Source organism: Henckelia pumila, chromosome 3, assembly GCF_033568475.1.
Source record: "Henckelia pumila isolate YLH828 chromosome 3, ASM3356847v2, whole genome shotgun sequence".
Lineage (NCBI taxonomy): Eukaryota > Viridiplantae > Streptophyta > Magnoliopsida > Lamiales > Gesneriaceae > Henckelia > Henckelia pumila.
The window spans coordinates 1908790-2052968 of record NC_133122.1 but is presented as its reverse complement, the minus strand read 5'-3'; the positions used below and the strand labels follow the sequence as shown (position 1 = coordinate 2052968).

Genomic DNA, 144179 nt, shown 5'->3' with positions numbered 1-144179 from the left:
TCTCGCAATCATAGTCCTTAAGCAAGTCCATCCAACGTCTCTGCCTCATGTTCAATTCTCGGTGAGACTCTTATGGTCGGTGAAGATCTCAAATTTCTCGCCATACAGATAATGACGCCAGATCTTCAAAGCGAACACAATGGCTGCCAACTCCAAATCATGGACTGGGTAGTTGTCCTCGTGAAGCTTCAGCTGTCTAGAAGCGTATGCGATCACATGCCCATTCTGAGTCAGGACACAACCTAACCCCTGAAGAGAAGCATCCGTGTAAACTACATACCCTCCAGATCCTGACGGTAATGCCAACACCGGCGTAGAAGTCAACCGCCGTCGAAGCTCACGGAAATTCTCCCCACACTCGGAGGACCACTCGAAATCCACACCCTTGCGGGTAAGCTGCGTCAATGGTCGAGCTAACTGAGAGAAGTTCAGAATGAAGCGACGATAATACCCTGCTAGACCCAGAAAACTACGGATCTCGGCAACTGTCGTCGGACGCGACCAATTAAGTACCGCTTCAATCTTGCTTGGATCAACAGAAATCCCCTCCCTGGATATGATATGGCCAAGAAAAACCACTCTATCCATCCAGAACTCACACTTGCTCAGCTTGGCGTACAATTGCTCATCTCGAAGAGTCTGCAGTACCAACCGCAAGTGAGAAACATGCTCTTCCGTATTACGCGAATACACCAAGATGCCGTCAATGAAGACCACGACAAACTTGTCCAAATACTCCCTGAATACACGGTTCATCAGATCCATGAATATAGCCGGCGCATTGGTCAAACCAAATGGCATCACTAGGAACTCGTAATGCCCATAGCGAGTACGGAATGCAGTCTTGGTTACGTCCTGATCACGGACTCTCAACTGATGATACCCAGATCTCAAGTCAATCTTGGAGTAAATAGAAGTACCCTGCAGCTGATCAAACAAGTCATCAATACGAGGCAACGGATACTTGTTCTTCACAGTCACTCGATTCAGCTGCCGATAGTCAATGCACAGCCGCATCGACCCATCCTTCTTCTTCACGAAGAGAACAGGAGCTCCCCAAGGAGATACACTAGGACGAATGTACCCCTTGTCCAAAAGATCCTGTAGCTGATTCTTCAACTCACGCATTTCTGACGGAGCCAGACGATACGGTGCTCTAGAAATAGGCGAAGTACCCGGCATCAACTCTATGCCAAACTCGACTTCCCTAGCAGGAGGAAAACCCGGAATCTCATCAGGAAACACATCTTGAAATTCATCCACAACAGGAATGCTCTCTATCCCAAAACTCTCAGCGGACAAATCAACTGCATAGATAAGGTAGCCTTCCCCGCCAGACTCTAGAGCTCGATAGGCTCTCAAAGCTGATACCAAAGGCATCGGGGGTCGCGCTCCCTCACCATAGAAAAACCAACTCTCACTCCCTTCTGGATGAAAGCGTACTAATCTCTGATAGCAGTCCACTGAAGCTCGATAGGTAGTCAGCACATCTATTCCCAGAATGCAATCAAAGTCGTCCATCGCCAGGACCATGAGATTCGCTAACAGAATGTTCCCTTCGAACTCTAAAGGTCAACCCATCACTAGACGCTTAGCCAAAGCAGATTGGCCCGTCGGAGTAGAAACAGACATCACTACGTCTAGTGCAATGCATGGTAATTTATGCCTCTTAACAAAACGTGCAGAAATGAAGGAATGAGATGCACCAGTGTCAATAAGTACAAGAGCAGGTATACCATAAAGCATAAATGTACCTGCGATGACTTTCTCATTCTCCTCCACAGCCTGATCATGTCTCAGGGCAAACACCTGGCCAGAAGCTCGTGGCCTCAAATGAGAACTCCCAGCAGACTGTCCCTGTGACCTCTGCTGTACGGTAGCCTGAGAACCAGATCCTGAACCAGAACCAGAACCGCCTCCCCCAGACAGTGGACAATCCCTCCGGATATGACCAGTCTCTCCACAACGGAAACAAGCTCCAGAAGCTCTGCGGCACTTGTCAGATGGATGGTTCTTCCCACAGTGATCACACTTGTCCTTCTTACCGAAACGGACAACACCTCCCGAACCAGAGGAAGAAGTAGATCCAGACTTCTTGAAAGTTTGGGCACGGGGACCCAAAGAACTAGCAGGTCTCGACTGAGAGAAAGACCTGTTCCACCGAATGCTGTTCTCCGCCTGGTGACAACGGCTCACCAAACCCTCGTAGGACATGTCGTCACCAACCGCCACACGGTCATGGATCTCAGGGTTAAGGCCCTGAAGGAACAGATTATACTTCATCTCTGAGCTATCAGCAATCTCGGGGCAATAGGATAGCAGATCAAAGAACCTCTGCTGATACTCATCGATAGACATAGTTCCCTGTCGCAGACTCAGTAGCTCGCCTGCCTTCGACTGTCGGAGTGCAGGAGGAAAATACCGCTTTTGGAAAGCTGTGCGAAACTCGGCCCAGGTGGCCACTCCTCTCGCCGCAACAAAAGGTGCAGAAGTAAACCTCCACCACCTGCGCGCACGCCCATCCAGAAGATAGCATTAATCCTTTAATTACTCAATTTGGGCACGGGCTACTACACATTCAAATCTAAAAAAATTATTAATCTAGAGAATTCAATCCAATAAAATCAAAAATTCATGAAAGTGTCTGCAACAGGTTCCATCCGACCTCTAGACTCTAAAATTTTAGTTCAAAATAAAATTCTGATAAAAATAAATCATGTTTAGAAAAATAAACATATTCAAAAATAAATAAAATATAGAAAACAAATCCAAAGCGATGTCGTGTCCAGTCGATCGATCTCCGTATTTGTTCTTCACCTTAAAGCACAGATTTTTCTCCAGAATTTCTCACGATCATCTCTTCACTCCCTTCTCTGATATGTCTGATATGCGGCAGCTTATTACCCCCCTTTTACTAAAAAAAAAATCCCTTTTATATGGCCTAAAGATCATCCAAAATAATCCCAAGAAAATCCCCGAAAATTTTCGTAAAAAAACTCGGACACTTCAATTCTGAACATGCGACGGCACGGGCGCTCAGTAGGCTGCGCGAGCGCGCCTTTCTCTCGTTGAAGCATTCTTAAAAAATCCCCGGAACGCGCGGGCGCACAAAGGATCCTCGCGGGCGCGCCGTTCTCTCGAAGTTTTATTCAATTTCTTCACACACTTCGCGGGCGCCACTCTAACAGGTGCGGGCACGCCTTGACCTCGAATTTGGGCCATTCCTTCTCTTTTTCAACTTCTGATTTTTCCTTTAAACTCCAACCTTTTGGCCTTAATTCCACTTAAATTCATCAAAGTCCATTATTTCCTACAATCAGAAAAACAACAACAATTCACGCAAAATCTCCCAATAAATCACAAAAGTCAAGTAAAATCATATACAAATTAAGTGCACAAAATTCACTTATCAAATTTTCCCAAAACTGAACTTTTGTTCGTCCCGAACAAAACTTACACAAAACACAAAAACTCATAACACATATGCAGCAACAAGAACCATCAAGAATTACTATGAATTAATGGCCTCAGGTTTGATTTCCAAAAACAATTCAAATCCAAACCTATCCAACCTAATAACACTTTAAAAATTGTTTAACAAGAAAAATATATCCACCTCATAAACTTATAAACTACGCAACTTGTTGGAGAACGCGGCGATCAGATCAATTAGGATTGATACCCGGTGCAGCGGAAGTTTAAAAAATATTGTATGGAACGATTCCATAATGGGTATCAACCTTACGATTAAATTGTGTGTGTAAAAATTAAATAACAATTATAAAATTTTTACCTTTAATCTCGAATCGAGATTTTGGACACCAACAGATTTCTCTGCTCTTGTTGTATATCCCTGGAACTGATGGAAGAACTGTTCTTCAATCAGATCCACGAACGGATATTTAATCCCTCTGATAGATTGCACTAGAAAATCTATCAGAAGTTTCTACGAAGAGATTAACGAATTTGATCCGTTAAACCAGACTGTAATTCAAAATCACAGGCTGGATTTTTCTCAAGCAGAGGGAGAGGGGGCGGCGGCCACAGTAAATAAAATTAGGGTTTTCGAAAATTATTTTATGACCTGTTGTGTGTAATTTCTGTACTGCAATAACTTATTTATAATGTAGGCCGCTAACAGCTTAGGGCCCATTAGTCATAAGTTCAAGCCCGACAAGCAAAGCCCGCATGTTCATAAATTAATATAAAATTCATCGTGACTCCGATTGATAAACCGATTTCACCAATGTGCACAGAAACCATTTCTGCACCTATTAAAGTCAAGATAAATTTTTCTGAATCCGAATTCAGTGATTTCCAAAAATGGCCATCCCTATGTCATTTTAGGAAATCTTACTCCTCTACTCTTAAATAAGAAGTCCAACTTCTTCGTTCATTAAATTTAACTCTTTAAATTTAACTATCTCAACGGGGATTAAAAATCCATTACACTGTGTGACCCTCAATGGTTCAGGGATACAGCTAGCCGTGGGCTCACAACTCCTTGTGACTCGGAACAACAATTTCCGACTTGCCCATCGAATCATGGTATGAGCGCCTAGCAACATCGCCCCATGATTCCCTAGGTATCACTGATAGTGCCTCCAAGAACCAATAGATTTTGGTTAGCGTACAGTACGGTCTCTTCATCCATATATCCCGATCGAATCAACAACCATTGGTATATCGAGAGTCGCTCGAGATTCGATAACTATGCAATGCATCTTGAAGATCAAATAGTGACATCGCATGTGCTACTAAGAAACCATTTCTTAAATCACATCATGTACTCTGGCCAGAGATTCGTCACACTAATATCTCCTCAGATCGCATAGGATATCCACACTCGCAAGTATGTGGTGAATCCTTGATAACAAAGAATCGACTCCTATATGTGTTGTAACTGTACCCAATCTCGACACCTGATGACCCCAATAGAGTCGGTAAACGAGTCAAAGCCCAGTACTAGCATATAGAGTCTCAATGATGTTTCAAGTAGTAAGGACTAATGGTGCACAACCAAAACCGCGGACTTTATCCACTCGATAAGTGATAACCACTTGGAAAGTCCGGATAGGGTAGTTCGATCATTCATCATATGAATATCCATTTGCATGCTTTGAACATCTCTATGTTCCTTACCAATGAAATGTGGTACTCCGCATCGCAAATGCTAGTCTCAAACTCGAGCGATCCTTATCCTTATTATCGGACGGCTCAATCGACTAGGAACAGTTTAGAATATACAGTGACTATAAGACGTGTTTCATGATAGACATCCCCATGTTCTACCACATGTTACATACACTATAGTATATTCAAGGTCTTTATCAAAACAACAATAGTATATCACAATATAACAATATGAAGAAAGATAAAGTCATTGCCATTAATAAAAGTGTAAATAATATTAAACAAAAGATTGTTTATACAAAGAGTCATCAAAGCCCTTAGCCACAAGTTGGCTCACCGGGCACCCACTCTTTCAATCTCCCACTTGCCCTATAGCCAACTAGTCATACTACGTAGACCCATTGCTTCGCGATGTTTGTCAAATAATGGTCCTGGCAAGGGCTTAGTAAGTGGATCATCGATATTGTCTGCAGAGGCCACTCTTTCGACAGTGATGTCTCCTCTTTCCACAATCTCCCGGATGATGTGGTATTTCCTCAGTACGTGTTTGGATCTTTGATGAGACCTTGGTTCCTTTGCCTGAGCAACGGCACCCGTGTTGTCACAGTACACCGGGACTGGACCAACAACTTCAGGAATGACTCCCAACTCTTGGACAAAATTCCTCATCCAAACGGCCTCTTTAGCAGCAGCTGATGCTGCAATGTATTCAGCCTCAGTGGTGGAATCCGCTGTGGTGTCCTGCTTGGAACTCTTCCAAGAGACAGCACCGCCATTGAGCATGAACACAAATCCAGAGGTTGACTTCGAGTCATCCACGTCACTTTGGAAGCTAGAGTCGGTATATCCTTCCAATTTTAGTTCTCTTCCTCCATATACCATGAACATATTCTTAGTCCTTCGTAAGTACTTAAGAATGTCCTTCACGGCTTTCCAATGCATTTGACCGGGATTAGCTTGATATCTGCTCGTGACACTCAGAGCAAATGCTACATCCGGTCTGGTAGATATCATCCCATACATGATACTACCTATGGCTGACGCATATGGTACATGTGTCATTTTCTCTATCTCTTCATCCGTCTTGGGACACATAGACTTGGATAGAGAAACTCCATGACACATGGGTAGATGTCCACTCTTGGACCCATCCATTGAAAACCGTTTCAATATGGTGTCGATGTAGGTTGACTGAGTGAGTCCTATCATTCTCTTAGATCTATCTCTATAGATCTGTATCCCTAGAATATAGGATGCCTCACCCAAATCCTTCATCAAGAATCTACCTGATAACCATATCTTTGTTGACTGCAACATCCCTACATCATTCCCAATGAGTAGGATGTCATCAACATAAAGTACTAAGAATGTCACAGCATCCTTAACTACTTTCTTGTACACGCATGGTTCCTCCGGATTCTTGATGAAACCAAAATCTTTTATTGTTTCATCAAATTTCTGGTTCCAACTTTTTGATGCTTGTTTTAGACCATAAATTGATCTCTGAAGCTTGCATACCTTATGCTCGCTTCCCATGGATGTGTACCCCTCAAGCTGCTTCATATAGATTTCTTCCTTAATGTCTCCATTAAGAAAAGCAGTCTTCACATCCATTTGCCATATCTCATATTCATACCATGCAGCTATGGCAATAAGGATTCTTATGGACTTGAACATTGCAACTGGTGAAAAAGTTTCATCATAGTCAACTCCTTGTCTTTGAGTATAACCTTTTGCCACCAATCGTGCCTTGTAGGTCAATACCTTACCATCAGGCCCAAGCTTTCTCTTGTAGATCCATTTACACCCTATTGGAACAATTCCATCGGGAGGATCTACTAAAGACCAAACTTGGTTTGTATGCATCGAATCTATTTCCGACTGCATAGCTTCAAGCCATAAATTTGAATCCGCATCAGAAATTGCTTCCTTGAAGTTTCTTAGATCACATCCAACATCGGGTTCATCTTGATCCCCTTCAAGAAGAAGACCATATCGAATAGGAGGTCTAGAAGTCCTCTCGGATCTTCTAGGTATAGGCGTGTCCAGCAATGGTTCCTGAGGTGTAGGATTGTTATTTTGTATTTCGGGTTCTTCTCGAATTTCTTCGAGTTCCATCATCTCGCCTTTCTTATCCAATAAGAACTCCTTCTCCAAGAAGGTGGCATTCCTTGAAACAAACACCTTTGTTTCAGCAGGATAATAGAAATAATATCCGATTGAATTCTTCGGATACCCTATAAAATAACATAAGCTGGATCGACTATCCAACTTATCTCCCACTGTCCGCTTCACGTAAGCAGGACATCCCCAAATCCTCAAGTACGAATACTTAGGAGCTTTGCCATTCCATAACTCGTATGGTGTTTTGTCCACTGCTTTAGTGTGGACGTTGTTCAACAACAATACCGCCGTTTCAAGCGCATAGCCCCAAAACGAAGGTGGAAGCTCAGTGAAGCTCATCATGGATCGAACCATGTCCAACAAAGTTCGATTACGACGCTCCGATACACCATTAAGCTGTGGTGTCATAGGAGGAGTCCACTGAGAGAGAATCCCATTCTCTTTCAGATAGTCCAAAAACTCGGTACTCAAGTATTCTCCACCTCGATCCGATCGAAGTGCTTTAATACTTTTACCTAGCTTGTTTTCTACTTCAGCCTTGAATTCTTTGAACTTTTCAAATGCTTCAGACTTATATTTCATTAAATATAAATACCCATACCTTGAATAATCATCAGTAAAGGTAATGAAGTAGGTGTGGCCATATTGAGTCCCAACTCTAAATGGACCACAAACATCTGTATGGATCAAATCCAACAGATTTTGACTACGCTCAGGTTTCCCCTTAAAAGGAGATTTAGTCATTTTTCCTTTTAGGCAGGATTCACAAGTAGGTAGAGAGTTAATATCAGACATATCAAACATGCTCTCTCCCACTAGTTTGTTCATCCTCCTTGAGGAAATATGACCTAGCCTAGCGTGCCAAAGGTTTGCCGGGTTTTGGCTATCGATTTCCTTTTGTTTGTTGTTGCCGGTTTATCAACATAATTTATTGGAACGTCTTTTAGTTTTAAGTTGTATAGATCGTTTTCAAGTTGTCCATTTCCAATTAAACATTCATTCTTGTAAATATTGCAAATCCCATTCACAAAATTGCAAGAATAACCATCTCTATCAAGCATAGAAACAGAAATAATGTTTTTAATCAAATCCGGAACAAATAAAACATCTCTTAAAATTAACTTAAAACCGTTCTGTAAAATTAAATAAACATCTCCCACGGCTTTAGCTTCAACTCTGGAACCATTTCCGAGCCTCAGCTGGGTCTCACCCATTCTAAGCCTGCGACTTCTTGTCATCACCTGCAAATCATTGCAAATGTGAGATCCACATCCGGTATCCAATACCCAAGAAGTAGTATTAAGTGAAACATTTATTTCAATATAGAACATACCCTTCGCAGTTCGCAACTGCTCTAGATATTCCTTGCAGTTACGCTTCCAATGACCGGGCTTCTTGTAGTAATGGCAAACATCCTTGGATTTTTCCATGTTTGAAGCCTTTGTCTTGTACTTCTTCTCGGGTTCGATTTTCTTGGGTGGGGCAGAACGTTTCTTACCCTTTGTACTTGGCCCCTTCTTAGCAGAAAAAGAGGAGCCCACCAAGAAAGCCGGTTTATCCTTCTTTAATGTGGATTCATATGTCACAAGCATATTGACCATCTCTTCAAGGGAGGCCTCTATCTTGTTCATATTGAAATTTACCACAAATCCGTCAAACGAAGAAGGAAGAGACAGAAGTAGTAAGTCCACGTTGAGTTCATGCTCCAACACAAAATCAAGGGTTACCAACTTCTGTATGAGCCAAATCACTCGTACCCCATGATCACGGACCGAAGTCCCTTCACGTATGCGACACGTCATTATCTCCTTTACAGTAGCGAACCTTTCAGCCCTCGATTGAGCCCCAAAAAGTTCCTTGAGTTGAACGTGAATGTCAGCAGCATTCACGGTGTCCTCAAATCGCATCTGGAGTTCATCAGACATCGAGGCTTGCATATAGCATTTGGTCTTGATATCATGGTCCCACCATGTATCAAGTTTGGCTAACTCCTCCGGACTTACGTCAGCTGGTGCTTCCTTCGGAGGAGATTTTTCTAACACGTAGAGCATCTTCTCCGAAGTCAAGACAATCTTCAACTTACGGAACCATTCCGTATAATTTGCGCCAGTCAACTTATTTTGTTCGAGGATCGAGAAAAGTGGATTACGCGAATTCATATTATGAAATACTGAAAAGAAACAGACAAATATCAGTGATTGTTTAAGCAATTTACTAAGACATAAAATAGGCGAAATTTATTTTATGAATCTCACTCCCACTATTTTAACGATTTCACTACCCTCTAGTGAAAACGGGAAACTGTTTTCCTTAGTGAGAACATGGAGTCCAATTGACAAACTTATGGTCCCGAATAATATCAGCCAACCATAATTTTCAAAAGGTAGAGCCCAATTGCTTCCAAAGCAACCTCCACGTTTTTACCTCATGTCAAATAAGGGCCCAATAATATGACGCCGTTTATTGTGACATGTCAAGATGACCCATCAATATTAAGTTGTGATGGACGGTCGCCATGTGGATCCCCCAATAATATGAGCCGATCCCATGGGAGTTCCACCCAACTTACAACATGTGTCGATCCAATGTACAACTTTCCGACGAACGGGCCCCCCCAATAATATGAGCCGGACCGTATCCGCGGGTAGCATCTCATACATTGATCGTTGATGGAAGGTAGGAACATTTAAACAAATTTAAATTTCCTTTATTTATCTTGATATCAATTTTAAATCATATTTAAAATGAGGGATTTTAATTATAAAAATTTGTCTCATCATTTTTAAAAATTTTTGTATGCTTGCCGGATTCACACAATTATGTCTAAAACATGCATACAACTATAATATCACATATTATATAGGATGATCGATTCCATTTCTAATCGACCCGTGGTTGCCAATCACGAGTCTTAGTCCAATCCTAGGTAATATGCAGTATGCAATGCAATCCTATTACATTTGCTTCCAATTTACATTTCTTCTGTCTTTATTGTTTGCTGGGCCCACCTCCATCTTCAAATCTTGATCTCCCACTAAATCTAATGTATTTACAATAAATAACAATGACAAGTAGGGGATACATTTTTAAGGAGTGGGAACGGGCCATAAACCAAGCCCACTTTTATTACATATGACATTCATATTGGGCCATAAACCAGGCCCATTAATAAACCAACAACAATAAAACAAATGTAAATTCCTAACATACACCTACAAAATTGGTCATGGCAATTGATCATCCTTATCCAATAACATTTAATTCAAAATTAATTTATTGGATAACATGCAATGGCAATTTAAATTTAAAAGGATAAAATCATATTTCATACATAAAATCTTATTTTACATACAAAATCATATTTTATCTTTTTATCAAATAAAATCATATTTTATCTATAAAATCCAATTTTATACATAAAATCATATTTTACTCAATATATCCATAAGATCATATCTTATCATCAATTGTACCAAAATAATTAATTTCAAAATTCAATTTAACGGATAAAATATTTAAATTTTCCAAAAATTCAAATTTATCCAAAAATCAATTTTAAAATTTTCGGACTCAAACAATTCGATCCGACGCCTCGTGGACCAATCAAAAACAATTTTCGATCGGACCAAAAATAGAATTTTAACATATTAAAATTTAATTTAAAAATTAAAAAATAATTTTTCCCGCGGGCTGCCCGGGACATTCCCGGGCTGCCCGCGCCCTAATGGGGTCGGGCCGGGCAGCGCCGTGCGCTGCCCTGGGCAGTGATCACATCGCTGCCCATGGGCAGCGCCGTGCGCTGACCGGGGCAGCGACGATCGCTGCCCATGGGCAGCGCCGTGCGCTGACCGGGGCAGCGACGATCGCTGCCCCTGCCCCGGGCAGCGATCCAATCGCTGCCCGGGTTTTTGTCCGAAAAAATATTTTTATTTTTAAAATATTTATTTTGTTTCAAAAACCGAGGCCTAAAAATTTTTGTACAATCGATTAATTTAATCGCTTGATCTGAGCAACCTGGCTCTGATACCACTGTTGGAGAACGCGGCGATCAGATCAATTAGGATTGATATCCGGTGCAGCGGAAGTTTAAAAAATATTGTATGGAACGATTCCATAATGGGTATCAACCTTACGATTAAATTGTGTGTGTAAAAATTAAATAACAATTATAAAATTTTTACCTTTAATATCGAATCGAGATTTTGGACACCAATAGATTTCTCTGCTCTTGTTGTATATCCCTGGAACTGATGGACGAACTGTTCTTCAATCAGGTCCACGAACGGATATTTAATCCCTCTGATAGATTGCACTAGAAAATCTATCAGAAGTTTCTACGAAGAGATTAACGAATTTGATCCGTTAACCCATACTGTAATTCAAAATCACAGGCTGGATTTTTCTCAAGCAGAGGAGAGGGGGCGGCGGCCACAGTAAATAAAATTAGGGTTTTCGAAAATTATTTTATGACCTGTTGTGTGTAATTTCTGTACTGCAATAACTTATTTATAATGTAGGCCGCTAACAGCTTAGGGCCCATTAGTCATAAGTTCAAGCCCGAAAAGCAAAGCCCGCATGTTCAGAAATTAATATAAAATTCATCGTGACTCCGATTGATAAACCGATTTCATCAATGTGCACAGAAACCATTTCTGCACCTATTAAAGTCAAGATAAATTTTTTTGAATCCGAATTCAGTGATTTCCAAAAATGGCCATCCCTATGTCATTTTAGGAAATCTTACTCCTCTACTCTTAAATAAGAAGTCCAACTTATTCGTTCATTAAATTTAACTCTTTAAATTTAACTATCTCAACGGGGATTAAAAATCCATTACACTGTGTGACCCTCAATGGTTCAGGGATACAGGTAGCTGTGGGCTCACAACTCCTTGTGACTCGGAACAACAATTTCCGACTTGCCCATCGAATCATGGTATGAGCGCCTAGCAACATCGCCCCATGATTCCCTAGGTATCACTGATAGTGCCTACAAGAACCAATAGATTTTGGTTAGCATACAGTACGGTCCCTTCATCCATATATCCCGATCGAATCAACAACCATTGGTATATCGAGAGTCGCTCGAGATTCAATAACTATGCAATGCATCTTGAAGATCAAATAGTGACATCGCATGTGCTACTAAGAGACCATTTCTTAAATCACATCATGTACTCTGGCCAGAGATTCGTCACACTAATATCTCCTCAGATCGCATAGGATATCCACACTCGCAAGTATGTGGTGAATCCTTGACAACAAAGCATCGACTCCTATATGTGTTGTAACTGTACCCAATCCCGACACCTGATGACCCCAATAGAGTCGGTAAACGAGTCAAAGCACAGTACTAGCATATAGAGTCTCAATGATGTTTCAAGTAGTAAGGACTAATGGTGCACAACCAAAACCGCGGACTTTATCCACTCGATAAGTGATAACCACTTGGAAAGTCCGGATAGGGTAGTTCGATCATTCATCATATGAATATCCATTTGCATGCTTCGAACATCTCTATGTTCCTTACCAATGAAACGTGGTACTCCGCATCGCAAATGCTAGTCTCAAACTCGAGCGATCCTTATCCTTATTATCGGACGGCTCAATCGACTAGAAACAGTTTAGAATATACAGTGACTATAAGACGTGTTTCATGATAGACATCCCCATGTTCTACCACATCTTACATACACTATAGTATATTCAAGGTCTTTATCAAAACAACAATAGTATATCACAATATAACAATATGAAGAAAGATAAAGTCATTATCATTAATAAAAGTGTAAATAATATTAAACAAAAGATTGTTTATACAAAGAGTCATCAAAGCCCTTAGCCACAAGTTGGCTCACCGGGCACCCACTCTTTCACAACTCACGTTTCAAAATACTCTTCTTTGAACTCAATTCAAACATTTACAGATCATGAGGACTTTTCAAGGTAGCACAGGATCAAAGTTAAGGAGATTTCATAAAAACAAAACACTCGCAATCAGGTTAATTCAAACAAAAATAGTGTGTGCGTGTTTTGATAAAAAAATTCATACTCATTAAAATCATCAATCGGCAATCCATAAGCTAATTTCTCGCAACCCCTCTCTACTAGTATATTGGGCAACTGTGACTCGGTCAACATGACTTAATCAACTTATAATGTAAGGCCTGGTTCATGGCTTCAAACAAAGGATTAAAAATTCAAAAGAGGGAGTAAATTATGTTCAATCTCTAATTTCCACACTTTTTCATTCACATTTCACACCTCTTTTTCGCCCCATTGATTTTTCATCTTTTCTTTTTCTCTTTATTTTTTCAATCCCCTTTTCAAATTTTTTTTTCACTACTACCTTTTTCTTTTCAATTCCTCCACCACACCATTCCATATTCACAAATATAAACTAGGAGCATATAAAATTCTAACATTCAAATTACTCCCTTAAAGGTAGAAAATAGTGTTTAAGCTAATCATAGGTAGTAAATTTAGGACCTTGAAACGATGCCGAATGGGGGTTTATCACACGTTTTCATGCATGTCATTCGATTTTCAATAATCTCAAACAAGTTACTAAGGCTATCATGTATCAATGGGTAGCATGAAAGGCACAAACGATTTATAGAAATTTTTTTTAAATCATTCTTAATCACAGTTATGCCCGTATTTCACCTCGAAGGGTGTCCAAACTAGTTCTACACAAGTCTCAATCCACAATTAAATCATACGAATTTTTCTATAATTGCAGAATAAATAATCATCAACAATAAACGATGATTTTCAAAAAAATTCATATTTTGTACCTCATGTACTCATATAATTCTGTAAAGGCTCAAATGGGCAACTAAGGATAAATTTCAACAAAAATTAGGCCCAAAAATTCCAAACAATGCCTCAATCATCTCTAAGTCCGTATGTTTCAAAATTCAGATTCAAGTATAAATCACAGAGTATATAAGAGTTAAATAGTCCAATTGGTTCCATAAGTTCAAAAAATTTTCATCATTGGCCATCTGTCCATTTCATTCTTGATTTATTGAAACATTCACTTATCAACCCAATTCACAACGCAACAACAATATCATTTCAAATAAAATCATCCAACCGCTTGACACAACACAGAAACTCCTAAAAATACAAAACAACTAATCGAAAAACACACAAAACAAGCAAAAAACAGCAAAAAGTTCAGCACCAAATTTCTTTGAAATTTAACGTGGGTGGATACTGTGGGTACGGAGGGAAGGAATGAGCAGAACTAGCAGCATGGGGAAACTGGTGGCTCAAAGCGTCGGTAAAGCCCATAATATAATCCATAAATACACCAAACGTCAGTTGAAAATTCCAAAACTCCTGGCGGTGCTGTCGAAACTCCTCCTCCAAAACAGCAACACGATCAGGCGCTGCAGTAGAAGCCGCAGGCCGGGGTGCAGGGCCTCTCCTTACCGCCGCTCTCTCATTAAATGTTCGCCGTTCAGCCTGCTCTCGCTGCTCAAAAGTAGACACCATACGGAATGGTGCATGGCAGACAATGGCGGTGGTGGGTTTATGTAATTCCTCATTCGGGCTCCATTCCACCCTCGCCTCTTCACATAGATCAGTGATGAGAGCCGGCAATGCAAACCCGCCACTAGTATGACCCTCCACAATGCTTTGAATTGTCTCTTGGCAAATGAGCCCCAAGTCAATCGATTTTCCCTCCAGGATACAATACACTAAAATGGCTCGTTCTTTGGTAACCTCATGCTCGTGATCTGTCGGTTTGAGTCGAGCACAGAAAAAGTTGTACCAGAGATTATCGTCTGCAATCAACTCAGTCTTCTTCAATTTAGAGGGCAAGTGATCACGGCCCAACCGCCACTCAGCTTCTGGAATACAAACCACTTCATTAGTTTTGTACTCCACATATTCGTCACGCAACACCGGCGGAAGGTTATACATGGTATTGATGGTATGAGCGTCAAACGGGACCAACTTCCCACGAACTAGAACTTTGAATTGCATATGTTTAACCTTCAAATTCGAATAGAATTTGCGGACCAAAGGTACAACTGCATCCTATGGTGGCATAGCAAATTTCTGCCACTGACGAGCGACAACAGACCGGCCAATAGTACTCATGAATGGACCTTGCTCAAATCCCATTGACATGTCAAAACCACGCTCTGGTAAAATATTCTTCCTTAACCAGCGTTGGTACTGCACCTCAGCAGTGGCATTCCAAAAACACTGGTTTTCTGGAACAGGAAGAGAGGTAGATGAAGAAGAAACATATTTCAACTTTTTCTTAGGCGCCACTCCAAATTCAATCGCCACTCCTCAAGTAATTTAATCAAACAACACGATAACCCCCTCCAGTGGCACTAGACTGCAATCTCATATAATCACCACCCAATTCGAAATTTGAAATCTCAACAATGAAAAACTTACTCAAGATCGTGAGAAGAATATGACCAGCGCAACACTCCACTGTTTGAACCAACCAAAAATTTGAGTCACCCTGTGGAATTCGAGAAACGCCCCAAATTTTGAAGATAGGTTAAGGAAGATGTATAATATATGTACGTGAAGAGGATACAGGATGGTCAAATTTTTGGGATAGAAGGATTATAAATATCAGATAAAGAAGAGTCGGTGTGATAGTGAAGGAGTAGGAATGTAAAGAATTATGGTAGAAAAGACTTGGGCAAAGTGAGGAAGGAACGTGGATGAATAGAAGATATTTGATATAAAGACGAGCGGGGTGGGCGCTCCTTAGGTTGGGGCGTGCGCGCGTAGAGTTGGAAATATGTTGTTGGAGAGCTTAAAGAGCCGCGCGCGCGGACGTATGGGATGGGGCGGGCGCGCGTAAATTTCGCATAAACAGGGCTAAAAATCAGGGCGGGCGCGTTGTATGTCTTGGTGGGCGCGTTGACTCTGCGCAATTTCATAAATTTCTTGGGACTTCAGGGCGCGGGAGCACAGTAAGCTCGTATTTTTCTGCTAAATTAGCATCAGGGAGCGCGCGAGCGCGCTGTAGGTTTAAACAAGGGATCGAAATTCCTGAAAAAATTCATCAAAAATTATGGAACATTAATTTCAAGACACTAAAATATAATTATTAAACTGAAAAAAAAAATACTAAAAATTAAACAAAAATAAAGACAAACTAAAAAGTATGGGTTGCCTGATAAGTGCATTTTGTGTACATGATTTTATGTCTATTTTGCTTGAATTCGTATGGTATTATATTTTTTATGTGTTTTTATGTCATTTATTGATTATATGTGCATTTCACTCTTCGGGTTAATTTTGTAGGAAAATGGATTTATGAAGAATGAATTACGGAGCAGCCATGATTAAAAAATCATATTTATTTTTTAAATAGAATCAAATATGATCTCTTCCGTTCAAAATTAATATTACAATGTTTTAAAGCTGCTGTTCAAATTTCAGGTTGATCCGAAGGCTAGATTTCAAGATATGAATTTTTAAAAATCGTTGCACGCAACATAAAATTGAGCTCGCTCAAGAGAGCGAGACGGGCCAAAATTCCTTCGGAGCTGAAAGTTTCTCGCTCAAGCGAGACTTGTGCTCGCTCAAGAGAGCGGAGCATACAGAATTTATATTTTTGAAAACTTTTGCTCAGAAAAGATACTATCTTTTGAAGATCCGTGGGCATATAACTACGAATCTATTCATCAGATTAAGGGATTCTGAACAAAGACAACACAAGGGAGGCGACTTCAAAGCTTGGGAGAAGATTTCTACACTTTTTCTTCTTTTGTTCTTCTTTATTTTTATTTATTGAATTATAATTTCAATTATTGAGTAGTTTGTTTTCAACCAAGACGGCGTGATTGGGCAGAACAAATTCATGTAGAAAACTTGGATGTTTGTTTGGGATTTTTTCAGAGTTGATTTTATTTTATTGATTGTCAGATTTATTTTTGTGTTGTGAATAGTCTGATCAACTTTTTGCTTTCATTTTAATCGATTCCAAGTTGACAGAGGAGGTATTGATTTCGATCACTTTGATAATCAACATATTATAAAACCGACTAGAAATAAAATTCGGTTTCAGTGTGCGGTTTGGGTGTAAACCGAATTTTAACAAATATTTAATGCATTCAAATTTGATTTGAATTAATAAATATTAATCCGTCAATATTTGAGTAGGTTTGATTGTTCTAGAAGTAGACCTTTGAACAAGTTAGGAGAATTCCCGTAATCTAAGATTAAATTTGAGTCCTGAATCGGCTACATGTTACATGATTTGTTCGGTACCTACGTGTGTCTTGGTTGTCTCGTTTTAATTAAATTTTCCTTTCAACTATTTTAATTCTTATTTCTTAAGCACTTTTCATTTAAATTCATATTTTATTTAAATCAAATCTCTCTTTATGATTTTGTTTAGATTAAGTAAAATAATTAATTTTTGAGAATTGACAATAGTCCCTGTGGGATCGATACTTGGACTCTTTGTCCACTTTACTATTACTTGACCTAGTGCACTCGCTAGTTGATACCGAATTAAGCAGTCAAGTTTTTGGCGCCGTTGCCGGGGACTTCTTAGTTAATATTAGGATAGATTATTTGCTTGAGACTAGATATTTTATTATTGTTAGTTATTTATTATTAATTTTGCTATTTCTTACATGTGAGGTACTTGGATATGGATCATCGACAGGTGTTCACAAGGTTTGACCAACAATATTCGGAGCCTTTCTATGATGCTTGGGGGAGATTCAATGATTTGGCGAACAGATTTCGATATGATAGGAGTCATTTTTCCTTGTTTTATTGTTTGTTTTATTGGTGTTTTGAATTCGTTCTTTTTCGTCTTGTTAGTGTTTATCATTTTTTGTTTGCATTTAGTGTAATTTTGTGTGTTTAGTTTACTCCTATTGATTTGTGGTTAATTTGGCAGGAAAACGGAAAAAAATATTTTCGGGCTTCACAGGGGGTGCGCTCGGTCTGCAAAAAAGAGCAGACCGAGCGCTAGCATAATTGGAAGAGGCAAAGAGTTGAAGAAAATGGAGCGCTCGGTCGGTATAATTCAGCAGACCGAGCGCTCGCTGAAAAAATTGGGCAGAAACTTAGTAGATTTTACAGCACTCGGTCGGTCAGAAAGAGCAGACCGAGCGCCCGTGCGTAATTTTTGGAAAACTTTATTTCGTGAGTTTTATATGGAAAGGACTCTGAGGGTAATATATATAGAAGATTTTCAGATATTTTGAGGGTAGGAAAACATAGCAAATCAGCCGAGGCGGCTCGGAAGATCGATTATTCTTCTTCTCGTTGGGAGTACTTCTTCTTCAATTTTTCTGAAATTTTATGTAGAAAACTTTATTAGTTTGAATTTTATTATGAGTTGTAGTAGCTAAACTCTATTTTTTGGAATTTAGGGGATCCTAACCCCGAAACATGTTTTTGTGATTGAATCGTTGGACGAATTGATTGAGTTTTTATACGAGTAATTGATTTTATCCTGGTTTATTATTCTATGTTGAGGAGTAGCTAACTTTAATATAGATTCGTAGATTGTGAATTGCTGTTGAGAGATAGATTAATGATTAGGACGAGTGATAATAAATAATCAGTAATGATAAATAATCAAAGAGATTTGATTGTTTCATTAACTTGAATTAGATTGGCATAAAATCCAGAGAAAGTGCCGATATTTCAGGAGTTCTTGTCAAATTTATGAGTGTAAAAGTAATTTCAATCGTCCAAATTCAATAAAGGGGAAGGTGAACCGAGATTTCAACAAAATTTCCTCATATTATATTTTTCTGCGCTAATCATTGTTGTGGTTTATTTTATTTTCATTCAAGTATTTTTAAATTGAATTCTTCACTTTATAATTTTAAAATAATCAATGATCAAATTTTCGTTACTTTGGGTAGAGAAATTAAATAATTAAATTATTGTGACGTAGTCCATGAGGACAATACTCATACTTAGTACACTTTTATATAACTTGAGTCGTGCACTTGAGATAATTAATATTGAGCATCAAAGAGAGATAATTATATTGAATTTAAGTGTTAGTATTTGCTCGATCAAGTTTTTGGCGCCATTGCCGGGAACTATTGATTACTTTGATTTTTCTTATTTAATTTTCTCTACGTCAATTTTAATCACTATTTTCATCTGTGAACTGCGGGATTTTCTTGCAGTGCATGCAACATTCACCCGAAGCAGAACTCTTGCCTTTTGATCCAGAAATTGAAAGAACTTTTCACATAAGAAGAAGGCAACAAATAGAAGCAATGGCAGAACAAGAACGACTACATGGAGATGGAGAAGGAGAGAATAATGCACCACCTATCTAAAGATCCATGATGGATAGTGCGTTGCCATCCATCGAAAATGCCAGACCAAGCATCATCAGGCCAACCATAGCAGCAAATCAGTTTGAAATAAAGTCGGCAATCATTCAAATGGGGCAAAACACAGTCCAGTTTGGTGGGATGACAATCAATGACCCATATGCTCACCTGACAAATTTTCTAGAAATCTGTGACACTTTTAAGATGCAGGGAGTTTTTTATGACGCTATTCGTTTGCGTTTATTCTCTTTTACTTTAAGAGATAAAGCTAAAGCATGGCTGTTGTGAAAAATACTCGCAAGCGTACAAGTGTCAAGTTTTAATATAGTGATAAAATCAAGTATCGTTCCCACAGAGAGTAAAATGAAAATATTCAGTGCTTGTAATTAAAATAGTCTAAACTTTATCTAGAAAATCAATATCTCATAATTTTGCAGAATAAAATTATCATTGAGTTTTAATAGCACACACACAACTTTCAAATAAATATCAATTAGAGAAAAATGGTCTAGAGGTATAGATTTCACCTGGTTTCAACAACAGTCAATCCTAATTAATTAATATTCATGAATTTCAATGAATTAATAACACTTAAGTGTATTATTCCTTCTCCCGAGTGCCGAATAAAATATATCAACGATAATTCAATTCCAATATCCCTATTAATAATCTACTTGCAGTGATCAATTCAAAACAATGTTCTTTTTAAAAGCTCTGTTAAAATTATACACTCTCCCGAGTTATATAAAAAATTAACAGTGTATTTTCTATTGGTCCTATTCAAAATCTCCTCTCCCGAGTGCAAGATTTCAAATAAATATTACAAATCAATTATTGATCAGATAATTGAAAATACAATCAATTCTAGAAAAGACAATTAATCTAGAAGAATTTAAATTCAATAAAATCAAAAATTCATGAAAGTGTCTACACGAGGTTCCATCAACCTCTAGACTTAAAAAGTTTAGTTCATAATCAAAATATTGCAAAAACAATTCATGTTCATGAAACTAAACATCAAATTAAAGTTTAATTACAAAAGATAAAGAAAACAAATCCAAAGATGCGATGTCGTGTCCGGATAACGTGATCTTCTTCCTTGCTCCAGATTTTCTCTTCAAGTTTGCGCAGATTTTTCCTTCAAATTTCTCTCTTGGTCGTGCATGTGATTCTCCTCTGAAGTGCGGCGGCTTCCCCCTATATTATATGTGCTTCAAATCCAATAAATAGAAGCCCAAGAAGATCAACAAGTTTCCTTCCCAAAAAACTAAAAAAATAGACTTTCGCGATGGCGCACCCGCGCCTGAAGAGATGGGCGCCCGCGCATGACTCTCTGTCTCCCGAATGCTCAAATTTGCCCTGACGCGCGCCCGCGCATGACTCTCGGGTTTGAAATTCTGCATCGGGCGACAAATTTCAAAAAATTATATCTCACAATCTAACCGTCGGATTGAGCTGCAATTTTGACAGCAGCTTCAAAACATCCTAAACTTTAATATGAACAGTGGAGATTGGATTTTTATGCTACAATAATTCCCACTAATTTTCTGAATTGATACTCCATAATGCATCCTTCCGCTTCTTCTTGCTACTTTCGCGCCAATTCTTGCAACTCACAAAAACAACAACTAACATTCATAATATCCACTCGATACATCACAAAAGTCAAGACAAATCATATATAAATCAAGTTCATAAATTACACTTATCAAATTCCCCCAAACTTAGACTTTGCTAGTCTCGAGCAAAACAATAATGAGTAATATAGTCGGCCTCCGAATTTTGACATTCCAAGATTAAATACACATGTAAGCTAATTTTCTCAAGAGTTCTTGTGTGTGTGTGATTTGTCAATCTTGTCTATCCTCCTCGCTTTCGATACACTAATGCAACAAGTTTGTTTCACAGAATCATCAATTCCGCTCTCTAGTTTCAAAACACTCTCCACCAAGTTCAACTTCTACTCGCTAAGTTCAAGACATATCATTTTTTTTCGATAAAATCACCGGATTTTGCATCCGGTTTTATTTTATTTAGCCCCAGTAATTACCCGCATACTTAGCTATAACTAAAGATAGGATTCGAATTTCAATCTCCTCGTCTATAGCCCGGATGGAACATCAACCCCATTATTTTTTTCCGCAAACTTAGCATGGAACAATGAATATAATTTCAAACACTTTTCAAGCCCGGATGGAGTTGTTAATTTTTTTCAAAAATTAATTCTTTCACTTTTGCAACCCCATTTATTCCGCATACTTAGCCAAGGACAAGGGAATTAGGATTTCAATTACTTATCAATGATTCGGATGGAGTTATTATTAATCTTTTCATATTTTAATGTCTAACTCATTTCTAAGCTCGTAGAATTATACCTCAGTTTCAAGCATAAATCACCAAAGTTAAGAATCAAATCATCCAATTCACTTACAAAATCACAAAGCTTCTCTAATCACTTAAGTCTAGACAATCAAGGCATAGTGCATATGAGTGAGAACTCAAGATTAAATATAACTAACATTAACATTTTTAACACCAAAAATTATTTTCATCATAGGCAAACACAAGTACACATCATTTATTCAACTCAAACTAACTCATGAAAATTTTTCAAAATTTTCATAATTTTTTAAACACCCCCCCAAACTTAAATTGTGCATTGTCATCAATATACAAAAAATTAAAATAAAATCAAGAACACATACCTTGGGAACCAAGCGTCAGTACTCGAAATCATCTTAATCACTCAAAGATCTTCATGCAGGGGTGGCATCTAAACTTTCACCGCTTCAACTTTTTCACCTACACAACTCAAAATTATTATTGATGTCTAGTTTCTACATGAAAAAAAACAAAAATAACTAAAATTAAACAAATAAAAATAAAGCAAATAAATAAAAATAACTTGGGTTGCCTCCCAAGAAGCACTTATTTTATAGTCCATAGCCCGACTCGATGCCGCTTTCTGCATGGTTCCCTCGATTTGTGGGAGGTTTTTCCATTATCCTTCACCCTCCAAACAAACTCAACAACCCTCTTGAACTTAGGTCGCCTTTTCTTTTTCTTCATCTTCACCAACTTTGGATTAATATCTCTTGGCAATTTTACAACACTAACAACTTCGCAGCAACATTCCATTTTCTTTGATTGTTCAACCATGAACACCTTCTCCGTGGATGGTTTTTCAGCCTCCTTGAACACATTAAAAGTAACTTTCTCACCTTCTACACCCATCGTCAACGCACCTTTCTTAACATCAATCATAACTTCAGCAGTAGCCAAGAACGGTCTCCCCAAAATTAAAGACATATTTCCATCTTCCTCCATATCCAACACAACAAAATCCACCGGAAAAATAAACCTATCTACTTTTACCAGAACATCCTCAATGATTCCACGCGGATATTTGATAGATTTATCGGCGAGCTGCAATGCGATTTTCGTGGGCTTCACCTCCCCAAGTCCTAAACTTCTGAAAACAGACAAAGACATTAAATTAATGCTAGCTCCTAAATCAAAAAGTGCTGTATTAAAATTAGAAGAACCAATAATACAAGGAATCGTAAAACTCCCTGGATCGTTTAATTTATGTGGTAGCTTCTTTTGTAAGATAGCACTGCACTCTTCAGTCATATTCATGGTCTCAAACTCCTCCAACTTCCGCTTCTTAGAAATCACCTCCCTCAAGAATTTAGCATAATTCGGCATTTGCAGCAAAGCATTGGCGAATGGAATATTTATTTGAAGTTTCTTGAAGATGTCAAGAAACTTGGCAAACTGTTCATTCAACACCTTCTTCTTGAATCTCTGCGGGTATGGAAGTGGCGGCTTGTACATCGGTTTCAGCTCAGGTTCACACTGTTGCTCCTCGACTTTTTCCTCAATTTTCTTCTCTTCAATAGCATGTTCTTGGACTCCAACTGGTTTCCCACTACTCAATTCTATGGCCTTACAGTGTTCTATGGGATTCACCTCAGTATTGCTTGGGAATCTACCGTGATTATTATCTTTCAGTGCGTTTGTTGAAAGAGTGGGTGCCCGGTGAGCCAACTTGTGGCTAAGGGCTTTGATGACTCTTTGTATAAACAATTTTTTGTTTAATATAATTTACACTTTTATTAATGGCAATGACTTTATCTTTCTTCGTATTGTTATATTATGATATACTATTGTTGTTTTGATAAAGACCTTGAATATACTATAGTGTATGTAAGATGTGGTAGAAAATGGAGATGTCTATCATGAAACACATCTTATAGTCACTGTGTATTCTAAACTGTTCCTAGTCGATTGAGCCGTCCGATAATAAGGATAAGGATCGCTCGAGTTTGAGACTATCATTTGCGATGCAGAGTACCACGTTTCATTGGTAAGGAACATAGAGATGTTCAAAGCATGCAAATGGATATTCATATGATGAATGATCGAACTACCCTATCCGGACTTTCCAAGTGGTAATCACTTATCGAGTGGATAAAGTCCGCGGTTTTGGTTGTACACCATTAGTCCTTACTACTTGAAACATCATTGAGACTCTATATGCTAGTACCGTGCTTTGACTCGTTTACCGACTCTATTGGGGTCATCAGGTGTCGGGATTGGGTATATTTACAACAAATATAGGAGTCGATGCTTTGTTGTCAAGGATTCACCACATACTTGCGAGTGTGGATATCCTATGCGATCTGAGGAGATATTAGTGTGACGAATCTCTGGCCAGAGTACATGATGTGTTTTAAGAAATGGTTTCTTAGTAACACATGCGATGTCACTATTTGATCTTCAAGATGTATTGCATAGTTATCGAATCTCGAACGACTCTCGATATACCAATGGTTGTTGATTCGATCGGGATATATGGATGAAGAGACCGTACTGTACGCTAACCAAAATCTATTGGTTCTTGCAGGCACTATCAGTGATACCTAGGGAATCATGGGGCGATGTTGCTAGGCGCTCTTACCATGATTCGATGGGCAAGTCGGAAATTGTTGTTCCGAGTCACAAGGAGTTGTGAGCCCACGGCTAGCTGTATCCCTGAACCATTGAGGGTCACACAGAGTAATGGATTTTTAATCCCCGTTGAGATAGCTAAATTTAAAGAGTTAAATTTAATGAACAAAGAAGTTGGTCTTCTTAATTATGAGTAGAGGAGTAAGATTTCCTAAAATGACATAGGGATGGGCATTATTGGAAACCACTGAATTCGGATTCAGAAAAATTTATCTTGACTTTAAAAGGAGCAGAAATGGTTTCTGTGCACATTGGTGAAATCGGTTTATCAATCGGAGTCATGATGAATTTTATATTAATTTCTGAACATGCGGGCTTTGCTTGTCGGGCTTGAACTTATGACTAATGGGCCCTAAGCTGTTAGCGGCCTACATTATAAATAAGTTATTGCAGTACATAAATTATACACAACAGGTCACAAATTTTCGAAAAACCCTAGTATTTTTCTCTGAAGTGGCCGCCCCCTTTTCCCCTCTGCTCGGTAAAATCCAATCTGTGAATTTTGAATTATAGTCTGGTTTAACGGATCAAATTCGTTACTTCTCTTCGTAGAAACTTCTGATAGATTTTCTAGTGCAATCTATCAGAGGGATTAATTATCCGTTCGTGGACCTGATTGAAGAACAGTTCGTCCATCAGTTCCAGGGATATACAACAAGAGCAGAGCAATCTGTTGGTGTCCAAAATCTTGATTCGAGATTGGAGGTAAAAATTTATAATTGTTATTTAATTTTTACACACACAATTTAATCGTAAAAGTTTTGATACCCATTATGGAATCGTTCCCTATAAAATTTTAAACTTCCGCTGCACCGGGTATCAATTCTGATTGATCTGATTGCCGCGTTCTCCAACAGTGGTATCAAAGCCAGGTTGCTCAGATCAAGCGATTAAATTAATCGATTGTACAAAAAAAAAATTTTAAGCCTCGGTTTTTTAAACAAAATAAATATTTTAAAAATAAAAAATTTGTTTTTCGGGCAAAACCCGGGCAGCGATTGGATCGCTGCCCGGGGGGGCAGCGATGGTTGCTGCCCCAGGCAGCGCACGGCGCTGCCCAGCGCAGGGCAGAGCGCTCGGCGCTGCCCATGGGCAGCGCACGGCGCTGCCCGGCCCGAGCCCTATGGGGCGCGGGCAGCCCGGGAATGTCCCGGGCGGCCCGCGGAAAACATTAATTTTTTAATTTTAAATTAAATTTTAATATGTTAAAATTCTATTTTTGGTCCGATCGAAAATTGTTTTTGATTGGTCCACGAGGCGTCGGATCGAATTGTTCGAGTCCGAAAATTTTAAAATTGATTTTTGGATAAATTTGAATTTATGGAAAATTTAAATATTTTATCCGTTAAATTGAATTTTGAAATTAATTATTTTTGGTACAATTGATGATAAGATATGATCTTATGGATATATTGAGTAAAATATGATTTTATGTATAAAATTGGATTTTATAGATAAAATATGAGTTTATTTGATAAAAAGATAAAATATGATTTTGTATATAAAATAAGATTTTATATATGAAATATGATTTTATCCTTTTAAATTTAAATTGCCATTGCATGTTATCCAATAAATTAATTTTGAATTAAATGTTATTGGATAAGGATGATCGATTGCCATGACCAATTTTGTAGGTGTATGTTAGGAATTTACATTTGTTTTTATTGTTGTTGGATTTATTAATGGGCCTGGTTTATGGCCCAATATGAATTGTCATATGTAATAAAAGTGGGCTTGGTTTATGGCCCGTTCCCACTCCTTAAAAATGTATCCCCTACTTGTCATTGTTATTTATTGTAAATACATTAGATTTAGTGGGAGATGAAGATTTGAAGACGGAGGTGGGCCCAGCAGACAATAAAGACAGAAGAAATGTAAATTGGAAGCTCAATGTAATAGGATTGCATTGCATACTGCATATTACCTAGGATTGGACTAAGACTCGTGATTGGCAAGCACGGGTCGATTAGAAATAGAATCGATCATCCTATATAATATGTGATATTATTGTTGTATGCATGTTTTAGACAAAATTGTGTGAATCCGGCAAGCATACAAAATTTTAAAAATGATGAGACTAATTTTCAAAATTAAAATCCCTCATTTTAAATATGATTTAAAATTGATATCAAGATAAATAAAGGAAATTTAAATTTGTTTAAATGTTCCTACCTTCCATCAACGATCAATGTATGAGATGCTACCCGCGGATACGGTCCGGCTCATATTTATTGGGGGGGCCCATTCGTCGGAAAGCTGTACATTGGATCGACACATGTTGTAAGTTGGGTGGAACTCCCATGGGATCGGCTCATATTATTGGGGGATCCACATGGCGACCGTCCATCATAACTTAATATTGATGGGTCATCTTGACATGTCACAATAAACGGCGTCATATTATTGGGCCCTTATTGGACATGAGGTAAAAACGTGGAGGTTGCTTTGGAAGCAATTGGGCTCTACCTTTTGAAAATCATGGTTGGCTGATATTATTCGGGACCATAATTTGTCAATTGGACTCCATGTTCTCACTAAGGAAAACAATTTCCCGTTTTCACTAGAGGGTAGTGAAATCGTTAAAATAGTGGGAGTGAGATTCATAAAATAAATTTCGCCTATTTTATGTCTTAGTAAATTACTTAAACAATCACTGATATTTGTCTGTTTCTTTTCAGTATTTCATAAAGATGAATTCGCGTAATCAACTTTTCTCGATCCTCGAACAAAATAAATTGACTGGCGCAAACTATACGGAATGGTTCCGTAAGTTGAAGATTGTCTTGACTTCGGAGAAGATGTTCTACGTGTTAGAAAAATCTCCTCCAAAGGAAGCACCAGCTGACATAAGTCCGAAAGAGTTAGCCAAACTTGATACATGGTGGGACCATGATATCAAGGCCAAATGCTATATACAAGCCTCGATGTCTAATGAACTCCAGAGGCGATTTGAGGACACCGTGAATGCTGCTGACATTCACGTACAACTCAAGGAACTTTTTGGGGCTCAATCGAGGGCTGAAAGGTTCGCTACTGTAAAGGAGCTAATGACATGTCGCATGCGTGAAGGGACTTCGGTCCGTCATCATGGGGTACGAGTGATTTGGCTCATACAGAAGTTGGTAACCCTTGATTTGGTGTTGGAGCATGAACTCAACGTGGACTTACTACTTCTATCTCTTCCTTCTTCGTTTGACGGATTTGTGGTGAATTTCAATATGAACAAGATAGAGGCCTCCCTTGAAGAGATGGTCAATATGCTTGTGACATATGAATCCACTTTAAAGAAGGATAAACCGGCTTTCTTGGTGGGCTCCTCTTCTTCTGCTAAGAAGGGTCTAAGTACAAAGGGTAAGAAACGTTCTGCCCCACCCAAGAAAATCGAACCCGAGAAGAAGTACAAGACATTGGAAGCGTAACTGCAAGGAATATCTAGAGCAGTTGCGAACTGCGAAGGGTATGTTCTATATTGAAATAAATGTTTCACTTAATACTACTTCTTGGGTATTGGATACCGGATGTGGATCTCACATTTGCAATGATTTGCAGGTGATGACAAGAAGTCGCGGGCTTAGAATGGGTGAGACCCAACTGAGGCTCGAAAATGGTTCCAGAGTTGAAGCTAAAGCTGTGGGAGATATTTATTTGATTTTGCAGAACGATTTAAGTTACTTTTGAGAGATGTTTTATTTGTTCCGGATTTGATTAAAAACATTATTTCTGTTTCTATGATTGATAGAGATGGTTATTCTTGCAATTTTGTGAATGAGATTTGCAATATTTACAAGAATGAATGTTTGATTGGAAATGGACAACTTGAAAATGATCTATATAACTTAAAACTAAAAGACGTTCCAATAAATTATGTTGATAAACTGGCAACAACAAACAAAAGGAAAATCGATAGCCAAAACCCAGCAAACCTTTTGGCATGCTAGGCTAGGTCATATTTCCTCAAGGAGGATGAACAAGCTAGTGGGAGAGGGCATGTTTTATATGTCTGATATTAACTCTCTACCTACTTGTGAATCCTGCCTGAAAGGAAAAATGACTAAATCTCCTTTTAAGGGGAAACCTGAGCGTAGTCAAAATCTGTTGGATTTGATCCATACAGATGTTTGTGGTCCATTTAGAGTTGGTACTCAATATGGCCACACCTACTTCATTACCTTTACTGATGATTATTCGAGGTATGGGTATTTATATTTAATGAAATATAAGTCTGAAGCATTTGAAAAGTTCAAAGAATTCAAGGCTGAAGTAGAAAACAAGCTAGGTAAAAGTATTAAAGCACTTCGATCGGATCGAGGTGGAGAATACTTAAGTACCGAGTTTTTGGACTTTCTAAAAGAGAATGGGATTCTCTCTCAGTGGACTCCTCCTATGACACCTCAGCTGAATGGTGTATCGGAGCGTCGTAATCGAACTTTGTTGGACATGGTTCGATCCATGATGAGCTTCACCGAGCTTCCACCTTCGTTTTGGGGCTATGCGCTTGAAACGGCGGTATTGTTGTTGAACAACGTCCACACTAAAGCAGTGGACAAAACACCATACGAGTTATGGAATGGCAAAGCTCCTAAGTATTCGTACTTGAGGATTTGGGGATGTCCTGCTTACGTGAAGCAGACAGTGGGAGATAAGTTGGATGGTCGATCCACCTTATGTTATTTTGTAGGGTATCCGAAGAATTCAATCGGATATTATTTATATTATCCTGCTGAAACAAAGGTGTTTGTCTCAAGGAATGCCACCTTCTTGGAGAAGGAGTTCTTATTGGATAAGAAAGGCGAGATGATGGAACTCGAAGAAATTTGAGATGAACCCGAAATACAAAATAACGATCCTACACCTCAGGAACCATTGATAGACACGCCTGTACCTAGAAGATCCGAGAGGACTTCTAGACCTCCTATTCGATATGGTCTTCTTCTTGAAGGGGATCAAGATGAACCCGATGTTGGATGTGATCCAAGAAACTTCAAGGAAGCAATTTCTGATGCGGATTCAAATTTATGGCTTGAAGCTATGCAGTCGGAAATAGATTCGATGCATACAAACCAAGTTTGGTCTTTAGTAGATCCTCCCGATGGAATTGTTCCAATAGGGTGTAAATGGATCTACAAGAGAAAGCTTGGGCCTGATGGTAAGGTATTGACCTACAAGGCGCGATTGGAGGCGAAAGGTTATACTCAAAGACAAGGAGTTGACTATGATGAAACCTTTTCACCAGTTGCAATGTTCAAGTCCATAAGAATCCTTATTGCCATAGTTGCTTGGTATGAATATGAGATATGGAAAATGGATGTGAAGACTGCTTTTCTTAATGGAGACATTAAGGAAGTAATCTATATGAAGCAGCCTGAGGGGTGCACATCCATGGGAAGCGAGCATAAGGTATGCAAGCTTCAGAGATCAATTTATGGTCTAAAACAAGCATCGAGAAGTTGGAACCAGAAATTTGATGAAACAATAAAGGATTTTGGTTTCATCAAGAACCCGGAGGAACCATGCGTGTACAAGAAAGTATTTAAGGATGCTGTGACATTCTTAGTACTTTATGTTGATGACATCCTACTCATTGGGAATGACGTAGGGATGTTGCAGTCAACAAAGATATGGTTATCAGGTAGATTCTCGATGAAGGATTTGGGTGAGGCATCCTATATTCTTGGGATACAGATCTATAGAGATAGATCTAAGAGAATGATAGGACTCACTCAATCAACCTACATCGACACCATATTGAAACGGTTTTCAATGGATGGGTCCAAGAGAGGACATCTACCCATGTGTCATGGAGTTTCTCTATCCAAGTCTATGTGTCCCAAGACGGATGAAGAGATAGAGAAAATGACACATGTACCATATGCGTCAGCCATAGGTAGTATCATATATGGGATGATATCTACGAGACCGGATGTAGCATTTGCTCTGAGTGTCACGAGAAGATATCAAGCTAATCCTGGTCAAATGCATTGAAAGCCGTGAAGGACATTCTTAAGTACTTACGAAGGACTAAGAATATGTTCATGGTATATGGAGGAAGAGAACTAAAATTGGAAGGCTATACCGACTCTAGCTTCCAAAGTGACGTGGATGACTCGAAGTCTACCTCTGGATTTGTGTTCATGCTCAATGGCGGTGCTGTCTCTTGGAAGAGTTCCAAGCAGGACACCACAGCGGATTCCATCACTGAGGCAGAATACATTGCAGCATCAGCTGCTGCTAAAGAGGCCGTTTGGATGAGGAATTTTGTCCAAGAGTTGGGCGTCATTCCTGAAGTTGTTGGTCCAGTCCCGGTGTACTGTGACAACACGGGTGCCGTTGCTCAGGCAAAGGAACCAAGGTCTCATCAAAGATCCAAACACGTACTGAGGAAATACCACATCATCCGGGAGATTGTGGAAAGAGGAGACATCACTGTCGAAAGAGTGGCCTTACTAAGCCCTTGCCAGGACCATTATTTGACAAACATCGCGAAGCAATGGGTCTACGTAGTATGACTAGTTGGCTTTAGGGCAAGTGGGAGATTGAAAGAGTGGGTGCCCAGTGAGCCAACTTGTGGCTAAGGGCTTTGATGACTCTTTGTATAAACAATCTTTTGTTTAATATAATTTACACTTTTATTAATGGCAATGACTTTATCTTTCTTCATATTGTTATATTGTGATATACTATTATTGTTTTGATAAAGACCTTGAATATACTATAGTGTATGTAAGATGTGGTAGAACATGAAGATGTCTATCATGAAACACATCTTATAGTCACGGTGTATTCTAAACTGTTCCTAGTCGATTGAGCCGTCCGATAATAAGGATAAGGATCGCTCGAGTTTGAGACTAGCATTTGCGATGCAGAGTACCACGTTTCATTGGTAAGGAACATAGAGATGTTCGAAGCATGCAAATGGATATTCATATGATGAATGATCGAACTACCCTATCCGGACTTTCCAAGTGGTTATCACTTATCGAGTGGATAAAGTCCGCGGTTTTGGTTGTACACCATTAGTCCTTACTACTTGAAACATCATTGAGACTCTATATGCTAGTACTGTGCTTTGACTCGTTTACCGACTCTATTGGGGTCATCAGGTGTCGGGATTGGGTACAGTTACAACACATATAGGAGTCGATGCTTTGTTGTCAAGGATTCACCACATACTTGCGAGTGTGGATATCCTATGCAATCTGAGGAGATATTAGTGTGACGAATCTCTGGCCAGAGTACATGATGTGTTTTAAGAAATGGTTTCTTAGTAACACATGCGATGTCACTATTTGATCTTCAAGATGTATTGCATAGTTATCGAATCTCGAACGACTCTCGATTTACCAATGGTTGTTGATTCGATCGGGATATATGGATGAAGGGACCGTACTGTACGCTAACCAAAATCTATTGGTTCTTGCAGGCACTATCAGTGATACCTAGGGAATCATGGGGCGATGTTGCTAGGCGCTCTTACCATGATTCGATGGGCAAGTCGAAAATTGTTGTTCCGAGTCACAAGGAGTTGTGAGCCCACGGCTAGCTGTATCCCTGAACCATTGAGGGTCACACAGAGTAATGGATTTTTAATCCCCGTTGAGATAGTTAAATTTAAAGAGTTAAATTTAATGAACAAAGACGTTGGACTTCTTAATTATGAGTAGAGGAGTAAGATTTCCTAAAATGACATAGGGATGGGCATTTTTGGAAACCACTGAATTCGGATTCAGAAAAATTTATCTTGACTTTAAAAGGAGAAGAAATGGTTTCTGTGCACATTGGTGAAATCGGTTTATTAATCGGAGTCGTGATGAATTTTATATTAATTTCTGAACATGCGGGCTTTTCTTGTCGGGCTTGAACTTATGACTAATGGGCCCTAAGCTGTTAGCGGCCTACATTATAAATAAGTTATTGCAGTACAGAAATTATTCACAACAGGTCACAAATTTTCGAAAAACCCTAGTATTTTTCTCTGAAGTGGCCGCCCCCTTTTCCCCTCTTCTCGGTAAAATCCAGTCTGTGAATTTTGAATTACAGTCTGGTTTAACGGATCAAATTCATTAATTCTCTTCGTAGAAACTTCTGATAGATTTTCTAGTGCAATCTATCAGAGGGATTAATTATCCGTTCGTGGACCTGATTGAAGAACAGTTCGTCCATCAGTTCCAGGGATATACAACAAGAGCAGAGCAATCTGTTGGTGTCCAAAATCTCGATTCGAGATTGGAGGTAAAAATTTATAATTGTTATTTAATTTTTACACACACAATTTAATCGCAAAAGTTTTGATACCCATTATGGAATCGTTCCATATAAAATTTTAAACTTCCGCTGCACCGGGTATCAATTCTGATTGATCTGATCGCCGCGTTCTCCAACATTTGCCAACTGCCCAATTGTAGTTTCCATAGACTTCATCATGGCACCCTTATTTACCACATGTGTCTCCAAGCTATTTAGACGAGTCTCAGTCCTTGCTATCCTCTTACTAGATTCCTGCACAAAGGTACTAACCACATCTTCCAAAGAAGGCTTACCCTTATCCTTGTTTGTATTGAACCCCGGAGGAGGATTTAACACATTTTTGTTGTTATTATAAGAAACATTTTCATTATTACGCAAGCTATGATGGTAAGTATTAGGGACATGGTTACCTCGATAGCCTCCATAACCTCTCTGATTGATGTACAGGGCTTGTTCATGATAGTTAGATTCATCCACCGCACCCGGAACACCTGCTGGTTCTGCAACACTCACTCTATTCAAAGCAGCTACCTGTGTAGTCAGTGCAGATAATTGAGCAGTGATAGATGTGAGAGGATCCACTGCATACACTCCAACTGGCTTCTTGACTCCCGTACGCTCAGATGGCTATTGAAAACTATTGATTGTCATCTGCTCCAACATATCATAGGCATGTACATGGTCCTTTGCAAAACTGGTGCCTCCAGCCGCAAAATCCACATTCATCCTTGTAGGCAGATTTAATCCGTTGTAAAACCACTCGATCTGCTCCCAATCTGCAAAATTGTAGTTAGGACAACGTCTTAACAATTCTTTATACCTTTCCCACGCCTCGTAGAGCTGTTCAGAATCCATCTGCCTGAATGTGCTGATCTCAATCTTTAGTTGGGTGGATTTGGCAGGTGGAAAATATTTCGCAAGAAAATTTTCTGCCATCCCCTCCCAAGTAGTAATTCTCCCTAGCGACAGTGACTGCAATCAACTCCTTGTTTGATCCCTGAAGTAATCTCTGATTGGAACCAGGGGAGCTTGATTTACTTCTTCTTCAGCCATGTTCCTTATTTTTTCTCTTCTCGCTCTTCTCAAAGCACGTGCAGTTCGCTCGATCTCCGAATCAAACAGTAAAGAATTCTCACTTTGAGATCGTCGCATGAACTGCAATAAAAAAAGGAAATCAATTAGTAACTTAAAATAAAAATAAATAAAACTCTAAATTAAAATCTAGAATAATTGGTAACAAGACTAAAAAAATAATCAAAATTTACTCCCCGGCAACGGCGCCAAAAACTTTTCGTGAAAAATACTCGCAAGCGTACGAGTGTCAAGTTTTAATATAGTGATAAAATCAAGTATCGTTCCCAGAGAGAGTAAAATAAAAATATTCACTGCTTGTAATTATAATAGTCTAAAATTTATCTAGAAAATCAATATCTCATAATTTTGCAGAATAAAATTATCAGCGAGTTTTAATAGCACGCACACAAATTTCAGATAAATATCAATCAGAGAAAAATGGTCTAGAGGTATAGATTTCACCTTGTTTCAACAACAGTCAATCCTTATTAATTAATCTTCATGAATTTCAATGAATTAATAGCCAAGAACACTTAAGTGTATTATTCCTTCTCTCGAGTGCCGAATAAAATATATCAACGACAATTCAATTCCAATATCCCTATTAAGAATCTACTTGTAGTGATCAATTCAAAACAATGTTCTTTTTAAAAGCTCTGTTAAAATTATACACTCTCCCGAGTTATATAAAAAATTAACAGTGCATTTTCTATTGGTCATATTCAAAATCTCCTCTCCCGAGTGCCAAATTTCAAATAAATATTACAAATCAATTATTGATCAGATAATTGAAAGTACAATCAATTCTAGAAAAAAAAATTAATCTAGAAGAATTTCAATTCAATAAAATAAAAAATTCATGAAAGTGTCTACACCAGGTTCCATCAACCTCTAGTCTTAAAAAGTTTGGTTCATAATCAAAATATTGCAAAAACAATTCATGTTCATGAAACTAAACAACAAATCAAAGTTTAATGGCAAAAGATAAAGAAAACAAATCCAAAGATGCGATGTCGTGTCCGGATAATGCGATCTTCTTCCTTGCTCCAGATTTTCTCTTCAAGTTTGCGCAGATTTTTCCTTCAAATTTCTCTCTCGATCGTGCATGTGATTCTCCTCTGATGTGCGGCGGCTTCCCCATCTATTATGTGCAAAAGAATCCCTTTTATATGTGCTTCAAATCCAATAAATAAAAGCCCAAGAAGATCCACAAGTTTCCTTCCCAAAAAACTAAAAAAATAGACTTTCGCGATGGCGCGCCCGCGCATGAAGAGATGGGCGCCCACGCATGACTCTGTCTCCCGGATGCTCAAATTTGCCCTGACGCGCGCCCGCGCGTGAATTAAGCTCGCCCACGCATGGCTCTCGGGTGTGAATGTACTGACCCGTACCGTGATCACATACTAATCAGAAGCTTAAGCATGCATTTAAATTAATTAAAAAAAATCAGATAAATAATAGTGGAAATCTTAAACAACAATAAAATATTGTTTACAACCATATCGAATAAACTAGTGTATTAACCCAAAATACAATTGAAACAAAAGCCTAAACAATAATCCTGCTGGTCCTCCATCGCCTAAGCTCTCCTGGAACCACCCGCCTCATCCAGTTGCAGACCTTCCCCATGGAATAGGGTGTCCAGATACAACAAAGTACGGGACATGATAATGATAAGCTCAGTACGAGAGTATGAGTATACGGTGTTATGTGTGCATGTATGCAAGTGAACTGGGTACCAAGACACGAGGTCAAGAATATCTGATCAAGAACAAACTTGAGTCCTGGTATGTGCCACGCAGAGCCGTCGCTACATGAGGTGACCAACATACTCAGAAGCCCTGATGGTGACCTAACACAAGTACACGTGTCCAACCAAATATCAGTGACCTAACACGAGATCTGTGTCCAAATGATTTTGCGACCTAACACGTGTCTCTGTGTCCAACCATCTACTGACAGGATATCATAATACTTGATATCTCAATTAGGATAAAGACTCAATATGCTCATGTATGCAACATACAGTCATGACATGCTATATATAAAGACATATAAAACATGCTATCACATAATCCATGCAAACACATAATACATGCATACTCAATCTGGATATCTCGAATAATACTTCCGTACCTTACTAAGGCAGATCCTAGAAGCTTCCCCTATAGGTCCAAGCCTATCTTGCATCACTACAACATAAATAACCCATGCATTACCTAGCATTCCAAACATCACCTACTAGGCTCTAAAAGTCTTAATTAAACTAAAGCCTACTCCCTATTTACTATAGGGAACCAAAGTCATACCTTCGTCCGTCGTCAGCTCGCTGATGACGCATGCCCCAGAGCCTGGGCATAGCTTAGCTACGACCCCTAGACGCCTCGCCAGAGCTCCGGCGCCTGGCTGCTACTGCGGACACTGTCCACTATAAAAAATATACTATTTCCTACTCCAACCCTTAAAGAAAGAGAACCGAAGCCATTAAATAGAGCGATTACTGGGATAGGAGAGGAAAAATTGCACTTCAAAATGAGGAATTTGGACCCCTATTTATAGGCGGAGTTCGGACGGTCCGAACTGGGTTCGGATGGTCCGAACTGCCACTTGTCCGAGCCATTTTGACACCTGGGCTCTGCTGAGTTCAGACGGTCCGAACTGGTCCGTCCGGACGACCCGAAGTTGTTCGGATGGCCCAAAGTGGTTCGGAGGGCCCGAACTGGTCCGTGTGCTCCGAACTGTTTTGGTCCTTCCGAAGTCATTTTTGGACCCCCGGGACCTACCCTACCATTTTCGGACTTTTCAGATCTGATTTTCAACTTATTTTCACCAAATAAGGACTCCTTAAACATGTTTTGACACTTTTAAAATTATATGTCATTTTCTAACATGTTTAAAATCACTTAATCTTGTAAAATGGAACCGGGCTACTACATTCTCCCTCACTTAAGATAATTTCGTCCTCGAAATACATCTTAAGTACTGATATGGACTTGAATAAGAACAACAAGTTCTTTATTCTCTCATATAATTTTACAAGACCTCACTGAATCCAAATAATCATTAGTAACATCATGGTCTCCAGACTAGGGTAACTTTCCAATAACCTTTTTGAAGTACAAAGTACTTCCAAAGAAATAATGGGAAAACACACCACCGCTTCCAATCCGGATTACAGTCCACGTCTCTTATTATCAATCATCACTGTGTCCTGATGAAAATTGTCATCACTTTACAAATCAAAATCATCATGATGATCATGTCCCCGATCACTATCTGAACTCTGATAAGGCCAAATGACACTGATCGAAACTCCTGGTTCTCCCCCAGTACCACATGCGAAAACTAAAATTTGTATCTCTGATAAAGTCAGACGATAGAGTTCAAATATCTTGGCACTAATCCAGTACCAATATCAAATTCATAAGAATATTTCTTTTGGTAATTATACCCCTTGCTATAACTGTGCAAAATATCAAGACTCAAGTAGCCTCCTCCAATAGCCTATCTGGAATAAACTTCCCAGAAAACACCAGCGTAGGTCGCGCTTCCTATCCCGTATTGAACAACCCAGCACAGTACTCAGCACCTGCTATAATCTATCATTGAATCTATGATGAAAATCCATCATCAACAACCAATGACCCTAACACCGAGTCTCTAAGGAAACAATTCAAATCTGGCACTATATCAAACCACTTACTTTTTGAATCATAGGAAAAAGCCTAGAACTGATCATCTGAAAACTAGCACAACTTATGTGACGCCCCGTTTTTATCTTAAATGAGTTTATTTGAGTTAATCGGAGATTGCAGAGTTCACGAGCCGACTTTATTTTGATCAGGGTCCTTTTTGCAAATTTTGGAAATTTCAGGGACTAAAACGCAAATAATGGATTTGTTATATTATCTACTCAACTTTTGAATTTTATCATTCATCCTTCTCCTTCCTTAACCGGCTCCTCCTCCATTGAAACGCCCCATCTCCTCTTCAAGCTTTTGGATTTCAGTCCGAGCTCGATCCAGTCGTTAGAAATTATTTCTAAAGGCAGTTTAGCGATCACTGCAGCGAGAGCTCCGTTATACCGTAAGTTTTTCAATGATCAGATACATTCTAGTTTTTGGATGTTGTTAGAATCGTTCTAGATTCGAGTATGTTATTCTCTACAGAGTTCTGATCGTTTATTATCTGTCAGTTTTGAAATAGAGCGACGTTCGGATTTGTTATGATTTTTGGAAGCCATTTTCGAAAATCATGGTTCTGAGATTTGTTGGGTTTGTCTTGTTGTTGTTGTATTAGCATTGAATTGAGTTGTTATCAGTATTGAACTGTTGTCTGCGTTGCCGGTTTGTTCAGTTATAGCCGTTATGCCGTCGGTTTGAGTTTTTGGAGATTTTGAACTGTTTTTGAGTTTGAACTTGGCTTGTAAGTTGATCGTGGTTATTGATCAATCATCTCTTGTATCTGAACAGATTCGTTTGGAGTTGTCAAGCCCAGAGTTAGCAGCTGTTTGATCGTTTCAGAGAATTGGACGAAGAACGGTATAAAGAGTTTTCCTTGAACCGTTGCCTTGTTGTTGTTAGATTGTGTAGTTGTTTATACAATCTCTTTTGTAGCTTATCCAGAGTTGGAGCTACTGCATTGAAAGGTAAAAGCAGTCATCGTAGCGGGATAGCATACTCGGGACTGTGGTTCTCGAGTTTTCCCTTTTGAAATCTCATACTTGCATCTACACTTGTTCAAGCATGAGGAACTTGTGTATTGTTTGATTGTATTGGTTTTTGTTAAAAGGATTATGTTTTATGTTTCTGTTATGCATTCATCTTGAGCCAATCTTGTTTCAGCGGGTAGAACCGCCCTTTTTGTTTAGACGTTTGGGAACTATGATTGAGTGGCCCAGGTCGTAGTCATTTCGTCTGGTGCTAGCATACTCATTATAGTTGCTCAAAGTCTAGAGGAGTGAGATACGTGGCACCACCTCGATTGGGAGAGTCGGTGAGTTGTTACGTGATCTTATCCTCGGGATCCCAAAGGCACAGCAGCAATCCCTCGTTATCAGATTTGATATCCCTGTTTAAAGACATGCATTTCATTACGATTTTATTGATTTCGTTATTGTATTGAAAGTATGTTTGTTACTTGTATTACTTGTTATGTTGCTTTTACCTATCTCGTATCGTAAGGATAAGGGAGCAGAGTTTGCAAATCTGAGGCAAGGGAATCTGAACATTGAAGAGTACGTGGCTAAGTTCGATAGTCTGTTGCGTTTTGCACCGCTAATTGCCGGAGATGAAGAAGCTAAGGCAGATCAGTTCATCAACGGGTTGAACCCCGATTTCTTCACGTTGGTTAACACCAGCAGGCCTAGCAACTTTGCGGATGCCATGAATTATGCAAAGGGAGCAGAAGTAAGCTTGTGGAGGCAAAGAGGTAATCAGGGGGCACCTCAGCAGCAGAGGCAGTATTAGAACCAACCATCTCAGTACCAGAATCAGCCACCTCAACATCAGAACCAGCAGCAGAGGTATGAAGGTGGAAACAGTGGGGGAAACAGAAAGGATCAGTACAAGGAAAGAGGTAAACAGTTCAAGAGACAGGGGAACAGTTCGTCCAGTTCCAGTGGTTCGAAGCAATTCGGTTCAGGACCGAGTTCTGGGTCATCATCCTTGTACTGCAGCAAGTGTGGAGGAAGACACTCACCGGATCAGTGTGTGGGAGTCTTCGGCAATTGTAACACATGTCAGCAACCGGGACACTTCTCTAAAGTGTGCCCTCAACGTAATAGAGATAGAGCTCAGAGTGGGAGTTCCTCTAGACCTGCAGCTCAGCCGAAGAGGCAGTCGTCTGCAGTGCACTCTTTCCAACCCCAGCAACAGCAGAACAGACAGGGAGGTAGCTCTAGTGCAAATCAGCCTCCGAGACAGCAAGCACGAGTCTTTGCATTGACAGAGGATCAGGCTCAGGCAGCACCTGACGATGTCATAGCAGGTAACTGTTTGATTTTCGGTCATTCTGCTCATGTCTTGATAGATACAGGTGCTTCCCATTCCTTTATCTCTGAGAAATATGTGTTATTGCATGCTTTGCCAACTGAATTGTTGCCTACAGTAGTAGCTGTTACTTCAGCTTTGGGTGGAGGAATTGTTTCTGTCCGACTAGTCAGGAACTGTGAACTTTGTTTCGAGGGGAACTTGTTAGAATTCTACTGTATTGGGCTTGGGTTGTCAGATTTTGATTGTATTGTCGGTATAGATGCTTTGACCAAGTACAGGGCAACAGTTGATTGTTTTCTGAAAGTTGTCAGGTTCAGACCTGAAATGGCAAACGAGTGGAAATTCTTTGGTAAGGGTTCTCGATCTAGAATTCCTTTGATTTCAGTGTTATCTATGACTCGTTTGTTACAGAGAGGTGCAGAAGGATTTTTTGTTTATGCGGTTGATGTACTGAAATCTAGCCCAGCTTTGGTTGACTTACCAGTGGTTAGAGATTTTGCTGATGTGTTTCCGGAAGATGTTCCTGGATTGCCACCCATTCGAGAGGTTGAATTCAGCATTGACTTAGTGTCAGGTACTCAACCTATTTCAAAAGCTCCTTATCGTATGGCACTTGTTGAATTGAGAGAGTTGAAGGAGCAGCTTGAGGATTTGATTGCCAAGGGATACATCAGACCTAGTGTATCGCCTTGGGGTGCTCCTGTTCTATTCGTTGTTGGAGAACGCGGCGATCAGATCAATCAGAATTGATACCCGGTGTAGCGGAAGTTTAAAAATTTTATATGGAACGATTCCATAATGGGTATCAAAACTTTACGATTAAATTGTGTGTGTAAAATTAAATAACAATTATAAATTTTTACCTCCAATCTCGAATCGAGATTATGGACACCAACAGATTGCTCTGCTCTTGTTGTATATCCCTGGAACTGATGGACGAACTGTTCTTCAATTAGGTCCACGAACGGATATTTAATCCCTCTGATAGATTGCACTAGAAAATCTATCAGAAGTTTCTACGAAGAGAATTAACGAATTTGATCTGTTAAACCAGACTGTAATTCAAAATTCATAGGCTGGATTTTCCTGAGCAGAGGGGAGGGGGGCGGCCACTGTTAGAGAAAATACTTAGGGTTTTCGAAAATTTGTGACCTGTTGTGTCTAATTTCTGTACTGCAATAACTTATTTATAATGTAGGCCGCTAACAGCTTAGGGCCCATTAGTCATAAGTTCAAGCCCGATAAGCAAAGCCCGCATGTTCAGAAATTAATATAAAATTCATCATGACTCCGATTGATAAACCGATTTCACCAATGTGCACAGAAACCATTTTTGCACCTTTTAAAGTCAAGATAAATTTTTCTGAATCCGAATTCAGTGATTTCCAAAAATGCCCATCCCTATGTCATTTTAGGAAATCTTACTCCTCTACTCTTAAATAAGAAGTCCAACTTCTTTGTTCATTAAATTTAACTCTTTAAATTTAACTATCTCAACGGGGATTAAAAATCCATTACTCTGTGTGACCCTCAATGGTTCAGGGATACAGCTAGCCGTGGGCTCACAACTCCTTGTGACTCGGAACAATAATTTCCGACTTGCCCATCGAATCATGGTAAGAGCGCCTAGCAACATCGCCCCATGATTCCCTAGGTATCACTGATAGTGCCTGCAAGAACCAATAGATTTTGGTTAGCGTACAGTACGGTCCCTTCATCCATATATCCCGATCGAATCAACAACCATTGGTAAATCGAGAGTCGTTCGAGATTCGATAACTATGCAATACATCTTGAAGATCAAATAGTGACATCGCATGTGTTACTAAGAAACCATTTTTTAAAAACACATCATGTACTCTGGCCAGAGATTCGTCACACTAATATCTCCTCAGATCGCATAGGATATCCACACTCGCAAGTATGTGGTGAATCCTTGACAACAAAGCATCGACTCCTATATGTGTTGTAACTGTACCCAATCCCGACACCTGATGACCCCAATAGAGTCGGTAAACGAGTCAAAGCATAGTACTAGCATATAGAGTCTCAATGATGTTTCAAGTAGTAAGGACTAATGGAGTACAACCAAAACCGCGGACTTTATCCACTCGATAAGTGATAACCACTTGGAAAGTCCGGATAGGGTAGTTCGATCATTCATCGTATGAATATCCATTTGCATGCTTCGAACATCTCTATGTTCCTTACCAATGAAACGTGGTACTCTGCATCGCAAATGCTAGTCTCAAACTCGAGCGATCCTTATCCTTATTATCGGACGGCTCAATCGACTAGGAACAGTTTAGAATACACAGTGACTATAAGATGTGTTTCATGATAGACATCTCCATGTTCTACCACATCTTACATACATTATAGTATATTCAAGGTCTTTATCAAAACAACAATAGTATATCACAATATAACAATATGAAGAAAGATAAAGTCATTGCCATTAATAAAAGTGTAAATTATATTAAACAAAAGATTGTTTATTCAAAGAGTCATCAAAGCCCTTAGCCACAAGTTGGCTCACCGGGCACCTACTCTTTCAATCTCCCACTTGCCCTAAAGCCAACTAGTCATACTACGTAGACCCATTGCTTCGCGATTTTTGTCAAATAATGGTCCTGGCAAGGGCTTAGTAAGTGGATCAGCGATATTGTCTGCAGAGGCCACTCTTTCGACAGTGATGTCTCCTCTTTCCACAATCTCTCGGATGATGTGGTATTTCCTCAGTACGTGTTTGGATCTTTGATGAGACCTTGGTTCCTTTGCCTGAGCAACGGCACCCGTGTTGTCACAGTACACCGGGACTGGACCAACAACTTCAGGAATGACGCCCAACTCTTGGACGAAATTCCTCATCCAAATGGCCTCTTTAGCAGCAGCTGATGCTGCAATGTATTCTGCCTCAGTGGTGGAATCCGCTGTGGTGTCCTGCTTGGAACTCTTCCAAGAGACAGCACCGCCATTGAGCATGAACACAAATCCAGAGGTTGACTTCGAGTCATCCACGTCACTTTGGAAGCTAGAGTCGGTATAGCCTTCCAATTTTAGTTCTCTTCCTCCATATACCATGAACATATTCTTAGTCCTTCGTAAGTACTTAAGAATGTCCTTCACGGCTTTCCAATGCATTTGACCGGGATTAGCTTGATATCTGCTCGTGACACTCAGAGAAAATGCTACATCCGGTCTGGTAGATATCATCCCATACATGATACTACCTATGGCTGACGCATATGGTACATGTGTCATTTTCTCTATCTCTTCATCCGTCTTGGGACACATAGACTTGGATAGAGAAACTCCATGACACATGGGTAGATGTCCTCTCTTGGACCCATCCATTGAAAACCGTTTCAATATGGTGTCGATGTAGGTTGATTGAGTGAGTGCTATCATTCTTTTAGATCTATCTCTATAGATCTGTATCCCTAGAATATAGGATGCCTCACCCAAATCCTTCATCGAGAATCTACCTGATAACCATATCTTTGTTGACTGCAATATCCCTACGTCATTCCCAATTAGTAGGATGTCATCAACATAAAGTACTAAGAATGTCACAGCATCCTTAACTACTTTCTTGTACACGCATGGTTCCTCCGGGTTCTTGATGAAACCAAAATCCTTTATTGTTTCATCTGTTGGAAAACTGGCGGTCAGATCAATCACGATTGATACCCGGTGCAGCGGAAGTTTAAAATTTTTATCATGAAACAATTCCATGGTGTGGGTATCAACCATTCAACGATTAAATTATTGTGTGTGTAAAATTCAAATAACAATTAATTAAATTTTACCTTCAATCTCGAAGCGAGATTATTGGACACCACACAGATTTCTCTGCGCTTCTTGTATCTCCCAGGAACTGATGAACTCCTTCAATCAGGTCCACGAACAGAGTTTTAAATCCCTCTGATAGATTGCACTAGAAAATCTATCAGAAGTTTTCTGCGAAGAGATTAAACGAATCTGATTCGTTGTTCCTGACTGCAATTAAAAATCACAGACCGGAATTTCTCGGGCAGAGCAGGAAGGGGACGGCCGAAAATTCTTTGAGAGAGAAGGGTTTCGATTTTTGCTCTGTCTCAAAAATTATGACCTGTTGTGTCTAATTTCTGTACTGAAATAACTTATTTATAATGCAGGCCACTAACACCTTAGGGCCCATTAATCATAAGCTGGGGCCCGACAAGCAAAGCCCGCTCGTTCAGAAATTAATATAAAATTCATCGTGACTCCGATTGATGAACTGATTTCACCAATGTGCACAGAAACCATTTCTGCACATTTTAAAGTCAAAATAAATTTTCCTGAATCCGAATTCAGTGGTTTCCAAAAATGTCCATCCCTATGTCATTTTAGGAAATCCTACTCCCTTACTCTTATTTAAGAAGTCCAACTCCTTAGTTCATTAAATTTAACTCTTTAAATTTAACTATCTCAACGGGGATTAAAACTCCATTACACTGTGTGACCCTCAATGGTTCAGGGATACAGCTAGCCGTGGGCTCACAACTCCTTGTGACTCGGAACAACACTTTCCGACTTGCCCAACGAATCATGGTAAAGCGCCTAGCAACATCGCCCCATGATTCCCTAGGTATCACTGATAGTGCCTACAAGAACCAGTAGATTTTGGTTAGCGTACAGTACGGTCCCTTCATCCATATATCCCGATCGAATCAACAACCATTGGTATATCGAGAGTCGCTCAAGATTCGATGACTATGCAATGCATCTTGAAGATCAAATTAGTGACATCGCATGTGCTACTAAGAAACCATTTCTTAAATCACATCAAGTACTCTGGCCAGAGATTTGTCACACTAATATCTCCTCAGATCGCATAGGATATCCACACTCGCAAGTATGTGGTGAATCCTTGACAACAATGCATTGACTCCTATATGTGTCGTAACTGTACCCAATCTCGACACCTGATGACCCCCTCAGAGTCGGTAAACGAGTCAAAGCACAGTACTAGCATATAGAGTCTCCATGATGTTTCAAGTCGTAAGGACTAATGGTGTACAACCAAAACCGCGGACTTTATCCACTCGATAAGTGATAACCACTTGGAAAGTCCGGATAGGGTAGTTCGACTATTCATCCTATGAATATCCATTTGCATGCTTCGAACATCTCCATGTTCCCTACCAATGAAACGTGGTACTCCGCATCGCAAATGCTAGTCTCAAACTCGAGTGATCCTTATCCTTATTATCGGACGGCTCAATCGACTAGGAACGGTTTTAGAACATACAGTGACTATAAGATGTATTTCATGATAGACATCTCCATGTTCTACCACATCTTACATACACTATAGTATATTCAAGGTCTTTATCAAAACAACAATAGTATATCACAATATAACAATATGAAGTAATATAAAGTCATTGCCATAAAAGTGTAAATAATATTAAACAAAAGATTGTTTATACAAAGAGTCAACAAAGCCCATAGCCACACAGTTGGCTCACTGGGCACCCACTCTTACATCATCAAATTTCTGGTTCCAACTTCTTGATGCTTGTTTTAGACCATAAATTGATCTTTGAAGCTTGCATACCTTATGCTCGCTTTCCATGGATGTGTACCCCTCAGGCTGCTTCATATAGATTTCTTCCTTAATGTCTCCATTAAGAAAAGCAGTCTTCATATCCATTTGCCATATCTCATAGTCATACCAAGCAGCTATGGCAATAAGGATTCTTATGGACTTGAACATTGCAACTGGTGAAAAGGTTTCATCATAGTCAACTCCTTGTCTTTGAGTATAACCTTTCGCCACCAATCGCGCCTTGTAGGTCAATACCTTACCATCAGGCCCAAACTTTCTATTGTAGATCCATTTACACCCTATTGGAACAATTCCATCGTGAGGATCTACTAAAGACCAAACTTGGTTTGTATGCATCAAATCTATTTTCGACTGCATAGCTTCAAATCATAAATTTGAATCCGCATCAGAAATTTCTTCCTTGAAGTTTCTTGGATCACATCCAACATCGGGTTCATCTTGATCCCCTTCAAGAAGAAGACCATGTCGAATAGGAGGTCTAGAAGTCCTCTCGGATCTTCTAGGTACAGGCGTGTCTATCAATGGTTCCTGAGGTGTAGGATCGTTATTTTGTATTTCGGGTTCTTCTCGAATTTCTTCGAGTTCCATCATCTCGCCTTTCTTATCCAATAAGAACTACTTCTCCAAGAAGGTGGCATTCCTTGAAACAAACACCTTTGTTTCAGCAGGATAATAGAAATAATATCCGATTGAATTCTTCGGATACCCTACAAAATAACATAAGGTGGATCGACTATCCAACTTATCTCCCACTGTCTGCTTCACGTAAGCAGGACATCCCCAAATCCTCAAGTACGAATACTTAGGAGCTTTGCCATTCCATAACTCGTATGGTGTTTTGTCCACTGCTTTAGTGTGGACATTGTTCAACAACAATACCGCCGTTTCAAGTGCATAGCCCCAAAACTAAGGTGGAAGCTCAGTGAAGCTCATCATGGATCGAACCATGTCCAACAAAGTTCGATTACGACGCTTCGATACACCATTCAGCTGTGGTGTCATAGGAGGAGTCCACTGAGAGAGAATCCCATTCTCTTTCAGATAGTCCAAAAACTCGATACTTAAGTATTCTCCACCTCGATCCGATCGAAGTGCTTTAATACTTTTACCTAGCTTGTTTTCTACTTCAGCCTTGAATTCTTTGAACTTTTCAAATGCTTCAGACTTATATTTCATTAAATATAAATACCCATACCTAGAATAATCATCAGTAAAGGTAATGAAGTAGGTGTGGCCATATTGAGTACCAACTCTAAATGGACCACAAACATCTGTATGGATCAAATCCAACAGATTTTGACTACGCTCAGGTTTCCCCTTAAAAGGAGATTTAGTCATTTTTCCTTTTAGGCAGGATTCACAAGTAGGTAGAGAGTTAATATCAGACATATCAAACATGCCCTCTCCCACTAGCTTGTTCATCCTCCTTGAGGAAATATGACCTAGCCTAGCGTGCCAAAGGTTTGCCGGGTTTTGGCTATCAATTTTCCTTTTGTTTGTTGTTGCCGGTTTATCAACATAATTTATTGGAACGTCTTTTAGTTTTAAGTTATATAGATCATTTTCAAGTTGTCCATTTCCAATCAAACATTCATTCTTGTAAATATTTCAAATCCCATTCACAAAATTGCAAGAATAACCATCTCTATCAAGCATAGAAACAGAAATAATGTTTTTAATCAAATCCGGAACAAATAAAACATCTCTCAAAAGTAACTTAAAACCATTCTGCAAAATTAAATAAATATCTCCCACAACTTTAGCTTCAACTCTGGAACCATTTCCGAGCCTCAGCTGGGCCTCACCCATTCTAAGCCTGCGACTTCTTGTCATCACCTGCAAATCATTGCAAATGTGAGATCCACATCCGGTATCCAATACCCAAGAAGTAGTATTAAGTGAAACATTTATTTCAATATAGAACATACCCTTCGCAGTTCGCAACTGCTCTAGATATTCCTTGCAGTTACGCTTCCAATGACCGGGCTTCTTGCAGTAATGGCAAACATCCTTGGATTTTTCCATGTTTGAAGCCTTTGTCTTGTACTTCTTCTCGGGTTCGATTTTCTTGGGTGGGGCAGAACGTTTCTTACCCTTTGTACTTGGCCCCTTCTTAGCAGAAGAAGAGGAGCCCACCAAGAAAGCCGGTTTATCCTTCTTTAAAGTGGATTCATATGTCACAAGCATATTGACCATCTCTTCAAGGGAGGCCTCTATCTTGTTCATATTGAAATTCACCACAAATCCGTCAAACGAAGAAGGAAGAGATAGAAGTAGTAAGTCCACGTTGAGTTCATGCTCCAACACCAAATCAAGGGTTACCAACTTCTGTATGAGCCAAATCACTCGTACCCCATGATCACGGACCGAATTCCCTTCACGCATGCGACACGTCATTAGCTCTTTTATAGTAGCGAACCTTTCAGCCCTCGATTGAGCCCCAAAAAGTTCCTTGAGTTGTACGTGAATGTCAGCAGCATTCACGGTGTCCTCAAATCGCCTCTGGAGTTCATCAGACATCGAGGCTTGCATATAGAATTTGGCCTTGATATCATGGTCCCACCATGTATCAAGTTTGGCTAACTCTTCCGGACTTATGTCAGCTGGTGCTTCCTTCGGAGGAGATTTTTCTAACACGTAGAGCATCTTCTCCGAAGTCAAGACAATCTTCAACTTACGGAACCATTCCGTATAGTTTGCGCAAGTCAATTTATTTTGTTCGAGGATCGAGAAAAGTGGATTACGCGAATTCATCTTTATGAAATACTGAAAAGAAACAGACAAATATCAGTGATTGTTTAAGTAATTTACTAAGACATAAAATAGGCGAAATTTATTTTATGAATCTCACTCCCACTATTTTAACGATTTCACTACCCTCTAGTGAAAACGGAAAACTGTTTTCCTTAGTGAGAACATGGAGTCCAATTGACAAACTATGGTCTCGAATAATATCAGCCAACCATAATTTTCAAAAGGTAGAGCCCAATTGCTTCCAAAGCAACCTCCACGTTTTTACCTCATGTCCAATAAGGGCCCAATAATATGACGCCGTTTATTGTGACATGTCAAGATGACCCATCAATATTAAGTTGTGATGGACGGTCGCCATGTGGATCCCCCAATAATATGAGCCGATCCCATGGGAGTTCCACCCAACTTACAACATGTGTCGATCCAATGTACAACTTTCCGACGAACGGGCCCCCCCAATAATATGAGCCGGATCGTATCCACGGGTAGCATCTCATACATTGATTGTTGATGGAAGGTAGGAACATTTAAACAAATTTAAATTTATTTTATTTATCTTGATATCAATTTTAAATCATATTTAAAATGAGGGATTTTAATTTTGAAAATTTGTCTCATCATTTTTTTTTTAAATTTTGTATGCTTGCCGGATTCACACAATTTTGTCTAAAACATGCATACAACAATAATATCACATATTATATAGGATGATCGATTCCATTTCTAATCGACCCGTGGTTGCCAATCACGAGTCTTAGTCCAATCCTAGGTAATATGCAGTATGCAATGCAATCCTATTACATTGAGCTTCCAATTTACATTTCTTCTGTCTTTATTGTCTGCTGGGCCCACCTCCGTCTTCAAATCTTCATCTCCCACTAAATCTAATGTATTTACAATAAATAACAATGACAAGTAGGGGATACATTTTTAAGGGGTGGGAACGGGCCATAAACCAAGCCCACTTTTATTACATATGACAATTCATATTGGGCCATAAACCAGACCCATTAATAAATCCAACAACAATAAAAACAAATGTAAATTCCTAACATATACGTACAAAATTGGTCATGGCAATCGATCATCCTTATCCAATAACATTTAATTCAAAATTAATTTATTGGATAACATGCAATGACAATTTAAATTTAAAAGGATAAAATCATATTTCATATATAAAATCTTATTTTACATACAAAATCATATTTTATCTTTTTTATCAAATAAAATCATATTTTATCTATAAAATCCAATTTTATACATAAAATCATATTTTACTCAATATATCCATAAGATCATATCTTATATCAATTGTACCAAAAATAATTAATTTCAAAATTCAATTTAACGGATAAAATATTTAAATTTTCCAAAAATTCAAATTTATCCAAAAATCAATTTTAAAATTTTCGGACTCGAACAATTCGATCCGACGCCTTGTCGACCAATCAAAAACAATTTTCGATCGGACCAAAAATAGAATTTTAACATATTAAAATTTAATTTTAAAATTAAAAAAAAAATTAATTTTTCCGCGGGCCGCCCGGGACACTCCCGGGTTGCCTGCGCCGCAAAGGGCTCGGGCCGGGCAGCCCGGCTGCCCTTAGGGCAGCGACGATCGCTGCCCATGGGCAGCGCCGTGTGCTGCCCGTGGCAGCGACCATCGCTGCCCCCCCCCCCCCCGGGCAGCGATCCAATCGCTGCCCGGGTTTTGCCCGAAAAAAAAAAAAATTTTTTATTTTAAAATATTTATTTTGTTTCAAAAACCGAGGCTTAAAAATTTTTGTACAATCGATTAATTTAATCGCTTGATCTGAGCAACCTGGCTCTGATACCACTGTTGGAGAACGCGGCGATCAGATCAATCAGAATTGATACCCGGTGCAGCGGAAGTTTAAAAATTTTATATGGAACGATTCCATAATGGGTATCAAAACATTACGATTAAATTGTGTGTGTAAAATTAAATAACAATTATAAATTTTTACCTCCAATCTCGAATCTAGATTATGGACACCAACAGATTGCTCTGCTCTTGTTGTATATCCCTGGAACTGTTGGACGAACTGTTCTTCAATCAGGTCCACGAACGGATATTTAATCCCTCTGATAGATTGCTCTAGAAAATATATCAGAAGTTTCTACGAAGAGAATTAACGAATTTGATCCGTTAAACCAGACTGTAATTCAAAATTCACAGGCTGGATTTTTCTGAGCAGAGGGGAGTTGGGCGGCCACTGTTAGAGAAAATACTTAGGGTTTTCGAAAATTTGTGACCTGTTGTGTCTAATTTCTGTACTGCAATAACTTATTTATAATGTAGGCTGCTAACAGCTTAGGGCCCATTAGTCATAAGTTCAAGCCCGATAAGCAAAGCCCGCATGTACAGAAATTAATATAAAATTCATCATGACTCCGATTGATAAACCGATTTCACCAATGTGCACAGAAACCATTTCTGCACCTTTTAAAGTCAAGATAAATTTTTCTGAATCCGAATTCAGTGATTTCCAAAAATGCCCATCCCTATGTCATTTTAGGAAATCTTACTTCTCTACTCTTAAATAAGAAGTCCAACTTCTTTGTTCATTAAATTTAACTCTTTAAATTTAACTATCTCAACGGGGATTAAAAATACATTACTCTGTGTGACCCTCAATGGTTCAGGGATACATCTAGCCGTGGGCTTACAACTCCTTGTGACTCGGAACAACAATTTCCGACTTGCCCATCGAATCATGGTAAGAGCGCCTAGCAACATCGCCCCATGATTCCCTAGGTATCACTGATAGTGCCTGCAAGAACCAATAGATTTTGGTTAGCGTACAGTACGGTCCCTTCATCCATATATCCCAATCGAATCAACAACCATTGGTAAATCGAGAGTCATTCGAGATTCGATAACTATGCAATACATCTTGAAGATCAAATAGTGACATCACATGTGTTACTAAGAAACCATTTCTTAAAAACACATCATGTACTCTGGCCAGAGATTCGTCACACTAATATCTCCTCAGATCGCATAGGATATCCACACTCGCAAGTATGTGGTGAATCCTTGATAACAAAGCATCGACTCCTATATGTGTTGTAACTGTACCCAATCCCGACACCTGATGACCCCAATAGAGTCGGTAAACGAGTCAAAGCATAGTACTAGCATATAGAGTCTCAATGATGTTTCAAGTAGTAAGGACTAATGGTGTACAACCAAAACCGCAGACTTTATCCACTCGATAAGTGATAACCACTTGGAAAGTCCGGATAGGGTAGTTCGATCATTCATCGTATGAATATCCATTTGCATGCTTCGAACATCTCTATGTTCCTTACCAATGAAACGTGGTACTCTGCATCGCAAATGCTAGTCTCAAACTCGAGCGATCCTTATCCTTATTATCGGACGGCTCAATCGACTAGGAACAGTTTAGAATACACAGTGACTATAAGATGTGTTTCATGATAGACATCTCCATGTTCTACCACATCTTACATACACTATAGTATATTCAAGGTCTTTATCAAAACAACAATAGTATATCACAATATAACAATATGAAGAAAGATAAAGTCATTGCCATTAATAAAAGTGTAAATTATATTAAACAAAAGATTGTTTATTCAAAGAGTCATCAAAGCCCTTAGCCACAAGTTGGCTCACCGGGCACCTACTCTTTCAATCTCCCACTTCCCCTAAAGCCAACTAGTCATACTACGTAGACCCATTGCTTCGCGATGTTTGTCAAATAATGGTCCTGGTAAGGGCTTAGTAAGTGGATCAGCGATATTGTCTGCAGAGGCCACTCTTTCGACAGTGATGTCTCCTCTTTCCACAATCTCCCGGATAATGTGGTATTTCCTCAGTACGTGTTTGGATCTTTGATGAGACCTTGGTTCCTTTGCCTGAGCAACGGCACCCGTGTTGTCACAGTACACCGGGACTGGACCAACAACTTTAGGAATGACGCCCAACTCTTGGACGAAATTCCTCATCCAAACGGCCTCTTTAGCAGCAGCTGATGCTGCAATGTATTCTGCCTCAGTGGTGGAATCCGCTGTGGTGTCCTGCTTGGAACTCTTCTGTTTCAGTTGTATGCCAAGCTATCGAAATGCGAATTCTGGTTAGATCGAGTTGTCTTTCTTGGTCATATTATTTCTGAAGATGGGATTTCTGTCAATCCCAGCAAAATCGAAGCGGTTATGAATTAACCTAGACCGACATCAGTACCTGAGATCCAAAGCTTCATGGGTTTAGCTGGTTATTACCGTTGTTTCATCGAGGGTTTCTCGTCTATTGCCAAGCCTATTACCCAGCTGACTCAGAAAAATGCGCCTTTTGTCTGGACTACAGATTGTGAGGCTAGCTTTGTTGATCTGAAGAGGAGACTGACCAGTTCTCCAATTCTTTCTATTCCGAAGGGTACTGGAGGTTTCACAGTGTATTGTGATGCTTCTAACCGAGGTTTGGGTTGTGTTCTTATGCAGCATAAGCATGTGATAGCGTATGCATCGAGGCAGCTGAAACCGCACGAGACTCGTTATCCTGTTCATGATCTTGAACTTGCAGCGATTGTATTTGCTTTGAAGATCTGGCGTCACTATCTTTATGGTGAGTCTTTCGAGATCTTTTCTGATCATAATAGTCTTAAGTACTTGTTTTCACAGGCAGAGCTGAATATGAGACAGAGAAGATGGTTAGATCTGTTAAAGGATTTCGACTGTGAGATCAAGTATTATCCAGGGAAGTCGAATGCAGTTGCAGATGCCTTGAGCCGAAAGCTTTGTTCTTTATCTCTTTCAACTATCGGTGTTTCTCAGTTGGTCGATGATTGTTGCACTTCTGGTTTAGAGTTTGAAACAGATAGGGAGACTATCAGAGTGTTTGCTATTCAAGCTGAGCCGAAGTTGTTTGTTGCAATCAGAGAAGCAAAGAAGTCTGAGCCGAGCATTCAGGTTTCAGTAGAGAAAGTCAGAACTGGGCATCAGTCAGAATTCCAGGTTAGAGATGACGTTTTATTTGTGAATAACCGTATTGTTGTGCCTGATATTTCGGAGTTGAGACAACGTATTCTCCTAGAGGCTCATTGCAGTCGGTTTAGCATTCATCCTGGAGGTCGTAAGATGTACAATGATCTAAAGAGTCAGTTCTGGTGGAAGAGAATGAAGAGCGACATCGCGAGGTTTGTGTCACGGTGTTTGAACTATCAGCAAGTGAAAGCAGAGCGGAAGCAACCAGGTGGTCTATTGCACAGCTTATCTATTCCTGATTGGAAATGGGATCACATTTCTATGGATTTCGTCACGAAGCTACCACGATCCGTTCGAGGATGCGATTCCATTTGGGTAGTAATCGACCGATTGACGAAGTCAGCTTGCTTTATTCCTTACAGGATGACGTATCGTCATGATCAGATGGCTGAGCTTTATGTTAGAAATGTTGTGAGATTGCGTGGGGTGCCGAAGTCGATCGTTTCAGACAGAGACCCGAGATTCACTTCGCACTTCTGGCATAGTTTGGAAGAGGCGCTTGGTACTCGATTGCATCTGAGTACAGCTTATCATCCTCAGACAGATGGACAGTCAGAGCGGACTATCCAGATGTTGGAGGATATGCTGCGAGCGGTAGTGCTAGACTTTGGCACTAGTTGGCAGGATTCTTTGCCTCTTGTCGAGTTTTCTTACAACAACAGCTTCCAAGCGAGTATCGGTATGGCGCCTTTTGAGGCATTTTATTGTAAGAAATGCCGATCTCCGTTGTTTTGGGATGATTTATCTGAGTCACCAGATTTGGGGCCGGATATGCTTCGAGTTATGGCAGAACAGGTTAAGGTCATTCAGACCAGAATGAAGACAGCTCAAGATAGACAAGCAAAGTATGCGAATGTCAGACGTCGACCTCTGAGTTTTCAGCAGGGAGACCGTGTATTCCTTAAGATTTCTCCGTTTAGAGGCACCGTCAGATTCGGTAAGAGAGGAAAGTTATCTCCGAGATTCATCGGCCCGTACGAGATTCTCGAGAAGATAGGCGATCTTGCCTACAGACTTGCACTTCCTCCGTCTTTATCTGGTATTCACGACGTTTTTCACGTCTCTATGCTGCGAAAGTATCATCCAGATCCTTCTCATATCCTTCAGCCTGACGAAGCCGAGTTAGACGAGACTCTGAGCTATTTTGAGCGACCGATTCAGATCCTTGATCGGAAAGAAAAGCAACTCAGGACCAAGTTGATTCCGTTAGTGAAGGTGCAGTGGAGCCGTCACGGTGTTGAGGAAGCGACTTGGGAGACAGAGTCTGACATGAGAAATCATTTTCCAGAGCTATTCGGATGACGTGAGTTCTTCTTACTGTCTTTAGTTCTTTATTCTATCTTTGAGTTGTGGTTCTCGTTGATTTCGAGGACGAAATCTCTTCTTAGTGGGGGAGAATTGTGACGCCCCTTTTTTATCTTAAATGAGTTTATTTGAGTTAATCGGAGATTGCAGAGTTCACGAGCCGACTTGATTTTGATCAGGGTCCATTTTGCAAATTTTGGAAAATTCAGGGACTAAAACGCAAATAATGGATTTGTTATATTATCTACTCAACTTTTGACTTTTCTCATTCATCCTTCTCCTTCCTTAGCCGGCTCCTCCTCCATTGAAACGCCCCATCTCCTTTTCAAGCTTTTGGATTTCAGTCCGAGCTCGATCCGGCCGTTAGAAATTATTTCTGAAGGCAGTTTAGCGATCACTGCAGCGAGAGCTCCGTTATACCATAAGTTTTTCAACGATCAGATACATTCTAGTTTTTGGATGTTGTTAGAATCGTTCTAGATTCGAGTATGTTGTTCTCTAAAGAGTTCTGATCATTTATTATCTGTCAGTTTTGAAATAGAGCGACGTTCGGATTTGTTATGATTTTTGGAAGCCATTTTCGAAAATCATGGTTTTGAGATTTGTTGGGTTTGTCTTGTTGTTGTTGTATTAGCATTGAATTGAGTTGTTATCAGTATTGAACTGTTGTCTGCGTTGCCGGTTTGTTCAGTTATAGCCGTTATGCCGTCGGTTTGAGTTTTTGGAGATTTTGAACCGTTTTTGAGTTTGAACTTGGCTTGTAAGTTGATCGTGGTTATTGATCAATCATCTCTTGTATCTGAACAGATTCGTTTGGAGTTGTCAAGCCCAGAGTTAGCAGCTGTTTGATCGTTTCAGAGAATTGGACGAAGAACGGTATAAAGAGTTTTCCTTGAACCGTTGCCTTGTTGTTGTTAGATTGCGTAGTTGTTTATACAATCTCTTTTGTAGCTTATCCAGATTTGGAGCTACTGCATTGAAAGGTAAAAGCAGTCATCGTAGCGGGATAGCATACTCGGGACTGTGGTTCTCGAGTTTTCCCTTTTAAAATCTCATACTTGCATCTACACTTGTTCTAGCATGAGGAACTTGTGTATTGTTTGATTGTATTGGTTTTTGTTAAAAGGATTATGTTTTATGTTTCTGTTATGCATTCATCTTGAGCCAATCTTGTTTCAGCGGGCAGAACCGCCCTTTTCGTTTAGACGTTTGGGAACTATGATTGAGTGGCCCAGGTCGTAGTCGTTTCGTCCTGTGCTAGCATACTCACTATAGTTGCTCAAAGTCTAGAGGAGTGAGATACGTGGCACCAACTCGATTGGGAGAGTCGGTGAGTTGTTACGTGATCTTATCCTCGGGATCCCAAAGGCACAGCAGCAATCCCTCGTTATCAGATTTGATATCCCTGTTTAAAGACATGCATTTCATTACGATGTTATTGATTTCGTTATTGTATTGAAAGTATGTTTGTTACTTGTATTACTTGTTATGTTGCTTTTACTGGGAATGTCGTTCTCACCGGTTATCCAGCTGTTGCTTTATTTTGTATGTGTACTTGGCAACAGGTGGGGCAGGAACAAGTCAGAAGAGGCATGGTTAGCTTCGAGGGCAAGTAGTAGAAGTGAGACTCGGTTTAGAAGTCGAATTAGCATGTTTATCTAGTTTAAGATTGAAGCATGTTAGAACTCGAACTTGATATGTTTTGTTATTCGAATTAGTTTGTATTCGGATTGTAATCTAAAATCGAAGTATGTTGTTGTTGTATCGATTTAGACTTCTGGTTGTTTTTAGGCCTTCTGAAAGCATGACTTGTTATGGCATGTTTCCTTACACCCTGTTATTGCATATGTATTTGAAGGCATGTCGGACCAAGCGCGGAATCCTTTCTTTATTTTCTGCATCCTGAGCATTTTCTGCCCAGGCCTTCCGCGCGCGGGCGAGGCGTTCCTCGCGCGCGCGCGAAGCCTCTGTTGGGCCTCTGAATTGTTTGCCCGCGCGCGCACGAGCTTGGTACCTCGCGCGGGCGCGAGCCTTTGGTTGGTCTCGGTTGTTGAAGCCCGCGCACGCGCGAGCTTGGATCCTCGCGCGGGCGCGCGGCGTTTAAAAAAAAAAAACAAAAAAAAAACTTTGAATTGTTTTACTCTTGAATTCTTGTTCGCTTAATTGTTGTTTAATCCGAGATTAGTGGTTTAGAATCGAGGTCTTACAACTTAACCCCTGGTTATGCAAATATCTATCATACTAAAATGCCTACGATCATCATGGCGATGGTGATGACGACCCGACGATGCTCTAGATTGTCCTGATCACCCCAGCGTCCACCCATGCTACTATGGCTACTCTCGTCACCATGACCCGCCATCTACACGATGATTAAAGGTTAAACCCAATTCCAACAATCTAGATCCCAAGATTACTATGCATGCTCTGATACCATAAATGTAGTGACCCGCACCGTGATCACCTACTAATCAGAAGCTTAAGAATGCATTTAACTTAATTAAAAAAAATCAGAGAAATAATAGCGGAAATCTTAAACAAAAATAAAATATTGTTTACAATCATATCGAATAAACCAGTGTATTAACCCAAAATACAACTGAAACAAAAGCCTAGACAATAATCATGCTGGTCCTCCATCGCCTAAGCTCTCCTGGAACCACCTGCCTCATCCAGTCGCAGACCTGCCCCATGGAATAGGGTGTCCATACAACAAAGTACGGGACGTGATAATGATAAGCACAGTACGAGAGTATGAGTATACGGTGTTATGTGTTCATGTATGCAAGTGAACTGGGTACCAAGACACGAGGTCAAGAATATCTGATCAAGAACAAACTTGGGTCTTGGTATGTGCCACGCTGAGCCATCTCTACAGGAGGTGACCAACATAATCAGAAGCCCTGATTGTTACCTAACACAAGTACACGTGTCCAACCAAATATCAATGACCTAACACGAGATCTGTGTCCAACTGATTTGGCGACCTAACACGTGTCTCTGTGTCCAACCATCTACTGACAGGATATCTTAATACTGGATATATCAATTAGGATAAAAGCTCAATATGCTCATGTATGCAACATACAGTCATCACATGCTATATATAAAGGCATATAAAACATGTTATCACATAATCCATGCAAACACATAATACATGCATACTCAATCTGGATATCTCGAATAATACTTCCGTACCTTACTAAGGCAGATCCTAGAAGCTTCCCCTACAGGTCCAAGCCTATCTTGCATCACTACAACATAAATAACCCATGCATTACCTAGCATGTCAAACATCACCTACTAGGCTCTAAAAGTCTTAATTAAATTATATTCTACTCCCTATTTACTATAGGGAACCAAAGTCATACCTTCGTCCGTCGTCAGCCCGCTGATGACGCATGCCCCAGAGCCTGGGCATAACATAGCTACGACCCCTGGATGCCTCACCAGAGCTCCGCCGCCTGGCTGCTACTGCGGACACTGTCCGCTATAAAAAATATACCATTTCCTACTCCAACCCTTAAAAAAGAGTCCCGAAGCCCTTAAATAGAGCGATTACCAGGATAGGAGAGGAAAAATTGCACTTCAAAATGAGGAATTCGGACCCCTATTTATAGGCGGAGTTCGGACGGTCCGAACTGCCACTTGTCCGAGTCATTTTGACACCTGGGCTCTGCTGAGCTGGGACGGTCAGAACTCGGGTTCGGACGGCCCGAACATGTCCGTGTGCTCCAAACTGTTTTGGTCCTTCCGAAGTCATTTTTGGACCCCTCGGACCTACCCTACCATTTTCGGACATTCCAAATCTGATTTTCCACTTATTTTCACCAAATAAGGACTCCTTAAAAATGTTTTGAGACTTTTAAAATTATATGTCATTTTTTAACATGTTTAAAATCACTTAATCTTGTAATATGGAACCGAGCTACTACAGTGAAATTCTACATCGGACGACAATTTTCAAAAAATCATATCTCACAATCTAACCGTCGGATTGAGCTGAAATTTTGATAGCAACTTCAAAACATCCTAAATTTTAATATGAACAGTGGATATTGGATTTTTATGCATCAATAATGCCCAATAATGTTCTGAAATTGATACTCCATAATGCATCCTTCCGCTTCTTCTTTCTACTTTCGCGCCAATTCTTGCAACTCACAAAAACAACAACTAAAATGCATAATATCCACTCGATAAATCACAAAATTCAAGACAAATCATATATAAATCAAGTTCATAAATTGCACTTATCAATGGCTAACAAATCTACATGCAGGTTCCATCACTAATTGGGATGATCTCGCAAAGTCCTGACCAAATATTTTCCACCATCCAAATCAATGAAACTCAGAGCTGACATCACAACATTTGCTCAAGGCGAACAGGAAACACTGTATGAAGCATGGGAGCGTTACAAAGATCTACTGAGGATATGCCCACATCACCAACTACCAGACGGTCTCGTGGTACAAAATTTTTATTATGGTCTTCCTCACTCAAATCGCACCATGTTAGATGCAGTTGCATGTTGTAATTTGTTACGAAAATCACCGGAAGATGGATATGAGCTAATTGAGGAGATGGCATCCAGTAGCTATCACCCTCAATTCGACAGGAATGCAGCCAGGAGACCCGCAGGAATGCATCAAATCGATGCATTTACCTCAGTAGCAGCTCAACTTGAAGTCATGAATAAGAGAATTGAAGAATTATGTTTGGCAAATTCTGCAATGCGTATTCAAGAAGTATGGTGTGAGAAGTGTGGTGTTGAAAACTTCACGAAACATTGTCAAACTGGAAATCCATCATATCAACCAGAGGGAGTCATGGTAAACCATGTGGGAAATTAGAACCGCCCTTGGAATGATCCATTCTCAAACAAATATAATCTAGGGTGGAAACAACATCCGAACTTTTCGTAGGGAGAACAGAATAATAGGCCATATGGGAATCAGAACTACGGAAGACAGCCTCAAGAAGAGAATTAAAGCATGGAACAGATGATGCAGAAGTTCATATCATCCACTGAGACCCGAATGCAGAATTAGGATGCATCGATTAAGAACTTGGAAAATCAAATAGGGCAGTTAGCTAAAGCATTTTCTAGCAGAGAGTTGGGTACTTTGCCAAGTGACACGGAAAAAAATCCAAAAGAGCAGGTCAAAGCAGTTGAATTGAGAAGTGGGAAGAAAATTGAGGGTGAGAAACGAGGCGAGAAAGAATCAGAACCAGCTACACCAAGGAAAACTTAAGGTAAGTCTTCTGATTCTACACAACCACCCACATCACAGTCAAATATTGTTATTCCCCCACCTTTTCGTGCAGCTCTCAAGAAGGCCAAACTAGATTATCAATTTGCAAAATTCCTAGAAGTATTCAAGAAATTGAATATAAACATCCCCTTCGTTTATGCATTGATGCAAATGCCCAGTTACGCGAAATTCTTGAAGGAAATTCTTTCCAACAAGAGAAAATTGAAGGAGCATGCCATATCATGTCTTCAAAAAACTGAGCTTGGGAGAGCCGAAATCCACCAGGATGTCATTGCAATTGGCGGACAGGTCTATAAAATAACCAAGAGGGATAATAGAAGATGTGCTGGTGAAAGTCGACAAATTCATTTTTCCGGTGGATTTTGTGGTGCTTGATATGGAGGAAGATTTGGACATGCCACTTATTCTGGGAAGACCTTTCCTGGCGACAAGGAAAACACTAATCGATGTCCAAAAGGGAGAGATACATTTGAGAGTGGGAGAGGAGAAAATCTTCTTTGATGTGTTTAATGAACTTAAATTTTCACAAAATAATGAAGAGTGTTTTTAGATTGATGTTGTGGACTCACTTTTATATGATTGTGTGCAGGATACATTTCAGGAACCATTAGAAGCTGCACTCTTATCTACTCCTCGTGATGACTTAATCAATGTAGAGTTAGAAGAGATGACGGCTTACTTAAATTAAAACCAGTCATGGCGAAAAGGTGGCAAACTCATACTCAAAGATCTTGGTGGCCGAAAGGATTTAGTCCTCAAGAAACCAAGCCTTGAAGAACCACCAACTGTGTAATTGAAACCATTACCTACCCATATCAAATATGTATTTTTAGGTGAGAAAAGAAATTTACCTGTCATAATTTCTTCTTCTTTGACAGGTGATATGGAGACCAGACTGCTGGATGTTCTCAAAAGTCATAAGAGTGTGTTTTCTTGGAAGGTCGTAGATATCAAAGGCATTAATCTATCTATCTACATGAAAAATATATTAATGGAAGAGAACATCAAACCCCATGGTCCAACCACAGAGAAGATTGAATCCCAAGATGCAAGAAGTAGTAAAGGCTGAAACGATAAAAATTCTGGATGCAAGTATCATTTGTTCCATTTCTGATAGTGCATGGGTGAGTCCGGTTCAATGTGTACCGAAAAAGGGGGGATAATTGTCATTAAGAATGAACCGAATGAGTTGATACCTACTAGGACATTTACATGGTGGCGTGTGTGTATAGAATATAGAAAATGGAATGACGCAACCCGTAAAGACCATTTTCCCCTCCCCTTCATTGACCAAATGCTAGAAATGCTTGCTGGGTATGAATTTTATTGCTTTTTAGATGGATATTCAGGATACAATCAAATTGCGATTGCACCTGAAGATCAGGATAAAACAACTTTCACTTGCCCATATGGTATGTTTGCCTATAGATGCATGCCTTTTGGTCTTTGTAATGCTCCTGCGACTTTTCAGAGATGCATGACTGGTATATTTCATGATATGGTTGAAAAATTTCTAGAGATATTTATGGATGATTTTTCCATTTTTGGTTAGTCTTTTGATGCATGTTTGAATAATCTTAATACGGTTTTGATAAGATGTAAGGAAACGAACTTGGTACTCAACTGGGAGAAGTGTCACTTCATGGTGACCGAAGGTATTGTATTAGGGCACCGAATATCTGAGCAGGAAATCAAAGTGGACAGGGCCAAGGTGCACAAAATGCATTCCTGATTGTGCACAGAATGATACTGAGGACATAGATGATTGGTTCCTGATGAAATGTTGTTTGCCATAGAACACTCGTTGTGGTATGCTAATTTTGAAAATTACATGGTCACGGGCATACTCCCACATAAATTGTCTTTTCCTCAAAAGAAAAAGTTTATGTCAGATGTAAAGCATTATTTTTGGGAAGAACCTTTCTTGTTTAAAATCTGTGCTGACTCTATGATTCGGAGATGTGTGGAGGAATGAGAAATGAAAAGCATCCTCAGTCATTGTCATGACCGTGAGGTAGGTGGCCGTGCTGGGCCTATCAAGACGGCAGCTAAGGTACTTGAATGTGGGTTTTATTGGCCCAATATTTTTAAAGATGCACGTTATTATGTCATTGAGTGTGATAAATGTCAGCGGACAGGTAATATATCAAACCGTCATGAAATGCCTTTGAATAATATTATTGAGTGTGAGATATTTGATGTGTGGGGAATCGACTTTATGGGACCATTTCCAAACTATTTTACAAAAAAATACATTTTGCTCGCCATCGATTATGTTTCTAAATGGGTAGAAGCAGAAGATTTTGCAACTAATGATGCACAGGTGGTCCTAAAATTTTTGAAGAAAAATATTTTTAACCGCTTTGATACACCCCGTGCAATTATTAGTGATGGTGACACCCACTTTTGCAACAAACTCTTTGAAAAACTTTTGAAGAAATATGGTGTCAAGAACAAAGTTTCTACAACTTATCATCCCCAAACGAGTGGCCAAGTAGAAGTGTCCAATCGAGAAATTAAGCAAATTTTAGAACAAAGTGTGAGTACTAATAGAAAGGATTGGGCACTTTGACTTGATGATGCATTATGGGCCTATAGGACTACTTTCAAAACACCTATAGGCACCTCCCCTTATAGACAATTGTTTGGAAAGGCATGTCATTTGCCAGTTGAGTTAGAGCATAGAGCATATTGGGCTATCAAAGCATTAAATTTTGAATTTGCAGCTACAGGTGAGAAGATATTGCTTGAGCTAATCCAATTGGAGGAATTTCGAGATCAAGCATACGATATGGCGGTGTTGTACGAAGAAAGGACCAAGAGAATACGTGACCGACACATTCGTCATAGAGAATTTAAGGAACGGAAGCAGTTCTTCTGTTTAACTCGAGGTTGCGGTGCTTTCCTGGAAATTTGAAGTCTAGGTGGTCCGGTCCTTACAAAATAACTAAGTTGTATCCATCGGGGGCTATCGAAATAAAGGAGGCAAGAAACGTGTCTTTCACGGTCAATGCTCAGAGGCTGAAACAATATTTGGGGGGTGATGTCGACTCAACGCCAGTCATGACCACACTGACTGACCAAGACTAGTTTGGGGAGAGAACAGTTGAGCTCTAGGCTCTAAATTGAGAACTACTCTCTTCACTCTATTTTGTTTTAATTTAAATTATTTTGCTTTAAACTCTTTAATTTCCCGTTCTTTTGAGTTTTTAGAAATTTTTATTTTTGTTTGCTTTTAGTTTTAATTTTGAAAAAAAAAACACCCGAACTCACTGTTTTGCTCAATAGGGGATGCGCTCGGTCTGCAAAATTAAGTAGACCGAGCGCCCACACAATCCCAAACATACTGTTTTTCTTACAGGGGGTGTGCTTGTTCTGCTAAATTGTGCAGACCGAGCGCCCAACAATACCCCGGCTCTCTGTTTTCCTAAATCTGGTATGCGCTCGGTCTGCTGAATTGTGCAGACCGAGCGCCTTGCGCAGATACAACAATTAAAAAACCCGATCCCCTTTCCCCTTTAATTCTTACTCGTTCTCTCTTTCACTCTAAACCCTGCGCCGCCTCCTCTCCCTCCTGTTTCTCATTTTTTTTCTTCTCCACATCGCAGGTATCTTTATTCTAATTCCCCAATTCCGCTAAATATGGGTCCTAAGAGAGCCAAGATTTCCACCTCTCGTGCCTCTTATTCATCTTACAACATAATTGATGGAAAGTTCATATCCATGGAAGCCAAATCACGACATGAAGCTACAATGATGAATCGGACTCCGATTTGAGAGCAAGGCATCGATCTACCCGAGAATATCACTCTCGCCCACGGCATCCCGGAGCGTGGATGGGCTGAGTTTTTCCGAACACCACAGGCGGTCGTTGTCCCGTTAGTAAAGGAATTCTATGCTAATGGCACGGAACGAATAGATAACAAAGCCTTTGTGCGGGGTAAGTTGGTCTCTTTCGACCCTGAAGTTATTAATGATTTATTGAAAACCCAGGAGGTAGACGATAGCCTATTCCAAGAGTTTAAAGCTAATCCGGATTTTAATCTCGTCTCTGCTGCACTGTGTTATGATGGGAATGTTTGGAATGATTCAGTTAAATTTGTATCGTTTAAATAAACGTTTTTGACAATGGAATCGGCATTGTGGTATGCATTCCTAACACACATTATAAGGCCCTGAAATTAATTATTTTGGATTATCGGAATTTATTATTTTATTTATGGAGATTTTGTGAACCGGGCTTGAATCGAATTAATTGATAGTTCAGGGACCGAAATGCAAAAGTTGGATTTTATTTTTTTATAAGCCACTTGGTTGACCTCTCAACCACTAATTCTCCTTCCTCCCATTCTTCACGCCTAAACCGAGAGAGAGAGAGAAGCCATGGGAGACTTCTTTTCAAGCTTTTCAATTCTTTGATTCGCACGATCCGACCGTTAGAATTTTAATCCGAGTTGAGATTCTCAATCACTACGACGAAAGCTTCGTTTTGACGTAAGTTTTGCTTCGATCCTCGAACTTTGCTTTTTGTCGGGTTTTCAGAATTTGATGATTTTCGAATATGTTGTTCTTGAGGTAGCATAGATCGTGTATTCGAAGTCGGATCGGAAAAAGAACGAAGTTTGGATTTTATATGAATTTTTAGGCTTAAATTCGAAAATGGGGTTCGAGATTTTGTTGGATTTTTGGTTGTTTTGTTGATTGAGAGGTTGATATGAGTTGATTGGAGTTGGTTGTTGTTGTTGGATATTTTTTGTTGGACTGTTTATAGCCGTTATGCCGTCAAAATTGAGTTTGGATTATCGGTTGTTTTGTTTCGGTTTGATTTTCGGGTTTGATTGAATTGGTAGATTGATGTCGAATCCATATATTCTTCATTTTCAGAATTGGATTGGAGTTTCGGGTTTGGATCGAACTTTGGAGTTGATTCGAGTTGAGAATTGAAGACGATATATTGATTGAATTTCCTTGTTTTGAATTGTCGTGATTCGATTGATTATTTATTTGAGTTCGTTGTTATTTTCAGATTTGAATCCTCGACGGACTCGAAAGGTAAAAGACGACATTGATTCGAATGGGGTTGAATACTCGAGTTTTGATTGATTCTCGAGCCCTGAAAACCACATACTATATGTTTAATTGCTTGTGCGAACATGTTTGAGTATTTTGTTACATTTGCATTCATATTGAGCCGATTATTTGATTCGTTTTGAAATTAGACGATTTAGGGAGCAATTTTGAAGTGGTCTTAGATTTCGAGATTTTCTAAGTACCAGAATATTTCTTATAGTTGCTCTAAAGTCTAGGGGTTAAGTTGAATGACATCCACCCCGAATGGGTGTGTCGGTGAGTTGTTGTGAAGACTTGGCCCCGGTATCCCAACCGAGTACCGATTGATATTTCGATTATCTGAGTTGATAATCCCGAACTTTTGAAGTCATGCATACATTCGAATTCCTTTTGAATTATTGATGATTGTTCATTTCGTTATGAAATGTTTAATTGAATTGTATGCCCGTCTCTTTTACTTAGAAATTATATTTCTAACCGGTTTATCCGGCTGTTGTCTTTGTTTGTATGTGTACTGGGCAACATAAGGATCAGGAGCAGGACCGAGTCATCTTGGTTAGCTCGGGGTGAGTTTGGTAGAAGTGAGACGCCGTGTGTTGTAGGGTTGCTTTTGGACTTGTATTTTATTTTGTTTAGTCGAACGAATCCTACCGTCGAACTTGTATTGTTGAACATCGTTTTGTTGGTGTTTCGAACTCCTTTTGTTGGGTTTAGACTTTGGTTGGAACCTTGGTTGTTTGGATTATTGAATTGAGCTTTTGGAGTTCTTCTTTCTTGTGTTCAGGTTTTGCAACCCGAGGGCTACGCGTGGGCGCGCCTCGTTTTGTGCAGCATTAGGCTTTCTGCCGTAGGCTATGCGCGGGCGCGGGAGGAATGTCGCGCGGGCGCGCGTATTTAGGCTTTTTGCCGTGGGCTATGCGCGGGCGCGCGATTTCCTTTTTTTAAAAAAATTTATTTTATTCCGCTGTTCTTTTTGTTCGATTGTGATTAATTATTCAAGATTAGGAGATTAGAAATGGGGTCTCACATTAAGTGGTATCAGAGCGATAAGATTCTTGGGGTTCGAACTAGAGTGAGCGGGGTAGATTGAGTTCGCATGAATTGAATTCTCGCATGTGATTGATTTATTTAAATGATTATTTTAAATACGTGCGAGCATGCTTTATTGATTCTTGAATTAATTGAATTACATGAGTTGTGATTTAATTTATAAAGCATGGATTACGTGATATATGAATGTTTTGTGCTATTATCTGTTCTCGTATACCGTTGAGATTCATGAGTACTCAGAGCAGAGTTTGGACACCGAGGTTATGAGATTGAGATATGGTGTCCTAACCCCTTTGATATCAGATGGCACCTCGACGAACTTTGAGAAGGAATCCACCACCTTTGACTACTCCTTCTACCGAGAATCCGCAGCCTGTAGTGAATCAGCAGAATGATCAGGGTAGTACTAGAGTGGATCAGTTTGATTCTACTGCGACCCCTATGGAGACTCTCCTGAAAATATTTCAATCGTTCCGGCCGCCTATCTTGATTGGTACAGAGAACTCTGTTGACTTTGAAAGTTGGCTAGATGACATTGATCAACTCTTTGATTCCCTCGACTACACCAATGACCGCAGAATCAGGCTAGTCATTCACCAACTTCAGGGTGTTGCAAAGAATTGGTGGAACACCACCAAGAGGGCAAATGAGAATCGAGGCACCATTGTCACTTGGAATTTGTTCAAGACTGAGTTCTACAAGCGGTTCTTTCGTGTCTCGTATCGTAAGGAAAAGGGTGCCAAGTTTGCGAATTTGAAGCAAGGGAACTTGAGTATCGAGGATTATGTGAGCAAGTTTGACAGTCTTTTGAAGTTCGCTCCTCACGTCGCAGATAACGAGAAAGCCAAAGCCGATCATTTCATCAACGGATTGAATCCCGAGATCTTCACCTTGGTTAATACCGGGAGACCCAACAACTTCGCATATGCCATGGATCAGGCAAAGGGAGCCGAAGCTGGATTTTTGATGCAACGAGGAAATCAGATAGATCCTCAGCAACAGCAAAGGTCTTTTCAGAATCAGCCTGTTCAGTTTCAGCCTCAGCAGTCTCAGTTTCAGTACCAACCTTCTCAGCAGTCGAATCAATCTCAGAGGGTTGATGGAGGCAATAGTGGCAGAAACAGGCGAGATCAGTATCGATCGAGAGAAAAGCAATTTAAGAAGTCTGGGAACAGTTTATCGAGTTCCAGTGGCTTTAGACAGTTCAGTTCCAGACAGAGTACCGGGTTCTCAGGACCATCGTGCAATAAGTGTGGAGGCCTTCACCCAAATGATCAGTGTCGAGGCGTGTTTGGTAGTTGCAATATCTGCCAGCAACCGGGTCACTTTGCTAGAGTCTGTCCTCAGCGAGGATCCGATAGAGCTCAGAGCGGCAATTCTTATCGGCAACCAGCTCAGCCCGAGAGATCAGCTTCTGCCGTTCATTCTTTTCAGCCCCAACATCAGTCTCGTCAGGGAGGTAACCAGAATCAGAACCAACCTCCTCGACAGCAGGCGAGGGTATTTTATTTGACAGAGGATCAGGCCAATACAGGTCCGAATGATGTGATAGCAGGTAACTGTTCGATTGTTGGTTATCCTGCGTATGTTTTGATTGATACGGGTGCTTCTCACTATTTCATTTCTGAAAGATTTTTCGTGATGCATGAATTATTTGCTGAGCCATTATCTAATGTTGTTTCTATTACTTCACCTTTGGGTGGAGAAATTGTTTCGGTGAGAATGGTCCGAAATTGTGTGTTAGAATCCGAGGGGAATTCGATTGAAATTGACTGCATCGTACTTGGACTATCTGATTTTGATTGCATCGTTGGAATTGATGCTCTGACCAAGTACAAGGCTACAGTAGATTGCTTTCAGAAAGTGGTCCGATTCAGACCTGAGATGGCAGAAGAGTGGAAGTTTTTTGGTAAGGGTTCTTGATCCAGAATTCCTTTGATTTAGTGTTATCCATGTCTCGTTTGCTACAGAAAGGAGCAGAGGGATTTTTGATTTATGCAGTGGATGTTCAGAAGTCTAGTACTGAGTTGACAGTGTTACCGGTGGTTAGTGAGTTTCCTGATGTATTTCCAGACGAGATTTTTGGTTTGTCGCCGATCCGAGAGGTTGAATTTAGTATTGAACTGGCACCAGGGACTCAGCCTATTTCGAAAGTGCCCTATCGAATGGCTCCGTTGGAACTGAAAGAGTTGAAGGAGAATTTAGATGATCTGATTGCCAAGGGATACATCCGACCTAGCGTATCACCTTGGGGTGCTCCAGTACTTTTCGTGAGGAATAAAGACGGTTCTATGAGTCTATGCATCGACTATCGCCAGTTGAATCAAGCGACGGTCAAGAACAAGTATCCTCTTCCTAGGATTGACGATCTTTTTTATCAATTGCAAGGTTCTTCAGTATATTCGAAGATAGATTTGAGGTCAGGGTATCATCAGCTGAGAGTTCGCGATGGAGATGTGTCGAAGATAGCTTTCAGAACAAGATATGGGCATTTCGAGTTCCTAGTCATGCCGTTCGGTTTGACCAATGCTCCAGCAGTTTTTATGGATCTGATGAATCGTGTCTTCCAACGATATTTGGATGAGTTCGTCATTATCTTCATTGACGATATTCTGATTTATTCGAAGAACCGTTCTGACCATGCCGAGCATTTGAGGATTGTGTTGCAGACTTTGTGAGCCGAACAGTTGTATGCTAAGCTATAGAAGTGCAGTTCTGGTTGGACCGGGTGGTTTTCTTAGTCCACATTGTATCAGGAGATGGAATATCTGTGGACCCCAGTAAGATCGAGGCAGTCATGAGTTGGCCGAGACCGACATAAGTGCCAGAAATCCGAAGTTTTATGGGTTTGGCGGGGTATTATCGCCGATTTATCAAGAAATTCTCTTCCATTGCAAAGCCGATTACCCAGTTGACCCAGAAGAATGCACCGTTTGTTTGGTCCGAGGAGTGAGAGGCCAGTTTCATTGATCTGAAGAAGAGGTTGACCAGCGCTCCGATCTTGTCTATTCCTTCAGGTTCGGGAGGTTTTTCCGTTTACTGTGATGCTTCTCAACGTGGTCATGGATGCATTATTATGCAGAGGAAGCATGTCATAGCTTATGCTTCGAGGCAGCTGAAGCCGCACGAGACTCGTTATCCGATTCATGATCTCGAGTTTGCTGCAATTGTTTTTGCGTTGAAGACTTGGCGCCATTACCTTTATGGCGAGTAGTTTGAGATATTTTCTGACCACAAGAGCCTGAAGTACTTGTTTTCTCAGTCCAAACTGAACATGAGACAGAGGATATGGATGTATTTGCTTAAGGACTTCGACTGTGAGATCAAGTATTATCCCGGAAAGTCGAACGCAGTTGCAGACGCTCTTAGTCGGAAGCTTTGTTCCTTTTCTCTTGCTACAATTGGTGTCTCGCAGTTGATTGAGGATTTTTGTACTTCTGGTTTGGAGTTTGAGACTGATAGGAGATCCATCAGAGTTTTTGCAATTCAGGCTGAGCCAGAGTTGTTTCAGTTGATTAGAGAGGCTCAGAGATCTGATCCGAACAGTCAGAGTTCGATAGAGAGGGTCAGATTGGGTCATCAGTCAGAGTTTTAGGTCAGGGATGATGTGTTATTCGTGAATAGCCGCATTGTTGTTCCCGATGTTTCTGAGTTGAGACAGTGTATTCTTCGAGAGGCGCATTGCAGTCAGTTCAGTGTTCATCCCAGAGGCCGAAAAATGTATAATGACTTGAAGACTCAGTTCTGGTGGAAGCAGTTGAAGGGAGATGTCACGAGGTTTGTGTCCCGTTGTCTGAATTGTCAATAGGTGAAAGCCGAGAGGAAGAAACCGGGTGGTTTATTGCACAGTTTTCTAGTTCTGGAATGGAAGTGGGATCATATCTCGATGGATTTCGTCACCAAGCTACCGCATTCAGTTAGAGGTTGTGATGCGATTTGGGTTGTGATTGACCGGTTGACGAAGTTTGCTTGTTTTATTCCGTATAGAATGACATACCGTCACGATAAGATGGCCGAGTTGTATGTCCGAGAGGTTGTGAGATTTCAAGGCATGCCGAAATCGATAGTATCAGACAGAGATCCGAGATTCACTTCTCACTTTTGGCACAGTCTACAGGAGGCATTGGGTACTCGTCTACACTTGAGCACAACGTATCACCCTCAAACCGGCGGTCAGTCTGAGCGTACGATCCTGACTTTATAGGATATGCTTCAAGCAGTGGTGCTTGATTTTGGCTCAGGATGGCAGGATTCCTTGCCTTTAGTGGAGTTTTCGTACAATAATAGCTTCCAAGCGAGTATTGGAATGGCCCCTTTCGAAGCTTTGTACGGGAAGAAGTGCAGATCTCCATTGTTTTGGGATGAGATTTCAGAGTCACCTCAGTTGGGTCCATTCGCGATATGGCAGAGCAAGTGAAGTTGATTCGAATCAGGATGAAGACAGCCCAAGATCGACAGGCCAAGTATGCGAATGTCAGATGCAGACCTCTCTGTTTTGATCAGGGAGACTGTGTGTTTTTGAAGATTTCTCCGTTTCGAGGGACTGTCGGATTCGGGAAAAGAGGAAAGTTATCACCAAGATTCATTGGTTCTTATGAAATTCTGGAAAAGATAGACGATCTTGCCTATAGGATTGCTCTTCCTCCGTCTCTTTCAGGCATCCATTATGTGTTTCACGTCTCGATGTTGCGGAAATATCATCCGGATCCATCCCACGTTCTTCAGCCCGACGAGGCCGAGCTTGATGATACTCTGAGTTACTTCGAGCGACCGATTCAGATTCTTGACAGAAAAGAGAAGCAACTCAGAAGCAAGTTGATTCCGTTAGTGAAGTTTCAGTAAGGTCGCCATGGAGTCGAAGAAGCAACTTGGGAGACCGAATCCGATATGAGGCAGCAATTTCCAGAGTTGTTCGACTGAGGTGAGTTCGTTTTCAGTTGTTTCAGTTGTGATCTGTCAGATTTCGAGGACGAAATCGAATCTTAGAGGGGGAGAATTGTAAGGCCCTGGAATTAATTATTTTGGATTAGCGGAATTTATTATTTTATTTAAGGAGATTTTGTGAACCGAGCTTGAAACGAATTAATTGGGAGTTCAGGGACCGAAATGCAAAAGTTGGATTTTATTTTTTTTTATAAGCCACTTGGTTGACCAAGTCTCAACCACTACTTCTCCTTCCTCCCATTCTTCACGCCTAAACCGAGAGAGAGAGAGAAGCCATGTGAGACTTCTTTTTAAGCTTTTGAATTCTTTGATTCGCATGATCCGACCGTTAGAATTTTAATCCGAGTTGAGATTCTCGATCACTACGACGAAGGCTTCGTTTTGACGTAAGTTTTGCTTCGATCCTCGAACTTTGATTTTTGTCGGGTTTTCAGAATTTGATGATTTTTAAATATGTTGTTCTTGAGCTAGCATAGATCGTGTATTCGAAGTCGGATCGGAAAAAGAACGAAGTTTGGATTTTATATGAATTTTTAGGCTTAAATTCGAAAATGGTTTGAAATTTTTTTGGATTTTTGGTTGTTTTGCTGATTGAGAGGTTGATATGAGTTGATTGGAGTTGGTTGTTGTTGTTGGATATTTTTTGTTGGACCGTTTATAGCCGTTATGCCGTCGAAATCGAGTTTGGATTATCGGTTGTTTTGTTTCTGTAGTGACCCTTACCCGGATCACCTACTAAACAGAACTTAGGCATGCAATTAACTTAATAAAACAGATATCAGAATAAAACTGCGGAAACCATAAACATTATACAATCCCAAGTAAAGGAATCTGTAATTTATCCAATAATATACAACCAAATCGAATAGCTGTATAAACCCAAACAACAGTAATAAAACCTAAGCGAAGCTCCAGCTGGCCAACCATTGACTAGCCCCTCCTGGATCCACCCTCCTCGGCCAATCGCAAACCTGCCCCATGGAATAGTGAACTCCCTATAGACTCGAGGTCAAGGATCAGATAACAAAGACAGACCGGGCCCTGGTATGTAGCACGATGTGCCGTTGCTTTAGGAGGTGGCTCCCATACCAAGATAACCGTGGATACGCCGGACCCAAATCGATGGAAGTCCATCCACTAACAGGATAGGGTACAACCCTACTAACATGTTGGAAAACTGGCGAGTTCCCAGACCAATTACGATTGATACCCGGTGCAGCGGAAGTTTAAAAATTTTTCATGGAACGTTTCCATGGTATGGGTATCAACCGTTCATCGATTGAATTACGTGTGTGTAAAATTTAAATAACAATTAAATAAATTTTACCTCAAATCTCGCAACGAGATTAATGGACACCAACAGAACAATTCTGCTCTTGTTGTCTCTCCCTGGAACCGATGAACGCCTTCAATCAGGTCCACGAACAGAGGTTTAATCCCTCTGATAGATTGCACTAGAAAATCTATCAGAAGTTTTCTGCGAAGAGAATACACGAATTTGATTCGTTATTCCTTACTGCGATTCAAAATCACAGACCGGAATTTCTCTGTGACAGAGCAAGGGGGCGGCCGAAATATTCTTTAGAGAGACTAGGGTTTTCGATTTTTGCTCTCAAAAATTATGACCTGTTGTGTGTAATTTCTGTACTGAAATAACTTATTTATAATGCAGGCCACTAACACCTTAGGGCCCATTAGTCATAAGCTGGGGCCCGACAAGCAAAGCCCGCTCGTTCAGAAATTAATATAAAATTCATCGTGACTCCGATTGATGAAACGATTTCACCAATGTGCACAGAAACCATTTCTGCACGTTTTAAAGTCAAAATAAATTTTCCTGAATCCGAATTCAGTGGTTTCCAAAAATGTCCATCCCTATGTCATTTTAGGAAATCCTACTCCCTTACTCTTATTTAAGAAGTCCAACTCCTTAGTTCATTAAATTTAACTCTTTAAATTTAACTATCTCAACGGGGATTAAAACTCCATTACACTGTGTGACCCTCAATGGTTCAGGGATACAGCTAGCCGTGGGCTCACAACTCCTTGTGACTCGGAACAACACTTTCCGACTTGCCCAACGAATCATGGTAAAGCGCCTAGCAACATCGCCCCATGATTCCCTAGGTATCACTGATAGTGCCTACAAGAACCAGTAGATTTTGGTTAACGTACAGTACGGTCCCTTCATCCATATATCCCGATCGAATCAACAACCATTGGTATATCGAGAGTCGCTCAAGATTCGATAACTATGCAATACATCTTGAAGATCAAATTAGTGACATCGCATGTGATACTAAGAAACCATTTCTTAAATCACATCAAGTACTCTGGCCAGAGATTTGTCACACTAATATCTCCTCAGATCGCATAGGATATCCACACTCGCAAGTATGTGGTGAATCATTGACAACAATGCATTGACTCCTATATGTGTCGTAACTGTACCCAATCTCGACACCTGATGACCCCCTCAGAGTCGGTAAACGAGTCAAAGCACAGTACTAGCATATAGAGTCTTCATGATGTTTCAAGTCGTAAGGACTAATGGTGTACAACCAAAACCGCGGACTTTATCCACTCGATAAGTGATAACCACTTGGAAAGTCCGGATAGGGTAGTTCGACTATTCATCCTATGAATATCCATTTGCATGCTTCGAACATCTCCATGTTCCCTACCAATGAAACGTGGTACTCCGCATCGCAAATGCTAGTCTCAAACTCGAGCGATCCTTATCCTTATTATCGGACGGCTCAATCGACTAGGAACGGTTTTAGAATATACAGTGACTATAAGATGTATTTCATGATAGACATCTCCATGTTCTACCACATCTTACATACACTATAGTATATTCAAGGTCTTTATCAAAACAACAATAGTATATCACAATATAACAATATGAAGTAATATAAAGTCATTGCCATAAAAGTGTAAATAATATTAAACAAAAGATTGTTTATACAAAGAGTCAACAAAGCCCATAGCCACACAGTTGGCTCACTGGGCACCCACTCTTACATAACAGACATCTCGAAAGAGATACAGCAAGATGCAAATGAATGCAGCATAATATCATGGCATATAAATCATGCAGTCACATAATACATGCATACTCAGTCAGGATATCTCGAATAGTACTTTCGTACCTCAACACAGCGCAAGCTCTACCAACTCTAGGTCCACGCCTATAGTCTGCTCTACACTGCCAAATGATACTACTATCATCAAAGTGCTCTAAAAGCCTTAACTAAGCTATTGCATACTCCTAAATATTTATAGGAAGCAAAAGCTATACCTTCGTCCGTCGTTAGCCCTTTGATGTCGATGCCTCCAGAACTAGGGCACAACTCCGCTACAACTACCGAACGCCTCGCCGACCTCCGGACCAAGCCTAAGAAGACTAGAACAGCTCCAAAAGGACTGGAAAGGAAAGGAGAACTTGGAATTGGAAAATGAAAGTGAAGCCTCGGCCTTCTATTTATAGACAACGATCGGAACCTCCGATCCTTGATCGGAACGTCCGAACCTCGATCGGAATGTCCGATCCTGCCATCGGAGCTTCCGAAGATCCTGATCTACCACGTGTCAAAATATCACTAGTTGACTCCGGATAGGGGTGATCGGAGCTTCCGATCCTGATCGGAGCTTCCGATCCAACCACACGTCATGCCTGACGTAATAACATCGGTGCCTCCGATCGCTCATCGGAGCTTCCGATCCTGTTCGGAGCTTCCGATCCGTCCGATACTCAATTCAATTAATTAGCATTAATCCTTTAATTACTCAATTAGGGCACGGGCTACTACATTCTCCCCCACTTAAGATATTTCGTCCTCGAAAACAGATCTTAAGTACCGAATGCAATTACAGAAATCAGAAAAATTCTTTATTCAAATCAAACGTTACAAAGTTTGAAACTGAATACAACTCAAAGAATGTAATCAAAACAACTCAGGATGGTCTTTACGCATCCTGTCCTCAAGCTCCCAAGTAGCTTCCTCAGTGCCTCGGCGCTGCCACTGAACTAAAACCAAAGGAATGACTTTGTTCCGTAAAACCTTATCCTTATAATCCAGGATACGAAGAGGTTTCTCAACATAAGTCAAATCCTTGTCTACCTGAACCTCAGACCGCTGCAGAATATGAGATTCATCCGCCACATATCGTCGCAATAGAGATACGTGGAACACGTCGTGAATACTGGACAGATGCGGTGGCAAAGCAAGTCGATAAGCCAAATCACCAATGCTCTCCAAGATCTCAAACGGACCGATAAATCTGGGAGACAACTTGCCCTTAAGGCCAAATCTGAGAATCTTGCGGAAAGGTGACACTCTCAGAAACACTTTCTCCCCGACCTCGAACTGCAAGGGCCTACGCTTGATATTAGCATAGCTGGCCTGACGATCCTGTGCAATCTTAATCCGTTTCTTGATCTGATCAACAATGTCTATCGCCTGCTGAATAAACTCTTGTCCCTCAGCCTGTCTCTCCCCCACTTCTTCCCAGAAGAGTGGAGTACGACAACGTCGACCATACAACGCCTCAAAAGGTGTCATCCCAATACTAGTGTGATAGCTGTTGTTGTAAGCGAACTCGATCAACGGCAAATGATCCTGCCAGGCTGAACCAAAATCCATGACGCACGCTCTAAGCATATCCTCTAACGTACGGATAGTGCGTTCTAACTGGCCATCGGTCTCCGGATGATAGGCTGTAGTCAAACTGAGAGTAGTACCGATCGCACGCTGAACACTCCCCCAGAATCTAGAAGTAAACCTGGGGTCCCGATCGCTGACAATTCTCACAGGCACTCCATGAAGTCGGACGATCTCCTGAATGTACATCCGTGCCATGCGATCCACAGAGTACTCTCGGCTATAGGCAATGAAATGCGCTGACTTGGTGAGTCGGTCCACCACAACCCAGATAGCATCACAATTCCTCGGGGATACCGGCAAATGGGTCACAAAGTCCATTGTGATAAACTCCCACTTCCATTCAGGAATAGGCAGACTGTGAAGCAATCCTCCAGGTCGTCGGTGCTCTGCCTTGACCTGTTGACACACCAAACATCTCGAAACAAACTGATAAACACTGTGTTTCATTCCCTTCCACCAGAAACGAGTACGGAGATCCTTGTACATCTTGTTGCTCCCAGGATGAATACTCAACTTAGTGCGATGTGCCTGAGACAAAATCTCCTCTCGCAACTCTTCATCCTGCGGAATCACAAGCCTACCAGACAAACACAGAAAGCCATCTGACTGATAATGAAATCCAGACGAGCTACCCTCGTTAGCTAGACGAGCTAAACGTTGGGTCTTCGAATCAGACATCTGAGCATCTCGGATCCGCGAATACAAGGCTGGCTCAGATAATATCGCAAACATCTGGATACTCTGCATACCTTTCTTATGCTTGAAGGTATAACCTGAAGTACAACAGTCACTGATCGCACTAGATATCGAACAAGTCTGAAGTGCAGATAATCGCACCTTGCGACTCAAAGCATCATTGGTGAGATTAGCAGCTCCCGGATGGTACTTAATCTCGCAATCATAGTCCTTAAGCAAGTCCATCCAACGTCTCTGCCTCATGTTCAACTCTGCCTGAGTGAACAAATACTTGAGACCCTTATGGTCGGTGAAGATCTCAAATTTTTCGCCATACAGATAATGACGCCAGATCTTCAAAGCGAAAACAATAGCTGCCAATTCCAAATCATGGACTGGGTAGTTGTCCTCGTGAAGCTTCAGCTGTCTAGAAGCGTATGCGATCACATGCCCATTCTGAGTCAGGACACAACCTAACCCCTGAAGAGAAGCATCCATGTAAACTACATACCCTCCAGATCCTGACGGTAATGCCAATACCGGTGCAGAAGTCAACCGCCGTCGAAGCTCACGGAAATTCTCCTCGCACTCGGAGGACCACTCGAAATCCACACCCTTGCGGGTAAGATGCGTCAACGGTCGAGCTAATTGAGAGAAGTTCAGAATGAAGCGACGATAATACCCTGCTAGACCCAGGAAACTACGGATCTCAGCAACTGTCGTCGGACGCGACCAATTAAGTACCGCTTCAATCTTGCTTGGATCAACAGAAATTCCTTCCCTGGATATGATATGGCCAAGAAAGACCACTCTATCCATCCAGAACTCACACTTGCTCAGCTTGGCGTACAATTGCTCATCTCGAAGAGTCTGCAGTACCAACCGCAAGTAAGAAACATGCTCTTCCGTATTACGCGAATACACCAAGATATCGTCAATAAAGACCACGACAAACTTGTCCAAATACTCCCTGAAAACACGGTTCATCAAATCCATGAATATAGCCGGCGCATTAGTCAAACCAAATGGCATCACTAGGAACTCGTAATGCCCATAGCGAGTACGGAATGCAGTCTTGGCTACGTCCTGATCACAGACTCTCAACTGATGATACCCAGATCTCAAGTCAATCTTGGAGTAAACTGACGTGCCCTGCAGCTGATCGAACAAGTCATCAATACGAGGCAACGGATACTTGTTCTTCACAGTCACTCGATTCAGCTGCCGATAGTCAATTCACAGCCGCATCGACCCATCCTTCTTCTTCACGAAGAGAACAGGAGCTCCCCAAGGAGATACACTAGGACAAATGTACCCCTTTTCCAAAAGATCATGTAGCTGATTCTTTAACTCACGCATCTCTGACGGAGCCAGACGATACGGTGCTCTAGAAATAGGCGAAGTACCCGGCATCAAATCTATGCCAAACTCGACTTCCCTAGCAGGAGGAAAACCCGGAATTTCATCAGGAAATACATCTGGAAATTCATCCACAACAGGAATGCTCTCTATCCCAATACTCTCTGCGGACAAATCAACTGCAAAGATAAGGTAGCCTTTCCCGCCAGACTCTAGAGCTCGACAGGCTCTCAAAGCTGATACCAAAGGCATCGGGGGTCGCGCTCCCTCACCATAGAAAAACCAGCTCTCACTCCCTTCCGGATGAAAGCGTACTAATCTCTGATAGCAGTCCACTGAAGCTCGGTAGGTAGTCAACACATCTATTCCCAGAATGCAATCAAAGTCGTCCATCGCCAGGACCATGAGATTCGCTAACAGAATGTTCCCTTCGAACTCTAAAGGGCAACCCATCACTATACCATAAAGCAGAAATGTACCTGCGATGACTTTCTCATTCTCCTCCACAGCCTGATCATGTCTCAGGGCAAATACCTAGCCAGAAGCTTGTGGCCTTAAATGAGAACTCCCAGCAGACTGTCCCTGCGACCTCTGCTGAACGGTGGCCTGAGAACCCGATCCTGAACCAGAACCAGAACCGCCTCCCCCAGACAATGGACAATCTCTCCGGATATGACCAGTCTCTCCACAACGGAAACAAGCTCCAGAAGCTCTACGGCACTTGTCGGATGGATGGTTCTTCCCACAGTGATCACACTTGTCCTTCTTACCGAAACGGACAACACCCCCAGAACCAGAGGAAGAAGAAGTAGATCCAGACTTCTTAAAAGATTGGGCACGGGGACCCAAAGAACTAGCAGGTCTCGACTGAGAGAAAGACCTGTTCCGCCGAATACTGTCCTCCGCCTAGTGACAACGGCTCACCAAACCTTCGTAGGACATGTCGTCGCCAACCGCCACACGGTCATGGATCTCAGGGTTAAGTCCCTGAAGGAACAGATTATACTTCATCTCTGAGCTATCAGCAATCTCGGGGCAATAGGATAGCAGATCAAAGAACCTCTGCTGATTCTCATCGATAGACATGGCTCCCTGTCGCAGACTCAGTAGCTCGCCTGCCTTCGACTGACGGAGTGCAGGAGGAAAATACCGCTTTTGGAAAGCTGTGCGGAACTCGGCCCAGGTGGCCACTCCTCTCGCCGCAACAAGAGGTGCAGAAGTAAACCTCCACCACCTACGCGCACGCCCATCCAAAAGATAGCCAAGGGTCTCCACCTTCTGCTCATCGGTGCACTGGAAAGTCTGAAAAGTTGTCTCCATGCGGTCTAACCAGTTCTCCGCATCCTCCGAAGACTCACCTCCAACTAAGGGCTTAGGACCCATAGCTAAGAATCGACGCACAGTGAAACGCTCGTCGTCATGGTGACGATGACGCCGTTCTCGACGAGGCTCCCGGTCGGCATCACCCCAACGCCCACCAACACTGCCATGAGAACTCTGGTCGTCACGATTCGACATCTACAAAAATACCTCAAGATGAGACTAAATCCCAAGAAATCTTTTGCATGCTCTGATACCATAAATGTAGTGACCCTTACCCGGATCACCTACTAAACAGAACTTAGGCATGCAATTAACTTAATAAAACAGATATCAGAATAAAACTGCGGAAACCATAAACATTATACAATCCCAATTAAAGGAATCTGTAATTTATCCAATAATATACAACCAAATCGAATAGCTGTATAAACTCAAACAATAGTAATAAAACCTAAACTCAAACAATAGTAATAGCTGGCCAACCACTGACTAGCCCCTCCTGGATCCACCCTCCTCGGCCAATCGCAAACCTGCCCCATGGAATAGGGTGTCCAGAAAAAATGAAGTACGAGACGTGAGCATAAAACGCTCAGTGCGAGAGTATGAGTATACATGCATGCAAAGTGAACTCCCTATAGACTCGAGGTCAAGGATCAGATAACAAAGACAGACCGGGCCCTAGTATGTAGCACGCTGTGCCGTCGCTTCAGGAGGTGGCTCCCATACCAAGATAACCGTGGATACGCCGGACCCAAATCGATGGAAGTCCATCCACTAACAGGATAGGGTACAACCCTACTAACAGACATCTCGAAAGAGATACAGCAAGATGCAAATGAATGCAGCATAATATCATGGCATATAAATCATGCAGTCACATAATACATGCATACTCAGTCAGGATATCTCGAACAGTACTTTCGTACCTCAATACAGCGCAAGCTCTACCAACTCTAGGTCCACGCCTATAGTCTGCTCTACACTGCCAAATGATACTACTATCATCAAAGTACTCTAAAAGCCTTAACTAAGCTATTGCATACTCCTAAATATTTATAGGAAGCAAAAGCTATACCTTCGTCCATCGTTAGCCCTTTGATGTCGATGCCTCCAGAACTAGGGCACAACTCCGCTACGACTACCGAACGCCACGCCGACCTCCGGACCAAGCCTAAGAAGACTAGAACAGCTCCAAAAGGACTAGAAAGGAAAGGAGAACTCGAAATTGGCAAATGAAAGTGAAGCCTCGGCCTTCTATTTATAGACAACGATCGGAACCTCCGATCCTTGATCGGAATGTCCGAACCTCGATCGGAACGTCCGATCCTGCCATCGGAGCTTCCGAAGATCCTGATCTGCCACGTGTCAAAATATCACTAGTTGACTCCGGATAGGGGTGATCGGAGCTTCCGATCCTGATCGGAGCTTCCGATCCAACCACACGTCATGCCTGACGTAATAACATCGGTGCCTCCGATCGCTCATCGGAGCTTCCGATCCTGTTCGGAGCTTCCGATCGTGCCTTTGGAGCTTCCGATCCATCCGATACTCAATTCTATTAATTAGAATTAATCCTTTAATTACTCAATTAGGGCACGAGCTACTACAGTTTCGGTTTGATTCCCGGGTTTGATTGAATTGGTAGATTGATGTCGAATCCATATATTATTCATTTTCAGAATTGGATTGGAGTTTCGGGTTTGGATCGAACTTTGGAGTTGATTCGAGTTGAGAATTGAAGACGGTATATTGATTGAATTTCCTTGTTTTGAATTGTCGTGATTCGATTGATTATTTATTTGAGTTCGTTGTTATTTTCAGATTTGAATCCTCTACGGACTCGAAAGGTAAAAGACAACATTGATTCGAATGGGGTTGAATACTAGAGTTTTGATTGATTCTCGAGCCTCGAAAACCACATACTATATGTTTAAATGCTTGTGCAAACTTGTTTGAGTATTTTGTTACATTTGCATTCATATTGAGACGATTATTCGATTCTTTTTGAAATTAGACGATTTAGGGAGCTATTTTGAAGTGGTCTTAGATTTCGAGATTTTCTAAGTACCAGAATACTTCTTATAGTTGCTCTAAAGTCTAGGGGTTAAGTTGAATGACATCCACCCCGAATGAGTGTGTCGGTGAGTTGTTGTGAAGACTTGGCCCCGGGATCCCAACCGAGTACCGATTGATATTTTGATTATCTGAGTTGATAATCCCGAACTTTTGAAGTCATGCATACATTCGAATTCCTTTTAAGTTATTGATGATTGTTCATTTCTTTATGAAATGTTTAATTGAATTGTATGCCCGTCTCTTTTACTTAGAAATTATATTTCTACCGGTTTATCCGGCTGTTGTCATTGTTTGTATGTGTACTGGGCAACAGGAGGATCAGGAGCAGGAGGGAGTCGTCTTGGTTAGCTCGGGGTGAGTTTGGTAGAAGTGAGACGCCGTGTGTTGTAGGGTTGCTTTTGGACATGTATTTTATTTTGTTTAGGCGAACTAATCCTACCGTCGAACTTGTATTGTTGAACATCGTTTTGTTGGTGTTTCGAACTCCTTTTGTTTGGTTTAGACTTTGGTTGGAACCTTGGTTGTTTGGGTTATTGAATTGAGCTTTTGGAGTTCTTTTTTCTTGTGTTCAGGTTTTGCAACCCGAGGGCTATGCGCAGGCGCTCCTCGTTTTGTGCAGCATTAGGCTTTCTACCGTAGGCTATGCGCGGGCGCGCGTATTTAGGATTTTTATCGTGGGCTATGCGCGGGCGCGCGAGTTCCTTTAAAAAAAAATTGATTGTTTTCCGCGGTTCTTTTTGTTCTATTGTGATTAATTATTCAAGATTTGGAGATTAGAAACGGGGTCTTACACACAGGATGATGTCGGTGTCCCACACACACGTCGTGTGATGAGCCGAGCTTTTATGTTGTATGCCTTGCACAAAAAATGGCCAATCAATGTAGGCAAACTCATCAACAGAGAGTTATAAAATTCCATCCGCTCACCGAACATTGGAATTTTCTTCCCGTCTATGGTTACCGCACTCTATGTGCGAGCTGGAGTTAAAATCCGAGATGATGAAGAATTGCAGCATCCAATGCACGATGTGGACAAGTCACTTGTGAGGACAAAGTGAAATTTCAGATTGCAAGAGTTCACGACGCAAGGGCAGTCAAGTTTCGGGGCCGGTAGCTCTTCGAGCCGTGTACCAAAACCAATGCCAAATCTTTGCCCTGCTACCGAGACGACCAATGAACTGTATGCTTGGGCTCAATACCAGAATGAGTACGAGAAAGTCGATATTTCCCACTAGGAGTCACATACTGCTATTCTCCAAGCATTAATCTCCAATACGGGGATGGATCCTGCAGCATTTCCTACTTTACCGCCATATCCACCTCCATTCCATTTCCATTACTCTGCTCTCCGAGAAAATTTTCCTGATGATTCAGATGCTGAAGCCGAGGGCTACGATGAGGAGCAATAATCAGGGGAGTTTTTGTTTTCTTTTTATTATGTTTTGTGTGTGTTTTTCATTTTTGGTTTGTTTGTGTTGTTTCGTTTGTCTAGCAGTGGGGACATTGCTAGATGTTAGTTTGGGGAGGGTGTCCGTTGTGTGTTCATGCATGTTTGTCTGCATTCTGTCTGTGTTTTTGTTTGAGTGAGACGATGAATGGGGGCTGATGATGATATGAAGTTTTGAACTTTGGGTAAAAATTTTTAATTTTTTATGATGCTCTTGACTTGACATAAGAAACTGTAGGTTGAACCGTGAATAGATTTAGCACTTGTGTTAAACTAGTGGATTGTAACGAAAGATTTGATGAATTTTCTGTTTATTTGACCGTTGCACAACAAGAGGTGGTTTGTGGATCTTAATTGTGTTCTATGAACTTTGACGAGCTCCTAGCATGACACTTATGATACTGGGCGCACCTAGAAAACAATTTTTTTTTTACAACTCCATCCGGGCTTGGACGATGATAAAAATCCTAATCATTGTTCCATAGCTAAGTATGCGGGAAAATTGGGGTTGATGCTCCATCCGGGCTATAGACGAGGGGATAAAAAAAACAATTTTATCCTAGCCAGTTATAACTAATTCAGCGGGTAATTATTGGGGCTAAGGCAATACCAGGTGTAAAATCTGGAGGTGTGTAATCCTTTATCTCAAAGGAGGTGGTTGTGTCTAGAGTCGTTATAAGGAATGGATACTTGAGAGTGACACTTGCACTGATTTGTTAGAGGGTCGCTAAGCAGATTTGAATTGGATTATGTCTGAGTTGTATGAAACTGGAATGACATTTCACACAAACACGTTCACGTTAAACTGAAGGTATATTATGAAAAGTTAAGAGCGGTGTTAATTTTGTGTTGTGTTGTTAAGGGATTTCTCGGAGGCCATGATTCTCACGAATCGTCTTACTTTCTTTAATGTTTGCATTCTTTTTGTGACACATATTTTGCTTGAGGGCAAGCAAAAGGTTAGTTTGGAGAGGTTGATAGGAGTCATTTTTCCTTGTTTTATTGTTTGTTTTATTGGTGTTTTGCATTTGTTCTTTGTCCTCTTGTTAGTGTTTATCAATTTTTGTTTGCATTTAGTGTAATGTTGTGTGTTTTGTTTACTCCTATTGATTTGTGGTTAATTTGGCAGGAAAACGGAAAAAAAAAATATTTTCGGGCTTCACAGGGGGGTGCGCTCGGTCTGCAGAAAAGAGCAGACCGAGCGCTGGCATAATTGGAAGAGGCAGAGAGTTGAAGAAAATGGAGCGCTCGGTGGGTAGAATTCAGCAGACCGAGCGCTCGCTGAAAAAATTGGGCAGAAACTTAGTATATTTTTCAGCGCTCTTTTGGTCAGAAAGAGCAGACCGAGCGCCCGTCCGTGATTTTTGGAAAACTTTATTTCGTGAGTTTTATATGTGTAGGACTCTGAGGGTAATATATATAGAATATTTTCAGATATTTTGAGGGTTGGAAAACATAGCAAATCAGCGGAGGCGGCTCTGAAGATCGATTATTCTTCTTCTCGTTGGGAGTTCTTCTTTTTCAATTTTTTTGAAATTTTATGTTGAAAACATTATTAGTTTGAATTTTATTATGAGTTGTAGTAGCTAAACTCTATTTTGTTGAAATTTAGGGGATCCTAACCCCAAAACATGTTTTTGTGATTGAATCGTTGGACGAATTGATTGAGTTTTTATACGATTAATTGATTTTATCATGGTTTATTATTCTATGTTGAGGAGTAACTAACTTTAATATAGATTCGTAGATTGTGAATTGTTGTTGAGAGATAGATTCATGATTAGGACGAGTGATAAAATTCATTGACTTAAAATATAGAGATATGATATTTAGTACATGTTGATAACCATAGACCACCAGGTTGAAAGTTGTAGAAATTCAATGAACGCAAAACAATCAGTAATGATAAATAATCAAAGAGATTTGATTGTTTCATTAACTTGAATTAGATTGGCATAAACTCGAGAGAGAGTGCAGATATTTCAGGAGTTCTTGTCAAATTTATGAGTGTAAAAGTAATTTCAATCGTCCAAATTCAATTATGGTGAAGGTGAACCGAGATTCCAACAAAATTTCCTCATATTATATTTTTCTACGCTAATCATTGATGTGGTTTATTTTATTTTCATTCAAGTATTTTTAAATTGAATTCTTCACTTTATAATTTTATAATTATCAATGAACAAATTTTCATTACTTTGGGTAGAGAAATTAAACAATTGAATTATTGTGATGTAGTCTCTGAGGACAATACTCGTACTCAGTACAGTTTTCTATAACTTGAGTCGTGCACTTGCGATAATATTGAGCATAAAAGAGAGATAATTATATTGAATTTAAGTGTTAGTATTTTCTCGATCACGATGCCATGATTTTTCAAACTACACTCTATTTCAAATGTTTTATGGTGGTTTGGATGAGCTAACAAGACATTAGGTAGATTATGGAGCTTGGGCCATTGGCAGCCACTTGTTCAGCAGAGATTACGACGTGCGATACACTTGTTAAATAATATGGCAGATTTCAACTACCATTGGCATTGTGAACCTTCACTGCAGGGTTGGAGTCACCAATATCCTCCACAATTCAACTCCACAAATCAAGAAGAGTGTATAGGGCATTTTGAGGATCATGTGGCTCAGTTGGAGAATATGGTGCGGCGGCAAACAGAGACAAATCAGTTCTTAGAAAGCCGCATCAAGTCTTTGATTCTTTTGAATGAACAGATTGTGCTTCTTAGAGAACCAATTTTTGAGATCTTCAAAGAAAATAAAGTAATTGAGCCAGAGCAAGAAGAACTATTTTTTGAAGAATATTTATGTGACGAGGAGTCAAAAGTGATAGTGGAGGAGGAAGAAACATACAAGGCAAAAGATTTGACCTCGTCAATGGTTTTTACATGTAAACATTTGAAGATACGTTCTTGCCATTGACGCCATCTCCACAATATTTCATCCTCTATGAGCTTCAACCTAGATTCGGAGTCTCCTTCTAAAAGAAAAAATTCACGCCGAGTATTGCTGAAACGAAAAGTTTAAACTGCATATATCACGCCAATCTTGAGGGCGAAGGAAATAAAAACTCATACGTAGAGTCGTATGATTCTTACTATGGGCGAAAACCTCTCTTTGATGGTTGCTTCTGCATAGTCAGGCTGTAGACTATAAAATTAGCGCTGACTGGGAGGCAACCCTATTTTCTTTCCTTTTCTCTTTAGTTTAATTTTTGGTTTTTGTTTATTTCTATTTGATTTTTGCTTCTTTTCCATGCCAGTTTGCCGTGAATGCCGATTCACCCAGTCTGTTATTGTCACCTCAAAAGATATCATTGCTAGAGTGTGAAGAGGAAGAGAATGATGGAGATGACATCGAATTAACCAGGGGAGTTTTAGTTTTCATTTTCATTGTGTTTTTGTTGTTTGTCTTGCATTTGTTCTTTGTTTGTGCATACTGTTTGTGTTTCTAGAGCATTGAGGGCAATGCTTTGGATAAGTATGGGGGGTAGATTAGGTTTATTTGTTTTGTTGTTTTGCATTCATTTGGTTTAGTTCATTTCATATAGTTCGTACTCATGCATATAATTATGTTTTGTGTTTGTGTTGTGTGAATAAGTATAATGATGAATGTTGGTCGCTGATGATAGAGTTGAGAAATTTTTTTTTAAAAAATGTTGCTTTTGATTGAACGTGAGAAGCTGTTGGTTGAATCGTGAATCATTTTAAGCACACATGTTATACTGGTGTAGTGTAGCGAAGTAATTGATAAAGTTCGTGTTTGCTTGACCATTGCATGACAAGGTGTTTGTTGATCATGATAGTGTCTTTGGATTCCTGATGATTTTATGACATTGCATATATGATCTTGGGCACACCTAGAAAAATTTTGACAAATTGTTTTGAATAATAATAAGTTAAACTCCATCGGGGTTACGAGCAAGGGATTAAAATCCTAATCCTCTTTTCTTGACTAAGTATGCGGATTCCATGGGGTTAAAATTTTGAAATTTTTAAAAAATAACAATTCCATCCGGGCTTGGAAAATGATTGAAATTCTAATCATTCTTCCATAGCTAAGTTTGTGGGCTTAATGGGATTGTAGTTCCATCCGAGCTATAGACGAGGGGATTGAAATTCTAATCCTATCATAGTTATAGCTAAGTCTGCGGGTAATTATTGGGGTTTAAGAAAACCGGGTGCAAAATCTGGTGGTGCATAATTTATCTCAAGAGAGTCCATGTTTTTTTTTGGGATTGTTGGGATGAAATAGTGTTGGAGTGTGACACTTGCACTGATTTGTCATAGGTCGCTAAGCATTCTTAGGAGAGAGTTTTTTTAAGTTGCGCGAAAATTGAATGACATGACACACACACACACACATTTACGTTAAACTGACAGTGTATTGTGAACAATCAGAAGTTTTTGGGTTTTAGTTGTTGAAGTTGAAACTTATCGGAGGCTATTTTGTTCATGATTCATTTTTACTTATGTCGTTGTTTGCATTTTGTTTTTGCATGTCTTGCTCGAGGGCGAGTAAGATTTAAGTATGGGGGTGTTTATAAGTGCATTTTGTGTGCATTATTTTATGTTTATTTTGCATGCATTCATATGGTCTCATATTGTTTTATGTGTGTTTTTATGCGCTTTATTGAATATATGCGCATTTCACTCTCCGGGTTAATTTTGTAGGAAAATGGATTTATGAAGAATGAATTACGGAGCAGCCATGATTAAAAAATCATATTTTATTTTAGATAGATCCAAATCTAATCTTCACCCTTCAAAATACATTTTAATATGTTTTAAAGTTGTTGTCTAAATTTCAGGTCGATCTGACGGCTATAACTCAAGATATGAATTTTTCAAAATCGTTGCGCGCAACAAAAAATTGAGCTCGCTCGAACGAGCGAGACGGGACAAAATTCCTTCGAACCTGAAAGTTTCTCGCTCGAGCGAGACTTGTGCTTGCTCGAGCGAGCGGAGCGTACATAATTTATATTTTTGGAAAATCTTGCTCGAAAAGGATACTATCTTTTGAAGATCATTGGACATATAAATACGAATCTATTCATCAGATTCAGGGTTCCGAACACAGACAACACAAGGAAGGCGACTTCCAAGCTTGGGAGAAGATTTATACACTTTTTCTTCTTCTGTTCTTATTTATTTTTATTTATTGAATTATAATTTCAATTATTTAGTAGTTTGTTTTCAACCAAGACGGCGTGATTGGGCCGAAAAAATTCAAGTAGAAAACATAGATGTTTGTTTGAGATTTTTTCAGAGTTTATTTTATTTTATTGATTGTCAGATTTATATTTTTCTTGTGAATAGTCTGATCAATTTTTTGCTTGCATGTTAATCGATTCCAAGTTGACAGAGGAGGTATTGATTTCGATCACTTTGATAATCAACATATTGTAAAAACGACTAGAAATAGAATTTGGTTTCAGTGTGCGATTTGGGTGTAAACTGAATTTTCACAAATATTTAATGCATTCAAATTTGATTAGAATTACGAAAGATTAATCCGTCAATATTTGAGTAGGTTTGATTGTTCTATAAATAGACCTTTGAACAAGTTAGGAGAATTCCCGTAATCTAAGTTAAATCTGAGTCCTGAATCGGCTACATGTTACATGATTTGTTCGGTACCTACGTGTGTCTTGGTTGTCTCGTTTTAATTAAATTTTCCTTTCAACTATTTTAATTCTTATTTCTTAAGCAGTTTTTATTTAAATTCATATTTTATTTAAATCAAATCGCTTTTTATGATTTTGTCTAGATTAAGTAAAATAATTAATTCTTGAGAATTGGCAACAGTCCCTGTGGGATCGATACTTGGACTCTTTGTCCACTTTACTATTACGTGACCTAGTGCACTTGCTAGTTGATACCGAATTAAGCGGTCATTTCCTCCCAAAAAGCGCTTGCTTTATAGTCGTCAGCACGACTTGCACCAATCTTTAGTTGGGGTCCTGAAGCAATGTGCTAGACGCATGTTGTATTTTTTTGCCAAAGTAATTCTTGACTCTTTTCCCATTCACCTTAAAAGTTCGTCCATCTTTACATCTTAGTTCAATGGCACCATGCGGATAAATGGATCAAACCATCGCGATTTCAACTTTCGTGGAAATAATTTACTACGAGAGTTAAATCGCACAATGTGTTTGTCATGCCACTTTTTTGTTTGCTCCTTGTATATCTTGGCATTCTCATAAGCTTCTATTCGGAATTTGTCCAATTCATTCAACTGTAATTTCCGCAACTCCCCGAATACTTCGAGATCCATGTTCAACTTCTTAACAGCCCAAAACGTCTTGTGCTCCAACTCCAACGGCAAATGACATGCCTTGCCAAACACTAACCTATAGGGAAACATCCCAATAGGTGTTTTGAATGCAGTGCGGTAGGCCCAAATAGTGTCATCTAGCTTGATTTCCCAATCCTTCCGATTTGTCTTAACCGTTTTCTCCAAGATTTGCTTGATTTCTTGGTTAGATATCTCAGCCTAGCCATTGGTTTGAGGATGGTATGCACACGCCACCTTATGCCTGACAGCATACTTAGTGAGCAAGATATTAAAAATTTTATCGCAAAATTGCGTACCTTCGTCACTGATTATTGCTCGTGGAGTTCCGAAACTCGTAAAAATATTCTTTTGCAACCATTGAGGGTCACACAATTACTAGATTTGAGAATCCCGTTGAGATAGTTAAATTCAATGGTTGAATTTAACGACCATCGTTTAATTGGATTAAACGTTTATTATTTTCAATAGTTGAAAAATCGAGAGAAACATATAAAATAAATCGAAGTGTTCTATTTATTTTATAAATATTAAAATCATTGAACTTGAATTGTTCAAGCCCAAGATAATATTATTAGACTTGAATTGTTCAAGCCCAAGTGAGTGTTAATGAACTTGAATTGTTCAAGTTCATTATGCATTGGATCTTGTATGACAAGGAGTCCATTTGTTGATTATATATATATATATAATAATGGTTTTCAAAGTGTTGTCCAACATGGCACATGCAATACCTTATTATATATAATGAATGACTAATAAACCAACTCACTTGCATTCCATATTATTGATGGACTGATTTTCATGTGCTTCCCACGTTGGTAGAGGTGTAGGACACTTCTTTATATGTATAATAATCAACACAATCAATAACACTCCAATAGAGAGCATCTCTTGAAAGAAGAACAAGTGCAGAAATTGTTTCTTAGTTCTTGTGCTTCTTACTCCATTCTCTTCGAAAATTTCTTTGGTTTTTCTAGTGCAAAACCATAGAGGAACCTATCATCTAGTAGTGGACTTGATTTGAAGTATGTCCAAGGTGAATCAAGCCAAGAACGAAGCACAACACCTCAACATAGCTGCTGGAAAATCTGCTGCAGAAAATTCAGATTGTGTAGCTGTCTTTCTTGAGGTTTAGGAGACACTTCAAGAGCTTATTCTTTTGTGAATAAGTTGTTGTCCATCACAAGTGATTGTCACTTGTAGGTATAAGTTTAATCCCTCTTCATTTAAGCTTTTAAGTTACACAAACCATACACATGTTCAAGTAAGCTCAAATCTGAAAAACCAGAAAACGTTTCTGAATTTTTGTTTATTCCGCTGCCTTTGCTTGATCTTGAGCATACAAGGGCTTGTTGGGAGTGTCCTAACATGCATATCCTTCAGTGGTATCAGAGCTATAAGGATCCCTTGGTGTATGGTTTGTGGAATCAAGCTAAACATCACTCACTTGCACAAGCATACATTCTGAAATTCTGCTGTCAAAATGAAACTACTGTCATGTTGTTGCCTTTTGATTTCGGTTTTATGGTGTTGGACACCTAAGGACCACTTTGATGACTTTATATACAACCTAACATGCTGTTAAGAAGTTAAGAAGCAAGCTTAGGTCAAGGAGGAGTCAAGAAAACAACCAAAACTTTCATACAAAAATCTGTTTTTGTTGTGCAGAAAAATCTGTGCACTTCCTTGCACTTGATTTCGGTTTTAAGGTTATGAGGGTGTGTTGGATTGACTATCCACATGTTAAAACATCATTTAACATATCTATAGAACACTTAAGTGTTCAACCAACAGATCCATTTGGATTGAAAGTCAATGAAACAAAATAAAATGCCATAGAAGCACATGAATGTCATTTGCTAGATATTTTTGTTGTTTTGGAAGGTATGAGGTTGTGAACTTCATCATTTATAAACAACTTCAATATATGGTATATCTACTGTCAAAGAGTGATGTTTACACTCTAATGGGTTGGTTGATAGATGTGCAAAAGAAAATAATGTAATACAACAAGCCAAAACACAACAACAAGCAAATTTTAGTTGCTGAATTTTTTTCAAACTTTTTAAAAATTGTTGTTGCCTTGTTTATGCTTGGTTGATATAGTATTGTTATTTTGATGGTGTATTTGGTAGATAATTATTGTTGAATGGTTCAACAAGTCATTGAAGCAATGGATAAAACGATACGATCGTATGACATCCGGTTTGGGCTAAAATGTTTTTGCCCGTGGAACTTGACATCAAATGTTTGAAAAATATGATTTTTCAAAATTAATCACATATAAATCAATTTGAAATTAATTAAATTGTTTAATTAATTTTTGATTTGTTATGTGATGGTTAATCAAATTAGATTTGATTAAAAATAATAGTTTGTGCAAATTTTTGTGAAATGGTTTCACATGAGTGATATTATACTTGATTCAAATAATTAAATTTGATTTTATTATTCGGTAATAATATATGATATTATTATTCCGTGGATGATCGAGAGACATGACCAATGTACTAGGTGAATGCTAGGATTTATTTTTCATTCGGTTTTGTAATAATGAATTATCATTACATAATGAGCTTGTTCTATGGCTCAATCCCCACCCCTTGTGTTTTATCCCTTTATGTGCCATGGATTTTTAATGTAAGACATTAGAAATAGTGGGAGCTCGAAGGAGATGGAAATGATGATCAAGATTGAAGACCGAAGATATGTAAAATAAAATAAACAATTTAATAGGATTGCATTGCATACTTGCATTACCTAGGGTATGACCTAGATCCTTGTCTCGGTAAAACAAGGATCGACATAGCTCTCGGTGATCGATCATCCAAAATATTTAAGATATATATAGTAAATTAGTATGTATGTTATACGATAACAAATTTGTATGAATCCGGAAAACATACTTCAAACATGGCACGATTTTGAAATGTTCAAAAGATGAGATAAATTTCAAAATTAAAATCCCTTATTTTGAATACGATTCAAAATTAATATCAAGACCGTTAAAGGGAAAATTAAATTGTTTAATAATTCCTGCCTTCCATCAATAGTGGTTGCATGATGAACGCTACCCATGGTCAGGTCTGGCTCATATTATTGGGGAGATCTGGACATCGAAAAGCTGTGACCTCCACTGACATACGTGATGTGAGTTAATTGGAACTCCCATGACTTCGGCTCATATTATTGGGGATCTTATGGGACCGTCCATTGTAGCTCGAAATTTATGGGTTGGTTTGACATGAAATTTATATGAGGCGTCATATTATTGGGCTCATATATAATCATGAGGCAAATAACATGAAGGTTACATTGGATGTAATTGGAAACTACCTTTGGGAATTGAGCTCGGCTGATATTATTCAGAGATCAAAATTAGCCAATTGGACTTCATGTTCTCATTGAGGAAATACAATTTCTCTTTTTCATTAAAGGGTGGTGAAAATGTCAAAACAGTGGGAGGGTAATTCATAAAATAAAAGACCATATTTTATGTCTTATTAAATTGATTAAATAATCAGTAACATTTTATCTGTCTTCTTTTTCAGTTAAAAATTTCGAATATGGCTAATCGCAATCCATTATCTGCTATCCTCGAGACAAACAAACTTACTGGACCAAACTACTCAGATTGGCTAAGAAACCTAAAAATCGTGCTTGCGTCGGAGAAGTTAACATATGTACTAACAAAAGCACCTCCAAAAGAGGCGGCTAAAGACATCAGCCCTGATGAGCTAAAGAAGCTTGAGGTGTGGTGGGACCATGATCTTAAAGCTAAGTGCTATATGTTGGCTTCAATATCAAATGAATTACAAAGGCGATTTGAGAGTGCTGTGAATACTGTTGACATTCACCTACACCTACAAGATTTGTATGGTGAACAAACAAGAGCTGAAAGGTTCACAACCGTAAAATCACTCATGACTGCACGTATGCGAGAAGGAACTTCGGTTCGTGAGCATGGTGTCCACATGATTGGGTACATTGAGCGATTGGTAAGCCAAGACATGGTTCTTCCCCATGAGATTTTGGTTGACGTCCTGCTATTGTCTTTACCAAATTCATTTGATGGGTTTGTGGTAAACTTTAACATGAATAAGATTGAGGCCACCCTTGAAGAGGTTGTCAACATGCTTACTTCATTTGAAGCAACCATGAAAAAGGAGAAACCGGTTCTCCTAGTTGGCTCTTCGTCTCGTGCGAAGAAATGGACTAAAGGAAAGGGCAAGAAGTGTTCTGCTCGAGTCCGAAAAAACAAACCCAACAAGAAGCGTATGTTGAACTCTCCCAAAACCGACAAGAAAGACGATGTCTGTTTTCACTGCAAACAACCTGGGCATTGGATGCGCAATTGCAAAGATTATATCGCTCAGAAACGTTGTGAAAAGGGTATGTTCTACATAGAAATAAATGTCTCGATTAATACTTCTTCTTGTGTATTGGATACCGGCTGTGGTTCTCATCTATGCAATGATTTGCAGGTGATGACAAGAAGCAAGCGACTCAGGGAAATTGAGACTTTATTGAGGATGGGCAATGGAGCAAGAGTTGCTGCAAAAGATAAAGGGGATGTTTATTTAGTGTTGAATAATAACTTTAAGTTGTATCTTAAAGATGTTTTGTATGTTCCTGATCTTGTGAAAAACATTATATCCATTCCTATGTTAGATAGAGATGGATTTGTTTGTACGTTTGCAAAAGGGTTTTGCAATATTTACAAAAATGAATGTTTGATTGCAAATGGGGAATTAGAAAATGATCTTTACAACTTGAAAATCAAAGAGATCCCAATAAATAATATGCAATTACATGAATCAACAACATCAAAACGAAAGGTTGATAGTCTCAACCCAGCACACTTATGGCATGCTAGACTAGGTCATATTTCCCCAACAAGGATGTCAAAGCTAGTGGGAGTTGGCATGTATGACATGTCCAATATAAACTCCTTACAAATTTTTAAATCATGTCTGAAAGTTAAAATGACTAAGTTACCATTTAATGGTAAAGTCGAACGTGCACATGACCTATTGGATTTGATCCATACGGATGTGTGTGGTCCACTTAGTATTGGTACTAAGTATGGACATACTTACTTCATTACCTTTACCGATGATTATTCAAGGTACGGGTATGTGTTCTTGATGAAACACAAATCTGAATCTTTTGAAAGGTTCAAAGAATTTAGAAATGAAGTTGAAAAGAAACTTGGTAAAAATATTAAAACTCTTTGATCTGATCGAGGTGGAGAATATTTAAGTACCGAGTTTCAAGACTATCTAAAAGAGAATGGAATTCTCTCTCAGTTAACTCCTCATGGCACACCACAATTAAATGGTGTTGCAGAACGTTGAAATAGGACATTGATGGATATGATCCGATCAATGATGAGTTTCACTAAATTGCCTTCTTCGTTTTGGGGCTATGCGTTTGAAACAGCTATGATGTTATTGAACAATGTACATACTAAAGCAGTGAATAAGACACCATATGAAATATGGAAAGAAAAGATTCCTAAATATTCATACCTAAAGGTATGGGGGTGTCCTGCTTATGTAAAGCAGGAAGTGGGGAATAAATTGGATAGTCGATCCATTTTATGCTACTTCATAGGGTATCCAAAGAATTCTATTGGATATTATTTCTATTATCCTAAAGAAACAAAGGTGTTTGTTTCTAGGAATGCCACCTTCCTCGAGAAGGAATTTCTATTGGATAGAAAAGGCAATATAGTAGAGCTTGAAGAGGTTCAAGCACAACCCACTGAAGATCTTACACCTCAGCAGCCAATAACTGAGATACACGTACCTAGAAGATCCGAAAGAACTTCAAGACCACCTATAAGATATGGTCTTCTTCTTGAAGGTGATCAGGTTGAACCTGAATTTGGATGTGATCCAAGAACTTTTAAAGAAGCTATTTTTGATGTCGATGCATCCCAATGGCTTGAAGCTATGCAATCAGAGTTTGACTCAGTTCATTCCAACCAAGTTTGGACTTTAGTAGATCCTCCTGATGGAATCGTTCCTATAGGTTGCAAATGGATTTACAAAAGGAAACTTGGGGTGTATGGGAAGGTATTGATCTTCAAAGCTCGATTGGTGGCAAAAGTTTATACTCAAAGGCCAGGAATTGACTATGAGGAAACTTTTTCACCAGTAGCTATGTTCAAGTCCATTAGGATGCTGCTAGCCATAGCAGCATGGTATGACTATGAAATATGGCAAATGGATGTAAATACAGCTTTTCTTAATGGCAACATTAAAGAAGAGATTTATGTGTCTCAACCAGAGGGGTTTACATCCATGGGAAGTGAGCATAAGATATGCAAACTTCAGAGATCTATTTATGGTCTCAAACAGGCATCAAGAAGTTGGAACTTCAGATTTGATGACACTATCAAAGATTTTTGTTTTGTTAAAAATTCTGTAGAACAATGTGTGTATAAAAAGGTTCATAGGGATGCAGTAACATTGCTAATACTTTATGTTGATGACATTCTACTCATTGGGAATGATGTAGGAATGCTGCAATCAACTAAAGTTTGGTTGTCCAGTAAATTCTTGATGAAAGATATGGGTAAAGTATCCTATATATTAGGCATAAAGATCTATAGAGATAGATAAAAAAAGATGTTGGGTTTGACCCAAGCTACCTATATAGATACCATACTGAGGAGGTTCTCTATGGAAGATTTCAAGAGAGGACATCTACCAATGTGTCATGGAGTTTCTTTATTTAAATCAATGTGCCCTAAAAATGATGAGGAGATAGAGATGATGACACACATACCGTACGCATCAGCCATTGGTAGTGTCATGTATGGTAAGATTTCAACAAGGCCTGATATTGCATTTGCTCTGAGTGTCACGAGTAGATATCAGGCAAACCCCGGTCCAATGATGTCTGTGAAAATTGCTCGCAAGCGTACGAGTGTCAAGTTTTAATATAGTGAATAATTCAGATATCGATCCCACAGGGAATAAAATGAAAATCTTAATGCTTGTATATAATTAAAATAGTCCAAACTTTATCTAGAAAATTAAACTTTGAGAATTTTGCAATAAAAATAAATAATCAGTTGATTTTAAATAGCACACACACAACTATCAGAAATAATCACTCAGAGAAAATAGTCTAGAGGTATAGATTTCACCTGGTTTCAACAACAGTCAATCCTAATTAATTAATCTTCATGAATTTCAGTCAATTAATAGCCAAGAACACTTATGTTTATTATTTCCCTCTCCCGAACAACAAATAATGTTTATCAACTACAATTCAATTCCAATATCCCTATCAAGAATTTATCGCAGTGATCTATCGCAAAACAACGTTCTCTTTAAAAGCTCTATTAAAGTTATCAGCTCTCCCGAGTCAGATAAACAATTAACAGTGTATTTTTCAATGGTCCTATTCAAAATATCCTCTCCCGAGTGCCAAATTTCAAATAAATATAACAAATCAATTATTGATCAGATAATTGAAAAGAAAATCAATTCTAGAAAAAACAATTAATCTAGAAGAAACTCAATTCAATAAAATCAAGAATTCATGAAAGTGTCTACACCAGGTTCCATCCAGACCTCTAGACTATAAAAATTTAGTTCATAATCAAATTCTGAATAAAACAATAATCCATAAATTAAAACATATTCAGAATAAAATAAAAGTAAGAAATCAAATCCGTCGTCGACGCCGTGTCCGGACTATCAAACTCCCTCTTTGTTCTCACGATAAAGCTCCAGAAATCTCTTAACAGAAATCACACGATCAATACTGTTCTCTGATTTCTAATGTGTTGTGGCGGCTCTCCCTTCTGATTGACCTTTTATTCCTTTTTATATCGCTTCACAAAAGCCCATGAAAAAGCCCAAGAAAATACCAAGTTTCCTTCCCGGTAAAATATTTCCATCTTCAGATATTGCGACGCGCGGCCGCTCCACGACTCACGCGCGCGCGCATAGGCTCCTGGATTCCACTTTCTCTCCCAAGGAACGTTGTGCGTTTGCTCTAGAAATCTCCTCTTTAGCGCTAAACTAAGCGCTAACAAGATGCCCAATATAAAAGCCCATTTTGCTTTTATCGATTCTTGTCTGTTCCTTTCTTCTTTCTTTTATTATTCTTTTCTTTTCTATTCTTTTCTCTTCTTTCTTTTATTTCTTTTAATCCTTCTTTTCTCCTTAAATTTCTTATTTTTCTCCTCAAAATTCCATACTTCACAAAATCTCAATAATTCCCTACAATAAAAAAAACAACACAATACCCACATAAATCTGCTCGAAACAAATATTTAACAATTAAAATCATATATAAATTAAGTGTATAAAATACACTTATCAAATACTCTCAAACTTAGACTTTTGCTAGTCCCGAGCAAAACAATTCAAATCAAATTCTAAAAACTCATTCTATCAAACCAACAAGAATAGCCAAGAAATAATATGGAGCAATGACCTCAATAATGATTTCAAAGAATTTTCAAATCCAATCTCATCCACCTTACTAACACTTGAAAGTTTCAATCATAACAAAATAACCTCATAAACTCACAATCTCCGCAACTCACGTTCAAAATACTTTTCTCCAAGTTCAATTCACACATTCATAGATCATGAAGTCTTTTCAAGGTAGAATAGGATCAATTAAAGGATATTGAATCAAAAACACTCACAATTAGGTAAATGCAAAGAATAATAGCGTGTAAGTGTTTAGACCAAAATTCATAATCATTAAAAGTATCAATTAACAGTCCATAGGCTAAATTCTCGCAACTCTTCTCTACTAGTATATTGGGCAACTGAGACTCGGTCAATAGGACTTAATCAACTTATAATGTAAGGTCTGGCTCATGGCTACAAACAAATGATAAGAATTCAAATAAGGAGTAATTTATATTCATGCTTAATTCTAATTTCAACTCCTTTTCATTCACAATTTCACACTTTTTCTCTTCACTTCATTTAATTTTTTCAACTTTTTCTCACAACTTCTTTCACAATCACATTTTTTTTCTACTACCTCTTTTCATCTTTTCAATTCACCACCACACCATTCCCTTTTTTACAAATCAATTTAGGAGCATATAACAATTTAGCATTAAAATTACTCCCTTAAAGGTAGGAATTAGTGTATAGGCTATTTAGGTAGTCAATGTAGGACCTTGAAACAATTACGAATGGGGGCTTAATCATACGTTTACACGCATGCCATTCTATTTTCAAATAAAGCTCAAACAAGGTACTAGGGATAACATAAATAATTAGGTGGCTTGAAAGGCTCAAACGCATTCAGAAAAATCTCCTAAATCATTCCTAATCTCAGTTTTGCCCGTATTTCGCCTCGAAGAGTGTCCGAACTAGTTCTAGACAAGTCTAAATCCACAATTAATTCATAAAAATCTCAATCAGTGCAGAAGAGATAATCATCAGCAGTTAACGATGATTTTCAACAAATTTCAGAATTTTCTTGTACCTCAATGTACTAATAAACGTGTAGGCTCAAATAGGCAACTAAGGATAATATTTTTCCAATAAAATTCAGGCCCAAAAATTTCAAACAATGCCTCAATCATATCTATGTCTGTATGTCTCAAAAATCAGATTCAAGCATTAATCACAGAGTATATAGGAAATTGTTCATCTAATTGGTTCCATTTTTTCAAAAATATTTTGTCAGATAGGTGGACAATCATGGATTTCAGTTATAACACAAAACAAAAATAAAATTTTCATCGGCCATGCATCCATTTCTTTCTCGACTTCTTTTCAACTCAACTCAACTCAACTCAACTCAAAAAAATAAAATTTATCTATTAAGCACAACAACACTCAACTAATTCTTCCCCCCAAACTTAATATAATCATTGTTCCTAATGATTAAAAACAATAAAAGCACAAGGGACACGGGACGCGTACCTTCGACACCAAGCATCAGTACTCGGCGTTATCAAAATCATCTCCATATCACATGAACATCCAAATGATCTTGCAAAAATTTGACATTGCATGATATAGAGCAGCTAACGAGCATGATGTTGGGTGGTTAAGTAACTTGCACGCTCTGAGATCTTGCTCGCATGGATGGTGAAGCTGCTTAGTTCATGGAACCTGCGCTGTTGATATGCTTGCTTGCTCTTGGAGGAGATCAGGAGGCTGCACTTTTTTGCATGGTTTGCTGCACAGATGGAAGCTGTGCATGGCGATGTAGCAGCTAGTGAAGCGCATGAGGGAGCAGATATGAAAATGGTTTGCATAAGTTGTGCAGCAGCTGGTAGGATCTTATGGCATAATGAATCGCAGATGATGTAGCAGCTGATAACATGCCTGAAAGAGGGAAAAGATGCGCGATTGCGCTTAGTCTAGCGCAGAAGAGGATGTCTTGTTTGCACGTTAGCTCTTTGGGCAGCGCTGTTGGTGGGTTGAGGGGCGCGATAGCGCTTGGTCTAGCGTTGTTGGTGGGTTGAGGGGCGCAAGGTGAAGGGCTGATGGATAGGGCGTTAGCGCAAGGTGATGCGCTGATGGAGTTGATTGTTGGCGCTTGAAAGTGATGCGCGATAGCGCATGTGTCTGCGCCAATGGTGAGCGCGATAGCGCATATGTTGCGCACTTAAGTATGTGTAGAGGTGAGGCGGCCGCTGCGGAGTCAAAGCGAGCGCGCACAACGTTCTGATTTCAACTCCCAATCTTGAGCGGGCGCTTAAAAGCTTGCGCGTGCGCGCATGAAACTCTGACAAGAGTTCTCAATTCCTGAAATAAATTGAAAATTTAAAATATCAAGCCTCCAAAATTATTAATAAAAATAAAAAAAAAATTTAACGAAAAGACAAAAATAAAATTGAAGGAGAAAATAAATAAAATAAAATAAAAAAAAACTAAAACAAAAATTTTGGGTTGCCTCAAAAAAAGCGTTTGGTTTAGAGTCGTCAGCCCGACTTTCACCGGTGTTAATTTTTTCCTTTCTCTTTAACGCGCCAAATAAGTTCCACGAACCGCCTTTTAAATTTCTTTCTCTTCTTCGTGGCCTTCGTTAAATTTGGCGCTCGCTCCTTCGATAAATCAACCTCTAAATCGGCTCTTTGACAACACTCCAACTTCATAACTGGTTCAATTGAGCACAAATCTTCGATGGGTGGATTAGGTTCTTTCGTAAATAAGTTGAAGATTACCCGTTCACACTCCACACCCATTGACAACTCCCCTTTCATCACTTCAATTTTTGCATCTGCTGTGGCCAAGAATGGTCTCCCAAAAATGAGTGGAGCACCATGATCTGCTTCTATATCCAATACCACAAAATCCGCTGGGAAGATGAATTTATCCACCTTGACTAGAACATCTTCAACAATTCCTAGTGGATATTTAATGCTCCGATCCGCCAATTGCAATGAAATCTTAGTCGATTTCATGTCTCCCAACTCCAAGGCCTTGTAAATAGATAATGACATTAAATTAATATTGGACCCTAAATCACAAAGTGCATTATTAAAATGAGAACCACCAATAGAACAAGGAATAGTAAACTCCCTGGATCCTTAAGTTTCTGTGGCATCTTCTTTTGTAGCACCGCACTGCACTCTTCTGTCAGATTGACCACCTCGTTCTCTAGCAGCTTCTTCTTCTTGGACATCATCTCCTTGATGAACTTTGCATAATTTGGCATTTGCTCCAAAGATTCAGCAAAGGGGATGTTGATGTGAATTTTCTTGAAAATCTCCAAGAATTTGGAGAACTGCTCATCCAATGCTTTCTTCTTGAACCTCTGCGGGTAGGGAAGTGGAGGCTTATACATCGGTTTTGGCTCCGGTTTTGGCTCCTTCTCCTCAACTTTTTCCTCAAATTTCTTCTCTTCAACAGCAGGTTCTTGAATTCCAACTTCTTTTCCACTTCTCAACTCTATGGAATTGCAATGCTCCTTGGGATTTACCTCAGTATTGCTAGGAAACTGGCCGCGGTTGTTGTCCTTCAGTGCGTTCGCCAACTGCCCTATGCTAGTTTCCATGGATTGCAGCACTGCAACCATGTTGGCCATGTGCGTCTCCAAGCTGTCGAGGCGAGACTCAGTTCTCGCCATCCTCTTACCTGATTCCTGCACAAAAGTACTAACAACGTCCTCCAAAGACAACTTACCATCACCCTTATTAGGATTGTTAGCATATGAAAAATTTTCATTATTCCGCAAATTAGGGTGAAAAGTGTTGGGAACATGATTACCTCTGTAAGCTCCATAACCTCGGTATCCATTAGGATTAATATAACTCACCTCCTCTTGTGTATGTGATCCTTCAACTCGAGTTGAATCTGCAACATTAATTTTATTCAAAGAAGCTACATGTGTAGTCAGTGCAGATAATTGAGCGGTGATGGATGTGAGAGGATCCACAGCATACACTCCAGCCGGCTTCTTTACTCCTATACGCTCAGATGGCCATTGGAAACTATTGACCGTCATCTGCTCTGACATATCATAGGCCTGCACATGGTCCTTAGCAAAAATGGTGCCTCCAACAGCAGAATCGACATTCATCCTTGTAGGCACATTCAGTCCGTTGTAAAACCACTCGATCTGTTCCCAATCTGCAAAATTTTGGTTAGGTCAACGTCTAAGTAATTCTTTATACCTTTCCCACGCCTCGTAGAGCTGTTCAGAGTCCATCTGCCTAAAAGTACTGATCTCAATCTTCAGTTGGGTGGTTTTGGCTGGTGGAAAATATTTCGCAAGAAATTTTTCTGCCATCCCCTCCCATGTAGTGATGCTTCCAAGCGGCAGTGACTGCAACCAACTTCTGGCTTGATCCCTGAGAGAAAACGGAAACAAGCGTAAGCGAATAATATCCTCAGGCACACCATTTATTTTTACCGTATCAGTTATATCCAAGAAGGTGCGTAGGTGTAGGTGAGGATCAGCAGTGGCACTCCCATTAAATTGGTTCTGTTGAACCATGTTGATCAAGGAAGGCTTTAGCTCAAAATTGTTTGCATTGATAGTTCCACGAGCGATTCCAAAATAGTGAGCCTGGATCGTCGGCCGAAAGTGATCTCTAATTGGCACCAAGGGAGCTTGATTCACATTCTCTTCAGCCATGTTATTAATTTCTTCTCTTCTCTCTCTTCTCAAAGCACATGCAGTGCGCTCGATCTCCGGATCAAAAAGTAGAGAATTAGAACTTTGAGATCGTCGCATAGACTGCAATAAAAAATAAGAAGAAATTAATTAGTAACTTAGAAATAAAATAAAAACTCTAAATTAAAATCTAGACTAATTGGTAACAAGACTAAAAAATAATCAAAATTACTCCCCGGCAACGGCGCCAAAAACTTGTCTGTGAAAATTGCTCGCAAGCGTACGAGTGTCAAGTTTTAATATAGTGAATAATTCAGATATCGATCACACAGGGAGTAAAATGAAAATCTTAGTGCCTGTAATTAAAATTGTAGTGGCCCGTAACCAAAATCAGTAATTAAGGAATTAATCATAATAACTTGGGTAGAGTTCGGAAGCTCCGAAGGTGAGTTCGAAAGCTCCGATCAGGATCGGAAGCTCCGATCGATATTACGTCAGGCATGACGTGTGGCAAGATCGGAAGCTCCGATCAGGACCGGAAGCTCCGATCACCCCTATCCGGAGTCAACAAGTGATATTTTGACACGTGGCAGATCAGGATCTTCGGAAGCTCCGATGGCAGGATCGGACGTTCCGATCGAGGTTCGGACGTTCCGATCAAGGATCGGAAGTTCCGATCGTTGTCTATAAATAGAAGGCCGAGGCTTCACTTTCATTTGCCAATTCCGAGTTCTCCTTTCCATTCAAGTCCTTTTGGAGCTGTTCTAGTCTTCTTGGGCTTGGTCCGGAGGTCGGCAAGGCATTCGGTAGTCATAGCGGAGTTGTGCCCAAGTTCTGGAGGCATCGACATCAAAGGGCTAACGACGGACGAAGTTATAGCTTTTTCTTCCTATAAATATTTAGGAGTATGCAATAGCTTAGTTAAGGCTTTTAGAGCACTTTAATGATAAGAAGTATCATTTGGCAGTGTAGAGAAGACTATAGGCATGGACCTAGAGTTGGTAGAGCTTGCACTGTTTTGAGGTACGAAAGTACTGTTCGAGATATCCTGACTGAGTATGCATGTATTATGTGACTGCATGATTTATATGCCATGATATTATGCTGCATTCATTTGCATCTTGCTGTATCTCTTTCGAGATGTCTGTTAGTAGGGTTGTACCCTATCCTATTAGTGGATTGACTTCCATCGATTTGGGTCCGGCGTATCCACGATTATCTCGGTATGGGAGCCACCTCCTGAAGCGACGGCACAGCGTGCTACATACCAGGGCCCGTTCTGTCTCTGTTATCTGATCCTTGACCTCGAGTCTATAGGAAGTTCACTTTGCATGCATGTATACTCATACTCTCGCACTGAGCGTTTTATGCTCACGTCTCGTACTCTGTATTTTTCTGGACACCCTATTCCATGGGGCAGGTTTGCGATTGGACGAGGAGGGTGGATCCAGGAGGGGCTAGTCAGTGGTTGGCCAGCTGGAGCTTCGTCTAGGTTTTATTACTGTTGTTTGGGTTTATACAGCTATTCGATTTGGTTGTATATTATTGGATAAATTACAGATTCCTTTACTAGGGATTGTATTTTTGTTTATGGTTTCCACAGTTTTATTCTGATATCTGTTTTATTAAGTTAATTGCATGCCTAAGTTCTGTTTAGTAGGTGATCTGGGTAAGGGTCACTACATTTATGGTATCAGAGCATGCAAAAGAATTCTTGGGATTTAGTCTCATCTTGAGGTATTTTTGTAGATGTCAAATCTTGACGACCGGAGTTCTCATGGCAGTGTTGGTGGGCGTTGGGGTGATGCCGATCGGGAGCCTCGTCGAGAACGGCGTCATAGTCATCATGACGACGAGCTTTTCACTGTGCGTCGATTCTTAGCTATGGGTCCTAAGCCCTTAGTTGGAGGAGAGTCTCCGGAGGATGCGGAGAACTGGTTAGACCGCATGGAGACGACTTTTCAGACTTTCCAATGCACCGAGGAGCAGAAGGTGGAGACCCTTGGCTATCGTTTGGATGGGCGTGCGCGCAGGTGGTGGAGGTTTACTTCTGCACCTTTTGTTGCGGCGAGAGGAGTGGCCACCTGGGCCGAGTTTCGCACAGCTTTCCAAAAGCGGTATTTTCCTCCTGCACTCCGTTAGACAAAGGCAGGCGAGCTACTGAGTCTGCGACAGGGAGCCATGTCTATCGATGAGTATCAGCAGAGGTTCTTTGATCTGCTATCCTATTGCCCCAAGATTGCTGATAGCTCAGAGATGAAGTGTAATCTATTCCTTCAGGGCCTTAACCCTGAGATCCATGACCGTGTGGCGGTTGGCGACGACATGTCCTACGAGGGTTTGGTGAGCCGTTGTCACCAGGCAGAGGACAGCATTCGGCGGAACAGGTCTTTCCCTCAGTCGACCGTACAGCAGAGGTCGCAGGGACAGTCTGCTGGGAGTTCTCATTTGAGGTCACGAGCTTCTGGCCAGGTGTTTGCCCTGAGACATGATCAGGCTGTGGAGGAGAATGAGAAAGTCATCGCAGGTACATTTCTGCTTTATGGTATACCTGCTCTTGTACTTATTGACACTGGTGCATCTCATTCCTTCATTTCTGCACGTTTTGTTAAGAAGCATAAGTTACCATGCATTGCACTAGACATAGTGATGTCTGTTTCTACTCCGACAGGCCAATCTGCTTTGGCTAAGCGTCTAGTGATGGGTTGCCCTTTAGAGTTCGAAGGAAACATTCTGTTAGCGAATCTCATGGTCCTGGCGATGGACGACTTTGATTGCATTCTGGGAATAGATATGTTGACTACCTATCAAGCTTCAGTGGACTGCTATCAAAGATTAGTACGCTTTCATCCAGAGGGGAGTGAGAGTTGGTTTTTCTATGGTGAGGGAGCGCGACCCCCGATGCCTTTGGTATCAGCTTTGAGAGCCTGTCGAGCTCTAGAGTCTGGCGGGGAAGGCTACCTTATCTATGCAGTTTATTTGTCCGCTGAGAGTATTGGGATAGAGAGCATTCCTGTTGTGGATGAATTTCCAGATGTGTTTCCTGATGAGATTCTGGGTTTTCCTCCTGCTAGGGAAGTCGAGTTTGGCATAGAGTTGATGCCGGGTACTTCACCTATTTATAGAGCACCATATCGTCTGGCTCCGTCAGAGATGCATGAGTTGAAGAATAAGCTACAGGATCTTTTGGACAAGGGGTACATTCGTCCTAGTGTATCTCCTTTGGGAGCTCTTGTTCTCTTCGTGAAGAAGAAGGATGGGTCGATGCGGCTGTGCATTGACTATCGGCAACTGAACCGAGTCACTGTGAAGAACAAGTATCCGTTGCCTCGTATTGATGACTTGTTTGACCAGCTGCAGGGCACATCAGTTTACTCCAAGATTGACTTGAGATCTGGGTATCATCAGTTGAGAGTCCGTGATCAGGACGTAGCCAAGACTGCATTCCGTACTCGCTATGGGCATTATGAGTTCCTAGTGATGCCATTTGGTTTGACTAATGCGCCGGCTATATTCATGGATTTGATGAACCGTGTCTTCAGGGAGTACTTGGACAAGTTTGTCGTGGTCTTCATTGACGACATCTTGGTGTATTCACGTAATACGAAAGAGCATGTTTCTCACTTGCGGTTGGTACTGCAGACTCTTCGAGATGAGCAGTTGTACGCTAAGCTGAGTAAGTGTGAGTTCTGGATGGATAGAGTGGTCTTTCTTGACCATATCATATCCAGGGAGGGGATTTCTGTTGATCCAAGCAAGATTGAAGCGGTACTTAATTGGTCGCGTCCGACGACAGTTGCTGAGATCCGTAGTTTTCTGGGTCTAGCACGGTATTATCATCGCTTCATTCTGAACTTCTCTCAGTTAGCCCGACCGTTGACGCAGCTTACCCGCAAGGGTGTGGATTTTAAGTGGTCTTCTGAGTGTGAGGAGAATTTCTGTGAGCTTCGACGGCGGTTGACTTCTGCGCCGGCGTTGGCATTACCGTCAGGATCTGGAGGGTATGTGGTTTACACGGATGCTTCTCTTCAGGGGTTAGGTTGTGTCCTGAATCAGAATGGGCATGTGATCGCATATGCTTCTAGACAGCTGAAGCTTCACGAGGACAACTACCCAGTCCATGATTTGGAGTTAGCAGCCATTGTGTTCGCTTTGAAGATCTGGCGTCATTATCTGTATGGCGAGAAATTTGAGATCTTCACCGACCATAAGAGTCTCAAGTATTTGTTCACTTAGGCGGAGTTGAACATGAGGCAGAGACGTTGGATGGACTTGCTTAAGGACTATGATTGCGAGATTAAGTACCATCCGGGAGCTGCTAATCTCACCGCTGATGCTTTGAGTCGCAAGGTGCGACTATCAGCACTTCAGACTTGTTCGATGTCTAGTGCGATCAGTGACTGTTGTACTTCAGGTTATACCTTCAAGCATAAGAAAGGTATGCAGAGTATCCAGATGTTTGCGATATTATCTGGGCCAGCCTTGTATTCGCGGATCCGAGATGCTCAGATGTCTGATTCAAAGACCCAGCGTTCAGCTCGTCTAGCTAACGAGGGTAGCTCGTCTGGATTTCATTTTCAGTCAGATGGCTTTCTGTGTTTGTCTGGTAGGCTTGTGATTCCGCAAGATGAAGAGTTGCGAGAGGAGATTTTGTCTCAGGCACATCACACTAAGTTGAGTATTCATCCTGGGAGCAACAAGATGTACAAGGATCTACGTACTCGTTTCTGGTGGAAGGGAATGAAACGCAATGTTTATCAGTTTGTTTCGAGATGTTTGGTGTGTCAACAGGTCAAGGCAGAGCACCGACGACCTGGAGGATTGCTTCACAGTCTGCCTATTCCTGAATGGAAATGGGAGTTTATCACAATGGACTTTGTGACCCATTTGCCGGTATCCCCGAGGAACTGTGATGCTATCTTGGTTTTGGTAGACCGACTTGTTGGAAAACTGGCGTTCAGATCAATCATGATTGATACCCGGTGCAGCGGAAGTTTAAAAATTTTATTATGGAACAATTCCATAGTGTGGGTATCAACCGTTTAACGATTAAATTATAAGTGTGTGTAAAATTAAATAACAATTATTAAATTTTACCTTCAATCTCGAAGCGATATTATTGGACTCCAACAGATTTCTCTGCTCTTGTTGTCTCTCCCATGAACTGATGAACTCCTTCAATCAGGTCCACGAATGGAGGTTTAATCCCTCTGATAGATTGCACTAGAAAATCTATCAGAAGTTTTCTGCGAAGAGAATAAACGAATTTGATTCGCTATTCCAGACTGCAATTCAAAATCACAGACCGGAATTTCTCAGACAGAGAGAGGGAGGGTGTTCGGCCAAAATATTTGAGAGAGAGGCTAGGGTTTCGAAATTTTTCTCTCAAAATTATGACCTGTTTTGTATAATTTCTGTACTACAATAACTTATTTATAATGCAGGCCACTAACACATTAGGGCCCATTAGTCATAAGTTGAGGCCCGACAAGCAAAGCCCGCATGTTCAGAAATTAATATAAAATTCATCGTGACTCCGATTGATAAACCGATTTTACCAATGTGCACAGAAACCATTTCTGCACATTTTAAAGTCAAGATAAATTTTCCTGAATCCGAATTCAGTGGTTTCCAAAAATGTATATCCCTATGTCATTTTAGGAAATCCTACTCCCTTACTCTTATTTAAGAAGTCCAACTTCTTTATTCATTAAATTTAACTATTTAAATTTAACTATCTCAACGGGGATTAAAACTCCATTACACTGTGTGACCCTCAATGGTTCAGGGATACAGCTAGTCGTGGGCTCACAACTCCTTGTGACTCGGAACAACGATTTCCGACTTGCCCAACGAATCATGGTAAAGCGCCTAGCAACATCGCCCCATGATTCCCTAGGTATCACTGATAGTGCCTACAAGAACCAGTAGATTTTGGTTAGCGTACAGTACGGTCCCTTCATCCATATATCCCGATCGAATCAACAACCATTGGTATATCGAGAGTCGCTCAAGATTCGATAACTATGCAATACATCTTGAAGATCAAATTAGTGACATCGCATGTGCTACTAAGAAACCATTTCTTAAATCACATCAAGTACTCTGGCCAGAGATTCGTCACACTAATATCTCCTCAGATCGCATAGGATATCCACACTCGCAAGTATGTGGTGAATCCTTGACAACAATGCATCGACTCCTATATGTGTTGTAACTGTACCCAATCCCGACACCTGATGACCCCCATAGAGTCGGTAAACGAGTCAAAGCACAGTACTAGCATATAGAGTCTCCATGATGTTTCAAGTAGTAAGGACTAATGGTGTACAACCAAAACCGTGGACTTTATCCACTCGATAAGTGATAACCACTTGGAAGTCCGGATAGGGTAGTTCGATTATTCATCCTATGAATATCCATTTGCATGCTTCGAACATCTCCATGTTCCCTACCAATGAAACGTGGTACTCCGCATCGCAAAGCTAGTCTCAAACTCGAGCGATCCTTATCCTTATTATCGGACGGCTCAATCGACTAGGAACAGTTTAGAATATACAGTGACTATAAGATGTATTTCATGATAGACATCCCCATGTTCTACCACATCTTACATACACTATAGTATATTCAAGGTCTTTATCAAAACAACAATAGTATATCACAATATAACAATATGAAGAAAGATAAAGTCATTGCCATTAATAAAAGTGTAAATTACATTAAACAAAAGATCGTTTGTACAAAGAGTCATCAAAGCCCATAGCCACAAGTTGGCTCACTGGGCACCCACTCTTTCAATCTCCAACTTGCCCTATAGCCAACTAGTCATACTACGTAGACCCATTGCTTCGCGATGTTTGTCAAACAATGGTCCTGGAAAGGGCTTAGTAAGCGGATCAGCGATATTGTCTGCAGAGGCCACTCGTTCGACAGTGATGTCTCCTCTTTCCACAATCTCCCGGATGATGTGGTATTTCCTCAGTACGTGTTTGGATCTTTGATGAGACCTTGGTTCCTTTGCTTGAGCAACGGCACCCGTGTTGTCATAGTACACCGGGACTGGACCAACAAATTCAGGAATGACGCCCAACTCTTGGACGAACTTCCTCATCCAAACGGCCTCTTTAGCAGCAGCTGATGCTGCAATGTATTCAGCCTCAGTGGTGGAATCCGCTGTGGTGTCCTGCTTGGAACTCTTCCAAGAGACAGCACCGCCATTGAGCATGAACACAAATCCAGAGGTTGACTTCGAGTCATCCACGTCACTTTGGAAGCTAGAGTCGGTATAGCCTTCCAATTTCAGATCTCGTCCTCCATATACCATGAACATATTCTTAGTCCTTCGTAAGTACTTAAGAATGTCCTTCACGGCTTTCCAATGCATTTGACCAGGATTAGCCTGATATCTGCTCGTGACACTCAGAGCAAATGCTACATCCGGTCTGGTAGATATCATCCCATACATGATACTACCTATAGCTGACGCATATGGTACATGTGTCATATTCTCTATCTCTGCATCAGTCTTGGGACACATAGACTTGGATAAAGAAACTCCATGACACATGGGTAGATGTCCTCTCTTGGACCCATCCATTGAAAACCGTTTCAATATGGTGTCGATGTAGGTTGATTGAGTGAGTCCTATCATTCTCTTAGATCTATCTCTATAGATCTGTATCCCAAGAATGTAGGATGCCTCACCCAAATCCTTCATCGAGAATCTACCTGATAACCATATCTTTGTTGACTGCAACATCCCTACATCATTCCCAATGAGTAGGATGTCATCAACATAAAGTACTAAGAATGTCACAGCATCCTTAACTACTTTCTTGTACACGCACGGTTCCTCCGGGTTCTTGATGAAACCAAAATCTTTTATTGTTTCATCAAATTTCTGGTTCCAACTTCTTGATGCTTGTTTTAGACCATAAATTGATCTCTGAAGCTTGCATACCTTATGCTCGCTTCCCATGGATGTGAACCCCTCTGGCTGCTTCATATAGATTTCTTCCTTAATGTCTCCATTAAGAAAAGCAGTCTTCACATCCATTTGCCATATCTCATAGTCATACCATGCAGCTATGGCAATAAGGATTCTTATGGACTTGAACATTGCAACTGGTGAAAAGGTTTCATCATAGTCAACTCCTTGTCTTTGAGTGTAACCTTTCGCCACCAATTGCGCCTTGTAGGTCAATACCTTACCATCAGGCCCAAGCTTTCTCTTGTAGATCCATTTACACCCTATTGGAACAATTCCATCAGGAGGATCTACTAAAGACCAAACTTGGTTTGTATGCATTGAATCCAATTCAGACTGCATAGCTTCAAGCCATAAATTTGAATCCGCATCAGAAATTGCTTCCTTGAATTTTCTTGGATCACATCCAATGTCGGGTTCATCTTGATCCCCTTCAAGAAGAAGACCATATCGAACAGGAGGTCTAGAAGTCCTCTCGGATCTTCTAGGTTCAGGCGTGTCCAGTAATGGTTCCTGAGGCGTAGGATCGTTATTTTGTATTTCGGGTTCTTCTCGAACTTCTTCGAGTTCCATCATCTCGCCTTTCTTATCCAATAAGAACTCCTTCTCCAAGAAGGTGGCATTCCTAGAAACAAACACCTTTGTTTCAGCAGGATAATAGAAATAATATCCGATTGAATTCTTCGGATACCCTACAAAATAACATAAGCTGGATCGACTATCCAACTTATCTCCCACTGTCTGCTTCACGTAAGCAGGACATCCCCAAATCCTTAAGTACGAATACTTAGGAGCTTTGCCATTCCATAACTCGTATGGTGTTTTGTCCACTGCTTTAGTGTGGACGTTGTTCAACAACAATACCGCCGTTTCAAGCGCATAGCCCCAAAACGAAGGTGGAAGCTCAGTGAAGCTCATCATGGATCGAACCATGTCCAACAAAGTTCGATTACGACGCTCCGATACACCATTAAGCTGTGGTGTCATAGGAGGAGTCCACTGAGAGAGAATCCCATTCTCTTTTAGATAGTCCAAAAAAACGGTACTTAAGTATTCTCCACCTCGATCCGATCGAAGTGCTTTAATACTTTTACCTAGCTTATTTTCTACTTCAGCCTTGAATTCTTTGAACTTTTCAAATGCTTCATACTTATATTTCATTAAATATAAATACCCATACCTTGAATAATCATCAGTAAAGGTAATGAAGTAGGTGTGGCCATGTTGAGTCCCAACTCTAAATGGACCACAAACATCTGTATGGATCAAATCCAACAGATTTTGACTACGCTCAGGTTTCCCCTTAAAAGGAGATTTAGTCATTTTCCCTTTTAGGCAGGATTCACAAGTAGGTAGAGAGTTAATATCAGACATATCAAACATGCCCTCTCCCACTAGCTTGTTCATCCTCCTTGAGGAAATATGACCTAGTCTAGCGTGCCAAAGGTTTGCCGGGTTTTGACTATCGATTTTCCTTTTGTTTGTTGTCGCCGGTTTATCAGCATAATTTATTGGAACGTCTTTTAGTTTTAAGTTGTATAGATCGTTTTCAAGTTGTCCATTTCCAATCAAACATTCATTCTTGTAAATATTGCAAATCCCATTCACAAAATTGCAAGAATAACTATCTCTATCAAGCATAGAAACAGAAATAATGTTTTTAATCAAATCTGGAACAAATAAAACATCTCTCAAAAAAACTTAAAATTGTTCTGCAAAAATGTCTCCTATAGCTTTGGATTTATCTCTGGAACCATTCCCGAGCCTTGACTGGGTCTCACCCATCCTTAGCCTATTACTTCTTGTCATCATTTGCAACTCATTGCAAATATGAGATCTACATCTGGTATCCAATACCCAAGAAGTAGTATTAAGAAAAACATTTTAATGTAAAACATACCCTTTGCAGTTCGCAACTGCTTGAGGTATTCCTTGCAGTTACGTTTCCAATGACCGGGTTTCTTGCAGTGATGGCAAACTTGTTTAGACTTGTCCAATTTTGCATGTAACATTTGGCCTTGAGATCATGGTCCAACCATTTCTCTAGTTCGGCCAACCTTTCGGCAGTTACATCAGCCGGGGCTGTTTTCGGAGAAGCCTTTTCTAACACTTTAGAAAATCTTTTCCGAACTTAGGACAATCTTAACTTATGGAATCATTCTGTATTGTTTGCGCCAATAAGTTTGTTTTGTTGGAGAATAGAAACATGTGGATTACTGAGATGAAACAGAAAATTATCGATGATTGTTTAAGCAATTTACTAAGACATAAAATAGGAGAATTTAATTTTATGAATCTCACTCCCACTATTTTAACGATTTCACTACCCTCTAGTGAAAACGGGAAACTTTTTCCTTAGTGAGAACATGGAGTCCAATTGACAAACTTATGGTCCCGAATAATATCAGCCAACCATAATTCTCAAAAGGTAGAGCCCAATTGCTTCCAAAGCAACCCCCATGTATTTACCTCATGTCCAATAAGGGCCCAATAATATGACGCCATTTATAGTGACATGTCAAGATGACCCATCAATATTAAGTTGTGATGGACGGTCGCCATGTGGATCCCCCAATAATATGAGCCGATCCCATGGGAGTTCCACCCAACTTACAACATGTGTCGATCCAATGTACAGCTTTCCGACGGACGGGCCCCCCCAATAATATGAGCCGGACCGTATCCGCGGGTAGCATCACATACATTGACCGTTGATGGAAGGTAGGAACATTTAAACAAATTTAAATTTCCTTTATTTATCTTGATATCAATTTTAAATCATATTTAAAATGAGGGATTTTTAATTATGAAAATTTGTCTCATCATTTTTCAATTTATTGTATGCTTGCCGGATTCATACAATTATGTCTAAAACATGCATACAATCATAATATCATATATTATATATAGGATGATCGATTCCATTTCTAATTGACTCGTGGTTGCCAATCACGAGTCTTTGTCCAATCCTAGGTAATATGCAGTATGCAATGCAATCCTATTACATTAGCTTCCAATTTACATTTCTTCGTCTTTATTGTCTGCTGGGCCCACCATCTTCAAATCTTGATCTCCCACTAAATCTAATGTATTTACAATAAATAGCAATGACAAGTAGGGGATACATTTTAGGGGTGGGAATGGGCCATAAACCAAGCCCACTTTTATTACATATGACATTCATATTGGGCCATAAACCAGGCCCATTAATAAAACCAACAACAATAAAACAAATGTAAATTCCTAACATACACCTACAAAATTGGTCATGACAATCGATCATCCTTATCCAATAACATTTAATTCAAAATTAATTTATTGGATATCTTGCATATGGCAATTTAAATTTAAACAGGATAAAATCATATTTTATATATAAAATCATATTTTACATATAAAATCATATTTTACCTTTTATTAAATAAAATCATATTTTATCTACAGAATCTAATTTTATAGATAAAATCATATTTTACTTAATATATACATAAGATCAAATCTTATCATCAATTGTACCAAAAATAATTGATTTCAAAATTCAATTTAAGGATAAAATATTAAAATTTTCCAAAAATTCAAATTTATCCAAAAATCAATTTTAAAATTTTCGGACTCGAACAATTCGATCCGATGCCTCGTGAACCAATCAAAAACAATTTTTGACCGGACCAAAAATAAAATTTTAACACATTAAAATTAATTTAAATAAAAAAAATAATTTTTCCCGCAGGCCGCCCAGGACACTCCCGGGCCGGCCCGCACTCGTGGGCGCGGGCCGGGGCAGCCCGGCTGCCCCTTTAGGGCAGCGACAATCGCTGCCCTGGCGGCGCCTGGCGCCGCCCCTGGGCGGCGCCGAGCGTAGCCCCTGGGCGGCGCCGTGCGCCGCCCTGGGCAGCGCCGAGCGCCGCCCCTGGGCGGCGCCGTGCGCCGCCCGGGGCAGCGACCGTCGCTGCCCCACCGGGCAGCGATCCAATCGCTGCCCGGGTTTTGCCCTGAAAAAAAATTTTTTATTTAAAATATTTATTTTGTTTTAAAAAACCAAGACTCAAAAATTTTGTACAATCGATTAATTTAATCGTTTGATCTGAGCAACCTGGATTTGATACCACTGTTGGAAAACTGGCGTTCAGATCAATCACGATTGATACCCGGTGCAGCGGAAGTTTAAAAATTTTATTATAGAACAATTCCATAGTGTGGGTATCAACCGTTTAACGATTAAATTATAAGTGTGTGTAAAATTAAATAACAATTATTAAATTTTACCTTCAATCTCGAAGCGAGATTATTGGACTCCAACAGATTTCTCTGCTCTTGTTGTCTCTCCCAGGAACTGATGAACTCCTTCAATCAGGTCCACGAATGGAGGTTTAATCCCTCTGATAGATTGCACTAGAAAATCTATCAGAAGTTTTCTGCGAAGAGAATAAACGAATTTGATTCGCTATTCCAGACTGCAATTCAAAATCACAGACCGGAATTTCTCAGACAGAGAGAGGGAGGGTGTTCGGCCGAAATATTTGAGAGAGAGGCTAGGGTTTCGAAATTTTTCTCTCAAAATTATGACCTGTTGTGTATAATTTCTGTACTGCAATAACTTATTTATAATGCAGGCCACTAACACCTTAGGGCCCATTAGTCATAAGTTGAGGCCCGACAAGCAAAGCCTGCATGTTCAAAAATTAATATAAAATTCATCGTGACTCCGATTGATAAACCGATTTTACCAATGTGCACAGAAACCATTTCTGCACATTTTAAAGTCAAGATAAATTTTCCTGAATCCGAATTCAGTGGTTTCCAAAAATGTACATCCCTATGTCATTTTAGGAAATCCTACTCCCTTACTCTTATTTAAGAAGTCCAACTTCTTTATTCATTAAATTTAACTCTTTAAATTTAACTATCTCAACGGGGATTAAAACTCCATTACACTGTGTGACCCTCAATGGTTCAGGGATACAGCTAGCCGTGGGCTCACAACTCCTTGTGACTCGGAACAACGATTTCCGACTTGCCCAACGAATCATGGTAAAGCGCCTAGCAACATCGCCCCATGATTCCCTAGGTATCACTGATAGTGCCTACAAGAACCAGTAGATTTTGGTTAGCGTACAGTACGGTCCCTTCATCCATATATCCCGATCGAATCAACAACCATTGGTATATCGAGAGTCGCTCAAGATTCGATAACTATGCAATACATCTTGAAGATCAAATTAGTGACATCGCATGTGCTACTAAGAAACCATTTCTTAAATCACATCAAGTACTCTGGCCAGAGATTTGTCACACTAATATCTCCTCAGATCGCATAGGATATCCACACTCGCAAGTATGTGGTGAATCCTTGACAACAATGCATCGACTCCTATATGTGTTGTAACTGTACCCAATCCCGACACCTGATGACCCCCATAGAGTCGGTAAACGAGTCAAAGCACAGTACTATCATATAGAGTCTCCATGATGTTTCGAGTAGTAAGGACTAATGGTGTACAACCAAAACCGTGGACTTTATCCACTCGATAAGTGATAACCACTTGGAAAGTCCGGATAGGGTAGTTCGATTATTCATCCTATGAATATCCATTTGCATGCTTCGAACATCTCCATGTTCCCTACCAATGAAACGTGGTACTCCGCATCGCAAAGCTAGTCTCAAACTCGAGCGATCCTTATCCTTATTATCGGACGGCTCAATCGACTAGGAACAGTTTAGAATATACAGTGACTATAAGATGTATTTCATGATAGACATCCCCATGTTCTACCACATCTTACATACACTATAGTATATTCAAGGTCTTTATCAAAACAACAATAGTATATCACAATATAACAATATGAAGAAAGATAAAGTCATTGCCATTAATAAAAGTGTAAATTACATTAAACAAAAGATCGTTTGTACAAAGAGTCATCAAAGCCCATAGCCACAAGTTGGCTCACTCGGCACCCACTCTTTCACGACTCACCAAGTCAGCACATTTCATTGCCTATAGCCGAGAGTACTCTGTGGATCGCATGGCACGGATATGCATTCAGGAGATCGTTCGATTTCATGGAGTGCCTGTGAGCATTGTCAGCGATCGGGACCCCAAGTTTACTTCTAAATTCTGGGGGAGTGTTCAGCGTGCGATGGGCACTACTCTCAGTTTGAGTACAGCCTATCATCCGGAGACTGATGGTAAGTCAGAGCCCACTATCCGTACGTTAGAGGATATGCTTAGAGCGTGCGTCATGGATTTTGGTTCAGCCTGGCAGGATCATTTCCGTTGATCGAGTTTGCTTACAACAACAGCTATCACACTAGTATTGGGATGGCACCTTTTGAGGAGTTGTATGGGCGACGTTGTCGTACTCCACTCTTCTGGGAAGAAGTGGAAGAGAGACAGGCTGAGGGAACGGAGTTTATTCAGCAGGCGATAGATATTGTTAATCAAATCAAGAAACGGATTAAGACTGCACAGGATCATCAGGCCAGCTATGCTAATATCAAGCGTAGGCCTTTGCAGTTCGAGGTCGGGGAGAAAGTGTTTCTGAGAGTGTCACCTTTCCGCAAGATTCTCAGATTTGGCCTTAAGGGCAAGTTGTCTCCCAGATTTATCGGTCTGTTTGAGATCTTGGAGAGCATTGGCGATTTGGCTTATCGACTAGATTTGCCACCACATCTATCCATTATTCACGACGTGTTCCACGTATCTCTGTTGCGATGGTATGTGGCGGATGAATCTCATATTCTGCAGCGGTCTGAGGTTCAGGTAGACAAGGATTTGACTTATGTTGAGAAACCTCTTCGTATCCTGGATTATAAGGATAAGGTTTTACGGAACAAAGTCATTTCTTTGGTTTTAGTTCAGTGGCAGCGCCGAGGAGCTGAGGAAGCTACTTGGGAGCTTGAGGACAGGATGCGTAAAGACCATCCTGAGTTGTTTTGATTTCATTCTTTAAGTTGTATTCAGTTGTAAACTTTGTAAACGTTTGATTTGAATAAAGAATGTTTCTGATTTTTTTATTTGCATTCGGTACTTAAGATTTGATTTCGAGGAAGAAATATCTTAAGTGGGGGAGAATGTAGTAGCCCGTAACCAAAATCAGTAATTAAGGAATTAATCATAATAACTTGGGTAGAGTTCGGAAGCTCCGAAGGTGAGTTCGGAAGCTCCGATCTGTAAGAGTGGGTGCCCAGTGAGCCAACTGTGTGGCTATGGGCTTTGTTGACTCTTTGTATAAACAATCTTTTGTTTAATATTATTTACACTTTTATGGCAATGACTTTATATTACTTCATATTGTTATATTGCGATATACTATTGTTGTTTTGATAAAGACCTTGAATATACTATAGTGTATGTGAGATGTGGTAGAACATGGAGATGTCTATCATGAAATACATCTTATAGTCACTGTATATTCTAAAACCGTTCCTAGTCGATTGAGCCGTCCGATAATAAGGATAAGGATCGCTCGAGTTTGAGACTAGCATTTGCGATGCGGAGTACCACGTTTCATTGGTAGGGAACATGGAGATGTTCGAAGCATGCAAATGGATATTCATAGGATGAATAGTCGAACTACCCTATCCGGACTTTCCAAGTGGTTATCACTTATCGAGTGGATAAAGTCCGCGGTTTTGGTTGTACACCATTAGTCCTTACGACTTGAAACATCATGGAGACTCTATATGCTAGTACTGTGCTTTGACTCGTTTACCGACTCTGAGGGGGTCATCAGGTGTCGAGATTGGGTACAGTTACGACACATATAGGAGTCAATGCATTGTTGTCAAGGATTCACCACATACTTGCGAGTGTGGATATCCTATGCGATCTGAGGAGATATTAGTGTGACAAATCTCTGGCCAGAGTACTTGATGTGATTTAAGAAATGGTTTCTTAGTAGCACATGCGATGTCACTAATTTGATCTTCAAGATGTATTGCATAGTTATCGAATCTTGAGCGACTCTCGATATACCAATGGTTGTTGATTCGATCGGGATATATGGATGAAGGGACCGTACTGTACGTTAACCAAAATCTACTGGTTCTTGTAGGCACTATCAGTGATACCTAGGGAATCATGGGGCGATGTTGCTAGGCGCTTTACCATGATTCGTTGGGCAAGTCGGAAAGTGTTGTTCCGAGTCACAAGGAGTTGTGAGCCCACGGCTAGCTGTATCCCTGAACCATTGAGGGTCACACAGTGTAATGGAGTTTTAATCCCCGTTGAGATAGTTAAATTTAAAGAGTTAAATTTAATGAACTGAGGAGTTGGACTTCTTAAATAAGAGTAAGGGAGTAGGATTTCCTAAAATGACATAGGGATGGACATTTTTGGAAACCACTGAATTCGGATTCAGGAAAATTTATTTTGACTTTAAAACGTGCAGAAATGGTTTCTGTGCACATTGGTGAAATCGTTTCATCAATCGGAGTCACGATGAATTTTATATTAATTTCTGAACGAGCGGGCTTTGCTTGTCGGGCCCCAGCTTATGACTAATGGGCCCTAAGGTGTTAGTGGCCTGCATTATAAATAAGTTATTTCAGTACAGAAATTACACACAACAGGTCATTATTTTGAGAGCAATAATTTCGAAAACCCTAGCCCCTATTCTCTCTCAATTCGGCCGATCACCCTCCCACTCTGTCAGAGAAATTCCGGTCTGTGATTTTGAATCGCAGTAAGGAATAACGAATCAAATTCGTGTATTCTCTTCGCAGAAAACTTCTGATAGATTTTCTAGTGCAATCTATCAGAGGGATTAAACCTCTGTTCGTGGACCTGATTGAAGGCGTTCATCGGTTCCAGGGAGAGACAACAAGAGCAGAATTGTTCTGTTGGTGTCCATTAATCTCGTTGCGAGATTTGAGGTAAAATTTATTTAATTGTTATTTAAATTTTACACACACGTAATTCAATCGATGTATGGTTGATACCCACACCATGGAAACGTTCCATGAAAAATTTTAAACTTCCGCTGCACCGGGTATCAATCGTAATTGGTCTGGGAACTCGCCAGTTTTTCCAACAGTGGTATCAGAGTCAGGTTGCTCAGATCAATCGATTGAATAATCAATTGTACAAAATTTTTGAGTCTCGGTTTTTTGAAACAAAATAAATATTTTTAATAAAAAAAATTTTTTTTTTTCCGGGGGGCGAAACCCGGGCAGCGATTGGATCGCTGCCCGGAGGGGGCAGCGATGGTCGCTGCCCCCAGGGGCGGCGCACGGCGCCGCCCAAAGAGGGCGCACGGCGCCGCCCAGGGCGGCGACCGTCGCCGCCCAGGGCGGCGCACGGCGCTGCCCAGGGCAGCGCTGTGCGCTGCCCAGCGCAGCGCTGGGCGCTGCGCAGGGCAGCGCTTGGCGCTGCCCAGGGCGGCGCACAGCGCCGCCCAGGGGCGGCGCTCGGCGCCGCCCAGGGCGACGCACGGCGCCGCCCAGCGGCGGCGCCAGGCGCCGCCAGGGCAGCAAACGTTGCTGCCCTAAGGGGGCAGCCGGGCTGCCCCGGCCCGCGCCCCGGGTGCGGGCCGGCCCGGGAGTGTCCCGGGCGGCCCGCGGGAAAAATTATATTTTAATTTTAATATTTAAAATTTTATTTTTGGTCCGGTCAAAAATTGTTTTTGATTGGTTCACGAGATTTCGGATCGAATTGTTCGAGTCCGTAAATTTTAAAATTGATTTTGGATAAATTTGAATTTTTGGAAAATTTTAATATTTTATCCGTAAATTGAATTTTGAAATCAATTATTTTGGTACAATTGATGATAAGATATGATCTTATGATATATTAGATAAAATATGATTTTATTTGTAAAATTGGATTTTATAGATAAAATATGATTTTATTTGATATGGAGATAAAATATGATTTTATATGTGAAATGTGATTTTATATATAAAATATGATTTTATCTTGTTTAAATTTGAATTGCCACAGCATGTTATCCAATAAATTAATTTTGAATTAAATGTTATTGGATAAGGATGATCGATTGCCATGACCAATTTTGTAGGTGTATGTTAGGAATTTACATTTTGTCTTTATTGTTGTTGGTTTTATTAATGGGCCTGGTTTATGGCCCGATATGAATGTCATATGTAATAAAAGTGGGCTTGGTTTATAGCCCGTTCCCACCCCCTAAAAATGTATCCCCTACTTGTCATTGTTATTTATTGTAAATACATTAGATTTAGTGGGAGATCAAGATTTGAAGATGGTGGGCCCAGCAGACAATGAAGACTGAAGAAATGTAAATTGGAAGCATATGTAATAGGATTGCATTTGCATACTGCATATTACCTAGGATTGGACTAAGACCCGTGATTGGCAACCACGGGTCAATTAGAAATGGAATCGATCATCCTATATAATATGTGATATTATGATTGTATGCATGTTTAGACATAAATTGCGTGAATCCGGCAATGCATGCAATAAATTAAATATGATGAGACAAATATTTTTATAAATAAAATCCCTCATTTTAAATATGATTTAAAATTTATATCAAGATAAATAAAGGAAATTTAAATATTGTTTAAATGTTCCTACCTTCCATCAACGGTCAATGTATGTGATGCTACCCGCGGATACGGTCCGGCTCATATTATTGGGGGGGCCCGTCCGTCGGAAAGCTGTACATTGGATCGACAAATGTTGTAAGTTGGGTGGAACTCCCATGGGATCGGCTCATATTATTGGGGGATCCACATGGCGACCGTCCATCACAACTTAATATTGATGGGTCATCTTGACATGTCACTTTAAACGGCGTCATATTATTGGGCCCTTATTGGACATGAGGTAAATACATGGGGGTTGCTTTGGAAGCAATTGGGCTCTACCTTTTGAGAATTATGGTTGGCTGATATTATTCGGGACCATAAGTTTGTCAATTGGACTCCATGTTCTCACTAAGGGAAAAGTTTCCCGTTTTCACTAGAGGGTGGTGAAATCGTTAAAATAGTGGGAGTGAGATTCATAAAATTAAATTCGCCTATTTTATGTCTTAGTAAATTGTTAAACAATCATTGATATATGTCTGTTTTTCCTTTTCAGTATTTCATACAATGAATTCGCGAAATCCTTTATTCTCGATCCTCGAACAAAACAAGCTGACTGGCGCCAACTATACGGAATGGTTCCGGAAGTTGAAGATTGTCTTAACTTCGGAGAAAATGCTCTACGTGTTAGAGAAAGCACCTCCGAAGGAAGCACCAGCTGACATAAGTCCGGAGGAATTGGCCAAACTTGATGCATGGTGTGACCATGACATCAAGACCAAATGCTATATGCAAGCCTCGATGTCTGATGAACTCCAGAGGCGATTTGAGGACACGGTGAATGCTGCTGACATTCACACGCAACTCAAGGAACTTTTTGGGGCTCAGTCGAGGGCTGAAAGGTTCTCTACTGTTAAGGAGTTGATGACGTGCCGCATGCGTGAAGGGACTTCGGTCCGTGATCATGGGGTACGAGTGATTTGGCTCATACAGAAGTTAGCGACCCTTGATTTGGTGTTGGAGCATGAACTCAATGTGGACTTGCTGCTTCTATCTCTTCCTTCTTCATTTGATGGATTCGTGATAAATTTTAATATGAACAAGATAGAGGCCACCCTTGAAGAGATGGTCAATATGCTCGTTACATATGAATCCACACTTAAGAAGGATAAGCCAGCTTTCTTGGTGGGCTCCTCATCTTCTGCTAAGAAGGGGCCAAGTATGAAGGGCAAGAAACGTTCTGCCCCACCCAAGAAAGTGGAACCCGAGAAGAAGCAAAAGACAAAGGCTTCAAACGATGGAAAATCCAAGGATGTTTGCCATTACTGCAAGAAGCCGGGTCATTGGAAGCGCAACTGCAAGGAGTATCTTGGGCAGTTGGGAACTGCAAAGGGTATGTTCTATATCGAAATAAACATGTCACTTAATACAACTTCTTGGGTATTGGATACCGGATGTGGATCTCACATTTGCAATGATTTGCAGGTGATGACAAGAAGTCGCAGGCTTAGAATGGGTGAGACCCAGCTGAGGCTCGGGAATGGTTCCAGAGTTGAAGCTACGGCCATTGGAGATGTTTGTTTGATTTTGCAGAACGGTTTTAAATTATTGTTGAGAGATGTTTTATTTGTGCCAGATTTAATTAAAAACATTATTTCTATTTCTATGCTTGATAGAGATGGTTATTCTTGTAATTTTGTGAATGGGATTTGCAGTATTTACAAGAATGAATGTTTAATTGGAAATGGACAACTTGAAAACGATCTATACAATTTAAAACTAAAAGACGTTCCAGTAAATTGTATTGACAAACCGGCGACAACAAACAAAAGGAAAATCGATAGTCAAAACCCGGCAAACCTATGGCACGCTAGGCTAGGTCATATTTCCTCAAGGAGGATGAACAAGCTAGTGGGAGAGGGCATGTTTGATATGTCTGATATTAACTCTCTACCTACTTGTGAATCCTGCCTAAAAGGGAAAATGACTAAATCTCCTTTTAAGGGGAAGCCTGAACGTAGTCAGAATCTGTTGGATTTGATCCATACAGATGTTTGTGGTCCATTTAGAGTAGGGACTCAACATGGCCACACCTACTTCATTACCTTTACTGATGATTATTCTAGGTATGGGTATTTATATTTAATGAAATATAAGTCTGAAGCATTTGAAAAGTTCAAAGAATTCAAGGCTGAAGTAGAAAACAAGCTAGGTAAAAGTATTAAAGCACTTCGATCGGATCGAGGTGGAGAATACTTGAGTACCGAGTTTTTGGACTATCTAAAAGAGAATGGGATTCTCTCTCAGTGGACTCCTCCTATGACACCACAGCTTAATGGTGTATCGGAGCGTCGTAATCGAACTTTGTTGGACATGGTTCGATCTATGATGAGCTTCACTGAGCTTCCACCTTCGTTTTGGGGCTATGCGCTTGAAACGGCGGTATTGTTGTTGAACAACGTCCACACTAAAGCAGTGGACAAAACACCATACGAGTTATGGAATGGCAAAGCTCCTAAGTATTCGTACTTGAGGATTTGGGGATGTCCTGCTTACGTGAAACGGACAGTGGGAGATAAGTTGGATAGTCGATCCAGCTTGTGTTATTTTGTGGGGTATCCGAAGAATTCAATCGGATATTATTTCTATTATCCTGCTGAAACAAAGGTGTTTGTTTCACGGAATGCCACCTTCTTGGAGAAGGAGTTCTTATTGGATAAGAAAGGCGAGATGATGGAACTCGAAGAAGTTCGAGAAGAACCCGAAATACAAAATAACGATCCCACACCTCAGGAACCATTGCTGGACACGCCTGCACCTAGAAGATCCGAGAGGACTTCTAGACCTCCAGTTCGATATGGTCTTCTTCTTGAAGAGGGTCAAGATGAACCCGACATTGGATGTGATCCAAGAAGCTTCAAGGAAGCAATTTCTGATGCGGATTCGAATTTATGGCTTGAAGCTATGCAGTCAGAATTGGATTCGATGCATACTAACCAAGTCTGGTCTTTAGTGGATCCTCCCGATGGAATTGTTCCAATAGGGTGTAAATGGATCTACAAAAGAAAGCTTGGGCCTGATGGTAAGGTATTGACCTACAAGGCGCGATTGGTGGCGAAAGGTTACACTCAAAGGCAAGGAGTTGACTATGATGAAACCTTTTCACCAGTTGCAATGTTCAAGTCCATAAGAATCCTTATTGCCATAGCTGCATGGTATGACTATGAGATATGGCAAATGGATGTGAAGACTGCTTTTCTTAATGGAGACATTAAGGAAGAAATCTATATGAAGCAGCCTGAGGGGTACACATCCATGGGAAGCGAGCATAAGGTATGCAAGCTTCAGAGATCAATTTATGGTCTAAAACAAGCATCAAGAAGTTGGAACCAGAAATTTGATGAAACAATTAAAGACTTTGGTTTCATCAAGAACCCGGAGGAACCTTGCGTGTACAAGAAAGTAGTTAAGGATGCGGTGACATTCTTAGTACTTTATGTTGATGACATCCTACTCATTGGGAATGATGTAGGGATGTTGCAGTCAACAAAGATATGGTTATCAGGTAGATTTTCGATGAAGGATTTGGGTGAGGCATCCTACATTCTTGGGATACAGATCTATAGGGATAGATCTAAGAGAATGATAGGACTCACTCAATCAACCTACATCGATACCATATTGAAACGGTTTTCAATGGATGGGTCCAAGAGAGGACATCTACCCATGTGTCATGGAGTTTCTCTATCCAAGTCTATGTGTCCCAAGACTGATGCAGAGATAGAGAATATGACACATGTACCATATGCGTCAGCTATAGGTAGTATCATGTATGGGATGATATCTACCAGACCGGATGTAGCATTTGCTCTGAGTGTCACGAGCAGATATCAGTCTAATCCTGGTCAGATGCATTGGAAAGCCGTGAAGGACATTCTTAAGTACTTGCGAAGGACTAAGAATATGTTCATGGTTTATGGAGGACGAGAACTCAAACTGGAAGGCTATACCGACTCTAGCTTCCAAAGTGATGTGGATGACTCGAAGTCAACCTCTGGATTTTGTGTTCATGCTCAATGGCGGTGCTGTCTCTTGGAAGAGTTCCAAGCAGGACACCACAGCGGATTCCACCACTGAGGCTGAATACATTGCAGCATCAGCTGCTGCTAAAGAGGCCGTTTGGATGAGGAATTTCGTCCAAGAGTTGGGCGTCATTCCTGAATTTGTTGGTCCAGTCCCGGTGTACTGCGACAACACGGGTGCCGTTGCTCAAGCAAAGGAACCAAGGTCTCATCAAAGATCCAAACACGTACTGAGGAAATACCACATAATCCGGGAGATTGTGGAAAGAGGAGACATCAGTGTCGAACGAGTGGCCTCTGCAGACAATATCGCTGATCCACTTACTAAGCCTTTGCCAGGACCATTGTTTGACAAACATCGCGAAGCAATGGGTCTACGTAGTATGACTAGTTGGCTATAGGGCAAGTGGGAGATTGTAAGAGTGGGTGCCCAGTGAGCCAACTGTGTGGCTATGGGCTTTGTTGACTCTTTGTATAAACAATCTTTTGTTTAATATTATTTACACTTTTATGGCAATGACTTTATATTACTTCATATTGTTATATTGCGATATACTATTGTTGTTTTGATAAAGACCTTGAATATACTATAGTGTATGTGAGATGTGGTAGAACATGGAGATGTCTATCATGAAATACATCTTATAGTCACTGTATATTCTAAAACCGTTCCTAGTCGATTGAGCCGTCCGATAATAAGGATAAGGATCGCTCGAGTTTGAGACTAGCATTTGCGATGCGGAGTACCACGTTTCATTGGTAGGGAACATGGAGATGTTCGAAGCATGCAAATGGATATTCATAGGATGAATAGTCGAACTACCCTATCCGGACTTTCCAAGTGGTTATCACTTATCGAGTGGATAAAGTCCGCGGTTTTGGTTGTACACCATTAGTCCTTACGACTTGAAACATCATGGAGACTCTATATGCTAGTACTGTGCTTTGACTCGTTTACCGACTCTGAGGGGGTCATCAGGTGTCGAGATTGGGTACAGTTACGACACATATAGGAGTCAATGCATTGTTGTCAAGGATTCACCACATACTTGCGAGTGTGGATATCCTATGCGATCTGAGGAGATATTAGTGTGACAAATCTCTGGCCAGAGTACTTGATGTGATTTAAGAAATGGTTTCTTAGTAGCACATGCGATGTCACTAATTTGATCTTCAAGATGTATTGCATAGTTATCGAATCTTGAGCGACTCTCGATATACCAATGGTTGTTGATTCGATCGGGATATATGGATGAAGGGACCGTACTGTACGTTAACCAAAATCTACTGGTTCTTGTAGGCACTATCAGTGATACCTAGGGAATCATGGGGCGATGTTGCTAGGCGCTTTACCATGATTCGTTGGGCAAGTCGGAAAGTGTTGTTCCGAGTCACAAGGAGTTGTGAGCCCACGGCTAGCTGTATCCCTGAACCATTGAGGGTCACACAGTGTAATGGAGTTTTAATCCCCGTTGAGATAGTTAAATTTAAAGAGTTAAATTTAATGAACTGAGGAGTTGGACTTCTTAAATAAGAGTAAGGGAGTAGGATTTCCTAAAATGACATAGGGATGGACATTTTTGGAAACCACTGAATTCGGATTCAGGAAAATTTATTTTGACTTTAAAACGTGCAGAAATGGTTTCTGTGCACATTGGTGAAATCGTTTCATCAATCGGAGTCACGATGAATTTTATATTAATTTCTGAACGAGCGGGCTTTGCTTGTCGGGCCCCAGCTTATGACTAATGGGCCCTAAGGTGTTAGTGGCCTGCATTATAAATAAGTTATTTCAGTACAGAAATTACACACAACAGGTCATTATTTTGAGAGCAATAATTTCGAAAACCCTAGCCCCTATTCTCTCTCAATTCGGCCGATCACCCTCCCACTCTGTCAGAGAAATTCCGGTCTGTGATTTTGAATCGCAGTAAGGAATAACGAATCAAATTCGTGTATTCTCTTCGCAGAAAACTTCTGATAGATTTTCTAGTGCAATCTATCAGAGGGATTAAACCTCTGTTCGTGGACCTGATTGAAGGCGTTCATCGGTTCCAGGGAGAGACAACAAGAGCAGAATTGTTCTGTTGGTGTCCATTAATCTCGTTGCGAGATTTGAGGTAAAATTTATTTAATTGTTATTTAAATTTTACACACACGTAATTCAATCGATGTATGGTTGATACCCACACCATGGAAACGTTCCATGAAAAATTTTAAACTTCCGCTGCACCGGGTATCAATCGTAATTGGTCTGGGAACTCGCCAGTTTTTCCAACACGATCAGGATCGGAAGCTCCGAACAGGATCGGAAGCTCCGATCGATATTACGTCAGGCATGACGTGTGGCAAGATCGGAAGCTCCGATCAGGACCGGAAGCTCCGATCACCCCTATCCGGAGTCAACAAGTGATATTTTGACACGTGGCAGATCAGGATCTTTGGAAGCTCCGATGGCAGGATCGGACGTTCCGATCGAGGTTCGGACGTTCCGATCTAGGATCGGAAGTTCCGATCGTTGTCTATAAATAGAAGGCCGAGGCTTCACTTTCATTTGCCAATTCCGAGTTCTCCATTCCATTCTAGTCCTTTTGGAGCTGTTCTAGTCTTCTTGGGCTTGGTCCGAAGGTCGGCAAGGCATTCGGTAGTCGTAGCAGAGTTGTGCCCAAGTTCTGGAGGCATCGACATCAAAGGGCTAACGACGGACGAAGGTATAGCTTTTGCTTCCTATAAATATTTAGGAGTATGCAATAGCTTAGTTAAGGCTTTTAGAGCACTTTAATGATAAGAAGTATCATTTGGCAGTGTAGAGCAGACTATAGGCGTGGACCTAGAGTTGGTAGAGCTTGCACTGTTTTGAGGTACGAAAGTACTGTTCGAGATATCCTGACTGAGTATGCATGTATTATGTGACTGCATGATTTATATGCCATGATATTATGCTGCATTCATTTGCATCTTGCTGTATCTCTTTCGAGATGTCTGTTAGTAGGGTTGTACCCTATCCTATTAGTGGATGGACTTCCATCGATTTGGGTCCGGTGTATCCACGGTTATCTCGATATGGGAGCCACCTCCTGAAGCGACGGCACAACGTGCTACATACCAGGGCCCGGTCTTTCTCTGTTATCTGATCCTTGACCTCGAGTCTATAGGGAGTTCACTTTGCATGCATGTATACTCATACTCTCGCACTGAGCGTTTTATGCTCACGTCTCGTACTCTGTATTTTTCTGGACACCCTATTCCATGGGGCAGGTTTGCGATTGGACGAGGAGGGTGGATCCAGGAGGGGCTAGTCAGTGGTTGTCCAGCTGGAGCTTCGTATAGGTTTTATTACTGTTGTTTGGGTTTATACAGCTATTCGATTTGGTTGTATATTATTGGATAAATTACAGATTCCTTTACTTGGGATTGTACTTTTGTTTATGGTTTCCGCAGTTTTATTCTGATATCTATTTTATTAAGTTAATTGCATGCCTAAGTTCTGTTTAGTAAGTGATCTGGGTAAGGGTCACTACAAAAATAGTCCAAACTTTATCCAAAATAATTAAACTTTGAGAATTTTGCAATAAAAATAAATAATCAGTTGATTTTAAATAGCACGCACACAACTATCAGAAATAATCAATCAGAGAAAATGGTCTAGAGGTATAGATTTCACCTGGTTTCAACAACAGTCAATCCTAATTAATTAATCTTCATGAATTTCAGTCAATTAATAGCCAAGAACACTTATGTTTATTATTTCCCTCTCCCGAGCAACAAATAATGTTTATCAACTACAATTCAATTCCAATATCCCTATCAAGAATTTATCGCAGTGATCTATCACAAAACAATGTTCTCTTTAAAAGCTCTATTAAAGTTATCAGCTCTCCCGAGTCAGATAAACAATTAACAGTGTATTTTCCAATGGTCCTATTCAAAATCTCCTCTCCCGAGTGCCAGATTTCAAATAAATATAACAAATCAATTATTGATCAGATAATTGAAAATAAAATCAATTCTAGAAAAAACAATTAATCTAGAAGAAACTCAATTCAATAAAATCAAGAATTCATGAAAGTGTCTACACCAGGTTCCATCCGACCTCTAGACTATAAAAATTGAGTTCATAATCAAATTCTGAATAAAACAATAATCCATAAATTCAAACACATTCAGAATAAAATAAAATTAAGAAACCAAATCCGTCGTCGATGCCGTGTCCGGACTATCAAACTCCGTCTTTGTTCTTCACGATAAAGCTCCAGAAATCTCTTCACAGAAATCACACGATCAATCCTGTTCTCTGATTTCTAATGTGTTGTGGCGGCTCTCCCTTCTGATTGACCTTTTATTTCTTTTTATATCGCTTCAAAAAAGCCCATGAAAAAGCCCAAGAAAATACCAAGTTTCCTTCCCGGTAAAATATTTCCATCTTCAGATATTGCGACACGCGGCTGCTCCACGACTCACGCGCGCGCGCATAGGCTCCTGGATTCCACTTTCTTGCGCAAGGAACGTTGTGCGTTTGCTCTAGAAATCTCCTCTTTAGCGCTAAACTAAGCGCTAACAAGAGGCCCAATATAAAAGCCCATTTTGCTTTTATCGATTCTTGTCTGTTCCTTTCTTCTTTCTTTTATTCTTCTTTTCTTTTCTCTTCTTTCTTTTAATTCTTTTAATCCTACTTTTCTCCTTAAATTTCTTATTTTTCTCTTCAAAATTCCATACTTCACAAAATCTCAATAATTCCCTACAATCACAAAAACAACACAATACCCACATAGATCTGCTCGAAACAAATATTTAACAATTAAAATCATATATAAATTAAGTGTATAAAATACACTTATCAAATGCATTGGAAAGCCGTGAAAGATATTCTTAAATACTTACAAAGGACTAAGAATATGTTCATGGTATACGGTGGAGGAGAACTAAAATTGGAAGGCTATACTGACTCTAGCTTCCAAACAGTTGTGGATGATTCGAAATCAACCTCTAGTTTTGTATTTTTACTCTATGGTGGTGCTGTCTCTTGGAAGAGTTCCAAGCAAGACACCGTGGCGGATTCCACTACTGAGGCAGAATACATAGCAGCATCGGATGCAGCTAAGGAGGCCGTTTGGATGAGAAATTTAATCCAAGAGTTGGGTGTTATTCCTTGTTCTGTTGATCCACTCTCGGTATACTGCGACAACACTGGTGCCATTGCGCAAGCAAAGGAACCCAGATCTCATCACAGATCCAAACATATACTGAGGAAGTTCCACATTATACGGGAGATTGTGGGAAGAGGAGACATCATTGTTGAGAGGGTAGCCTCTGCAGATAACGTTTCTGATCCGCTTACTAAGCCCCTGCCAGGACCATTGTTTGAAAAACATCGCGAAGCAATGGGTTTAAAACTAATGAGTAGTTGGCATTAGGGCAAGTGGGAGATTGTTAGAGAGGGTGCCTATAAGGCCAACTGTTGGCAAGACATTATTGACTCTATGTAAAAACAATCTTTATTTAATACAATTTATCTTCTATTTATATGGAAATCTTTATCTTTATACTCATTCAAGCTGCATTGATAAAGACATTGAATATACTTTAGTGCATGAAAGATGAGACATCATTGGATGGTAGTAATGAAACACATCTTTATTCCACTGTATATTCTAAACATAGTTCGTAGTCGATTAAGCCGCCCAAATGAAGGATAAGGGTCGCTTGAGATTGAGACTATCATCTGTGATGTGGAGTACCATGTTTCATTGGTAAGAGACATAGGATGTCCGAAGCATACATATGGTGACACATATGATGTGTTCATAGAACTACCCTTGTAGGACTTTCCAAGTGGTTATCAGTTTTCGAGTGGATAAAGTCCTGATTATGGTTGTACACCATTAGTCCTTATGACCCGGGACAACACTAGGCTCTATGTACTAATACTACACTTTGATCATCTTGCTGGCTCCAGGAGAGCACCACAGTGGCATGGTTGGTTGTAGCTATGACATACATGAGAGTCAGTGGTTGTAGTCGGAGATTCACCACACATTTGAGAAATGTGGATATCCTATATGATCTAAGGAATGATAATGTATTTAGTCTCTGGCCAGAGCATGATATATGCTTTAGGGAAACGGTTTCTCTAGTTGCATATACGATACCATTATGCATTGTCCAAAATGATATCATATAATTATTGAATCGTACGCAACTCTCGATATACCAATGGTTGTCGATTATATTGGGATATATGAGATGAAGGGACCGTATAGTACGCTAACCATAATCCACTGGTTCTTGCAGGCACTATCAGTGATACTTAGGGAATCATGGGGCGATGTTTCTAGGCGCTCATACCATGATTTGATGGGTCTAATCAAAATTGTTATGAAATTCAATAATCAATAGTTGATTATTGAATGGGGAAAGAAGGGTACGCCCGCATAAGAAATAAATGTTATTCCGAATCACAAAGGTTGTGAACCCACGACTAACTGTATCCCTGAACCATTGAGGGTCACACAATTACTAGATTTGAGAATCCCATTGAGATAGTTAAATTCAATGGTTGAATTTAACGACCATCGTTTAATAGGATTAAACGTTTATTATTTTCAATAGTTGAAAAATCGAGAGAAACATATAAAATAAATCGAAGTGTTCTATTTATTTTATAAATATTAAAATCATTGAACTTGAATTGTTCAAGCCCAAGATTATATTATTAGACTTGAAATGTTCAAGCCCAAGTGAGTGTTAATGAACTTGAATTGTTCAAGTTCATTATGCATTGGATCTTGTATGACAAGGAGTCCATTTGTTGATTATATATATATATATATATATATATATATATATATAATAATCGTTTTCAAAGTGTTGTCCAACATGGCACATGCAATACCTTATTATATATAATGAATGACTAATAAATCAACTCACATGCATTCCATATTATTGATGGACTGATTTTCATGTGCTTCCCACGTTGGTAGAGGTGTAGGACACTTCTTTATATGTATAATAATCAACACAATCAATAACACTCCAATAGAGAGCATCTCTTGAAAGAAGAACAAGTGCAGAAATTGTTTCTTAGTTCTTGTGCTTCTTACTCCATCTATTCGAAAATTTCTTTGGTTTTTCTAGTGCAAAACCATAGAGGAACCTCTCATCTAGTAGTGGACTTGATTTTAAGTATATCCAAGGTGAATCAAGCCAAGAACGAATCACAACACCTCAACATAGCTGCTGGAAAATCTGCTGCAGAAAATTCAGACTGTGTAGTTGTCTTGATTTAGGTTTAGGAGACACTTCAAGAGCTTATTCTTTTGTGAATAAGTTGGTGTCCATCACAAGTGATTGTCACTTGTAGGTACAAGTTTAATCCCTCTTCATTTAAGCTTTTAAGTTACACAAAGTATACACATGTTCAAGTAAGCTCAAATCTGAAAAACCAGAAAACGTTTCTGAATTTTTGTTTATTCCGCTGCCTTTGTTTGATCTTGAGCATACAAGGGCTTGTTGGGAGTGTCCTAACATGCATATCCTTCAGGGACCGCAGTTCTATCAAAGACAATAGCATTAGGGGAAGTTTCCCCGAGCACTAGAGGGGTACCTTTTCTGCATACAGTGTTAGAGGCCTCATGCTGGACAGTGTTTGGTTGGCTCAGGCAGGTGCTACCATTGCAAGGAGCCGTGACATATTTCAAGGAACTATACCAAGAAGAGGCAAACCCCGGAGTTCTTGTTTGTGATGGAGACTGAGTAGGCAGATCATGATACTTCTCTTATCGCATGTAATCTTAATTTGCAATCTTAAATTTCAGTTATTGGGATGTTTAGTTAATATTTGCATGTGTAATTGCTTGAATGTTTGTACTTGTGTGTTTAGAAATGCATGTGTAGGATGGAAATTGTGAATTTGTGAATTTAGCATGCTTAAGATTGAACTTTAAATGCTAATTGGTTGCTCTAGAAGAATGTTATATAACTTTTGGGAGATCTTCTGCGCGCAGAGAAAGTTAGAAATAGAGGTATTCTTACATTTGTATTGTTAGATTCTAGAGCAACGCATTACTTTATCTTTCAGAAGTTTTTGAGAATTTTTTAAATTGTTTACTATATTTTTAGATTCGAATGTTGGGTCAGAAAGAATGTTTTGAGAATTCTCTAAAAGATTTTACTGACTACTATCAAGGAATTCGGATTTCACTTTTCTCAGAAATCGATGAGCCAAAAGATTCGATTTAAGAGTACTTTATAGAACTGTATTAGTTTGCTGCAGATATGAAATTCTGAAATTAGACTATAGTCCTAATCGAGTAATAAATCATTGATTGATAAGGGATTGGAAAGGTGCTTTTAGGATAGCAAAAAACTAGTTATTTGAGCCATTTTATCAATTCTTTCTTGAATCATTGGAATCCTTCTTGTTATTCATGAATTTCTTGATTCACATGAAATTGTTCATTTAAGATTCAGTCAATTTGGAATCGATTGATATTTCAAGAATGAATTTTGAAAATTCGTATTTATTGAATACTTCAATTATAATTCTGGTCATGGATGGTGATTTGGGTGAGAATTGTTATTTTATTCCATCATGATCTCGATTATATTCGTTGACATCAGATTAAGCCTTGGGACTTTATTTCTCTTTCGATGAGTGAGGACGAATTTCCTCGTGATTGAGGCCACATTGACAGCCTTGATTTTGATTCGTCTTGATGATGGGCATGATGTCATACCCGTTGGCGGGTGATCACCTGATTCGATATTGATTGAGGCCACATTGACAGCCTTGATTTTGATTCGTCTTGATGATGGGCATGATTTCATACCCGTTGACGGGTGATCACCTGATTTGATATTGATTGATTGGCTCTTGTTCCTCGTTCTTGAAGCCATGAGTTTTATTCACTCACCCCTTGTATTTAACTGCAAGTGCTTGTTTCCATTTAGCGGATTTGTCCTGCATAATATTATATTTTGATATTATCTAATTATATTCTTTCTATTAGAAATGATTTTACAAAGTTAAGAGAAAAAAGTTAATTTAACCTCACAAAATTGTTATCCACATTTAGCATTATCTAAAATAATATAAATATTTTTTATATAATAAATTTTTACAACAATATTTAAAAATAAAATAAATTTATTATATCATATCAATAATTTTAGATAAAATTTCGAAATTCTATTATTTAAGAAAAATCAATATTTTTATTTCAAAAAACATTTAATTTAAATTTTAATATACTAGTTTTTAAAATATTATGATTTGTAATTTACTCAATAAGCATATAATGACTAAACGAGTCGAGTTCGAGAAACTATATTGTGGGGCCTCGGGTTTCTAATCAAATCTTGGGGCAATTAATCACTAAACATGATTAACTAACAAAGGATCAAGGATACATAGAACAACAAAAAAAAAGTTCAAAGGGAGTTGCGATCGGTCGGTCAAAAACCGCCGACCGAGCGCCCCTCCCTAACCCAACTCTCGGGTTGAAGAGTTTTTGGGCTGTGCCCGGTCTGCCAAAAAGTGCAGATCGGGCTCAGCTCTGAGCAGCATCCAACTATGTTTTTCAACAACAGTTTTGATTCTTCCAACTCATACCAATCCATGTTTTTATCAAAACTAAAACAATTCCATACTCATAGAACAATATCTAATCAAGTCTACAAGCATTAGCTACAACAACCAAGTAGTTTGAGTGACATCAAAAGAACTAGTTATATACAAAACTCAACTAGTGTTCTTAAAACTACTACAAGCAAATCTTTTAGCATGCATTAGCTATATTCGTCAACTTCAAACCCGAGTCTCCACATGCTAATTCTCTCTCTTGAGCTATCCACGTCTCGTCCGACTCGCTCCAGCCCTTCCTATCGTCATGCACACATAAAAACAAGACAAAAGCCGAAAACATCCGGTGAGAATATAATTCCTAGTATAAAAGACATAAACATAACAGTTCATATCAATTCAATTCTAAATACTCATATCAAAGCTTCAAATCAATACTTCAAATCATACGTCAAGTCAATAGATTTATATAGTTCGCTATCAATAATTGATTCATATCAAATCACTGCAATCAAGCTTCGTATCCGATCTTCACATGGATATCCATCTATCGTCGTCTCATCAAACTCAAAAATAAGGTCCATCTGACCTTGGCCAAAGAATCAATTAAATTTTCTTCATATCTTATATAACTCAAATAAAGATCCACTACCTGAGATGGATCGACAACATAAAATTCTAAATCAATAATAAAGGGTAACAAGTATGTGGTTTATCGGGACAACTCAAGAAGCTTCATTCTTGAGTTTCAAACCCCTGACTCTCGATGTCTTCTTATACCTTTTCTTTTCGTTGATTCATAGTTGTTTCACTCCTGAACAATCTACAACAAAGAATATCAAGCAAATCTACTCAAGTTTCTCATTCAATCTTCAAGGATTAACTTCAACCTTGTTCCATTCTCTCTCGTTTCAAAAGGCTAAATTCATGAACTCGTCAAGATTCAATCCAAATATGGAAAAGGAATTATACCAAGCTATAATGTTATCTTTCAATTCATATAAGCTTCAGCTGAATTGACAAGTCAATGAAAGAGTGGGTGCCCAGTGAGCCAACTTGTGGCTATGGGCTTTGATGACTCTTTGTACAAACGATCTTTTGTTTAATACAATTTACACTTTTATTAATGGCAATGGCTTTATCTTTCTTCATATTGTTATATTGTGATATACTATTGTTGTTTTGATAAAGACCTTGAATATACTATAGTGTATGTAAGATGTGGTAGAACATGGGGATGTCTATCATGAAATACATCTTATAGTCACTGTATATTCTAAACTGTTCCTAGTCGATTGAGCCGTCCGAGAATAAGGATAAGGATCGCTCGAGTTTGAGACTAGCATTTGCGATGCGGAGTACCACGTTTCATTGGTAGGGAACATGGAGATGTTCGAAGCATGCAAATGGATATTCATAGGATGAATAATCGAACTACCCTATCCGGACTTTCCAAGTGGTTATCACTTATCGAGTGGATAAAGTCCGCGGTTTTGGTTGTACACCATTAGTCCTTACTACTTGAAACATCATGGAGACTCTATATGCTAGTACTGTACTTTGACTCGTTTACCGACTCTATGGGGGTCATCAGGTGTCGGGATTGGGTACAGTTACAACACATATAGGAGTCGATGCATTGTTGTCAAGGATTCACCACATACTTGCGAGTGTGGATATCCTATGCGATCTGAGGAGATATTAGTGTGACGAATCTCTGGCCAGAGTACTTGATGTGATTTAAGAAATGGTTTCTTAGTAGCACATGCGATGTCACTAATTGGATCTTCAAGATGTATTGTATAGTTATCGAATATTGAGCGACTCTCGATATACCAATGGTTGTTGATTCGATCGGGATATATGGATGAAGGGACCGTACTGTACGCTAACCAAAATCTACTGGTTCTTGTAGGCACTATCAGTGATACCTAGGGAATCATGGGGCGATGTTGCTAGGCGCTTTACCATGATTCGTTGGGCAAGTCGGAAATCGTTGTTCCGAGTCACAAGGAGTTGTGAGCCCACGGCTAGCTGTATCCCTGAACCATTGAGGGTCACACAGTGTAATGGAGTTTTAATCCCCGTTGAGATAGTTAAATTTAAAGAGTTAAATTTAATGAATAAAGAAGTTGGACTTCTTAAATAAGAGTAAGGGAGTAGGATTTCCTAAAATGACATAGGGATGGACATTTTTGGAAACCACTGAATTCGGATTCAGGAAAATTTATCTTGACTATAAAATGTGCAGAAATAGTTTCTGTGCACATTGGTAAAATCAGTTTATCAATCGGAGTCACGATAAATTTTATATTAATTTCTGAACATGCGGGCTTTGCTTGTCGGGCCTCAACTTATGACTAATGGGCCCTAAGCTGTTAGTGGCCTGCATTATAAATAAGTTATTGCAGTACAGAAATTACACACAACTGGTCATTAATTTGAGAGACAGAAATCGAAAAAAACCCTAGCTCTCTCTCATAACTATTCGGCCGACCCCTCCCTCTCTGTCAGAGAATTTTCCGGTCTGTAATTTTGAATTGCAGTCAGGAATAGCGAATCAAATTCGTTTATTCTCTTCGCAGAAAACTTCTGATAGATTTTCTAGTGCAATCTATCAGAGGGATTAAACCTCTATTCGTGGACCTGATAGAAGGAGTTCATCAGTTCCTGGGAGATACAAGAAGCGCAGAGAAATCTGTGTGGTGTCCAATAATCTCGCTTCGAGATTGAAGGTAAAATTTAATAATTGTTATTTAATTTTACACACACTAATAATTTAATCGTTGAACGGTTGATACCCACACTATGGAATTGTTCCATAATAAAATTTTTAAACTTCCGCTGCACCGGGTATCAATCGTGATTGATCTGAACGCCAGTTTTCCAACAGTGGTATCAGAGCCAGGTTGCTCAGATCAAACGATTAAATTAATCGATTGTACAAAAATTTTTGAGTCTCGGTTTTTGAAACAAAATAAATATTTTTAAATAAAATATTTTTTTTTTCGGGGCAAAACCCGGGCAGCGATTGGATCGCTGCCCGGTGGGGCAGCAATTGTTGCTGCCCCGGGCGGCGCACGGCGCCGCCCACGGCGGCGCTCAGCGCCTCCAGGGCAGCGCTCGGCGCTGCCCAGCGCAGCACTGGGCGCTGCCCAGGGCGGCGCACGGCGCCGCCAAGCGGCGGCGCCAGGCGCCGCCAGGGCAGCAACTGTTGCTGCCCTAAAGGGGCAGCCGGGCTGCCCCGGCCCGCGCCCACGGGTGCGGGCCGGCCCGGGAGTGTCCCGGGCTGCCCCGGCCCGCGCCCACGGGTGCGGGCCGGCCCGGGAGTGTCCCGGGCGGCCCGCGGGAAAAATTAAATTTTTTATTTTAAAATTAATTTTAATGTGTTAAAATTTTAATTTTGGTCCGGTCAAAAATTGTTTTGATTGGTTCACGAGATTTCGGATCAAATTGTTCGAGTCCGTAAACTTTAAAATTGATTTTTGGATAAATTTGAATTTTTGGAAAATTTTAATATTTTATCCTTAAATTGAATTTTGAAATCAATTATTTTTGGTACAATTGATGATAAGATTTGATCTTATGAATATATATTAAGTAAAATATGATTTTATCTATAAAATTGGATTTTGTAGATAAAATATGATTTTATTTGATAAAGAGATAAAATATGATTTTATATGTAAAATGAGATTTTATATATAAAATATGATTTTATCCTGTTTAAATTTGAAATGCCACTGCATGTTATCCAATAAATTAATTTTGAATTAAATATTATTGGATAAGGATGATCGATTGCCATGACCAATTTTGTAGGTGTATGTTAGGAATTTACATTTGTTTTTATTGTTGTTGGTTTTATTAATGGGCCTGGTTTATGGCCCGATATGAATGTCATATGTAATAAAAGTGGGCTTGGTTTATGGCCCGTTCCCACCCCTAAAAATGTATCCCCTGCTTGTCATTGTTATTTATTGTAAATACATTAGATTTAGTGGGAGATCAAGATTTGAAGATGGTGGGCCCAGCAGACAATAAAGACGAAGAAATGTAAATTGGAAGCTAATGTAATAGGATTGCATTGCATACTGCATATTACCTAGGATTGGACTAAGACTCGTGATTGGCAACCACGGGTCAATTAGAAATGGAATCGATCATCCTATATAATATATGATATTATGATTGTATGCATGTTTTAGACATAATTGCGTGAATCCGGCAAGCATGCAATAATTTGAAAATTGATGAGACAAATTTTTATAATTAAAAATCCCTCATTTTAAATATGATTTAAAATTGATATCAAGATAAATAAAGGAAATTTAAATTTGTTTAAATATTCCTACCTTCCATCAACGGTCAATGTATGAGATGCTACCCGCGGATACGGTCCGGCTCATATTATTGGGGGGGCCCGTTCGTCGGAAAGCTGTACATTGGATCGACAAATGTTGTAAGTTGGGTGGAACTCCCATGGGATCGGCTCATATTATTGGGGGATCCACATGGCGACCGTCCATCACAACTTAATATTGATGGGTCATCTTGACATGTCACTTTAAACGGCGTCATATTATTGGGCCCTTATTGGACATGAGGTAAACACATGGGGGTTGCTTTGGAAGCAATTGGGCTCTACCTTTTGAGAATTATGGTTGGCTGATATTATTCGGGACCATAAGTTTGTCAATTGGACTCCATGTTCTCACTAAGGAAAAAGTTTCCCGTTTTCACTAGAGGGTAGTGAAATCGTTAAAATAGTGGGAGTGAGATTCATAAAATTAAATTTCGCCTATTTTATGTCTTAGTAAATTGCTTAAACAATCATTGATATATGTCTGTTTTTCTTTTCAGTATTTCATACAATGAATTCGCGTAATCCATTATTCTCGATCCTCGAACAAAACAAGTTAACTGGCGCAAACTATACGGAATGGTTCCGGAAGTTGAAGATTGTCTTGACTTCGGAGAAGATGCTCTACGTGTTAGAGAAATCACCTCCGAAGGAAGCACCAGCTGACGTAAGTCCGGAGGAATTGGCCAAACTTGATGCATGGTGGGACCATGACATCAAGACCAAATGCTATATGCAAGCCTCGATGTCTGATGAACTCCAGAGGCGATTTGAGGACACCGTGAATGCTGCTGACATTCACGCTCAACTCAAGGAACTTTTTGGGGCTCAATCGAGGGCTGAAAGGTTCTCTACTGTTAAGGAGCTAATGACGTGTCGCATGCGTGAAGGGACTTCGGTCCGTGATCATGGGGTACGAGTGATTTGGCTCATACAAAAGTTAGCGACCCTTGATTTGGTGTTGGAGCATGAACTCAACGTGGATTTACTGCTTCTGTCTCTTCCTTCTTCGTTTGACGGATTTGTGGTAAATTTTAATATGAACAAGATAGAGGCCACCCTTGAAGAGATGGTCAATATGCTTGTGACATATGAATCCACACTTAAGAAGGATAAGCCAGCTTTCTTGGTGGGCTCCTCATCTTCTGTTAAGAAGGGGCCAAGTATGAAGGGCAAGAAACGTTCTGCCCCACCCAAGAAAGTCGAGCCCGAGAAGAAGCACAAGACAAAGGCTTCAAACAATGCAAAATCCAAGGATGTTTGCCATTACTGCAAGAAGCCCGGTCATTGGAAGCGCAACTGCAAGGAATATCTAGAGCAGTTGGGAACTGCAAAGGGTATGTTCTATATTGAAATAAACATTTCACTTAATACAACTTCTTGGGTATTGGATACCGGATGTGGATCTCACATTTGCAATGATTTGCAGGTGATGACAAGAAGTCGCAGGCATAGAATGGGTGAGACCCAGCTGAGGCTCGGGAATGGTTCCAGAGTTGAAGCTACGGCCATTGGAGATGTTTGTTTAACTTTGCAGAATGGTTTTAAGTTATTTTTAAGAGATGTTTTATTTGTTCCGGATTTAATTAAAAACATTATTTCTGTTTCTATGCTAGATAGAGATGGTTATTCTTGCAATTTTGTGAATGGGATTTGCAATATTTACAAGAATGAATGTTTGATTGGAAATGGACAACTTGAAAACGATCTATACAACTTAAAACTAAAAGACGTTCCAATAAATTATATTGATAAACCGGAGACAACAAACAAAAGGAAAATCGATAGTCAAAACCCGGCAAACCTTTGGCACGCTAGACTAGGTCATATTTCCTCAAGAAGGATGAACAAGCTAGTGGGAGAGGGCATGTTTGATATGTCTGATATTAACTCTCTACCTACTTGTGAATCCTGCCTAAAAGGGAAAATGACTAAATCTCCTTTTAAGGGGAAACCTGAGCGTAGTCAAAATCTGTTGGATTTGATCCATACAGATGTTTGTGGACCATTTAGAGTTGGGACTCAATATGGCCACACCTACTTCATTACCTTTACTGACGATTATTCAAGGTATGGGTATTTATATTTAATGAAATATAAGTCTGAAGCATTTGAAAAGTTCAAAGAATTCAAGGCTGAAGTAGAAAACAAGCTAGATAAAAGTATTAAAGCACTTCGATCGGATCGAGGTGGAGAATACTTAAGTACCGAGTTTTTGGACTATCTAAAAGAGAATGGGATTCTCTCTCAGTGGACTCCTCCTATGACACCACAGCTTAATGGTGTATCGGAGCGTCGTAATCGAACTTTGTTGGACATGGTTCGATCCATGATGAGCTTCACTAAACTTCCACATTCGTTTTGGGGCTATGCGCTTGAAACGGCGGTATTGTTGTTGAACAACGTCCACACTAAAGCAGTGGACAAAACACCATACGAGTTATGGAATGGCAAAGCTCCTAAGTATTCGTACTTGAGGATTTGGGGATGTCCTGCTTACGTGAAGCGGACAGTGGGAGATAAGTTGGATAGTCAATCCAGCTTATGTTATTTTGTAGGGTATCCGAAGAATTCAATCGGATATTATTTCTATTATCCTGCTGAAACAAAGGTGTTTGTTTCTAGGAATGCCACCTTCTTGGAGAAGGAGTTCTTATTGGATAAGAAAGGCGAGATGATGGAACTCGAAGAAGTTCGAGAAGAACCCGAAATACAAAATAACGATCCTATGCCTCAGGAACCATTACCGGACACGCCTGAACCTAGAAGATCCGAGAGGACTTCTAGACCTCCTGTTCGATATGGTCTTCTTCTTGAAGGGGATCAAGATGAACCCGACATTGGATGTGATCCAAGAAACTTCAAGGAAGCAATTTCTGATGCGGATTCAAATTTATGGCTTGAAGCTATGCAGTCTGAATTGGATTCGATGCATACAAACCAAGTTTGGTCTTTAGTAGATCCTCCTAATGGAATTGTTCCAATAGGGTGTAAATGGATCTACAAGAGAAAGCTTGGGCCTGATGGTAAGGTATTGACCTACAAGGCAGGATTGGTGGCAAAAGGTTATACTCAAAGACAAGGAGTTGACTATGATGAAACCTTTTCACCAGTTGCAATGTTCAAGTCCATAAGAATCCTTATTGCCATAGCTGCATGGTATGACTATGAGATATGGCAAATGGATGTGAAGACTGCCTTTCTTAATGGAGACATTAAGGAAGAAATCTATATGAAGCAGCCTGAGGGGTTCACATCCATGGGAAGCGAGCATAAGGTATGCAAGCTTCAGAGATCAATTTATGGTCTAAAACAAGCATCAAGAAGTTGGAACCAGAAATTTAATGAAACAATAAAAGATTTTGGTTTCATCAAGAACCCGGAGGAACCGTGCGTGTACAAGAAAGTAGTTAAGGATGCTGTGACATTCTTAGTACTTTATGTTGATGACATCCTACTCATTGGGAATGATGTAGGGATGTTGCAGTCAACAAAGATATGGTTATCAGGTAGATTCTCGATGAAGGATTTGGGTGAGGCATCCTACATTCTTGGGATACAGATCTATAGAGATAGATCTAAGAGAATGATAGGACTCACTCAATCAACCTACATCGACACCATATTGAAACGGTTTTCAATGGATGGGTCCAAGAGAGGACATCTACCCATGTGTCATGGAGTTTCTTTATCCAAGTCTATGTGTCCCAAGACTGATGCAGAGATAGAGAATATGACACATGTACCATATGCGTCAGCTATAGGTAGTATCATGTATGGGATGATATCTACCAGACCGGATGTAGCATTTGCTCTGAGTGTCACGAGCAGATATCAGTCTAATCCTGGTCAAATGCATTGGAAAGCCGTGAAGGACATTCTTAAGTACTTACGAAGGACTAAGAATATGTTCATGGTATATGGAGGACGAGATCTGAAATTGGAAGGCTATACCGACTCTAGCTTCCAAAGTGACGTGGATGACTCGAAGTCAACCTCTGGATTTGTGTTCATGCTCAATGGCGGTGCTGTCTCTTGGAAGAGTTCCAAGCAGGACACCACAGCGGATTCCACCACTGAGGCTGAATACATTGCAGCATCAGCTGCTGCTAAAGAGGCCGTTTGGATGAGGAAGTTCGTCCAAGAGTTGGGCGTCATTCCTGAATTTGTTGGTCCAGTCCCGGTGTACTGTGACAACACGGGTGCCGTTGCTCAAGCAAAGGAACCAAGGTCTCATCAAAGATCCAAACACGTACTGAGGAAATACCACATCATCCGGGAGATTGTGGAAAGAGGAGACATCACTGTCGAACGAGTGGCCTCTGCAGACAATATCGCTGATCCGCTTACTAAGCCCTTGCCAGGACCATTGTTTGACAAACATCGCGAAGCAATGGGTCTACGTAGTATGACTAGTTGGCTATAGGGCAAGTGGGAGATTGAAAGAGTGGGTGCCCAGTGAGCCAACTTGTGGCTATGGGCTTTGATGACTCTTTGTACAAACGATCTTTTGTTTAATACAATTTACACTTTTATTAATGGCAATGACTTTATCTTTCTTCATATTGTTATATTGTGATATACTATTGTTGTTTTGATAAAGACCTTGAATATACTATAGTGTATGTAAGATGTGGTAGAACATGGGGATGTCTATCATGAAATACATCTTATAGTCACTGTATATTCTAAACTGTTCCTAGTCGATTGAGCCGTCCGAGAATAAGGATAAGGATCGCTCGAGTTTGAGACTAGCATTTGCGATGCGGAGTACCACGTTTCATTGGTAGGGAACATGGAGATGTTCGAAGCATGCAAATGGATATTCATAGGATGAATAATCGAACTACCCTATCCGGACTTTCCAAGTGGTTATCACTTATCGAGTGGATAAAGTCCGCGGTTTTGGTTGTACACCATTAGTCCTTACTACTTGAAACATCATGGAGACTCTATATGCTAGTACTGTACTTTGACTCGTTTACCGACTCTATGGGGGTCATCAGGTGTCGGGATTGGGTACAGTTACAACACATATAGGAGTCGATGCATTGTTGTCAAGGATTCACCACATACTTGCGAGTGTGGATATCCTATGCGATCTGAGGAGATATTAGTGTGACGAATCTCTGGCCAGAGTACTTGATGTGATTTAAGAAATGGTTTCTTAGTAGCACATGCGATGTCACTAATTGGATCTTCAAGATGTATTGTATAGTTATCGAATCTTGAGCGACTCTCGATATACCAATGGTTGTTGATTCGATCGGGATATATGGATGAAGGGACCGTACTGTACGCTAACCAAAATCTACTGGTTCTTGTAGGCACTATTAGTGATACCTAGGGAATCATGGGGCGATGTTGCTAGGCGCTTTACCATGATTCGTTGGGCAAGTCGGAAATCGTTGTTCCGAGTCACAAGGAGTTGTGAGCCCACGGCTAGCTGTATCCCTGAACCATTGAGGGTCACACAGTGTAATGGAGTTTTAATCCCCGTTGAGATAGTTAAATTTAAAGAGTTAAATTTAATGAATAAAGAAGTTGGACTTCTTAAATAAGAGTAAGGGAGTAGGATTTCCTAAAATGACATAGGGATGGACATTTTTGGAAACCACTGAATTCGGATTCAGGAAAATTTATCTTGACTATAAAATGTGCAGAAATAGTTTCTGTGCACATTGGTAAAATCGGTTTATCAATCGGAGTCACGATAAATTTTATATTAATTTCTGAACATGCGGGCTTTGCTTGTCGGGCCTCAACTTATGACTAATGGGCCCTAAGCTGTTAGTGGCCTGC

The 144179-nt window shown here is 40.0% G+C and overlaps 1 non-coding gene across 1 annotated transcript; it reads right to left on the bottom strand.

Moving 5' to 3' along the window:
* Positions 1 to 58932: 58932 nt before the first annotated feature.
* Positions 58933 to 59039, bottom strand: LOC140894172 (small nucleolar RNA R71). Its single transcript, XR_012153718.1, has one exon. It is a non-coding gene; the product is annotated as a small nucleolar RNA R71 (small nucleolar RNA).
* Between the last annotated feature and the right edge of the window lie 85140 nt (positions 59040 to 144179).